This window comes from Neofelis nebulosa, chromosome 11 (assembly GCF_028018385.1).
Source record: "Neofelis nebulosa isolate mNeoNeb1 chromosome 11, mNeoNeb1.pri, whole genome shotgun sequence".
NCBI classification, from domain to species: domain Eukaryota; kingdom Metazoa; phylum Chordata; class Mammalia; order Carnivora; family Felidae; genus Neofelis; species Neofelis nebulosa.
This window is the reverse complement of record NC_080792.1, coordinates 94,822,067-94,960,401: the sequence shown is the minus strand read 5'-3', so window position 1 is coordinate 94,960,401 and position 138,335 is coordinate 94,822,067. Positions and strand designations below refer to the sequence as shown.

General features: G+C 62.6%; 1 protein-coding gene and 1 long non-coding RNA gene across 6 annotated transcripts in view; both read left to right on the top strand.

The window, feature by feature from the left end:
• LOC131489536 (uncharacterized) overlaps positions 1 to 1,448 on the top strand; it is a 3,014-nt gene extending 1,566 nt beyond the window's left edge. The window contains exons 2-3 of one of the 3 annotated variants that reach the window (XR_009250638.1): positions 99 to 419; positions 1,116 to 1,448. This is a non-coding gene — a long non-coding RNA (uncharacterized LOC131489536). Of the gene's footprint in view, positions 420 to 1,115 lie in introns of all 3 variants that reach the window. The other 2 variants (XR_009250639.1, XR_009250637.1) reach the window with 2 other exon arrangements.
• Positions 1,449 to 28,769: 27,321 nt separating this feature from the next.
• Positions 28,770 to 133,592, top strand: GALNT9 (polypeptide N-acetylgalactosaminyltransferase 9). 3 transcript variants are annotated; one of them, XM_058691554.1, is made up of 11 exons: positions 28,770 to 31,144; positions 78,491 to 78,671; positions 94,578 to 94,744; positions 96,331 to 96,505; positions 100,310 to 100,507; positions 106,452 to 106,569; positions 123,866 to 124,051; positions 126,850 to 126,987; positions 127,943 to 128,038; positions 130,625 to 130,792; positions 132,852 to 133,592. In XM_058691554.1, the coding sequence occupies exons 2-11, from the start codon at positions 78,547 to 78,549 to the stop codon at positions 132,996 to 132,998; spliced, it is 1,518 nt and encodes a 505-aa protein (XP_058547537.1). In that variant the 5' UTR covers positions 28,770 to 31,144; positions 78,491 to 78,546; the 3' UTR covers positions 132,999 to 133,592. The 3 variants fall into 3 exon arrangements, with proteins under 3 accessions (XP_058547537.1, XP_058547536.1, XP_058547538.1); XM_058691553.1 differs by lacking the exon at positions 28,770 to 31,144 and adding an exon at positions 53,106 to 53,488; XM_058691555.1 differs by lacking the exons at positions 28,770 to 31,144; positions 78,491 to 78,671 and adding an exon at positions 53,395 to 53,488.
• The last annotated feature ends 4,743 nt before the right edge of the window (positions 133,593 to 138,335 follow it).

Here is a 138,335-nt window from a genome sequence, read left to right as displayed (position 1 = left end):
TGCCCTTTCTCCGGGAAGGCCAGATGCAGCCTTGCCTCCTACAGGCAGTATTCCAGGACTGCCCCAATTGTTGCCTTCTCTCCTTCCTTCTCTTCTAGGACACCTGCTCAGGCCCGGCTGACCGCACGCTTCCCGTGGGGACCCGGCTGGGCTCTCCATTTCAGGGGTGCTGCAGTGGGCTGAATAGCATACCCCCAAATTCATGTCACCTGGAACCTCAGAAGATGGTTTTAGTTGGAAATAGGTCTTTGCAGATGCAATTAGTTAAGAGTGGAATGGGTCCTGATTCAATGACTGGGTCTTTAAAGAAAAGACCCACAGACAGGACACATGGGGAGCGGGCCACATGGCAATGGAGGCAGAGAGGGGAGGGACACCAAGGATGGGCCACAACAGGGGCTGAGAGAGGCTGGGAGCAGGTGAGAGGGGGTGAGGGGCTGGGAGCGGGTGGGAGGGGCTGGGAGCGATTGGGAGGAGCTGGGAGCGGGTGGGAGGGGCTGGGAGCAGGGGAGGGGGAGGGGTTAGGAGCGGGTGGGAGGACAAGGAGGGGCTGGAAGCGGGGCGGGGAATGCTGGGAGGGGCTGGAAGCAGGTGGGAAGGTGGCGAAGCGCTGGAAGCGAGGGGGGGTTGCCTGGGAGGGGCCGAAAGGGGCTGGGAGGTCTGGGAGGGTCGGGAGGGGACCGAGCTTCCATCAGAGCTCCAGAAGGAACGAGCCCTGCCGGCGCTTTGATGTTGGGCTCTGTAGTCTCTGCCCCACAAGGCACTTGTCCCAGCCCAGCGAGACTGCACAGATTAGGCGAGCCGGTTGGGGCCGCGCGTGGTGAAGTGCCTGCTCCCAGGGGACCGTGGGGACAATGACCCCTCCCCCCCGCGCGCGCGCGCAGGCTCGGCTAGCGCCGGCTGCGGCTTTCTCCTCCCTGGTGGTCCTGCGAGCGCGGACCATGCAGTGCGGGCACGAGGGTCGCTGGCACTGCGGTAGGTAGGGTGTTGGGGGGTGAAAAGAAAGTCTTAGGTCTTTTTAAATGTATATGCATTCTACTTGGAACTCGAGCTCAGTTTTAAACTTTTACTACTTTTTAAATTTACAAGCTTTTTTTTTTTTTTTTAAATTTCAGAGAGAGCGTGTGCAAGCAGGGGAGAGGCAGAAAATCACAAGGAGGCACCACGTTCACCTCGGAGCCGACGCGGGGCTCAACCCCACAACCCTGGGATCATGACCTCAGCTGAAACCAAGAGTCAGAGGCTCTGGACTCCTGGGTGACTCCGCTGAGGAACAGACTCTTGATTTCCGCTCAGGTTATGATCTCGTGGTTCATGAGATCGAGCCCCATTCGAGCTCAGCTCTGCTGAGTGTGGAGCCTGCTTAGGATTCTCTCTCTCCCTTTCTGTCTGCCTCTCCCCTGCTTGTGTGCTCTCTCTCTTTCTCTCAAAATAAATAAATAAATAAAAGACTCAGTTGACTGAGCCACGCAGGAGCCCCTGGGAATGGGTTTTTTTTTTTTTTAATTTTTTTTTTCAACGTTTATTTATTTTTGGGACAGAGAGAGACAGAGCATGAACGGGGGAGGGACAGAGAGAGAGGGAGACACAGAATCTGAAACAGGCTCCAGGCTCTGAGCCATCAGCCCAGAGCCTGACGCGGGGCTCGAACTCACGGACCGTGAGATCGTGACCTGGCTGAAGTCGGACGCTTAACCGACTGCGCCACCCAGGCGCCCCTTCCTTGGGAATGGGTTTTTAAAATATGGAGGGAATGCGTTCCTTTCATGTTGTTTGCGAAATGCAAGGCAAGGACTCCTTGTTCTGCTAATTTTGCTGTGCCATTGAATAGAGTGGGTCCTGACGGATGGTGGTCGGCAGGCCAGGCGCTCCCGTCCCCCGTTCCGGGCCCTCCCTGGCGTGGCCCCTTCCACTGAGGCAGTTGTGAGGCAGCTCTGTGTTTCCACTTTACATCAGCGTCCCCGCTGCTCTTGCAAACACGAGCTCCGCGCTCGCGGTCTTAACACACCCCGGACCGAGCTCCTGCACATCCCTCGGAACCCCTTGCTCCCCACCCTCCCCATCTCAGGAAATGGCTCCCCAAGGTGTGGGTTGGGTCATCCTTGATTCGGTCTTATCTCACCTTCTGTGTCTCATCGTCAGAAAATCCTGTCGGGTCTATTTGCAAAATATACTCAGAGCCAGACCAAGTGGCACCCCTCCACTATGGCCCCTTGGTGATGAGAGGGAGGGGAGGTGGGCTGGGAGGGGGAAGGGAAGGGGCAGGCCAGTGGGACGTCTGTCTGTGCTCCTCTCCTGCCTCCCGTATCCCCTCCCCATGTCCGGTCCCCAGTGCTGGCCTGGATGCAGCCACAGCCCTGCACACCTACCACAGGGACGTGCCCTGCAAACCCCCAGGGGTGAAGCAACTCGGCAGGGAACCTCCCCCACCTGCTGGCAGGCATCCAGCTTCACCAGCTTCCGTGACTAGATCACCCTGGATGTTATCTGACCCGGTTTCAGCCAGCGGTCGGGCTTCAGGGACCTGTGGGCGGGCTGCCTGCTCCTGGCCCGTAGTGTTCCTCCCCTCCCCTGAGGTCACCTGCCCACCCTGCAGGCCGAGAGGGCATTCCTGGAATGGGCTGCAGGCTGGGAGGGGACAGGAGCGGGCTGCTATGGGTCACCCAAGGTTCATGGTCAGAACAGGAGCAGGGAGTTCTTGCCGCAAGCGCTTATTAAGCACCTACTGTGTGCCAGGCACTGTTCTTGGTGCCCTCTGCCGTAGATTCCAGGCGGGAGCAAATGTGAAAACGAGATAACCCATCATCGGAAAGTGTGACTGGGCCCAACGCCCAGATGGCTACTCCCTGGGCTGACGGCTGGGAGCTCCACGGGGCCTGGTTTCAGGGGGGCACCTTCACGTGGAAGCGTCATCCCAGCCGCCCTAGGTTGCCCCTAAGTTGTCGGGCCGGTCTGACCTTTTAGAGGGCAGACCAAACGCACGCCCAAGCCAGCGTGCAGACGGGCTTTGCAGCCGTGGCTTGGACCTGGCCCCAGAGGGGGCACAGTGTGAGCTGTCCACCCTCTTCACGGCCCCTAGGCTGCCTTGATGACGTCCTCTTGAAAATGCAGTACCTGGACTTGGTTTAAAACATTTTCTTTAAAGCAATACAAAAGAGGAAACGATGAAAATAGCCCGTTTTCCCTGCCGCCGCCTGGCCCTCTGCATGGAGATGACCACCATGTCCAGATTCACAAGGACAGTGGGCCTTCTGCAGCCCACACCAGGTCCACGTGGACCGTCTACCCCCTGGTGGGCTTCGGGAGGCTCCCGGGTGACGGGGCGTGGCAGGTGCTTGCAGAGGCTTCTCCCCTCCCCCGCTCCTCCCAGAGGCTCCCGTGGCTCCAGGGCTGCGAGGGTGTGGACTCGTCGCAGGGCCTGTGGTGTAGATGCCACTGGCCCCTGCCCGCAGAGGAGGTCGTGGGGCCGGAGCAGCTGATGAGCCCCCGTGGTCACGCAGCCCGCGGGAGGCAGAGCAGGGATGTGAGGGTCTGCAGCCCCTGGGGAGGCTCCGGCTCCAGACACTCCCCGGGTGCACGTCGGATGCTCTGCGGGCTGGGGCTCTCTCGCCTGCTGTGCCCAGACACAGACCACGCGCCTGCTGGCCAGCGGCTCACGGGTGCTGCCCCCCGGCCTCCTCTGTCCGCCCCGGGCTGCCCCAGAGCACCTGCCTCTGTCCTTGTCTCTCCTCTGCGGGCTGCGAGGACAGGCCTGCAGGTTGGCAAACTCGGAGCGTGGGCCCGGTTCACGGCCTGGGCACCTGGAGGGCGCCAGAGGACGCCAGTGCTCAGTGGGCCCACAGCACCCAGTTTTCACGCCTGGTCCCGACTGGATTAACAGAGGGAACCGGGGGCTCCCCCTCCCATGTCCACCTGACAAGGCGCACCAGACTGGGCTCCAGTCTGAACGGCTGTCTTCAGGAGGACGGGGCAGGTAACCCGCGGGGCTTAGGTGAGCAGATGGCTGCCCCACAGGAAGAGCTTGCTGACAGCGTAGGGCGTGTGCCCGTGGAGGCGGGGCCCCTCAGACCTCCAGCTCCAGGCCAGCAGTAACCAAGCCCAGCGGGTCCGCCCCTGCGGGCTCCCAACGGGGTCCCTACCCCCCGGGGCGCCAGCACACCGCACGGCCAAGCGTGACACCTAGCGGACAGCCGGGACACGGCTCCTAGTGCTCTGGCAGGTGGGGCTGAGCCTCAATCCTGGGAGGAACCTTAGTCCTGGGAGGAGCCTCAGCCTGGGAGGAGCCTCAGTCCTGGCAGGAGACACAGTCGTGGGAGGACCCTCAGCCTGGGAGGACCCTCAGCCTGGGAGGAACCTTAGTCCTGGGAGGAGCCTTAGCCTGGGAGGACCCTCAGTCCTGTCAGGAGACACAGTCCTGGGAGGATCCTCAGTCTGGGAGGACCCTCAGCCTTGGAGGACTCTTAGTCTGGGAGGAGCCTCAGCCTGGGAGGAACCTTAGTCCTGGGAAGACCCTCAGCCTGGGAGGAGCCTCAGCCTGGGAGAAACCTTCGTCCTGGGAGGAGCCTCAGCCTGGGAGGACCCTCAGCCTGGGAGGAGTCACAATCCCGGGAGGACCCTCAGACTGGGAAGACCCTCAATCCCGGGAGGAGCATTCAGCCTGGGAGGAGCCTCAATCCTGGGTGGACCCTCAGTCTGGGAGGACCCTCAGCCTGACCATGTCCAAGGGTTCATGCCTCTCACAGAACCATCTATTTGTTGGGGGATGAGACATGGGAAGATAGGCTGCATATGTTAGAAGCAACCACCACAGGCTTCGGGATTCACCTTTCCTTGGGGAGAAATCGTGGAAGCCTGGCCACTTGGGAGACTGAGCCCTGTCCCCAGACCCACGGGCACTCGGCTGCGCTCTTCACCCAGGGTGTGCGTGCCCTGGCCTGAAGATGGGGGGTTGAGACCCTCACCCAGGGCGTGGGGGCTGTCCCAGGGGTTCATCCAGGTGGGTCAGGGCTGGCAGGAGGGGCATCCCCAGGCTGGGATGCATGGCTTGCTCTGTGTTGCCAGGAGGTGTCTGAGGAGACTTTCCCAGCCTCCAGCCCCAGACGGGCTCCCGCTCAGGTCATCACCAGACACCGGCAGCCTGTTCTTCCCCTTCCCGCCTGGTCTGTTCCTGTTTCCACCCGGGTCTTGAATGGATGTGTCAGAGCTGCGTTCAGCCCACCCTGTGCCTTCTCCAGGTGATGCACCTGTGGGGTGGAGAGCCACCTTCTCACTGCGGCTCTGGGACCCGGGTGAGCTACCAGCTCCTTTGGAGGCCCTGCAGCCGCCACGCCCCTTTGGAGGCGGGCAGGGGTCATGGGCCCTGTGAAGGCCCTGGAGTCACAGCCCTCAGCCCCTCCACTTGAGTGTGGGCTGACTGGGTGAGTCACTTCTGACAGACGAGGAGGCCTAGCCCTGGGGTCAAGGTCACGTCGTCAGCATGCCCCAGTGAGAAGGTGCTTTAGTTCTGCTCAGTTATCCCCAAACCCACACCGCAGAGAATCACGAGGGAGCATCGGAGCAGCCCAAATAGACTGAGGGTGGTCTGGAAATGCCTGGCCAGTATTGTTCAAAGCTGTCAAGGTGAGGGCAGAGCACGGGACCTGAGCCTGGGTGTGAGGGGGTGCACTGGGCCCTGGGCACAGGACGGGCGTGGAGATGTGGCCTCCATTCTAGGGAACAGCAGTCACCGCCGTCACTTACTGTTTTGACCAGGAACTGTGGGAAGTGAGGTGTGAACCTACACACAGGTAAGGCGTCCAAAAGAGGCAGGCGGGGTTCCAGGTCCTGCAGAGCAGGGGCGGGGCTCCCAGGGCCGGCAGAACCACACATGCCCACTAGATGGCAACAGCACCCCACAGCCTGGACTACCTCCCAGCCATGACCTTGCCCGCCGGTCAGGGCCCGGTGGGGTGGCGGGCTGGCCCTCCATGCCACACACAGCGGGTCGGACGACTGTGAAGGGCAGGCTTTGATCTGGAGTGCAGCGGGAGGCACCGGGAGGGCCTCTTCATACGGAAACCTGTGCTTTTCAGGGTCAGCAGCACGGGCCATTCTCTCTGTCTCTGTGTATCTCCCTGTCTCTGTCTCATTGTCTCTCTGTCTCTGTCTCTGTCTCTGTCTCCTGATCTCCTGACCCCCTTTTCCAGACCGGGGTCAGACTGGGTTCGAGCCCCAGGTCCCCCATTTTGGGCCCTGGGTCCTTGTCTCCAAGCCCAGTGTCGGGATGTGCCGGGCACTGCCCTCAGCCCCGACTCCGATCAGACTCCTCCTTGACTAGATGAGACAGCAGGCTAACCTCCCTCCCGATGCCCCCCAACCTCCTGCCTGATGTTCCCCGACCTCCTGCCCGATGCCCCTGATTTCCCTCCTGATGTCCCCTGACCTCCCACCAATGCTCCCTGACCTCCAGCCTGATGCCCTCTGACCTCCAGCTCCATGCCACCTGACCTCCTGCCCGATGCCCCCTGACCTCTGGCTGACAAAGCCAGCCAGCAAAGCCCAGGTCCTGACCAGGTGGTCTTCCCAGCAGAGCTGACACCCTCGTCCACACCAGCTTCCCACAAAGCCGGACGCCAGTCTGCGGGCAGATCTGGGCACCCCATCCTGATCCAGGAGCAGGGGGCTCTGGGCAGCCCTTTCATTTTGTTTGTAATTGAAGCTGCTGTCTTAAAATTACTGGCCTCTTCCCCCACATAGGCAGAGATTATCTTAAAGTGGATTTTTTTCCCCTGAGAGGTCGCTTGATTTGCTGTGAATGTGTGTAGGTGTGCATGTATGTGTATATGCATGTGTACCAGGCACACACATACGTGTTTGTGTGTATATTTGTGTGTGCATGCATGCATGTGTATGTGTGATGCACGTCTATTGTGTGCATATGTGTATGTGTGTGCATGCATTTGTGTGTACATATATGTGCGTGCGCACACACATGTACATGTACATGTGCACACATACACATGTGCATATGCGCACAGAGATACATGCACATGGGTGTACAAGCGTAGGTGTGCATGCATGTGTGTATAGGTATATATGCGTATATGTGCACACACGTGTGCATGCATGTACATGTCTATGTGTGTACCTGTGTACACGTATGTGTGTGTGCGTGCATACCTGTACCTGTGCACGTGCATGTGCGTATGTGTATGTGTATATGTGTACGTGTGTACCTGTACCTGTACGCATGCATGTACATGTATATTGTGCATACCTGTGTATATGTGCGTGTGCATGTGTACACGTACCTGTGTGTGCATGTGAGTATGTGTGTATGTGTATATGTGTGCGTGTATACCTGCACCTGTGTGCATGCATGTGTGTTTGGGGTACCATATGGGGAGTCATGACCTAGTTTTGGAATTTGGGGGTTGAGAGAGAACCCATATACACACACGTACACGTCTTGAAGGGCTGCACCACCTCCTCTGCTGCTCTTGCTCATGTCAAAGGACACCCACCTCTCCTCCCCCAGGAAGCCATCTGTCATCTCTGCTCCCCCCAGGACATGGGGGTTGCGAGGTCCACTTCCCACCACATGACCCCTCCTCTTCAGCACTTTCTCTGAGCCTGCAGGGCCCTGCGGTTCGGGGTCTATGGACCGGAGCTGGCGGGCCAGTCAAGGGGAGAGACAGTGGGCATGGCAGGTGTCAAGCAAACCTTTGGGGATGCCGACCACGCATGCACCTGGCGTTCCAGGACGGTGGAATCCGTGTGAGTGGGAGCAGGTGGGCGGGGCCCCGCGTGAGGGGGATTTGTGGGGGTTTGTCCAGCTGTCCACCCCAGGCCAGAGTGGGGGTGGCACCTCTCATGATTGTCACGTGCTCTCCCTGACAGTGAGCACCTCCCATCTCCCGGACGAGGGAGGCAGACACAGGGGCCGACAACAGGGCTGCGGCGGGACCAGCTCGCGGGGTGTGGGTTGCGGCTGGAGGTTGGCGCCCGGGAGCGGCAGAGCGGGGCCCACGGCACCCTTCCGCTCACCCTGTCGAGGCCCGGCTTCCGCGCCGCTGGGTCCCCCCCCCCCCCCCCCCCATGGCCTAAGCCTGTAACCTTGCTGGTTTTACTTAGGCCCCTGGCAGTAAGGACAGTCCTGTCTGACAGGCCTCCGGAGCCTCCTCCGTGCTGTAGTTTGGGGCCTACGTGGGTCGGCAGGTTTGTGCACCTGCAGCCGGTCCTGTGCCCTCTGAGCTTCCTGGGTCAGCATCTGGATGCGTCTTTCCCATGCACGCGTGCCGCTGGTGTGGGGCCACCCCCTGGTCCCCTTGGGCGGGGGACCCCTTGGAAGGGGGCAGGTTCTGCCAGAGGCTGTGGTCTGGGCACGCCCCGGGCCACACCGGCCTGTTCTCCCGCTCTCCGGGCCAGCCAGGAGTTCTCTCTTGGCACACAGGCAGGAAGTCCTGAGGTCACAGAGCTTTTGTGATCCACAAGGGACAGAAATACAACTCAGAGCAGCTTAAGAATCGGGCAGTAAAAGCTCACCTCATTTGCATAGGTAGCTGAAGCCCCAGGCTTCCCTGTGACTGGTTCCAGGCCCTCCGAGGACGTCAGAAGACGCTGCTCTTTTCCTAGGTTGGTTTCCTTCTCCAGCGAACTTGAAGCGGGGATTCAGTTGGCCCTCAGCCCCCCACCTGCACACCCCGCCAGGTGACAGCTCAGTGGAGGGGGCTCCCTGTTTTCATGGTGTCCAAGAGATCGCCAGGGCATCCTACAGGGCCCGAACAACAGTCCTGCCCACCCCTAAATCAACGCTGTGATTTTGCTTGGTCTCACCTGGCCCTAGGGAGCTGGTGTCACAGGAATGGGGGGGGGGGGGACACTAGGTGGGCAAAGGAGCAGAGCCAGGTACAAGCCAGCCACTGTGGCCGGCTGCACCTGGGCTTAGCGTTAGGCTAAGGCGAGCCTGGCCCGCCACATTGGGAGAGCTTTGTCAAAGGCGGGAAACAACATCCTCTGTGGTCAGAATGTGTTTTCCACTCCGTAGACAGCAATTAGCTAATTTGGGAGAGGGCTGCCCCGGGGGAGAGGGCTCCCTCAGTTGTGGGGCTGCACCAGAGGAAGGATGTGGAAAGGACTGCCACCCAAATGGCATCTGAGGACTCTGAGGCTGGAAGGGGCTGGGGGGCTGGGGGCTGGCTGGGCTTGGAGGGGATACGACTTACACTTTTGTGGCTTCTCTGGGTTTCCAACCACCTTCCTGCACACCAGCTCAGCCCCGCTCCAGCACGGAGACCCCCTCCTGCGGGGTCTGGTCTGTGGTGGTCTGAATGTGCCCGCCCAAATTCGTACCAATGAGTCCTAGTGCGTGGAGGTGATGCTCTTTGGAGGTGGGGTCCCCGGGACGTGTCGAGGCCTGGAGGGTGGAGCCCCGTGCAGGGAATCGGCGCCCTTTTCAAGGAGGCTGCACGGTGCTCCCCGCTTCTGCCCTGTGAGGGCACAGCGAGGGGTCCTGGCTGTGACCCACAGGAAGGTCTCCAGAAGGTGACCATGCTGGCACCTGATCCTGGACTTTCTGTCCTCCAGAATGAAGAGAAATCGTGTCTGTTGCTGATGAGGCCCCCACTCACAGTCTGTGGTGTTCTGTTACGGCAGCAGGACAGACAAACCTGGTCTGGGCTCACTTTCTGCTCCATGAACAGTGACCCCTCCATCGTCTGACATGGTCTCTGATATCCGTCTCCCCTCCTCCACTGTTGCAGCGTTGTGACTTCAGCCAGGCACGTGGCCCCTGTGGGAAGGACAGGCTTCCCAGCCTCCCCCCCCCCCCCAACCACAGCTAGGCGTGGCCAGGTGATTCGGCTCAAGCCCAGTGGTTCCAGGTGGGGCCCGGTTCCTCCTGTCCCTTCGCATTCTGGGACTAGATGTGGTAGCAGTCCCTCGGGGTTCTGCTGCGTCTATACCACGCGGGGGCAGCCGGTGCCCAGACGGAGGACTCACAGGAGTGGGCACCAGGCAGCAGCCCAGGGCCCTGACCCTGCAGCCAGACCCAGGTGTGAGTGAATCTGACAGCTGATCCCCCACGAGGGGCCGATGAGTGAGCAGGTGTGGACGACATTCTCTGTCCCTCGCACTCGGGAGGAGGGCGCGTGGCTCTGGCCTGTCCCGCTCCGTCTCTGCTGTGACTGTGGAGAGGGGAGCCCGTGCAGGGGGGCGCTGGTTATCTGCGCTCACTGGGAGCCTCGTTTTTCGCCACGGCTGGCGTTTTCCTCCACTCTAAACACGGAAATTGATGTCACTTTGTGTTTTCTGTCAATGAAAAGGGGGCTCATTTGGATAATGCATTTCACTCTGAAATACCAAAAGGCAAAAACCGGGGAGTAAAGAAATAACGACTGCAGCTTTCTGAGCAAGAAGGGGAATTTCTCAGAAGCGAAACCCCGGTGCTGCGAGCCTCTGACAGCCTTCTTTGGCGGCGCTCTGTTGGTCTCTCCCGAGTTTTGGGAAAGCGATTTGTCACGTTTTCCCCAAGTCTGCTTTTGTTCTCCTCAAAGGATTCGGAATGAATTAGCAGCCTGGAGAACCCCTGGGGCGGATGCTCCAATACAGTGACTTTTGTGAATTGGGAGGTGGTCCCGGTGGTGAGCTGTCTCACGAGAAGGGGCAGGGCCGGGCGGGGGGCGGGGTCTCACGGGGAGGGGCCGGGCTGAGCAAGGGGCGGGGTCTCACGGGGAGGGGCAGAGCTGGAGGGCGGGGTGTCAGTGGGAGGGGCCGGGCTGGACGGGGGGAGGGGCTTACGGGGAGGGGCAGAGCTAGGGGGCGGGGTGTCAGGGGGAGGGGCAGAGCTGGGTAGGGGGCGGAGTCTCACCGGGACGGACACAGCAGAGCAGGACGGTGGGAGATCTCAAGGGGAGGGGGAGAGCTGAGAGGGGAGCGGGGTCTCACGGGGACGGGGGAGGGCTGAGCAGGCGGGACGGGGTGTACGTCCTGGGGATGTAGAGGGCACGCTGGGGTCGGGTCCCCGGAGGCCATTCAGCTCAACCGAAGGGACAATGTTCTGTACTGAGCGGGTGGCTTCCCCTCTGATAATTAATTACAGATGCCTTCGAGACCGTTGGGGTGGAGGTTCAACTCGGAAATGCCAAGAGAGCAAGCCAGACCCATTTCCCAGGTGACCCATGGACCCCCGCCTCACTCGTGCGTGCAGGCGCAGCCGCGGGGCAGATGAGGTGGCCCTGTGTTAGAGCATGATGGTTTGTACGGGACGGAGGTGGTGGTTGGGCTGGCGGCTGTCTGTCCTCCCTGAAGTCCTGGGCCACGTTGGGACGCTGGAACTCGGGTGTGGGCAGAGCTCTCCAGTTCTGTCTGCTGTGGGCACAGCCCCGGGTGAGTTCATTGCGTTGCCAATGCGCCCCTGCTGGTGGCGGGCGGCTGGCACCTTCAGAGGAAAAAGGCTCTCTCCTTGCCGCCCTGACCCAAGGTCATCCCTCCCGCGGTGGGGTGGGGTGGGGCTGGGTCGAGCTGGGCCCTCTGTCTGCGAGGAGGCGCAGGACCGCGGTGGCACGGTCCCAAACTTGTCATTGCATCCGTTTGCAGACTGGTTACGGTGGGTGCTGCCTGGGGAGGGGCGCGCGGGGCGCACGGGCTCTGGGTTGGGATGAGATTCGGGTTAGGGTGCAGGGACTAGCTTTCCTGAAGAGAAAGCCGGAGAAAAAGGAATAGGGCCAAGTCCCAGGAGACGGCGAGAGTGAAAAGTAAGAATTTAATGAATGTTATAAAAATCACAAATTCCTCAGCCCAAGTACCTCAGTAAATCCACAAGAGGGAGAAATATGTCTTGCAATCGATTCCACATGCACAATGAGTCCAGGCTGCCTCTGGAGAAAAAGCTCTCTGCCGTTGGCCTAGTTTGGTGCGCAGGCTGCCCTTGTACGTGGGAGGGGGTCCCTGGCTCTGTGGGCCGAGGGTCCCCCGAAAGGGGGTTTGCTGCGCAAGAGGGCCAGCTGTGCCCCTGACCTCACCACGCCAGGGGCCAGCTCTCGCCTCACTTCTCCGCGTCATGGGCTAGGCCTGCACCTACTCACTGTCGCGGTCCATCTCGCACACGCTGTCCCCTGGGATGTGTCTTCCCGAGGCTCCTCTCGTGGCCCCTGGTCACGTCCAGGTCGTGTGCTCTCTCTGTGCTGTAGGCCTGGCCCCACTGCCCTCCGTGCTGCGGGACGCCCCCGGGTGGTCTGGGAAGAGCATCCCAAGTCCCGATCCTCGCAAGCGGACCGGGACTAATGTGCTCCTACCGGTCCCCTTCTCTGCCCCAGGGACCCAGCGGCCGCTGGAGAAAGTCACGTAGAAGCAGAGACAGGTCCGCTCCACACTCGTGATCGCCGACCTGACGGGCTCTTGGCACTGACCAGGGACCTCAGTTCAGCTCAGAGAGACAATTTCAAACCTCTTCTCTCCTCGGAACCCTCACTAGACAGCCCCGTTCCTGCTTTTACTGAACACATGACGGCTGTAAGATGGAAAGACGTCAATGACAACGCCCGGAACAGAAACCCGACCGATGGTGATGAGCCAGTAAAACTGGCAGGGCATGGGACTGGGGGGGGGGGGGGGGTCGTCACTGGCAGTGAGTAGACTGGAGCATAATGGTGACAAGAATGGACTTTGTTACTGGCATTGAATTCCCTCCTGGAAATTCACCCCTCGCTGCCTTCACGCAGGGCAGGCTGCCCCTCTCACCCCACCCCTGGATACCAGCGAGCGCAGGCTTTAATGAGACCGCACACAGGTCTCAACGGGAGCAGCCCCACCTTCCGTGAGGCAGCCCGGTGGCTCTGCCAGCCGGCTAGCATCTCCTTTTCCTCAGCATGCTTGCCTCACGAACACAAAATAGCTGCCACAGCCCCAGAGCTGACACTCTCCTGCAGTGAGATTTAAGGCAGGAGAAGGGGACCGAGCGGAAAAGTGGTTTCCTCTGTCGGGGTAAATTTTCTAGAATCTGTCAGCACACTTCCTCATGAACGTAACCGGCTTTGCTCCAGAGAAGTTTGAAACAGTGCACATCCGGCAATGCAAAATAGAGTCCTGTTGTAAGGATTGGCCTAAATAAACCATGATTTATTCCTCGGGGCTGGGCACTCGCTGTCCTGACAAAACCGGGGCTCTGTTTGCAAGAAGGGTGCAGTGACTGCCCCAGCACACTCCACATCCTGTCCTGACAAGAGCACCGCTCACGGGTCCAGGCGCCGCCCCTCCATCGCCTCGCCAGGGCTCCCCCCGCCCCCCACTATGTTTCCCTCCTTGCTCCCGCTCCGTCAGTATCCAGCCAGGACACGGTTGTGCTCCGGCTGTCCACCTCCCCGGGTGGTGACGGTGGCTTCTCTGACAGGTCACTGTGCACATCCCGCCTCCTCCCCTCCATCCCCCGCGCCCCCTGCCTGGCTCTGCTCCCCGGTCCCAAACACTGACTCCTCTGGGCAGCGTGGCCCGCCCCACGCCTAGACTCCTGCCGCCAGCGCATCTGACCCCCCCACTCCCCCCCGCCACGGAGTCCATGGGGTCCCTCCCCTCCTCTGCACCGTGATCCGTGTGCCTGCCTCTGCATCCCTGCTGGCGGCCACCCCAGCCCACACCGTCTTCTCCCTTCCGCACGCGGGGCCGCCGTCGTGGTTCACGTTTGCGGACACCCAGGTGTGGAGGGGGTCCGGAGGGGAGTCCGGGTGCAGGTGTGGAGGGGGGTCCGGAGGGGGGTCCGGGTGTAGGTGTGGAGGGGGTCTGGGTGCAGGTGTGGAGGCGGTCCGGGTGCAGGTGTGGTGGGGGGTCCGGGTGCAGGTGTGGAGGGGGTCCGGGTGCAGGTGTGGAGGGGGGTCCGGGTGCAGGTGTGGAGGGGGTCCGGGTGCAGGTGTGGAGGGGGGTCCGGGTGCAGGTGTGGTGGGGGGTCCGGGTGCAGGTGTGGAGGGGGGTCCGGGTGCAGGTGTGGAGGGGGGTCCGGGTGCAGGTGTGGAGGGGGTCCGGGTGCAGGTGTGGAGGGGGGTCCGGGTGCCAGTGTGGAGGGGGGTCCGGGTGCAGGTGTGGAGGGGGGTCCGGGTGCAGGTGTGGAGGGGGGTCTGGGTGCAGGTGTGGAGGGGGGTCTGGGTGCAGGTGTGGAGGGGGTCCGGGTGCAGGTGTGGTGGGGGGTCCGGAGGGGGGTCCGGGTGCCGGTGTGGAGGGGGGTCCGGGTGCAGGTGTGGAGGGGGTCTGGGTGCAGGTGTGGTGGGGGGTCCAGGTGCAGGTGTGGAGGGGGTCCGGGTGCAGGTGTGGAGGGGGGTCCGGAGGGGGGTCCGGGTGCAGGTGTGGTGGGGGGGTCCGGGTGCAGGTGTGGAGGGGGTTCCGGGTGCAGGTGTGGAGGGGGGTCTGGGTGCAGGTGTGGAGGGGGTCCGGGTGCAGGTGTGGTGGGGGGTCCGGAGGGGGGTCCGGGTGCAGGTGTGGAGGGGGGTCCGGGTGCCAGTGTGGAGGGGGGTCCGGGTGCAGGTGTGGAGGGGGGTCCGGGTGCAGGTGTGGAGGGGGGTCCGGGTGCAGGTGTGGTGGGGGGTCCGGGTGCAGGTGTGGTGGGGGGTCCGGAGGGGGGTCCGGGTGCAGGTGTGGTGGGGGGGTCCGGGTGCAGGTGTGGAGGGGGTTCCGGGTGCAGGTGTGGAGGGGGGTCTGGGTGCAGGTGTGGAGGGGGTCCGGGTGCAGGTGTGGTGGGGGGTCCGGGTGCAGGTGTGGAGGGGGTCCGGGTGCAGGTGTGGAGGGGGGTCCGGGTGCAGGTGTGGAGGGGGTCCGGGTGCAGGTGTGGAGGGGGGTCCGGGTGCAGGTGTGGTGGGGGGTCCGGGTGCAGGTGTGGAGGGGGGTCCGGGTGCAGGTGTGGAGGGGGGTCCGGGTGCAGGTGTGGAGGGGGTCCGGGTGCCAGTGTGGAGGGGGGTCCGGGTGCAGGTGTGGAGGGGGGTCCGGGTGCAGGTGTGGAGGGGGGTCTGGGTGCAGGTGTGGAGGGGGGTCTGGGTGCAGGTGTGGAGGGGGTCCGGGTGCAGGTGTGGTGGGGGGTCCGGAGGGGGGTCCGGGTGCAGGTGTGGAGGGGGTCTGGGTGCAGGTGTGGTGGGGGGTCCAGGTGCAGGTGTGGAGGGGGTCCGGGTGCAGGTGTGGAGGGGGGTCCGGAGGGGGGTCCGGGTGCAGGTGTGGTGGGGGGGTCCGGGTGCAGGTGTGGAGGGGGTTCCGGGTGCAGGTGTGGAGGGGGGTCTGGGTGCAGGTGTGGAGGGGGTCCGGGTGCAGGTGTGGTGGGGGGTCCGGAGGGGGGTCCGGGTGCAGGTGTGGAGGGGGGTCCGGGTGCCAGTGTGGAGGGGGGTCCGGGTGCAGGTGTGGAGGGGGGTCCGGGTGCAGGTGTGGAGGGGGGTCCGGGTGCAGGTGTGGTGGGGGGTCCGGGTGCAGGTGTGGTGGGGGGTCCGGAGGGGGGTCCGGGTGCAGGTGTTGTGGGGGGGTCCGGGTGCAGGTGTGGAGGGGGTTCCGGGTGCAGGTGTGGAGGGGGGTCTGGGTGCAGGTGTGGAGGGGGTCCGGGTGCAGGTGTGGTGGGGGGTCCGGAGGGGGGTCCGGGTGCAGGTGTGGAGGGGGGTCCGGGTGCAGGTGTGGAGGGGGGTCCGGGTGCAGGTGTGGAGGGGGGTCCGGGTGCAGGTGTGGTGGGGGGTCCGGAGGGGGGTCCGGGTGCAGGTGTGGAGGGGGTCCGGGTGCAGGTGTGGAGGGGGGTCCGGGTGCCAGTGTGGAGGGGGGTCCGGGTGCAGGTGTGGAGGGGGGTCCGGGTGCAGGTGTGGTGGGGGGTCCGGGTGCAGGTGTGGTGGGGGGTCCGGAGGGGGGTCCGGGTGCAGGTGTGGTGGGGGGTCCGGGTGCAGGTGTGGAGGGGGTCCGGGTGCAGGTGTGGAGGGGGGTCCGGGTGCCCGTGTGGAGGGGGGTCCGGGTGCCGGTGTGGAGGGGGGTCCGGGTGCCGGTGTGGAGGGGGGTCCGGGTGCAGGTGTGGAGGGGGGTCCGGAGGGGGGTCCGGGTGCAGGTGTGAAGGGGGGTCCGGAGGGGGGTCCGGGTGCAGGTGTGGTGGGCGGGTCCGGGTGCAGGTGTGGAGGGGGGTCCGGAGGGGGGTCCGGGTATAGGTGTGGAGGGGGTCCGGGTGCAGGTGTGGAGGGGGTCCGGGTGCAGGTGTGGAGGGGGTCCGGGTGCAGGTGTGGAGGGGGGTCCGGAGGGGGGTCCGGGTGCAGGTGTGGTGGGGGTTCTGGGTCCAGGTGTGGAAGGGGTTCGTGTCCAGGTGTGGTGTGGGTCCAGGTGCAGATGTGATGGGGTCCGGGTCCAGGTGTGGCAGAGCCGGATCCTCCCAGGGAGCGCACTGGAGTCAGCTTCCCGAAGCTGCTGCAGGCTTGAAGAAGGGAAGGGACGCGCTCTCGGTGCGTGAATTCCTCGTGCGAGAACCGGACCGATCTCGTCGAGCCAGGGCGTGCGTGATTGCCGAGACACTGCGCCCCAGCCCCGAGCCTGGTTTTCGAGAAGATCAGACGGACACGCACTGAGAACGAGCCCCGCCCTCGTCGCTTGTGGGAGTAAACACTTCGCATCTGCAGACGGGCTTCCGGACGCGCGCTGCGACGCCTGCAGCGAGCTCCTGATGGCCCACACCCTGCACGCCCCGCGGATACCTGACGAGCCCCGGAGCGCCCCACCGCAAGGTGGCGCCTGAGTGCAGACAAGGGGAGCCGGGCTCTGCCTAACTGCTTGGGCCCAGGAGCGCCAGGTGGGGCCGGGTGGGGCCAGGTGTGAGGGAAACCAGGTGCAGGCGGGCAGGACCTCTGGCCGCCGTTAGGGGCCTCTGGCCACGTCTGTGGTGTCCCAGCTTGTGTTCTGAGTTGCAAGAATCATCCGGGCTCGAGGAGCCTCTCCGCCCCTGGGCCTTCCAGCCTCCGGAGCCGGCCGTCTCCTTCTCTTCCTCGCCTGCCCACCCCCCCCCCCCCCCCGCCCCTCCGCCCCTCCAGCCCTGGGTTCTAGAGCCCACGTGCCTTATCAGTGGCCTGAGCTGCAGGGAGAGGCTGCACTCTATTAAGATTTAAAGAGATTTAATGTAAGGAGACAAGCAAGAGAAGGAATTTAATTTAGTGATAAAAAAAGTCATCAAATCTCAACTTCTGGACAGAGAACCTGTGCCGGATTGCCGACTATTCTCGCACATCCGTTATGAAGCAATTAGCTCGGTGGCGGCCGGGCCCGGGAGCGCTGGGCAGGGGCCCTGGAACCGCTCCAACCGCGGGGCCGCACCGACAGGTGCAAACCCGAAACCGGTTTCTCACCCAAACCTGTGCAGGGCTGCTGCCCGGGGGCTGGGGGGCTCCCGGCTGCCCTTCTGACCAAGTCATCGGACTTCTGGAAGGGCGGTTAGGGGCAATCCGTGCCCCTGCCTCTTCCTGCCCACGGTTTTAGGAGGCCCAGCAGAGGGCTCGTTTCCAACCGCCCTGCTGTCCTGTGGAGGGGGCGGGGGTCCTTCCCCACTCAGGGGGTGCGTGACTCCTCCTTGCTGGGGGGGGGCATGAACCCTCCTCACTGGGAGGGCGGGAGTTCTTCCCCATGGGGGAGGGGGGGTGACCCTGCAGCTGCAGGGAGGAGAGGAAGGAGGGAGACCGGAGAAAGGACACGGGGCCTGGTCAGGAGTGAAAGGTCCAAATTGCTGAGCAGCTCCACAGCCGGCTAAGTGCGAGGAGACCCTGCTTGCCGGGGGTGTCGAGCTCCGAGTCTGGGGTGGTGGGAGTGTTACTGTCACCCGACTTCCCTCCCCAGATTGGGGCCCGTGCCTGGGGTGGCTGAGACCTTGAGTTCACCTTCCCCTCGACCGCCTCTCCTAGGCCCGTCGCCCCTGCAGGGTGGCATCTGCAGCTAATGGGAGTCATGTCTCAGGGCGCCCAGATCACTTCGCCTGTCCCCAGAAGGGCATCCGTTGGCCCCCTCGGCGGAGGGTGATCCCTGCTGCTGTGTAGACTGCTGGGTTGGGGTGAATCCACGGAGACGCCCACGGGGGAACACAGTGGGAGGGGTGGGGGGTGGGGAGCGCTAGGAACGCATTTGGACTGTCATGGCCCAGCAGGAACAGCTGGTAAAATCCCGGCACATTTGCTTCCGGCACGTATTTTTCCTTTGGAGAGAGGTACTCTCTTGTTTTTGTGCAAGAAAGCATTTTCTCCCAAAGAATGTAATCAGTGCAGAAAAGCACAAAGACAGAAATGCAGGCTTCTTTCCCCAAAGGGTTCGTGTGCCAATGAACTCAGGTAGGCAGGTGCCCATGCGATGAGGTCCCCACAGAAATCCCGGGGGTCAGGGGAGCTTCCGGGCTGCTGAGCCCACGCAGGTGCCTGGAGAGGGCGTGGAAAAGGAGATACCCGGCCTTCCCTTTCATCAATATGCTCCTTCTGCCTTCCCCTGTCCTTCCTCCTCTGACTCTTGTTGGCCGTATCCGTCTTTTTATGCGGTCCCACTTGACAGCGTTGACGCCCAGTTCTGTGACCGCAAGTCCAGCATCACTCTGGGTACATCCTCCCACGGGTCCAGTGCTCAGTCTCCTTCAGGAAGGGCTCGTGGGTCCTGAGTTCCTTCACACTGGGGAATGCACGCTCTGTGTCCTGGGGGGCGTCTCAGCAGGGACCTGCCGAGGGTCCTGCCCCCTTTGTCCGGGGCAGCGACGAGCCCACTAGAAGCCGTAGCTCTCGTTTACTGCCTTGCTGTTGAGCGTGGCTGCACGACGCGCTTCTGGGCTCTGGGGCGTCTGGGAGAGTTTTCTTTTTCTTTTTATTTATTAAAAAAAATTTTTTTTCCATGTTTACTTTTGAGAAAGGGTGAGCAGGGGAGGGGCAGAGAGAGAGGGAGACACAGAATCCGAAGCAGGCTCCAGGCTCCGAGGCCTCAGCCAGAAAGAGGACGGGATATAAACATGCCCACGGTTTGCTCCTCTGAAAATGAAATATCGGTGAGCGTGTTCAGGGCTTTGCTCACTCACCAGCCTTTCTCTTCCAAATCGTTCATTTTAGTACCCAAATGGCAACGATAATTTGGAGGGTGTTTGCTCCAGATCTGCCACAGGGAATAATTACCGCCAATTTGGCTCACAGAGCACACACATTCTGTCCACGTCACTCGGTAGCCACCCCCCGGGCACATGCGTCCTGACGCTGAGCCCACGACGTCCAGACCAGGGTGCGTGTCGTTGCCGTGTGGAAATTCACAGGCAGAGCTGGAGGGAGGGGGACAGAGGCCGAGGGCCAGGCCACCTCGGCCGGGAAGAGGTGGTGGGACATGCACAGCTCATTCCCTGACGGCCCCTCCCCAGGGAAGGAGGAAAGCAGGGGCAGGGGTCTCACCGGACCCCTTTGTTGAGGGTTAAACCAGAGACAGCAAACGGACCCCGGGTTGCTCCGACCCAGGCGAGGCGCGGGGTCCTGAGCTCGGCTTGTCCACTGGGTCCACCAGCATCCACGCCGCCGGCCTTCCGACCCTGGAACTGAAGGAGTGCCTGTTGACAACCACTGGGTTTTGGGGGTGACGTGTCACAAAGCGTCATTGGCAAAAGCTGACTGACTCCCCGAGGGGGAATGACAAGGGGCCGGAGCAGGGAGGCCACACCGCCAGGCCCGAGGGCGCCTGGTGAGGACTGGGGGCCCTGAGGTGTCCGGCTGGCCCCATGGGGTCCCACCGCTTTGCGTGTGCACATGCTTGTGGAGACCGCTGCCCCCGGGAAGGTCTCGGGACCCCGCCCCTTGGGATGGGGAGGCCGGGACTTGCCGGAGGGAACTTGGGTGCAGAGGGACCAGATCTGGCCGCTGCGGGATGTGCCTCTGGGCGCGTCCTCGAAGGCTCCGGACCCACCCTGGGCTCAGTGCTGGCGTTCCTCTCCTTCAGGAGAGCAGGTGCGTCCCGGTCCTTCCCTGCCTTGTCCCCGTAGGAGAGGCCACCGCTCAGTTCTGGTCTCCCTGAGAATGAGAGATGATCTCAACTTCTATCGGTGGGAAAACTCATTTGATTTTTAATGATTTTTAGCCTGGAAGTTAGTAGATTTTAGGAGGCTCTTAAATGACCTAGAAATAAAGATGGGCGGCATCCGTCCTGCGGCCTTTGCTGAGCCTGCCCGAAGCGAGGGGCGGGGGCTGTTTGGGGGGCGGCAGGGGCGCTGGGGGCTCAGCAAAGGGGTGTGTGTACAGGCACCCTGGTGACCTTTTTTTTTTTTTTAATTTTTTTAATTTTTTGAGACAGAGAGAGACAGAGCATGAGCAGGGAAGGGGCAGAGAGAGAGGGAGGCACAGAATCCGCAGCAGGCTCCAGGCTCTGAGCTGTCAGCACAGAGCCCGACGCGGGGCTCGAACCCACGGACCGTGAGATCATGACATGAGCTGAAGTCGGACGCTCAACCGACCGAGCCACCCAGGCGCCCCCCTGGTGACCTTTTTACTCCTTGTGTTTTGATGAGCCTAAAAGTAAAGCGTACTCTTTCTGGATCATGTTAGTAAATTATGTTTATCGTGGAAACAAACAGAAGCAGGCTACAACCCCGGGAAAGTCACAGTCCGCTTCGGTTCCGCCCGTTAGGCTTTCTGAGTAACTGTGCTCCTTGAGTTTACAAAGCTGAGCATGTACTCCCCACAGTAGTTGAGAACATTCTCCTAAACATGCGCTGTGTCCTGCTCGTCCCGTTTCTCACGGCACGATTCTAATGACCAGAGACGGTTCCCACTAGTTGGCCAGTCTTATTGCTGGACTTTTCCGCATCCCGGAGGTATTGGTGCGGGAGTCACCGAGGCCAGGCGTCCGCGCAGGGAGCTGCCCGCAGGCCGGCGGCCTCTCACTAGAACAGCTTATTCCAACACGCAGGCTTGTGTTCTTCCTCCAGGGGACAAGCTGAGCAGCGAGTCCTGACCGGGCCACTGAGGCACATGGGGAGGGGGATGGGCTCTGCCACTCCAGGGCTCCGGAAGCTTCCACCACTCACACCTCTTTGTCCAAAGTGGGACCCTGCGTGTGCCTGCCGGCACGGGGACGGAGGCACACAGCACACAGAGGGCCAGCGAGTGCTGGGGAACACGGTCTACCACATTAGTGATAACACCGTGATGAACGTCCTCTACGGACGTGACTGTACCCCCTGCTAGTGTCCTGGGGTGCCCTGACACAGAGCGGAGTGTGGGGGCCTTGACCTACAGCCATTTACTCTCCTGTGGCTCCAGAGGCTGGGTGTCTGAAGTCACGGGGCCCCCACGGCTGCGCTCCAGGGGAAGGTCCTTCTGCCCCTCCCAGCTCCCGGCCAGCAATGCACAGTGCCCTTAGCTCATGGCCGCATCCCTCCTGTCCCCGCCCTGTGGCCACATGGGCTTCTCCCTGTGTCTCTGTGTCCAGATTTCCCTTTTAATAAGGACACAGTGGTATCAGGTTAGGGCCCACTGCAACGACCCCATTTCCAGGTAAGAACCTTTTTTTTTTTTTAATTTTTTTTTTCAACGTTTTTAAATTTATTTTTGGGACAGAGAGAGACAGAGCATGAACGGGGGAGGGGCAGAGAGAGAGGGAGACACAGAATCGGAAACAGGCTCCAGGCTCCGAGCCATCGGCCCAGAGCCTGACGCGGGGCTCGAACTCACGGACCGCGAGATCGTGACCTGGCTGAAGTCGGACGCTTAACCGACTGCGCCACCCAGGCGCCCCTCCAGGTAAGAACCTTTTGAGGTCAGGGGCGCCTGGATGGCGCAGTCGGTTAAGCGTCCGATTCTTGGTTTCGGCTCAGGTCACGATCTCACACGTCATGGATTCGAGGCCCATGTTGGGCTCTGATGCTGACAGCGTGGAGTCTGCTTGGGGTTCTCTTCCCCGCCCCCCCTTTCTCTGTGCCTGTCCCTCACTTGAGAGTTCTCTCTCCCTCTCTCAAAAATAATAAACTTAAGAAAATAAAAGAACCTTTTGCGGTTCTGGGGGTCAGGACTCCAATATACGAATTTTGAGGGGACACAATTCAGCGCACAACAGGCTACAGATAAAAAAGGCAAGTGTCCTGCTCTCCGTCCAGACCCTGAAACTTGGGGCACAAGGCCCCGCGCCCTGGGGTCCCTCCGACCAAGGGTGACTCAGACGCACAAAGGGAAATACTTTCACCTGAGGCGGTGAATGCAACCGAAGGTAACAGCCTACCGAGCTAGCGGCCTGCGTGGCATCGGGCGATTAGTATCTCACAGGGTGTTTCGGGCCAGAGACTCAGGAGAGGCTGGGCAGGGGGTGCTGGCCGGGGTCCCATGCAGCTGCACCGTCAGGAGGCTGGGCTGGGGCAGGACCCACTCCCAGGACGGTGCCTCTGAGGCTGTTGGTGGGACACATACATTCCTTACCCCCTGCACATCTGGGGCTGTCGCCCGCCCCCCGGGCAGCGGCCCCACAGGACTGTTGGTCCCACAGCTCAGCCTGGTTTCCTTAGAGACGCCCCAGGGCAAGGCCAGCAGGCCCGGGGTCGTGGGGCGGCATGGCAGGCTGAGTTTCACCCCAAGCGAGCACCAGGGACCCGGGACACTAGACGTGAGAGCAGGTGGCTGTGGACTGGCCTGTCCCACCTACAGTGCTGATCGCCAACCGCGAAGTACGACACCTCAGTGGGGCCCTTGCTGGCATCCGGGTGCCTGACCCCCTCGGTGACGGCGGGGTTTCCTCCTGGGCTGACGTGTCCTCTCCCGCCTGCGGAGTGACAGGCTCAGCCGCTGCCCACCCCGCCTTCTTTCCTCCTGCGCCCTCTTCCTTCTTGTCTTCCCCTCCCCCACCCCCACTCTCTCCGCGCCTCCCTCCTCCTCCAGGGAGCGCCCAGAGCAAGTGCTGGGGACGTCACTCCCCCCACACCAAACCCTCCAACAGCCTCCTACTGCCCCTGGCACAAACCGCCCCGCCTCGTCCATGGTGGGGTTCACGGGCGCATTCCTCAGGGTCCTCCAGAGAAATGGGACCGGAGGGTGTGTGTGGGCAGTGGTGGAGATGCCAGCCCCACGTCTGCAGGGCCAGCGGCAGGACAGAGACCCCGGGGGGAGCCGATGCTGGCCTGGAGTCTGTAGGCAGAATTCCCTTCCCCTGGGGACCTCGGTCTTTTTCTCTTTCAGCCTTCGACTGATCAGGTGAGGCCCACCCACATTCTGGAAGGTAATCTGCTTTACTCAAAGTTCACTGAGTTAAATGTTAATCACGTTCCCCCTCCCAGAAATAGAAGACTCTGTCCCACAATTCATGTGGAACCTCAATAGACCCTGAATAGCAACCTCCCCCCCCATAAAAGCCTCTTGAAAAAGAACAATAAAGCTGGAAGCCTCACACTTCCTGATTCCAAAACAGACTACAAAGCCACAGTGACCCAAACAGTGCATAAAGACAAACACAGAGGCCAGTGGAACAGAACAGACAGCCCGGAAATAAATCCTCACATTGTGGTCAGATTGCTTTTGACCAGGGTGCTAACACCACTCCACGGGGAGAGGACGGTCTTTCCCACAAGGAGCACCAGGCGGCTGGGTACCCTCAGGCAAGAGATAGAACCCGGGCCCTCATCTGACAGCATATCCACACGTTAACCCAAAATAGATCAGAGACTTAAATGTAAGACTATAAAACCCCGAGAAGAAAACCCAGGGGAAAAGCTTCACGCTTTGCATTTGGCAAAGATGACTTTGCTATGACGGCAAGCACTCGGGCAACAACAGAACAGAACAGATGGACTGGGATCCACGAAGACGAAAACCTGTGCATCAGAGGACACAGTCTAGAGAGTGAAAAGGCAGCGCACGGAGCGGGGGAAGACATTCGCAGGGATAAGGGATTAATACCCAGAACACAGGAAGAGTCCCTAAAGCCTAACAACAACAACAACAGAAACCCAAACACTCTGACTCAAAAATGGACAAAGGACTTGAACAGACATTTCTCCAAAGAAGACGAACAGATGAACAGTAAGGACGTGAAAAGTTGATCACACTCATCCCTAGGGAGGTGTAAATACAAGCCACGGTGAGACCCCACCGCACCCCCTCAGGACGGCTGCTGTCTTAAGGGGTGTGGACAAGCCGGAACCCTCACGCACTGTTGGGGGGAACTTGAAACGGGGCAGCCCCTTGGAGACTCCTCAAAAGCACATGGGGTGCCTGGGGGGCTCAGTCGGTGGGGCGTCCGACTTCGACTCAGGTCACGATCTCACAGTTCGTGGGTTCGAGTCCCACGTCAGGCTCTGTGCTGACAGCTAGGAGTCTGGACCCTGCTTCGGATTCTGTGTCTCCCTCTCTCTCTGCCCTTCCCCTGCTCACTCTCTGTCTCTCTCTGTCCCTCAAATATAAATAAATGTAAAAGAAAAATTAAAAAAAATAAAAATAAGAAGTCAATAAATCCAACCATTAAAAAAATTTAGGAGTGCCTGTGTGGCTCAGTCAGTTAAGCGTCTGACGTTGGCTCAGGTCATGATCTCACAGTTTGTGGGTTTAAGCCCCATGTCAGGCTCTGTGCTGACAGCTCAGAGCCTGGAGCCTGATTCGGATTCTGGGTCTTCCTCTGTCTGCCCCTCCTCCACTGGCGCTCTCTCTCTCTCTCTCAAAAACAAACATTAAAAAACAAAACAAAAACGGAATTAGCACAGGACCCAGCAATCCCGTCTGGGTGCACAAAAGAATGACATCAGGGACTTCAAGAGATTTGCACACCCACGTTCACAGCAGCATTCTTCACAATGGCCAAACCGCGGAAGCAACCCAGTGTCCGTGGACAGGGGGCGGATGCACACGATGTGGTGCGTACACACAACGGAGTATCATTCAGCCCCGAAAGGAGATTCTGACACCCGCGACTACACGGGCGAACCCGAGGACACGACACGAAGGGAAAGAGCCGTCATAAAAGACAAACACCGCATGACTCCCCTTCCGTGAGGGCCTAGAGCAGACAGAGGCTAGAAGTGGGCGCCGGGGTCAGTGTGGGGTGGGACAGAGCGTCAGTCCGGGAGGACGAGAAAGTGCTGGGGGCTGACGGTGGCCGCAGGGCAGTGGGGGTGTAGTTGGTGCCCCTGAACTAGACGCTTGAAAATGGCTGAGATGCTAAATTTTATGTTACGTATTTTACCACAACTGAAAAAACGTGACTCACACCTGAAGAGTGCCTTTGCAGCAACATTTAGGCTGGTTTTCATGCCACGTTGGGTACCGCGGCCTCGTCAGGTTAACACGCGACTAACCACACGGAGGCGGAGGCCGGGTCCCGGGGCGGGGGGAGGTGGGAGCCGAGAACCCGGGGCCGCGTCCGCAGAGCTGGCGGAGAGAGGCCCGTGTGTGCACGGTCACGGCCTCCCGGGCGGGTACGTGTCGTCGCTGCTGTGTGTCCCGGGCAGGGCGGGGGGGCGGCTGCTTGCTGGCCTCCTAAACCCCCCAGCCCTGCGCGGCTCCGTCCGCGCTAAGGGAGGGGTCGTAGTCGAGACTCACGTTGGCCGGCACGTCCCCCCGTCCCCGCACCCCCACGGAGCTTGAGGGGCACCAGGCGGCCCCGTGAAAGCGGGCAGTGGGCTCTGAGGGAGGCGTTCCGGGTGGACAGCGGCAGAGCAGCGGGCAGGCTTCCAGGCCGGCCACCCCTTCCCCACCACCGCAGGGAGGGTGAGCCCTCAGGGCCGCCGGCCACGGCTCTCTCCGGGCCGCAGAACGCGGTCCCAGCTTCCTACTGGGGGTCGTGGGCTGGAAGCATCCTCCAAGCCTGCTCTTCGTCCCCTGGCCGATGGGGTGGCCTCGAGAGCCCGGGCTCCGCCAGCCAGCCCCTCTCTCTCCACTGGGTGCTGGTGGTCACGCCTGAGCCCAGAGACACGTCCTGACCGCCGCCCGACGCGGGTCAGGACCCCCGGGAGCCCCGTGCGTGTGCACCACTGCTGACGGCCGTCCCCTTCCCGGCTCGAGGGTTTCTCCCCGAGGGGCCGGGCCCCGAGGACCTCCTCCTTCCCTGCGGCTCGGTCATGTGACCTTCAGGCCCCGCCGCCCCAGGGGTCCCGCTAAGAATGATCGCTTCTCTTTTAATTGAATGTGGAAATGTGTTCCGTTGAAGCGGCACTGTTATTATTTGGTGTTGGATTTCAAGTAAAATAGAAATTAAAATTCTCGGCACTGGCTGGCCCGCAATCGCGAATCTCATCTCTGTTTGCTACACAGCGTGTCATGTGTTTGAGAACAGTCCTGCTAATGGATTCAGAAATGTAATTATATTTATAATTGGAAACATAAATTAGCTTCTTCTTTTGTGAGGCCAGATCTGACTGGTGGGTGGCTTGTGTACTGAGTGTGCACGTGTGTACATTTGTGATGTATGTGTGAATGCGTGTGTGCACATGTGTATGGACGTACATGTTTGTGATGTACATGTATTTATGTGCAGGCACATGCACACATGTGTGCATGTCTGTGATCTGCACGTGCATGCAAGTGCACACATGTGCATGTGTGTGGTGTGCACGCGCGTGTACATTTGCGACGTATGTGTGAATGCGTGTGTGCACATGTGCATGGACGTACATGTTTGTGGTGTATGTGTATTTATGTGCATGTACACACACACACGTGTGCATGTTTGTGATCTGCACACGCACGCATGCGCGCGTGCGTGTTTGCGATGTATTGTGAATGCGTGTGTGCACATGTGTATAGACATGCATATTTGTGGTATACATGTGTTTAGGTGCGTGTACACGCACACACGTGTGCATGTTTGTGATCCGCACGTGCATGCATGCATGTGCGTGTGCCTGCGCACACACGCGTGCACATGTGTGGGCACGCATGTTTGTGGTGTACACGTGCACGCGCGCGTGTGCACGCACGTGTATGAGTGCGTGCGTGTGCACGCACACGTGTGTGTGCACCGGTCCATCAGGCACTTACTGAGTGACACTCTTCTCTCACTGCACGCTGACGCATCCCCAGGGAGACCAGAGTGAACAGCAGGACCCACCCCCCTTGCTACTTGGACGGGGCTCTGGGCCCTCGTTCTTCTTGGCTGCAGTGGGTGGGACTTGGGCGGACAGGCGTCCAGGGAAGACACAAGACATCCCCGGGGACCTGCCTCAGGGACCCTGTGCAGATTCTGCGGCTTGAGACAGACAGTGCGACTAGTGACAGGGCCAGGCTACACGGCTTGGGCCTGGGGTGCCCAGGACGGCCTTCTCGAGGGTAGTCACCGCCCTCCTGGTGCAGCCACCGTGCCGCTGCGGGCTTGCCCTGGGCCTTCCCCTCCCGCCCTCACACCTTTGAGGTGCTGAGCCAAGCGGACTCGGTTGGCGAAAAGGTGGCCGACGCTGCTGGTTCCCAGGAAACCTTCTCCAGGGCTCTCCAGACCCTAGTTTTGTTCTGGCTTCAGGCGGCAGCGACGGGCTTGGGGAGGCAGGCTCTCCCCAGGCCCCGGGGGTCCTCATTCCGGGGCAGCCAATCCTGCAACGGTTGGGGGCGGGGGCTGACCCTCAGGCCACCCTGCCTGCCTAGCGGGGCTCAGGGAGAGACTGCCAGCGGCTGCTGGGAGACTGCACTCGTAAGAAGGGACAGGAGACAAGGAGTGAGTGGCTCCCTGAGGCTTTCAGGGCTGGGCTGGGCTGCAAGAACACGGCGGCCGCCTGGCGGTCCCCGAGAAGCGCTCCCGAGCCGCCCATCAGCCCACCCTCAGCCAGCCTGCTTCCATAGTTATGGGTGAGAGATCATTAACCCTCATTATTTCAGCTGCTTTTCACTTGGGCTTCTGTTTCTGAGAGCACTCACCTGGGTCCGGGGCCGGAGCGTGTCCATCCAGATTAGGCCTTCTCATCTAGAAAGAAGCGTGGTTTGGGGTCACCGTGTCCACGTTACCATCAAGGCGGCGCTGGCCTGGTCAGGGGGGTTGGGGAGACCTCCCTCCTCGTTTTCCAGGAAAGGCTCGTGTAAGATGGGAATCCCCTTTCTTACCGGCAAGTCTCCTCTGCCCGCAAGGGCCAGGCGGTGGGGGCAGTCTGCTGCTTTCCCGGAGGCCCTCTAGATTCATTTGCAAATCCCTCTGCAGCCAGAGCTGCTCCTGGGGCTCAAGGTCTGGGGCTGGCACCCCCTGGCCTTTCCCGCCAGAGGACGGGAACCAGCCCAACCAGCCTCTGTCTGGGCTGGATTTGAAGAGGGCTAGGCTAGCCCTTGTCCTATTTGCCTGGAAAGCAGAGGTTGGACCGGGTACAGCAGGTGGAACCTGGGTCGCTGGACAGGTTTTCATTTTTTCCATCTCCACGGGGTGTCAGCAGTAAACGTTCAGTAAATGATTGAGGTTTCTGGTTGGTTCGGTTTGGTGAGCTGCTGCCTTCGGGCGGGGGCGGGTGGGGGGTGCGCTGCGCCTGCACTTGGCCCGCGGACCCAGCACCTGCTGCTGCACAGGTGCGCTGCAAGACGCATGGCCTCCAGCCCAAGGCCCGGGGGACCCCCTGTGCCCATAGTGCTTTGGGCCGGCGTCTTGGGGGTTGGGGGCTTGCTGACCGACCAAGTCGCGAGGGGCCAGGGTGAGGAGCCCAAAGCCCCACAGCGCCCCTCCGAGAAAAGCGCCCCAACTTGGGACAGGAGCCCCTGCGACCCCCTTCTAGTCCAGTGGTGAGGGTGGGGGCGCGGGCGCCACGGGCGTGCACGTGACCCGGCCCGGCCAATCAGAGTGGCTCCTGACTCTGGCCATCTGATTGGCCGGGAACGGCCATGTGACCCAAGTCGCGCTAACGAGCTGCAACCGGAGCTCTGTGCTGTGGCGGGAAGGAGGCTCCCCGTGTCCCGAGTGCTTGGGGGTCTGCTGGTGGCAACTTGTCACCGGGAGCGAAGAGGCGGCCTGGAAACAGGGCCAGGAGAGACTTGGTCTCAATGACACTGCGGGAGCACCTGGATCAAGATGTACCTGAAGCTCGTGCTCTCCCCAGCCGTTTTGGCCAACTCTGTCAATATGCGTCCTTCTACAATTTCAGTTGGGGCGTCCGCCGTTCTCAGTGACTGAACAATCCCTGGCTGATACCCGGTAGCATTTTAATACGAAAAACTGAGCTTGGGAGAAAAGAAACCAGTTGCCCAGGGGCTCACGGTGAGCCAGTGTTGGAACTGGAGGCAGAATCCTGGCTGGCCGAGCCCCTGCTCCGTGTCCTGTGGGCCGTGGTGGCTGGTGCCCCTACCCACGTCGGTGCCCCCGGGGGCCGTGGACTGCTGCGTGGGCCGCCGCTCCGCACAGCCGGGTGAGGCCAAGTTCTCCTGGGCCGGGAAGGAGCATTCCTCTGCCACTCACCAGTGACCTTGGGAGGCCCCTCCTCCACTCCCTGCCTGCTGCCAGGGACGTGGGACATCCACACTCCTGCTGGCAGCGCCTTCCGGCCCTAGTGCAAAGCTGGCTTCTTGAAGTCATTTTCACAGAACTGGCCTCAGAACCTCAAGGTCAGCCCCCCCCCCCCCCCCCCCCCCCGCTTTCCCCGTGAGATGCTCTGAAATAAGAAATTTCTCCTGAGAAAGAAAGTGAGAAGCCTGCACTCATGATGTGGCCGGGCTCCTGGGCCCAGCAGGGGGGCTGAGACACACAAATGCTTCCAGAAAATGAAAAGAGTCCTTTTTGCTTCGATCAAGCAAATTAAGGGGGAGTGGGGCTGGATGCCCATCCACAGGCACACGCACACAGACTTGGTGCCCACAGGAGACTCGCTCATCGCTGCACCACCCAGACGAGGGGGGGCGCTCAGGGGCCCAGGACACCGCACTGCACGTTGCTCACACACACAGACCCACTTGCCAGCTCTGCCCTGGGCCCCTTGGATGGCATCTCTCTTGGATGGCTCAGAGGTGGGGCCCAAGCATCTCCAGGCTGAGCAGGGGGCTCTCCAGCTCACGCGGGAACGTAGCTCCTTCTCTTCCCATATGGACTAATGCCAGCCCCCTCACGCCCCAGCTCTGCAGAACTCCTGCTGTAGAAAGTCCATTTGATTCTTCTGCTGAATCTTGATTGCTTAGTAATCCCATTACTTGGATGAAAGCCTAAGTCATGGGGGTTCCTTGGCATTGGCCTGGCTGCTCGTCAGGGGCTGGGACACTGAGGCCAAGGTGTGGGCACAAGGTCACCCACCTGTTTGCCTTGGCGTGTAGACCTGAGGGGGCTAGTTCCAAAGGCAGAACGCATTATTTGGGATTATGTTCAACGGCATCTAACAAAAACCTGACTATAGTAGGTTAAGCAAAGGAGGACAAATAGGCAGTGTAAGGCTCCAACAACGGCTAGAGCATGTCAGTGAGACCCCAGACTCACTTCCTGCTCCATCATACTTAGTGTATGTCTTTTTGACCTCATGGGTACAAAGTGGCTGCTGTATCTCCAAGCACTGCATCTATATTCAGAACAGGAAGAAGAGACAGAACCCGTCAGGAAAAAAAAAAGCAAAAAACTTTCCCAGAAACCTGCAGGGAGGTGTCCCCTTTTGCTTCACTGGCCCCCACACGCTGGGGAGAAACTGAGTCAGGATGGGACAGAGCATGGAACCAAGCTATCCGCTGAAAGTGGCCAGGCGGGAAGGGGCCGTGAGACATAAAGTGGGGAGACCAGCATGGGAGGAACTGTAGTGAGTAAGTGAAATTCACATTTTCGGGTTTATTTATAAAAAAACCATAGATTTTGGCTACCTCCGAACAGTTTTAGGATTGCGGAAAATTGAGCGACAGTAGAGTGCCCATATTCCACCCCCTCGAGTTTCTCCTGTTGTTGCCCTCTTATGTCAGTGTCATCAGAGTGGCGCATTTGTGACAAGTGAGGGGCCGACACGAACAGGCTGTTACCGAGGACCAGGTTCCGTCCTGAGTTGCAGACTCGTGGCTGTGGACAGAGGCAGCCCCGCGGCTTCGCCACCACGGCGTCACTCCAAGAGCCTCACCGCCCTGCGCGCCTCCCGAGCAAGTCCTAACTACGTGATCATTTAACGCTTATGACACCCCACGAGGAAGGCCGTGCTACTAACCCGTCTCACAACAGAGGACCCTGGGACAGCGAGGTGTGAGCCACGCTACCCTGGGGACACACGGCTACCCGGGAGCAGAGCCCAAATCGGACTTCAGGCCGCCTGGCGGGAGGGCCACTGCCCCGTGGCACCCGGAAGACGGAAGGGGTGAGTCCCGGTGAGGGGGGGGGGGCATTGAAAGAGCTGAGGGCGTGGGACCCCAGCGGGCCCGCTGGCCCCGTGCTGCCCGGAGGCGTCCGTCCTGCAGCCCGCCTGTCAGGAAGCCGCGTCGCCAGGCGGCCACGCCAGGCCCTCCTCGTAGAGAGATGGTGTCACAGCCTGTCATCTGCCCGCAGAGGCGGGAGCAGAATATTCCGGATGCAATCTTACTGTTCTTTTGTGCGGCTCCCTCCCCCGTGCCTGTCCATCCTCTCGGGCAGGGCTGAGTAAGCAGCTTCGTCTGTAATTATTACCTTTAGTCCAGGTGCCATCACCAGTAACTAAGTATCACGTGTCGCCCCGGTGCAGTCGCCCGCGGTTCGAGGAGGAGGGTAGTCACGCATCCGCCTTGCCGTTTGCAGGACCGTCTTCGAGGCACCAGCGCTTCCTGCAGGGGGCCTCCGCGGGGCGCGAGCGGTGCGTGGAGGGAGGGCGCCCTCAGGGGGTGTCCCGGGCCTAGACTTGGTGGCCCCGCTGAGGCTGTCCCCGGGGTGATCCGGCCAAATGTCCTGCCCTCCCTTTCCCCGTGGCTGCCTTCACCCGCACACCGTGTGACGGGACATCTGCCCGAGGGGACCGTCCCACCTGCGGTCAGAGAAACTTTGGGCTCTTCTCTGTGTAGGTGGACAGAACAGGTCACCTTGGGGTAGGGCCATCTTTGTGCGGAAGGAGTTGCTCGGGGCCTCCGGCTGTGAAGGGAGCCTCTGCGCAGGCTCCCGGGGGCGGGTAGGATGGGGCAGCCTTCAGGCCACGTGCGTTCCAGGCTCCGTGTGGGGAGGACGTGGCCACAGGCGCGTGGAACCTGGGACCTCTAAGACGGAGGCCTGTGTGGGGACGGGTGGGCGGCTGTTCTGGGAGAAGAGTCACCTCTGGACTTACTTTCACACGTGGAAGCTTTTTAGCAATTTGCAAAGACAACCTGCTTCCAGAGGCCCGAGTGAAAACGCACGGAGAGAGCGTGGGCGGGCGGAGGCATCCAGCTCAGCGCGCAGGGTCGGGGATCACACCTGGCCGCCCCGTCCCCCCCGCCTCGGCCCTGCCCCCAGACCCTGACCCCCCAGGGCCGCGCTGAGCATTTGCAAACCCTGATTCCTCCTGCTTCCGCCCTCTCTCTCAGACCCGACGTCAGAGGCTGCGGGACACCCGGTGCAGCACACGTTTTCCAGATGTGGCTGCGACTGTATGAGTTTCCATGGCTGCCGTGGCCAAGTCCCCTGTCCTGGAGGCTGTAAATGCAAGGTCGGGTGTGGGCAGGCTGGCTTCTCTGGAGGCCGCTGTCCTTGGTGCACGGGCTGGCATGTCCTCCCGTGGTCACCCCTCTGTGTCTATGTCCTAATCTTTTCTGATAAGGTCAATGCGGATCGGGGTCCACCGGGTGACCTCATTTAACGTGATCGTCTGCAAAGACCCTGCCTCCAAACAGGTCACATACGAGGCACTGGGGGTAGGACTCCATGGTGTCTTTTGGGCAAACAGTGCAGCCCAGCACATTCCTGTTCTGACCTGTGACAGTGATGGCCTCTCACGGTGGGGGGGGCACGTCGCTTCCCTTGGAATCCGCATGGTTCCTAGTGACGGGAAGGACCTCACGTGACCTTTGGCGCTAAGTCACACAGGTGACACTTGTCTCTGAGACCTTGGGATCTGGAACCCATTTCCCTGCCGTGGGGAAGCCCGAGCGGCCCACGGACAGGCCACGAGGCGGTGGGCTGAGACCCCGAGGGAGCCCGCGCCAGCCTGCCAGCCGCGTGCACTGGCAACAGGCCCCGTCTGAGCTGCCCCAGCCGGTGCCTTAGAGATGACCCCTTCCTACTAAGTGCCCAGATGCAGATTGGTGCACAAAGGAAATGATCGCTGCTGTTCCGAGCCGTTAAGCGGTTTGAGATGCACCTAGTGACCCCAAGCCCCCCGAGGAGGCCCGGGCGGGGCCGAGGGAGGCAGGGCTCTGTCAGCACACTGGAGGTCGAAAGGGTGTCTCGGCAGCTTCTTTCCCAGGTAGTACGGAGCCACAGTTTGGGGCCGCTGCGAGAGCCTCCTGGGGGACCTGGACCAGCAGCCCACGAGGTCCACGGGACTGTGCGGGGACCACGCTCTGCAGCGCCTCCACGCGGCAGGGGAGGAGCGATGGTTCCCCGTGCTGGTCCCACTCAGACCGCTGCCGATTCAGCATCTGGAGCCGGGCCTGCTGCTGGGAGTGGACCTCTCCGCCCGCTCAGGTTCCCGTGGCGGGGAAAGCCTCGGGTGGGGCCCTTGGCTTGCTTTGGCCACAGAGGGCCATGTTTCTCTTACAGCTGAGAGCGGTTCAGCTCAGACTGGGTGCAGCCCCAAGGGCTCATGTAACTCAAAGTTCAAAGACAGCCAGAGCTTCAGGCTCGGCTGTACCCAGGTGCACAAACGTGTTGCCAAAGTCTTCTCTCCAGCTCTCAGCCCTGTCCTCTCTTGGGTTGGCTCTCTCCATGAGGTGGCCCCTGAAAGCCCGAGTCTGAATAGTGGCTGCAGAGGTCCTAGGATCACACCTGCCCTCGCCTGGCCGGGTCATGTCCCCTGCCCTGCACGTCACTGGGCCAGGGGGTGGGACAGTCATAGGCCCGCCCTGCAAGCAGATAAGGAGGCACTGACGCTGGCGGGGGGGGGGGGGGCACTCCCCAAGGGAGGCTGCGATGCTGTCACCAGCAGAAGGGACACCCACCAGGTTCTCATCAGGCAAAAGGAACGGGGGTCTATGACACAAGGGACCGGGTCAGACGCATGGCTGAGGCTAGCTAGACACAAGGGAAGACGAGTCTCCGGAGCTGAGAGCCGGTCGTCGCTGTGACCTGTGTCTGGAAGCCGCAGTCACCTCCTGCCGGACACGGGGGGGGGGGGGCGGGAAGAGCCCACCCCCAGTCCACGGTCGCCCGGTTCTGCTCCTTCCCGGTGCACTTCTGGTGACAGCGTCCCCTCACGGCAGCCAAGGACCGGAAGAGGTCAGGAGACGCAAGGATTCTCCTTGCTGGCCGCTGGGGCCCCCTGGCCGAGCCATGCCTGAGAGCGCGTTCGTTAACACCAGGCAAGCATCCTGGTCGCTTAATTACGGCTTAATTAAAGGAGACGATCAGGAGCCAGGATAATAAAAGTCCACGGATAATGGAAACAATTAAACCGCTTTGTCCTGGGTGACACAGAAGATGTCCTGTCTGACGAATCCTTCCTTGAAGCCGAGCTTCCTGGCTCCTCGATTTGGGCGATTCGGGTTGAAAATGGCCACGTATCCAGTTCGGCGTCAAGACCAGAGACAGAAGCTTCACTCGGCTCTGACAACTTCTCCGAGTTGGGTGTGAACCCGTTGTTCTGGGCCCACTCCCCACGGAGGGGACCACAGAGAACCAGTCTGTTTCACCAGTGTCTGTGTGGACCGTCTGCCCGTTGATCCTTCCCTCCTTCATTCAACAAACATTGTATCTGGAGATTTTCCAGGGAGCCCTCCGGTCCGTCAGGAAAGAAAGACATTCGGCAGATAGTCACGGGATTGCATTTCTGTCAAGTTGGCTGAGAGACACAGACCTATGGGTGATGAGTGCTGTAGCGACCGTTCTCTGGCTCATGTGCGTCCGGGTGGGCCAATTCTCAGGCCAGCCGTGGCTTGAGCAGGATCTCTGATGGTGGGGGAGGCCTCCCCGGCATCGTCCAGCTTCCTTCGTTGGATATGTCTTCCTTCTCCCTCTGCACCTGTGGGGTCCCAGGGACGGCTCTCCACCCGGGAAGGGAGGATGTCTGCCCCGGCCTTCTGGGCATCACCCTCGTCACAGTTGATTGGCCAGGATGGGTCACGTGGCCACATCTTGTTGCAAGGCAGGCTGGGAAATGTAGTCTTTACCTGGGGGCCGTGGCCCCCTGGTTCTGTTGCCATGTGAGGGGTCTAGAGGGGCAACTCAAGGGAGACAAAGCCTTATGGAGTGTGGGTCTGGGGGCTCGGCACGGAGGGAGTCAGGGAGACGTGAAAGGCAAGGGGTGGGTCGGAGAGGGGGGCTTGGCGAGACCCAAGGCTCTGGTCTCCACCCCGAGGCTCATCCGGCCATCCCCCAGCGTCAGATTTCCTGGGTTAATACACGCGGCTTCTAATGAATGAGTTCTAGTCGGGCTGCCACCACTCCCCACACGGCCTGGACAGACGCGGGGCCAGAGGGCCGGCTTGGAGCTGAGACCCCAATCTCCCCACTCACGACCTCCGCCCCCTCCCCTGGCCTGCACGTCTCAGAGCAGCCCGGGCAGATGCGTGTGCGGTTCTTGCCGGCGGGGGGCCCCTGATCCCGCGCAGAAGGCCCTTCACGCGGCACGCACCTACTGCTGTGTCCTCTGCACCGACCGGCGCCACCCAGCTCACCTGTGTGCGGCCGTTCCCCCTCCCAGGGCCGTTTCCGTTCTTCCGGAATCACCAGTGTCCTCCTCCAGGAGGGGAGCCCTTGGCAACGCTCTTTCTCTCCTTCCTTCTTTTTTCGGTTTGTGTTTTTTAAAAGACTGAAGGCAAGCTGTTACGCGTCACCGCGGCATATGAGAGGAAGCACGTGTTTTCCACACACAGCTGCTCCCCATCTCAGGCCCCAGCCATGCAAAGTTTTAGAAAGTAAACACCAGTGGATCCGAGTCAGAACGTTCCAGATGGCGGGGCTGCGCCGGTGGACGCGGCTCCCGCGGAAGTTGGAACATTCCCTGCCGAGCAGAAGCTGTGCTGCGAGTCTGTCTCCGCGGAGGCTGGGCGGCTCCTGCTTCTCTCCCGCCTCTTCTCCAAAGGTTTCCCCGAGAGTCCGAGAGAAGCGGGGCCGGGCAGAGGCTCGGGGCTCGGGAGCGTGCTTGCGAGCGCGACCTGTGGGGGCGGCAGGTGCTCAGGCCGGGCCCCTTCCCCCCTGCTTGGAGGGGTGGGGCTGCAGCACGGGCCACGCAGGGCCCCACACGTTTGCCAGTGGTGGTTCCAGGAAGCCCAAAGGCAGGGCGGGGGCTCCGTGTGCTTTTAGATATGTGGGGAGACCAGACCACGTGACGTGGCCCTATTTTCACCTAGTAATTGTACGTTAGAGACCCGGGAAACGAGCCACAGTTTCTGAAGCTATGTTTCACCGCTCTGTAAGATGGAGAGAATTCACGTGAGCCTGGCGAAATGCTCACCGTCCACGGCGGGAAGTGTCACCATCGTTATTTTTAGTTGGCAGTAGGGCATTGAGGGGGATGAGGGGAGGGGTCCTTGGCGGGACCTTGAGACCAGACTTCAGGGAATTCTTTAGGCTCGGCCTGGCCCCAGACCGCCCTGGGGGGTGTGTGTGTCACGTAAGGTCACAAACTCAGCAAACCAGATGAATCTGAAGCTTCACCGCAGTAGAGAAGGAAGACATTCTGTCCGTGGAACCAGGTCTGTATTTCCCACGTTCCTTTGGCCACAACCGATGTTAAAGCCACGCAGCAGCAGGCAGAGAAGGGACGTGCGGAATTGTCCGCACGGCCCGGGGCGGGAGGGACTCAGGGACGCGGCCGAGCGGGGCCTCCGCCCCCCCGTGTCTGCTGTCCCAGGACTTGGCTCAGCGGCTCCTGCAGAGCAACCCCCGCCCAACCCCGAGCGACGTGCTCACAGACCTGTCACCGGAGAGCCTTGCACTCGCCCCCCACGCGGAACAAGGATCTCCCGGCAGCACACGGGCCGGGCTGGGATCGTGCACGTGCAGGCTGCCGCCGTTTCCCGAAAGGAGGAGGGCAGGTGGACCGTGCCAGAATCTCCCACAGCCCCTCCCACCGTGTCTGTGTCCCCAGCTCCCTGGGGCCAGCGAGAGTGCCCCCACGACTCTCCAGCGTGGCTGGTGCACTCCTCCTCCCCTCTGAGGCTCTAAGCTCAGGGGTCAGTGCGCCTCAGCCTGGACAGTGGGGGCTCACGTCCCCCTGGACATGCGAAGAACTCCGGACGACAACCCCTGCTGGTCGTGGCCAGATGCCCCCTCGGTCCCCACGGACGGGGGCTTGGCTGACTCAGAGCCAGCCTAGGGGGCTGTGCCAACACAGGCACGCACTCCCTGGGTGGCTTTGGATCCCTGATCAAGCCATGCCTGGACCCCGCCTGCCCCTCACTTCCCAGTTACAGGAGCTAATAAACTCCATTTACTCTGTTCAAGCCCGTACATGTTGGGTTTTCCGTTATTTGCCGCAAATAAAGTCTCGACCAACGACCAAATATTGACTTGGGGCATTATATCAACAAATGCAAAATATGCCAGCTGTGGGGACAGATACAACTATGAAATCTCGGAGGCTTAATACAGAGAACGTTTACTTTCGGCATTAAAAACTCATGTCATTATTCAATGTAGGTCCTCGGGGCCGGTTGGCAGGTGTAGGCTCCACCCAGGCGCCTGAGGGTCCCGCGGCTCTTTCCTCCTCTGAGCGCTGTGATCCTCTGTACTCGGCTGGCCATGGGGACAGAGCCCGGGACAGAGCCTGGATCCGGTCTGGGCCTGGGAGGGAAGCCCATCACTTCTGCTCCCATGCCATTGGTCAGAACTCGGTCACATGGCTGTACCTTGCAGCTGGGGAGTCTGGGAAACGTAGTCCAGCTGTGTGCCTAGCTCTGCCACGCGACTGCACACGTCCCGGGCTTGCTTCTTGCCCAAAGCCGGGCTGCTGCTCAGAGCTGGACCACAAGCCCCGGCCCCCTCTCCACCCTGGATGCCAGCTGGCTGGGCCCCAGGCTCCTCGGCACAGCCTTACCGGGCCGCATTCTACACCTGGGAGGCTTGTTGGGTTGCTAAAGGGAAGTGTGTTTTGGGAAAATCCGGTCACACCTTCGAGGAGACACTCGAAGCCTGTCAAAGGGAAGCCAGTCCACGGGGGAGCTAATGGGACAGATATTTCTTTTTTTTTTTTTAATTTTTTTTTTTTAACGTTTATTTATTTTTGAGACAGAGAGAGACAGAGCATGAACAGGGGAGGGACAGAGAGAGAGGGAGACACAGAATCCGAAGCAGGCTCCAGGCTCTGAGCCGTCAGCCCAGAGCCCGACGCGGGGCTCGAACTCACGAACCGTGAGATCCTGACCTGAGCCGAAGTCGGACGCTTAACCGGCCGAGCCACCCAGGCGCCCCTGGGACAGATATTTCTAAGTGCAGCTGAAGCCGCCCCCTTTTCTCCATCCCGGACACGGGTGGCCGTCTGGAGAGGGGAGAGGAGCTTAGCAGAAAGTAATTTCGGAGGCCGGGCTCCTTCCTGATTCCCTCCCAGGATTGCTGTGTTAATCACTGCTTGTCAAGCAGGGCCACGGACCCAGGGGAAGACCATCTCTCTCAGGGGAAGCCAGGCTTCGTGCTGTTTGCCACCATCCTGCCCCCTTCTCCAGGGGCAGACGGTGCGGGGGGCTAACCATCGGGGTAGCACAGGGGTCTGAGGCCCCAAACCCGCTTTAGACCCACACTCTTCTCACGTTACTCGTTTCTTTCTATCCCTGCCGCACCTCCTTCTTCCCGTCCACACTGAGGGGGAGGCAGGGAAGGAAGCATTTGGACCCACGGCGCTGGAGATGCTACGTGTGGAAATACTGGCAGGCACCCGCTTGACAAACAGTCTGGGAAGGAACACACAGCAGCTGTTCTGTCAGTGGCCCCGGTCCCCTCCAGCGTCTCTCGCGCCAGGAAATGAAAGTGTGTCAGCGCATGCAGAGTGTAGCCCCCCTGGGGCCTTGGGGAGGAGCAGACGAGGGAGGGAGGGGGAGGGAGCAGCTGCGCAGGACCAGGGGAGGGATGGAGATGCTCGGTTCCGGCGTGGGGACTCGGGCGTGGCGGCGCGTGGAGGGACGGGGCTTCTGGGTTCTTTTCGCTCCCGTGTCATTATTTGCAGTGTCTGTGGTTCGGTCAGTCTTTGGGAGTCCGTTTCCCCGTGGCATCACCGTAACCCCTGCCTTGTTCATCCACAGGGGCGATCGCGACCTGGCAGGAGGCGAGGTCTGAGGGAGAGCCCTTGGCCAGCTCCCGCTTGTGTCAGAGCTCTCGCCGCGGCCCGTGCGTGTGGCCTGTGGGAACAGAATCTAACGGTTCTCTCTCTCGCTCTCAAGCTTTCACCTTCGGATTTTCGTGTTCACTTTATAGATGAGAAAATCCGACGCTGGTCCAAGATCACCCAGCCGGTGAGTGATGGACCTCAGATCGGCACTTCCAAAGCAATGGGAAAAGCAATGCCTGCGGGCATTGCCGAGCCCGTTTTGAGAGGGTATCTTGGTCATTTGAGCTGAGGGAGGAGAATGGTCAGGCAGGCCTCCCTGGCAGAGGGGCTGCGATGGTTTCCTCGTCTCGCCCCTCATGCCCGCCTCTAGGGCTATGCCAGGATGTCTGGGGAAGCCACCCCACTCCCCTGGCCTGAACTCTCAAGGGACTGGTGCCCTTTGCGTGGCTGTGCTTGGATGGCAATCTCTGAGAACAGACCGCCTGGGTGAGGTGGGCACCAGGGCAGGGAGGGCATGCTCATCATCCCAACCAGAGGACCGGCCTAGAGCCGACGGGGTGGGGGCAGGGCAGGGCCCACACCCTTGAGGGTCCACCCCTCTCTTATTCTGAGGGGGAAACTCGGTCGACAAACAGCGTGTGTGTTACCTCACTTTCCTCGCATTTCTTGGAGAAGGAAGTTGAAGCTGGGAGGATGACGTGACCTTCGAGCCCTGCGGCAGCCAGGTGGGGCCGGGGCATTTCCGGAAACATCTTCCAGGAAAGGAAACGAATACGAATATGCCAAGACTATTTTGCTCATAACGAGTGACAGAAACCCAACTGAAAATGGCAACAAGAGAAGAGTTACTGGTCACGAAAGCGGATTCAGCTAACTGGGTGCTGGGGTTCACGCGCTTCCCAGGGTCCCTCATGTGGCCTATCCTCTGTTGGGGTCTCCGTTCTCAGCCAGGCCCCAGTCGCCAGCGAAGGTGGTCCCCATAACCTCCTCAGCCGCATCCCGCCGGGTGTGCAAACTTCTGGGAAAAGAGCACCATCTTCCAGGCTTACACACGTGCACACACACACATACACACACACACACAGCAACAACTCAAAGAATTGAATCTTGTCCTGTCTTGGGCCATGTGTCCAACTTCAAACCAACCCTGGGACCGGAGGTGTGGAATATGCTAACTGACCAGATGAGCCATGGACCGTTTCTGGGTCTGGGGTGGGGTCTGCCTCATATCCATCAAAAGATGCAGGATAGGTGGCTCCCCAGAGAAATCCCGGAGAGCAGTCTAAGAGGAGCAGAAGTGGTTGCTGGCCCGGCCGAGGAACAGGCGCGTCAGAGAAACGGATGACGATCCTTCCACAGCTGGCGTGGGCCAGCCTCACCCACACATCTTTAGGCCCGTGCAAGATGCGCATTCTTGACGTCGGGTTCTGACCCCCCCCCCCCCCCCCCGGCTCGTTGGTACTACCCACAGCTCTGAGCCGGTTGTGCTCACTTGTATTCTGTATAGGCCAACAGCACTTGGGTGCAGTGACAGAGCTCCCATAGGGGTCGGAGTTCAAGAAATGAGTCTGATGAGGGAGAGAGAATCTCTGTGTGTATGTGCAGTGACGGAAGTGATGGCGACGGTAATGGAGGTGATGGTGGTGGTGGTGATAATTATCGTGATGAAGAGGATGATGAGGGTGATGATGATGGTGATGATGGTGGTGGTGGTGAAGGTGATGGTGACAGTGATGATGATAATGGTGGTAATGATGGTGACAGTGATGGTGGTGGTGATGGTGGTGATGATGATGGTGGTGGTGGTAATGATGGTGAGGATAGTGATGATGATGGTGATGGTGATGGTGGTGGTGACGGTGGTGGTGACGGTGGTGATGATGGTGGTGATTGTGATGGTGGTGACGGTGGTGATGGCGATGGTGATGGTGGTGATGGTGATGAGGATAGTGATGGTGGTGATGATGGTGATTGTGGTGATAGTGATGATGATGATGGTGGTGATGATGGTGGTGATGGTGATGGTGGTGGTGGTGATGGTGGTGATGGTGATGGTGATGATGATGGTGATTGTGGTGATAGTGATGATGATGGTGGTGGTGATGGTGATGAGGATAGTGATGATGATGGTGATGGTGATTGTGGTGATGGTGATGATGATGATGGTGGTGATGATGGTGGTGATGGTGATGGTGGTGGTGGTGATGGTGATGATGACGGTGATTGTGGTGATAGTGATGATGATGATGGTGGTGATGATGGTGGTGATGGTGATGATGGTGGTGATGGTGATGATGGTGGTGATGGTGATGGTGGTGGTGGTGATGGTGGTGATGGTGATGGTGATGATGACGGTGATTGTGGTGATAGTGATGATGATGATGGTGGTGATGATGGTGGTGATGGTGATGATGGTGGTGATGGTGATGATGGTGGTGATGGTGATGGTGGTGGTGGTGATGGTGGTGATGGTGATGGTGATGATGACGGTGATTGTGGTGATAGTGATGATGATGATGGTGGTGGTGATGGTGATGATGGTGGTGATGGTGATGATGGTGGTGATGGTGATGGTGGTGGTGGTGATGGTGGTGATGGTGATGGTGATGATGACGGTGATTGTGGTGATAGTGATGATGATGATGGTGATGGTGATGAGGATAGTGATGATGATGGTGATGGTGATTGTGGTGATGGTGATGATGATGATGGTGGTGATGGTGGTGATGATGACCCGACGGTAATGGAGGTGATGGTGGTGGTGATGGTGATGATGGTAATGATGGCAACGATGGTGACAGCGATGGTGGTGATGGTGGTTGCACTTTGTTCCTGGTGTAGAATGACTGACGAGGAGTCAGGGGTCTAAAAAAGGGATTCCAAACTTGCAAGTCCAGAGACCAGGGAAGTAAAAGAAGTGCCTGATGTGGGCCAGATGGGAAACGTGCTCCTGAAGGGAGCACTGCGTGCTCAGCACTCTCCACTTTTCCATGAGGAAACGGGAGCACATCTGTGGCCACACTTCTCAGCACTTCTAGAGACATCCCAGGTCCTGTTAAACGTGAACGGTTCTGATTTCCAAATATTGGCAAAGGACTCAAGGTTTTGAAGCAAGTGTTGGTGGGCTCAAGAAAACAGACGAACTGGGGCTACTCGAAAGCGTCCGTGAGCTGGAGCGCGGAGCAGGACGGACAGAACAAAACGCGAGGGGCCTTGGGAGCGAGACCCTCAGCCTCCGCCAGCCTCGCCCCGGAAGGCGGGTCAGGGTCTCTCCCAGGGCTCCGGCCCCCGGGGTCTCTGCCTGCTTCCCGGGCTGTCTGCCCTCCGTCTCCAAGGCCTGGGCTCCGCCGGGCTCGGGGGGCACCCCGGCCCTCCCTGGCCGGGCGGGAGCCGCAGCGGGCCGCTGTGCAAAGCGTTTGACACTCGGACTAAACTGGGGCTGGTTTGGGAGAGCCCGGCTCCACGGAGGCCGGTAATGGCAGCTGCGGGAACATTTACACAGAGAATTAACGGAAGGCTTGGAGGCTGCGTTTAAGGGGAGATCTTGGGATTTTCACCACGGGGTGCTCTGAGAGCCCCCCCAGGCCCTCGAGAGGATAAAAGGAGACAGAGCCTCAGGAAGGGCCCTTCCCCGTGGGCCAGGCTGGGAGCGGAGCCACCTCCCTCGGCCTTGGCCACCAGGTGACCCGGAGGGACAGCCGGCATCCAGGACTCCACACGGAGCGCTGTGGTCTCTGCAGCCGACAGCTGTCCCTTCTGCTTCTGGTGACCGCACCCGTCCCTCTCTGTCTCTGTCTCTCTGTCTCTGTATCTCTCTGTCTGTCCCTCTTCTTTCCCTCTCTCTGTCTCTGTCTCTATCTCTGTCTCTGGCTCTCTCTGCCTATGTCTCTGTCTCCCTCTGTCTCTTTCTCTCTCTCTCTGTCTCTATCTCTGTCTATCTCTGTTTCTATCTCTCTGACTTTCTCTCTCTCTCTGTATCTCTTTCTGTCTCTTTCTCTCTCTGTCTCTCCCTCCCTCTCTCTGTCTCTCACTATCTCTGTGTGTGTCTCCCTCTGTCTCTATCTCCCCCTTCCTCTCTCTCTGTCTCTCCCATCTCTGTCTCTGTCTCTATGTTATATCTCTGTATCTGTCTCTCCCCTCCCTCTTTCTTTCTGTCTCTGTGTCTGTCTCTGTCTCTGTTTGTCTCTCTGTATCTCTCTCTCTCCCTCTTTCTTTCTGTCTCTGTGTCTGTGTCTGTCTCTGTTTGTCTCTCTGTATCTCTCTCTCTCCCTCTTCTTCTTTCTCTGTCTATCTCTGTCTCTTTGTCTTTCTTTCTGTCTCTGTCTCCCTCTGTCTCTCTCCCTCTTTTTTTCTCTCTGTCTCTATCTCTGTCTCTGTTTCTATCTCTTTGCCTTTCTCTCTCTCTGTCTCTCTTTCTGTCTCTTTCTCTGTCTCTCCCCCTCTTTCTCTCTGTCTCTGTCTTTCTCTTTCTGTCTCCTCCTCCTTTCTCTGTCTCCCTCTGTCTCTGTCTCCCTCCCTCTCTGTCTCTGTATCCCTGTCTGTCTCTGTCTAACTCCCTCTCCCTCTCTCTCTGTCTCCCTCTCTGTCTCTGTCTCCCTCTCTCTCTCTCTCTGTCTCCCTCTCTGTCTCTGTCTCTGACCACAACATTCTGCCTTCTTCTGGGGTCATGGCTTCCCAAGGTGTGCGGTCTTGGAGGATGGGTCAGACACTGTCCCCGCCCTCCAACGTGCAGCCGCCAGCCTTGTCCCCGCGGGGTCTGGCTCACGCGCAGAGCACCTGGAGCCCGAGAAGGTGACGCTCACTCAGCGGGAGGGACGCCCTGCGGTGCACCCGCCTCGACAGCTCAGGCCCCGGACACTTCTGGCTCTGTCCCCGCCTGGTGCTTTCCAGCCCTCTGTCCGGCTCGTGCCTTCCCGGGAAGTCCCGTGTCTGCCCGCGTTCTTCCGGATCAGAGTCCACTGGCTGGGCCGCTGTCTCGTGGCGGAGGAGCGGGTCCTGCGCTCGGGGCCTCATGGCCGGCACGTCGGGCTCCCGCACTCTGAGGTGCGACTCCTCAGGCGGCGGCCTCTGTGCAGACAGAGCTTGGAGCGGCCTGGGCTCACCGCGAGCACCGGACCGGCACCCCCGACGCGCACGGCGCCCACAGCTGACCGCAGATCCGCCGTAGGCTCAGCCAAGTCCAGAGGAGCCGACCGGCCAACCAGCGAGCAGGTGGAGACGTGCCGGGCAGGCCTCTGGGCTCCGGGGGTTGTTTGTTACCCGGCAGAGCTGGGCGATAGATGGCTGATGCGGAATGCACCAGAGCAGCCAGGAAGAACCCCAAGATCCCCGCGAGGCCGGGTGACGAACCCGTCCGAACGTTGACGCTGAGACCTGACCCAGAGGGGCCCCCGAATCAGACCTCCAGGGAGCTGCCTCCTCTGCCCGGGGCCCTGAGCGCCGAGGCCAGGCTGCTTCCAAGGCCCCTCGCGCCTCCAAGATGACAGTCTCCGCGAGGCAGACGGCAAATCCCCGCGAGCAATTTCCTTTGGTGAAGTCGTTAAGAAAATTATATGTAGTGCTGAAATTATATAACTGTTATTACAGCTTGTTTAAAAATTATTTGGATTTAATTGATCAATTAGATTAAATTATATGGTCGTGAGGTTGGCACAGGCCCAGGCCAGAGCACGGGATCTGAGGAGCCCACGCTTCCGGCCCCAGAGACCTTGACGCCGGCTCAGATTTAATTTTGAAAACGAGGCTGTTGCAGGTTATTCGGGATGGTTTGTTTAAACCGGCGTGCCCGTGGTGCCCGTCTGCCCCGAAGGCCTCACCCCCGGCAGGGGCGCAGACCAGGCGGCACCTGCAGACAGTTCTGCTCGCCTGCCTGCTGACCTGCCGGGTCCCCGCTGCCGCGAAGCCAGTGCGCTGTCGTCCTTGTGTGCCTTTGGGAAACTGCACCGGTGGCCCGAGGGCCCGCCCGGTCAGAGGCTTACCGCGGCACCGTCCCCTCGGGCAGAGCCTGGGACACGGGACCGCCTTGGCAGGTCCTGACACATCACGGCGGCCCCCCCCAGGTGCAGGCAGCACCCCCTGCCCTCGGAGGCCGGGTGTGAACGGGAGGCACGGAAGTGAGAACAGGAGCCCCGCCTTCCCCAGCTGAGGACCCTCACGCACGGCGGGATGTGGGGGCTCGGCCGGGGCGCGGGGGGCTTGGGGGCCGTGACATCAGAGCTGGTCGTAAGCAGGGGCGAGTTGTGCAAGAACCGGGGAGCTGCCCCTCAGAGGCACCCAGGAGCTGCGGGTGAAGGTCGGGGCGCCCGCAGTTTTCTTCCAGACACTCGGTTGCACACGGTTTCTGTGTCAGGCAGGGCGCTGAGCAGGTGGGGGGGGGGGGGTCTCAGCCCTGGAGGAGCTGGGGTATCCCTTCATCTACTGTCACAGGCTCACGGGGGCCCCCGGATGGTGCTGGGACGCGTCGCAGAGTGTGAGTCGACCCCGCACTCTGGACCGGGTCTCCCCAGCCAGGTTCTCGGGGCGGGGGGCGTGGGGGCTGACGGTTCCCGCGGGAGAGGACAGCCAGGAGCACGGCTGCCCCTGTGCCGTCCCAGAAGGTGCTGCACGACGTCTGATTTACGAGGAATGTGTAAATGTGGTTTGGGAACAGCTTGCTCCTTCATACTAAATAAAATGGAAAGGCAGCAGTGGGGGCGCCTTGCCTGCAAGCCCTCTCGTGTGTCCCAACGACCGCCATAAATCTCTCTTCGAGACGGCTTTGCTTTGTGGCCTGTCTCTGGGGAGGTCAACGAAACACCAGAGTCGGAGAGGGACCTCCACTGCGGGGGGTGGGGGGTGGCCTGGGTCCCGAGCACCCCCTCCTGCCGCTCTCAGTTCCCGAGCGTCGAGTCCCTGGGAAGTAAAAGTCCTTCTGTGATTCCAGAGGAGACCACGCCTGAGGACGAAGAAGCCATCTTCTGGTACAACTGGGGTTTTGTGCTATTGTGGAAGATTCTGTTAGCAAGCAGCAGGGACCCAGCCCACAAGCTGAACCAAAACAGAAAATGCATTGATTTATGTAGTGGGGATTGTACGATGGACCCAGAGCTTCAGGCACAGCTGGATCCAGGGGCTGAAATGATGTCCTCGCAATCCGCCCCTCTGTGTCGGGGGCAGAGATAGCCATGCTCTATAAAGTCACTGTGAATCCTGGAGCAGTGGATACTAAATCGTAGCTCTTAGGGGAAAAACCAGGATTAGATTCCTATTAGCTTCTGGTCGCATCAATTTTCATCAATTAAAAATTTTTTTTCAATGTTTATTTTTATTTTTTTGAGAGAGAGACAGAATGAGCGTAGGGGAGGGTCAGAGAGAGAGGGAGACACAGAATCGGAAACAGGCTCCAGGCTCCGAGCCGTCAGCCCAGAGCCCAACGCGGGGCTCGAACCCACGGACCGCGAGATCGTGACCTGGCCGAAGTCGGACGCCCCACCGACCGAGCCCCCCAGACGCCCCTGGAGACACCTTTTAAATCTACATCGTTGATTCAGTAACGTTGACCTCACGGCCAACAACTCCAGGGTTGCAGCTCTGTGCAGAGCAGGTCTGACAGGCCCCGCCCGGTGCCAGCCCGAGCCCGGACCCTGCAGTGAGGCTGAAGGAGGGGTGGCCCCCCCAGACAGCCCCCGCAAGAAGGGGAGCCACGGCCGCCCCCCGGCCGCACTCCCCTGGGGTTGCTGTGGGGAGCAAGCCGACGTGCTTTCGGAGCAGCGGCTGTGTGTTTATACACAGTTTACAAAATGGAACCGTGTTGAAGAGAACGTGGGGGCTGTGCCTTCGGCTCCACGATGGAATATTACTCAACTTCTAGAAAGAGGGGACTTGTGCCGTTTGCCACACCACGGACAACCTTGAGCGACGTTACACTCCGTGGACTAAGCCCGGAGGACCAGGACTGCGCGGCCTCATACGTGAAATCTGAAAAAGCCAAGCTCACGGAGGCAGAGGAGGGCGGCAGGGGCCAGGGGTTGGGGGCCGGGGCCAGGGAGAGGCGGGTCAAGGGGCACACGTCCAGCTGTGGGTGAGTTCTGGGGGTCCCACGTCCGGCACGGGGACCGCAGGGACCGGGACTGCATTGTGAACTTGAAATCCGCTGAGGGCCACCTCCCTTATTCTCCTGCACGCACAGAGAGGTGACTACGCGGGGAATGGGTGCCGTTGCCGGGATCCGTCCAAGACGTATCACGTCGTCACGCCCTACCTCTTAAACACCTACAATCGTTATTACACCCAATAGAGCTAAAATACGGAGATCTTATTCTGCGATTGTTCTGAGGCCACTTCCTCCGGCTGTGACCGCGGCACCGACACTGGCCAGAGCTGCCCGGCTCGTCCCCGGGGGGAGGAACCTGCCTGGCGGTCAGGCTTCGCCCGCGTGCTAGCCGTCGGACAGGCCGGGCTGTCTGTCCTGGGGGTCCGGGGGCTGGCGGCCCAGCGAGAAGCCCCCAGACAGGAGCGGGGCTGCCCCGGACGCTGCCTGCCCGACGGGGGCGTGGGGGTCTCCGTCGGCTCGGACAGGGCCTCACGAAGTCTGGGCCGTAAGCCCACAGGGAGCCACGGTCCCCGGAAGCCACGAGGAGTGGATTTTCAGGTCCTGCTGGGTGATCGGAAACCTGTCAAGGGACCCAGACAAAGGAGGGCAGGCCTGAGAGTCGAGGGAAATGAAAACCATTTTGATGGCTATTTTTTCCTCTGACAGAAGGCAGAGCGTCCAGCCGAAATGTTCTCTGTGAGCTTTGAGCTAATTCCCCCTCCAGCAGACAGGGAAATCAAAGCCCTCTCTCGGCCGCTGCTGGTGACTTCGTGTCCCTAACGTGCTGCCCTTCGGGGGTGCCGGCTGCCTTTGAGGAGGCCCAGACCCAAGGTCGTGCCACTTCCCGGCCTGCCGGCAGCGGGGACCCCGCACGGGGCCTCCCGTCCTGGTCCTCCCTGGGCCCCAGACACGGGGCGGGGCCCATGCCTTCCTTGCCCGGTCCCCGCAGTCAGGTGGCCTGGAAACGTGGCCGCCCGGTCAGGTGCAGGTGGCAGTCTGGTGCCACCAGGTGGGGGTCCTGCGCTTGGGACACCTTCAGACCGGAGGTTTGCTTCCAAGCAGCAGAACCGGGAGGGCGGACGGCAGCCCCGGGGCCGTCACTGCCTCCGTTCAATCCTGGCCGTGCCCCGCTGATCTCGCGATGTCTCTGAGACGCCCCCACCTCACCTGCACACGCCCCCCACCGCCAGACACACACGCACACACACTCATGCACACTCCCCCCCGCCCCCCCCACGAGCACATTCTCATCTGGGCACCACCTCTCCTCCCCTTGACCTGCTGGGACCTGCCTGGCCTCCAGATCTGAACGCCCCTCGCCCTCCCTGACGTCTGGCACACCGTGAACCGCATCACCCACCCGGGACTGACATGCCCGTCAGCAGAGGTAGTGGGCTGTGGGCCACCGGCTGCCACGCAGGGGCGTCTGGCAGGGGGTCTGTGGTGACGAATAGTCCACAGGCATCTCTGTTGACTCTGTGGGGCCACTAAGGTCAGGCTGGTGGCCTATGTCAGAGTCAGGGGAGAGGGGATCAGAGCCGGGGTTCTGGGTATCATTGGCCACTGCTTTGTCTGCAGCGCGGGTCCGAGCCGTGGGTGGGGTTTCCAGAGGCCAGTTACTGATCGAGAACTGTGCTGGCGCAGCGTCCGGCCGGGGCCTCCAGAAAGAGAAACTGCCGCCACGCGGGGTCTCGACTCTCCGTTCCTGGCTCAGGGATGTGAGGCAGAGGCCGAAACACGGCTCCTCGGTGATCTGGTGGAAACCGGGTTCCCTACAGTCTTTGCTTGCATTCGGATTCTCTGCTATACGATGGTTGCATTAGATTCTATTTTTTTTTAAGTTTATTTATTTTGAGAGACACAGAGAGAGAGAGAGGGAGAGAGACAGTAGGGGGAGGGGCAGAGAGAAAGGGAGAGAGAATCCCAAGCAGGCTGCAAGCCCTGAGCTGTCAACACAGAGCCCGACGCGGGGCTCGAACCCACGAGCCGCGAGATCATGACCTGAGCCGGAGTCGGACGCTTGTCCGACTGAGCCCCCCAGGCGCCCCTGAATTCTGATGTGATAAAGGTCATGCCTTGCTTCCCTGCACAGCCTGGTATCTGGGAGTCGGGGTGAGTTTGGAGCGAACTCCTGATTGGTTGGAGGGTTGCTGTGCAGATCATGGCGTTTTCACCAAAGTACACGGAAGTCCCCTCCTACCCCCGCTGTTCTGCCTGCGGAGTTTGCGTGATACTTTCCAGCCGGCACGTGAGAGTGGAAGTGGCAGGTGCCACGTCTAGGCTGGGCACTTAACGGCCAGTACGAGGCCCTCCTAGGCTCTCCCTCGCTCTTCGTCACAGCCGTCGGGACATTCGAGCTGCTCTCAGAAGGCTGGTCCCGCGGCGTCTGGTCGGGGACACGTGGCGTGTGTGAGAAGTGGCCTCGCATCGTCGCGGCACGTGAGACTTGAGGATTGCTCGTTACTGCAGCAGAACCCGGCCTGTCCTGACTGATGCGCGAGACGGGAAACAGAGGCTCGATTGCGAAAGAGAAACGCCCTTCTCTCCGTGAGACGCGAGAGACCCACTTTGGGGCGTGCCGAACTTCAGCTTGGTGCCCAGTCTGGGACCCAACTTGTGGCCCAGCTCGGAGGGAATTCTGTTCAGATCTGAGTGCTGTCTCAAGGCCGAGCTCTCGGCACAGTGTGACTTCTTTGACATTAAAGAGCCTGACATTTCCCTAAACTGGTGTTAGTTTACATTCCACGGCCCCCGTCTTCCTGTCGCCTGTGCCAACAGTGTCCCCTCAAGGTCTGGTTCGCACCACTCCCCCAGGACCCGTCGATGCCGTCCCACAGGACACCTGTGAGACCCGGTGGGCTTGTTCTGTACCGGCAAAGGGCACTCTGGCCCTCAGACCCGCTCAGGGCTCCTGGAGGGCTGTCTGTCTGTCCAGGGACACCCCTGGAGGCTGAGGCTTTGTGGCGGAGGGAGGGGTGCGTGGGCAGTGTGCACGTGTGCATTCTCAAGCACGGCTGCCCCGGAGTGGCTTTGCTTCTTCCACGGTCACTGCCTCCCACCCACGTTATTGTGGCACTCCTCCTGGTGAGCATTCGGTGTGACTGCACATCAGACGTGGTTTGCCGGGCTGTCGGATAGGACGCACCCCCTCTCTGCAGCGTACCCCACATCTTCAACGTGCTTGTATGTCAAATGAAATATTTAGCCAAATACTGATACATAGTTTGGATGTACCCTTTCCTGATAAGTTTCAGAACGCAGTACAATGTATTTACATGAACAAAATAATGTTTTCTCCTGCAAAACCACTTTAACATCACTTTCAATAAACATATAATGAAAAGTACTTGATTTGTTTTCTTGAGCGACAGAGGCTGATAAATCTGATATTCTGGAGCCAAATTGTCTGGGCCTGAATCCCAGAAAGTCTTTGCCATCCATGTGACCTTGGGCGAGGCACTGGCCCTCTTGGTGACGCAGTTTCTACATATATAAAATTAGACGATACCAGCTTACGTGGTAATGTGGTTGCTGTCCGTCTTAATTAACAGCTTGTTAACAGCCATAAAGGAACCAGAAGAGTGCCTGGGAAAAATCTTACCACTGGGTAAATGTTAGCTTTTTGTATTATTATTCTGAAAGCTATCTTTGTAAAATTGGGGAACATCTTACAACATGGCATTTTATAAACAGAAAAATACAGTATTTCCTAAGAAGGGACATGGGATTGGCTATTTATCAAAAACAGACCAGTGTTTATCAAACCTGCTGCATCGTAAGACTCTCCTGGAGTGATGATTAAAAACTGAATTCTCAGGCTCCTCTCAGAACAACTGATTTATACGGTAAACACGCCGTAGACAGCTGGCTGCAAGGCCCAGGAGCGGCTCCTTCCTGATGGTGGTCCTCTGACTTTCTTGAGCCAAATGTCCTGAGAAAGAAAAGATAGTTTTGATGAGGACAAGGAGAAATGGGTGTTTTCACTCTCACCAGATTCTACCAGGAGGCACAAAATGTTCAAGCTGGGTAGGCTGGCCTGCCTGAGGTCAAGACATATGCGTTGGAGAAGAGAGTAAGACAGGACACGGGGCTTCAGGGAGCTCTTTCTGGACCAAGAGCCAGAAAACCGTAATGTCCCCTGACACACAGAGACACAGCATGCACACAAGTGCACACACAGACATTCTCCACGGACACACACAGAGACGCACACAAATGCACATGGACACACACAGAGACACAGAAATGCACACGCACATGAACACGCACAAATGCACACACACATGGACACACACGGACACGCACAAATGCACACGCACAGGGACACACACACGGACACACAACTGCAAATGCACACGGACACACATAGAGACACAAATGCACAGGCACATGAACAAACACACGGACACACACAAATGCACACACAGGCACACAGACACGTGTACACACACAGCCAGAGCTCCCTGAAGCCCCGTGTCCTGTCTTACCCATCTGTGTATATTGGGGACCCAGCACCAAGTTAGCTCTTAATAAATGTTCCATCATTTATCCATTCAACGAATACCTACTGAGCAGCGGGACGCACGTGGAGCAGACAGGAACCTCTGCCTGGGGGTGCTCACAAGTTCCCTGGGGGGGGGGCGTGTCTTTGACTGTCATGGTCCAGCTGTCTTGTCTGTAAAAATGCGGGTGTGGGGCTAGATGTGAGGTGGGGGCAGCCAGGTTTGCTCTCCCCTGAGGTCTGGGCACCGGGACCCGGAGAACCTGACGCCTAGGGATCTGCGCCTTTTTTCTGTTCCTGGTGGGTTTCCAGGTTCAGGCCGGTGGGGACCCCGGGTCCCGCTGAATCTCAGGCTCTGTCCTGCGGTCCTTGAACTCTCCTCCTCCCAGCCCTTAGCGCCACAGAGGGAGAGGGGGAGGGGAAGGAGGCCCGGAGTTGATTCAGTTTGGCCTAGGGAACCGGGGAGACCAAGCAGGTGGCTCTGACCCTGCCGCCCGCCCTCCTGCCTACAAAGGCACCTCCCACCCCCACCCCAGGCCCGTGCACGCAGACATCGCGGCCTTGACCAGGCATTCCCCAAGGCCCCTCTTCCTCGGGTCAAGTTTGAGGTTTTGAGTCTGGGGCGAGGGCTCTGGGAAGGAGGGTCCGCGCGCAGCAACCGCCCCCCCCCCCCCCCACCGCGTCCGCGCTGCCCTTGGTGCGGGCGTCCAGAGCGCGCGGCCCCGCCCCGCCCCGCCCGCCAGGCCGGCCCGCTCCGGGCAGCGGGAGCTCGTCCGGGACCCTGCGCCCCGCGAGGTGGCCGGGGGCGGTCCCGGCGGGGGGGCGGTCCCGGCGGGGGGCGGGCGCGGAGGCCCCGCGTGCATGCTGATGAGCTGGGCGGCCGCGTCACTCCGCACCGGCGCCGTGGCTGCGGGGCGGGCAGGAGCCGCACGGCCGCCGGAGCGCCCGCCCGGCCCGCGCCTCCCTCGCGTCTCCCGCCCGCCGCGCCCCCCTCCTCCCCCCCCCGCCCCAGGGCCGGGGCCGCGCCCCTCTGCGGACGATGCCGGCTGCCCCCTGCGCGCGCGGCCCCGGGCAGCCCCTGCGCGCGGGGACCCCGGGCGGCGGCGGCCGGGCGCGCTGAGCGGGCGCGGGTGGTGCTGAAGGGACAGCTCCCGGGCGCGGGCGGCAGAGCGCGCAGTCAGCCCGCAGCCCCCCGGCCCGCAGCCCCCACCCCCCCCCCCCCCGCTACAGCCCCCCGCCCCGCCCGCAGCCCCGGGCCTCCCCCCACCACCCCCGTTCCCCCGGCCTACAGCCCCCGGCCCCCCCCTGCCGCAGCACTCCCCCCCACCCCCCGGGGCGCCCGCGCCCTTCCCCCGCCGCGCCCGCAGCCCCCGCCCACAGCACCCCCCCCCGCCCCCCGCCCCGCGGCCCCGCGGTCAGCCGGGCTGGCTCATGGTCCCCGAAGCGGCGGGCCAGGCGGAGGCTCCTGCGGCCGCTGGGCCCACGGGGATGCCCCGCGGGTGAGGCAGCCCCCAGCTTCCAGCCGCGCTCATGGCGGTGGCCAGGAAGATCAAAACTTTGCTGACGGTCAACATCCTGGTGTTCGTGGGCATCATCGTCTTCTCCGTGTACTGCCGCCTGCAGGACCGCTCCGAGGGGCTGGTGCAGACTGTGCGCAGCGCCGACCGCCGGGTGCGCAGCCGGCACGCCAAGGCGGGCGCGCTCGCCGACCGCGAGGCCATCCTGGAGCGTCTGGACCACCTGGAGGAGGTGGTCTACAACCAGCTGAATGGTGAGCCCGGGCAGCGTCCGTCTCGGGACAGAGGGGCTGGACAGAGGGACCGGAGGGCGGGGAATTGTCCCCAGTTCTCTGGACACCGCACCGTGTCCCGGCCACTGGAGCCCACACCGACCCCAGGGGCCTGATGGCCCCGCAGGGGCTGGGGTCAAACTCCTTCCGTGCTATTTCTGGAGGAGGCTGGGTAGGAGGCGGATAAGGAGGAGAAGGGCTCCCTTAGCAGAGAGCGGTGGCCTGGGTGACCACTCATTCATGCACGCACCCAGTGGACACTTGAGAGCCCTCCCCATCAGCCCACATGTGACGTCTCCAACTTACTCCCTGAGAGAACTTGAGAGAACTTCTAATGAAGCTCTACGACTTGCTTCAAGAGCAGGCAGTGCCCAGGTCGGAGGGTGAGGGGCAGGTTCTGCTTTTCCAGCAGCTGTGGGGGCGGGGGGCCCTCGCCTGCTGTCACCCCTCTCGCTCCTGGAAGACGCGGGCACTGGAGGGAGGGTGGTGCTGCCCTTCGGCGGTTGCCGGCGTGGCGTTCCTTGACGCCGGTGGGGAAAGGTGCCTCCCTATGACCCCGGGCCTGTCCAGCCTCCCGTCCTGGGGACGCCTGGGGCTCCCTCCAGATAGTGTTGCTGTGGGACAAGCATGAGGCGGGGGGCTGGTGCCTCGCGGACAGATTGAGTCAGGGGAGCAGCAGGGGCTTGGCAGGTGTCAGTCACCTAGACGGACCCTGGGCCGCGGTGCGTGGGAGCCCACAGTCCTTGGGCTCTTCGTCAGCAAGCCCAGCGTCAGTGCGACTGAGGGTCAGTGTGACTGAGGGTCAGGGCCGGTGGCCGCAGCTGGGAGGAATGGGTGTTTTCCACCTTGGGAGGCAGCGGGCCGAATACAGTGGGTGCTGGTCCCTGGTCAGTCTCTGTGCTGAGGTACGAGGAGGAAGGACAGAAGTTTGTGTGTTTGCCTCATTAGTGGGCTTTTTCTGCCTGTTCTGTGCTGTCCTGCAAGTGAACCAGCAGCTCTGCCAGCCTGGTCGGGAGGCATCGGCAGCAGGCTCTGGGTGGAGGTGTCGGGCCTGCACCGCCGGGGGTCTGCCCCGGCTCCCTGCCTGCGGGGGGCGGGGGGTGCTTCTCGGCCTTTCCTTCGGGAGTGCACCCTGCGACCCAGGGGCTCGGTGACAGCTGGGATGAGGGGGACCGTCCGCAGCCTCCCTCGCTTTCTGGGAGGCAGCCAAGCATCTTTCTGGCCTCCCAAGTGCCCCCTCGCCGCCCCCCCCCCCCCAGGACCCGTGGCTCTCCCCCAGAGGTGCCTTTCGCGACTGAGCCGTGTGGCTTTTCTTATCTCTCCCACCGAGCCGCAGCCACGAGGGGAGAAAAGTTTAGTCCAACTGCCACTGCTGTTCCGATGTTGTGATTCATCCTCCGGAAGAGCCGTGCCCCGTGACAGCACGTAGCTTTACTGAAGTGTATTTGCCAGGGAGTTATGGTCTGTTTTATGGGGAGAGCCGGAGGATTATATAAAAACATTGGCAGCACGTCGGGTTGTGTAACATCGCGACGGCCGGCTCAGCACCGTGGGCTGTTCTCACCTCGCCCTTCAAGGTGAGAAGAAGCCAGGGTTCTCGGTGGCGGAGAAGCCCAGGACCTCTGACTGACCTTCCCGACGCTAGCGGGACAAGGGGAGTGGTTCGGGAACGCGAGTGTCACCCCCTTGCTGACCCCGGCCTCCCCCGTGTCCCCAGTTCCCCTCTCCCCTTCCTCCACTCTTCACCCACCTCTTTCTCCAAATGTGCCACCGGCTCTCTCTCTGTCTGCCTCCCTCTCTCCGTCTCTGTCTGTCTGTCTCTGTGTCTCTGTCTCTCTCCCTCTCTCTCTCCTTGTGTCTCCCTATCCCTCTCCCTCCCTCTCTTTGTCTCTCTCTGTCACAGTCTCTATGTCCTTGTCTGTCTCTTTCTCTCCCTGTCTCCCCTCCCTGCTCTCCTCTGATGAGGGTCTTACACCCCACTTCGAGGCCGTGTACCCCACAAGGTGTCCCACCCAGGAGTCACTCAGTATTTGTTCCTGGAAATGACGAGACAGACAGTGCTTCCCTCATCCCAGGCTGGTCCCTAAGGAGGGGCCGCTACAGGGTTGACATTTGCTCACGAGAAGCCATTTGAAAGCAGTGCTTAGCCCTCCAAACGGGTACCGACTCCCGACTCCCCGTGTGAAAGGACACTGAAGAACACAGGGGGCGGGGGCGGTGCTCCCCATGGCTGCCTTTCCGCTTCAGATTCAGGAAATGTAGAGGAAATAATTCCTGGGAGTCTCCACTGAGTGTGGAAAGGAGAGGAAGGAATCCAAAGAAAATGACGTATCACTTATATTTCCTCTGCCCTGACTGCCTCCTGGAGACGCCTCTCCTGGCTCAGAGGGGCTGGTGGGAAGGAAGGGGTGTCCCAGGAGTGGGGCCGGGAGGCAGGACATTCTTCCCATACCCTTTCTTCAGCCGCTCTGGTGACCTTTACTCAGGATGTCCTGTGGACCTCAGCAAAGACCTAACAAATGGTGTACATAGATCCAAATTCACAGGACCTGGGAGAAAATATTCTTTAAGGAAATGCAATGTAGTCACATCCTGTATGTGCATGCGAGTTGCTTCTAAATTCAGTGCTCAAGGCAAGAAAAAAAATGCGTATAGCCAGAAATCATCCTTCTGGATATCTTAAATCACATCCATGGTTCTGTGGGTACGACTGGCACAGGGAGTCTCATGAACGCGGTGTCTGGGAGCCTCTAAGCTTGGTGGCAAGAGGGAGGGAGATGTCCCCAGTCGGCCGCCTGGTCTGCAAGCCAGCCCCTGGGGGATGGGAAGGGCAGGAGAATTCTCCCGAGCTCCGGCCACATCGGGCGGCTCTGTCTCTGTCGTCGTGGGCATGACCCAGGTGAAGGCAGTCACCTGCCAGCAGACCTCAGACCTCGTGTGCAGCGAGGCCAGGCCTCCTCCCTGCACAGGGGAGGCCACCCACCACCCACCACCCAGCTGCCCTGCTCCTTCCTGCCCCCGGACGTGATCTTCCGACGCTTGGGGCCACGGTTCTGGGCGGAGCTGGGCCAGGCGGGGAGCTGCCAGCTGTGGGGGGCCAGCTGCTTTAGAGGGAGGTACTTTCTAACGTGCAGAGTGCACGCATCAATCCCTCCACCCCGACCCACTGCCGCCCAAACCCTGTAGTCAGGGGTCAAAGCGTGGGCCCGCTGTGCGGACGGCAGACGAGAGCCCGCCAGAGAATCCAGCCAGCTCTGCCCGCGCCCCGGGCCACTCGCGCTCGTCTGGGGAAGAGATGGTTTCGACGCTGCTCCCTCTCGAGCTCCAGCAACGCACGCGTGACCGGCTCTGTCTACACCGTATTTGTGGATGACGCCGGCCCCGACTCATCTGAGGGATTTTGTCTGTTTTGCCCGTGGCTCTAACACCCGGGGTCTCCGGCCGCATTGTGTGTGTACCTAGTGCTGTGGAGACGTTTGTGGAATGAGCAAGTGAGCGGACCTTCCTGTAAACCATTCATTGGTTTTGCATAAAGTAAATGTGTTTAAAAACACAGGTGCACATCAGCACCACACCCACAAGCAGAGGGGACCAAGCGACGATGACGAGACCGTGCAGGCCGTGACGTCCACGGGGCTCTGAGCCCAAGCCCACTCTCTCTTCCTGAAACGGGAGATTCTCAAGTGAAAGACACGTGCAGGGACATATTAGCACGAAACCAAGACTCTCTCCTTGGAGAGACGGGTGATCCAGACCGTCTGGAAAAGGGAATCTCTCTCATGGCGGGAGTCGGTGTCATTCAACCCTATGTCCTTCTTTTCCCCCAAATCCTGTCTGGATTGTGGGTCCTTCCAGGACTGTGGCTGTGCCTTGGGAAGCCTGGTCTGTGGCAGACTGTGTCCCGAGGGGAAGGGGGTGGTAAGGGGCTAAGGGGCACATGCCCACTGCAGCGGGGTCCCAGATTTCTGATCAGGAGGCAAAAATCCTACTGACAATCTGAGAGCACTGAGGTTTTTTTAAATCTTTTTTCTAATGTTTATTTTTGAGAGAGAGAGAGCGTGCATGAGGGGGCAGAGGCAGAGAGAGAGGGAGACACAGAATCGGAAACAGGCTCCAGGCTCCGAGCTGTCAGCACAGAGCCCGACCCGGGGCTCGAACTCACGGACCGCGAGATCATGACCTGAGCTGAAGTCGGACGCTTAACCCCCTGAGCCACCCAGGCGCCCCGCGCTGCGTTTTAATACTAAAACCCTAGTTGAGCTGCACAGAGGCTGTGGGGGTGGGGGTGAGGTGGTGATGCTGGATTTTTACCCAACGTTTGCCCTGGGCCTGTGGCCGCAGATGACACACGCACAGAGGTGTGCCCGTCTTCCACCGTGGTGTCTGCCTTAGCGATCGGCAGATATCACGGCCGAGAAGCTGAATTTGGGGAGGCTCTCCAAAGATTCCCCACCTGCTCTGAATGGTGAGTGGTCAGAACGTGCTCTCTGCCCCTCGGAGGCCCGGCTCAGGGTTTCAGAGGCTCTGCTAGAACAGAAGCCACGTGAGGCCCCTGATGGTCTCACCCCGCCCCCCCCCCCCCCCCCACCTACTGTTTGCGTCACAAAAGGACGAGTGGATCGGATGGCAAGAGCCCACAGAAGAGGGTGTGGAGAAGGGGGTGGCTGGGGTCTGGGGAGAGCGCCCAGTGTCTGGCTGTCCCCCCCGGACACCCCTCGCCCCTCGCCCCCAGCACAGCCGCCCTGAGAGCCCTGTGTTTCTCGGGAGGGGTTCCGGGCTCTTCTGTGCACATAGGCAGGTCCGGGCTGGAAACGTTCCAGGACATTCCACTTGTTAGGGGGCGTGCGTTCCACAGAAAGCTTTCCTGTTCGTGGTGAGTTTTAGTTCCCCAGATGGCTTCCCGCTGGTTCCAGACACCTTCCTAGCTTGCGTTTGCCCGGCCTCCTCCTCCCGAACCTGCTTTGTGAGCCGTGACGTCCTGCACCGCTGGCCTCAGCTGTCCGAGTGGCCGCGGCCGGGAAGACAGCTGTAGCTTGTTTGGGATGCGATCGAGGGTCCTGGCAGGGCAGCAGCGTGTAATTGGCTGGCCTTTTGCCCCTAGCGCTCCCAGCTGGAGCCCAGCCTCACGCAGGACGCTCGGGACGCCGGGACGGGGCTGCGGCTGTGTGGTGGGAACCGTCTTTCCCGCCTCCCAGCTGCCGTGGGCACAGTGCTGACAGCAGCCTGTGGTTACCTTTCATCACTCTGAGCAGGTGAACAGCACTTGGTTTTGCTTTCTTCCCTCCCCTCTGCCTGTGCATCTCAGCCTGCTGGGCCGGCCCTGGTCCCCGTCCAGCCACCGATGAGTCAGGACAGCCGAGGCCGCTTCCTGGACACAGGACTGAGCTCCAGGCAGACCTGGCCCTTTGTGTCTGGGGGAATGAGACGCGGGGACGCTCCATCCCGTGATAAACGTGGACCTCACCAGGCCTGGCTCCATACGGAGACCCCGCAACCCCGCTGCTAGGAATAATTCATGCTGGTGATGATCCCCGCTCGGGAGGTGCGGGGCTAAGTGATTGCATTTACAATTCAGCTCCGAAATCTGCATATTTCAAAGGCCCTGCTTTCTGAAAAGACAGTTTATCCTTGGTTCGCTGGAAACTCGACAGAAATAAGTCTCTGTATGTTTCCACATCCCCCTGGAGGCATTCCAGGGCGGGATCCACGTCTTAGGACCAGGCTCCTGCTCCCACAGGGTCCAGACACCCTGGAAGGGAAAGCGGCCGGGAGCCAGAGGAGGGCAGTGAGAGGGGTTCCTGGCAGCTCCATCCCAGCAGGATTTCCGTTCCCGGAACTCCGTCCAGGATCGCCAGGACCGAGACGGTCTCCCAACCACCCAGCACGTCTAATTGCCGTCTAACTGCCATTCCCAGAAAGGAGAAACTCATTTCCCCGGTTGTTTGAAAGGCACTCGCAGCTGCATGACCTCGGTGTGGCCCCGCGTCCGACCGCGGCCTGTCTTCGGGAGGCAGTGCTGGCCGGCAGCAGGACTCTCACACCGCGGGCCACTGCAGACCCTTCCCGGGACAGTACCGTGACGTCCGCCCGCACGCTGGAGGCCACAGAGGCCGTGTGTAGAGAAGCCTCTCCAAGCCGAGGGTCCCCCTCCTTGCGTGAAGGCAGACTCAGTTACCCATGTGGCTGTTCATTCCCCTCGTGTTTAGTGAGCACCTGCTATGCTCCTGATGCCAAGTCAGGAGACGTAAGCGATTGGGACGCAGGTGCCCCAGGGAGGAAGGCTGACGAGGAACAGGTCAGGCACGGGTGAACGCCATCAAAAGGCAGTGCGATGCAGAGTGGGCGGGTGGACGGGGCGCTGGGCTGAGTCACGCCCCAAGGTCACATCCACCCGGACCCTCGGAATGGGGCCTTCTGTGGAGACAGCATCTTTGCTGAGGTGCTCAGTTCAGCTGAGGTCACGCTGGAGCAGGGCGGGCCCCGGTCCAGGGACCTATAAGGACAAGGGTGTCCTTGTAGGAGGCAGAGAGGCACGACGGGGAGGAGAGGCTGCGTGGTGGTGGAGGCGGGGACAGCGACACGTCCAGGAGCCAGGACGGGGGGTGGAGGGCCTGGCCCTTGGCCTCCACCCGAGGCGGTGGGGGCACGTCCTTCCGTCTAGCTGGTTGGCTTTGAAAGCACATCCGAGGTCTCACTCGGCTCCTGGGACCCAGATGAGATCTGCACGAGGCTGAGGCCCTGCCAGTTATCAGGCAGAAGACCAGGGCCTCCCCGGGGGCTGGAGGGGCCGGGCGGCCTGGGGTCCGCGTGCGGCCTCTGCCAGGCCTTCCCCAGCCGGCACTGTCACATTCGGATGGGTCTTTCCTGCCCGTGCCCTGCAGGACATCGGTGGCTGAGCAGAGACCAGAGGCCGGTTTGTGCGCCCAGTTGCAGCACGGGGAATGTCCAGACGTTGCCCAGTGTCCCCCAGAGCAAGATCACCCCCGTGGAGACCCCTGTGTCACCCCGAGGGCCTGCTCCACCCCTCGGCGAAGTGGCTCACCTGCTCCGGGGCTTGGCGTGCTCCCCGTGACGTGGGGATGGCGGCCACTCCGTCCTCAGAGGGGTCCTGCAAGGCCAGAGGAGCCGGCCTGAGCAGGGGGCCGCCCCCGCGCCCAGCACGATTCAACCCACTCTGTGGAAGGCGCAGGATCCTACGGCCACCGGGAAGGTGCCGTTGAGACTGTCGCCTTTCCAAGGCTACGGAGAGGGGTCTCGGTTCCATGCCGCCCTCGCCAGGCCCCCTCCAGACACGCTCGCCTCCCCCCGCCCCCCCGCCCCCAGCTGTGGCGGGCACTTCCAGATGTTCTGGCTGTGGGCTGGGCGTTCACAGCCGCGCTGGTTTTCTTCTCTGCGGGCTGACACTTTGGACAGACGCTACAGGCTTCCTAGTTTTGGTAATGACAGGTCACCTGTTTAAGAAACAAATGGGGCTGCTGAGCGGCTGACCGCGAGGGCATCCGGTCTGGGAGGGCGGCGTCCCCCCCGGGGTCGCGGACAGGTGGCCGGGACGGATGGAGGGAGGCTCTCTCCAGCCTTTCTGCCACCGTCTGATGGAACACAAGTAAGAAACTAAAGAAGCCACTACTGCAAATGTGTGGGAGACATCCTGCCGTCGGGCCCCGGCACTTGTCAGCCACGTGGACTTGGGGACGTCACCGTGGCATTCTCCATCTCCTCAGGCCTCGAGGGAGGCTTATCAGTTCTGGCTTCAGTTGAGATCTTTGATTTTCAAGGGAAAGAAAACTCAATCCTGACAGACGTGACTCCAGTAGGACTCGCTGGCCCCTGGGACTGCCGGAATCAGTGGCTGGCGTCAGGTGAGGCTTGAACCAGCAGCCTGGCCCTTTCTGCCCACCCTCGGCTTTATGTCTCTCCTGGAGCTTGGGTTCCTGAAGCACAGGACACTGAGAAGGGGAAAGAGGGAGTTTCCGCGAGAAATCAAGGACAGAGATGCTAGCTCCCACACTCCATGCCTTCTCGCTCAGCCTGCTGTCCGCGGGGCGGTTCTGGGAGCATCTCTCCCCGCCCCCCCCCCCCCCCCCCCCACTGAGAGGCTCCCCGCACTGCAGGCAGCACCTGTAGTCGTCAGGTCAGGACGCACCAGCCACATGGGCCTTCCCAGGGGACTCAGAGACCTCAGCTGTCGGCCTTCCATGTTTTAGTAAATAAGCTAAGGGCAAATCGTTCCTTAAACCGCGGCCCCAGGGCCTGGCAGCATGCCAGGGGGGCAGTGCGCATGCGCGGCGTCAGGCCTGCGGGCCTCGAGAAGCATCCCCTGTGCGGCCAGGTTACAAGCGGGGCTTGGCTGCTGGCCCAGCCTGGGGGCCCAGGGGCGTGGGCTGCGGGGGAAGGCAGGGGAAGGCAGGGGGCGCGGGGGTGTGGGCTGCAGGGGTGAGTGGGGGGAGGCAGGGGGTGCAGGGGCGTGGGCTGCAGGGGTGTGTGGGGGGAAGGCAGGGGAGATGGCGGGGGCGTAGGGGTCGTGGGGGGTGGGGGTGGGGCTCCGGGACGAAGGTCGGGGAGACGCCTTGGCTGTGGGGGTCTTAGCAGTGGGTGGGCGGCCTTGCCTGGACAACACCGGAGGTCTGGAGCGGCTGGGGTCACGGCCAGTCTGTGAGCTTCCGGGATTAGTAGCGGGAACCGGGGAAGAGACCTCAAGGCAGGCTTGCCGAGACCCCGGCCGGTTTTTGACGTTTGCAGGTAGCGCGTTGACGCTTTCCACACTGCGGGCGCGTCCTGCTGCCCACAGGAAGACGGGGCGTTCTAGAAATGTGGGTTCTCCCGGACCGAGGTCCAGGAGTCCAGGCGTTTAGAGTCACTGACAGACACCTTCTTATAGGCGGTGGGGGCCTCTTGGCTGCTGTGGATGAGGGCTGGGTCCTCTGCTGCCCCTCGAGGGCCCCCCGGGGTCGCAGTGGACATGTCAGTCTGCCGTTGGCCCTGAGAGGGAGGCATCGCGGGATGGCTTGACCCGACCTGTTCTGGACGCCCGGGTATGCTGGTCACACGGCGGGCCCCTCGGCATCTGGCGGTCAGCAGGCTGGGGTCCTCACGTCCACGACGGGAAGCCCAGGGCAGGACCTGCGGGGCTGGGGTGGGGAGGGGGGAAATGCCCGGCACCCGTGTGGCGTCCGTGTAGGCAAAACCGCGAGCCAAAACACAAATAATATTTTTCATGGTGTAAACCTCAAACTTCCAAGAATACATCTGCAAGGTGTTCCCAGGAAGGCCAGAGGTTTTTGCTCAAAATGCACTGAAGGGTCAGTCCCAAGTGTGGCTGGGGCAGTGCAGTGGCTCTGGTGACCCCACAGTGGCTCTGCCCATGGTCCGCCGCCCGGGTCCCAGCTGGCGGCTCTCTTGGTGCCGTGTTCCAGGCAGAGCTCCGGGCACCAGACACGCAGCAGCAAGGCCACGTGTGGACCCCACCCTCACAGTTCGCGTGTCCTGTGAGGACAGAGGGGAGACACAAGGATAAGCAGGTTTAATTTCCTCTTGCTGAAACCAGTTAGCACAACTTAGTGGCTCAACGCGGCACATAGCAATTCTGTTGGTTCCGGAGGCCTCTCGGGGCTAAAGGCGGGACGTCCTGAGTGCTGGCTCCTTGTGGCCCGGGGGGTGGGGGGTCCCAGTGTCCAGGCACCTGCTTCTGGGGCCATGGCCCTTCCTCCGTCACGGGCAGCAGTGTGGGCCTCTGCACCCCACCCCCCCCCGTCTCCCTCCACACCTCCCCCCGTCCCTGCGCAGTCTCCCTCTACTGCTCCCCTCCTCTCTCCCTCCTTGTCTCTCTCTGCCACTTGTCAGGTCCCTGTGACCACATCCACCTGCCCGCATAATCCAGGACAACCTCCCCAGACCCAGGTCAGCTGGTCGGCGACCTTACTCTCTTTGCCACACAACCGAACACATCCCCAGGCTCTGGAACTGGGACGTGAGCGTCTTTGGGGACCCGTTATTCTGCCGACCACAGTGGGCAAACTCTGCTGACAAACGCTAAGGAGCAAACAAAATAAGGTGGGGAAGGGGGAAGGGCAGAGCTGGCGGGTGACACCGGTGTCATTGCCGGGTGCCCAGAGGAGGCCTCAGGAAGAGACTGACTGGTGTCAGACAGGTGAGGGCGGGACACGCTCCGGGCCCAGCAAGTGCCAAGGTCCTGGGGCAGCGTGTGCCCAGTGCGTTGGCGGGATGGCTAGAAAGCAGGTTCGGGGGGGTGTGCGCTGGAGACTCACATCTGGGTACCCCGGGCACCCACCTGGGCTGCCGTGACGACCTCCACCCACCAGGCGGCCTGTGTGACAGTAGCTCATTGTCTCACGGTTCTGGAGGTTGGAAGTCCAGGACCAAGGTGCTGGCGGAGCTTCACACGACCTCTCCTCTGTGTGCACACGTTCCTGGGGTCTCTCCCTCCGGGAGGCCACGGTCCTCACACAGTCCTGCCGCTTGCTCGCGGGGGCAGGTGACCCGATGAGGTCAGTTTAGTGGAGGGGGCGGGTGCAGGGGAATTAGACGCGGCAGGCGCCGTGCTCTGCGGGGAAGCAGGGACTCTCGGCCGCACCGGGGACGTGTGGGGCCAGGCGAGTCTCCGCGCGGGCCGCCTCCCAGCTCTGGACGCGGACGCGCTGTGCCCGATGTGGAACAGCACCGCTGGCCTCCGCCCACCCGATGCCAGGGCACCCCTGCCCCGGTTGTGACGCCCACAGTGTCCTCAAGTGCTGCCAGGTGTCCCCTGGGGGCACCCCTCGCTGAGAACGGGGTGCACAGGTCAGTGCCGCAGAGGGGGTGTTTCTGAGACGGGACAGGGCACCAAGGCGGCGGGGGGGGGGGGGGGGCGGTGTTCGTCCGGAGCGCGAGACGCTGACGAGACCCCAGTGCCACAGGCCAGTTCTGGGGCAGCCGACGGGGCGGGAACCTGGGTTTCTCTTCCGATTCTTCCATTTTCCCAGGGAGGCAGGAAGCAAGGTCCTCGCTGACGCTGCAAGTACAAACCACGCTCCCTCCTTCCCCTCTTGTCAAAGCGGGGCCACAGCCTCAGCCGGGTGTCTGGGAAGAAAGCGTGTCAGGTGGTGCTCGGTCAGTGCCCTTGGGCTCCGAATAGGGACGTCCCACAGTGCGGACACTGGGCGGGCTGGTCTGCCAGATGGGGGTGGGTGGTCAGTGTTTACCAGACGGGGCGCCCACTTTGTAGGGGCCGGGGGAGGGGTTGGGGGGGGCAAGAGCCTGTCTCCTGCCTCCACCCCCCTCCCAGGGCGGTTCCATCCGGGTATGACAGGTGGGGAGGCCCCCGGGGGACGTGCCCGGTGGGGGGGGGGGGGTGGGCGCCCTCCTCGGGCCCCTCCCGGCCTCCACCAGGACGGGGCCTTGCTCACAGGGTCCAGGCTGTTGGCTGGGCCTCTGTCCTAGGCGTTTCCCTCACACCTGGTGGTAACAGCAGCCAGGTGCGTGTGCACCACCGAGGGCCCGGGGCCCTGACCACGCCGCCCCCACAAAGCCATGACATCCCCAGGGTCCCTGCCCCGTATGCCTCCCCAGAGGCGGGCGAAGACACCAGCTTAGATCAGCGTCCGGTATCACAGCTCCTGCCTCTGACGGCAAGAAAGGGAACTATTTTTACTTTCCACGGAGTAGTTTGGTCAGATCGGCTCTGCGTGTAGCCCCCGTCTGAAACCAGCAAGCCTTGATTTTATTTCAGAGAAACGGCCCGGCTTATGCAGGGACCATTTTCACACTCTTCCGAGCAGATTGTGGAAAATGCCTGTTAATATTCTGTGTGCTTGAGCACTTAGCACGGAGCAAGCGTGCTTATCTTAATTGGGAGGAGGGAGAGTGTGGTGTGGGGACGTGGGCCGCAGAGCCAGGTGGCCACTTGGGAGCTGGAGTCACCCCAGCCCTCACCGCCCCGGTCGGCTTTCTTCCTCGCTTCTGGTCCCTTCACCCGCGAGACGGCTTGAAGCCGCATTTGTCTCGCGGCACTGCTCCCAGAACGGGGGGAGAGGAACAAGCCCCACGTGTGGTCCCCGCTCAGCAGGACTGGCTGACGTGGCCCAGCCTGCAAACCCACGGTGCACCCATCTTCCGGACACCTCCACCGGGCCGACCCTGTTTCTGACGCGGCCCACCCTGCCGGAAAACGCGCGGCGCCCAGGCTTCCTGGGGAAGTTGGGGCGGGGCGCCAGGGAGTGGTCTCTCCAGCTCACGCTTCTGTCACAGAACCTGTCGGCGTGGAGCTTCGGACGGTGCTCAGAGCACACACCGTCCTCTGAGAGCTTCCAGCCAGGCGGGAGGCGGCCGGTTACCGGGAATGCCGACATTCGAAGCAGCACGAGAGAGCGGCCTGTGTTGAGGGGGCAGGTCAGGGGGGACCGGGAGTTAGGTGGACCCGAGTCCAAACCCCAGTCGGATGGCCTCGAGCAGTCCCTTCGTGTCCCTGAGCCGTGGTTTCCACATCCGTGAACTGGGAAGAACGATTATCCTTCTGCAAGAGGATTTTGAGGAAATTAGATAAGGTAACGCGTAAGTGTTTAGCAAAGTGCCTGACACATAGCTGGTCCTCAGAAATGGGGGCAAACACAAAGGAAGGCAAGGAGTTGAGATTGGGTGGTATTGGGACAAACGGATGGCACGTTGTTGCCTGACACGAAGCAGGTTCTTACTAAATATTTGTTCACTGGATGGATGGATGGATGGATGGACGGACGGATGGGGGATGGATGGATGGGCGGGTGGGAGAGTGGATGCATGGGTGGATAGGGAGAGGACCTTGCACAGTGAGCAAAGTCAAGTGTCGAGGAAGGGAAGCAAGTATCCCGAGTGGCTGGAGGAGGGCAGAAGGCCGGGAAGGCAAGTCGGGCCCGAATGCACCCACGTGCGGGCAAATAGCCTGCCAGGCACAAGTGTGGGTCTGATAGCCTCACGTCCAGTGTGGCCCAGAAGGGTGGCCCCCTCTGGGGGCAGAGACGTGCGACCATAGGCGCTGCCCACGACCTCAAGAAGCCCTTGCCGCCCTGCGCACAGGGGTGTGGGGCGTGTTCTCTGTCCCAGGGCTGCGGAACTCAGGGCGGGCTCCTTCCCGACCTCCAGAACAGCTGTGCAGGGACACGACGGGAGAAGACGGCATAGGTGTTTGAGTCCTGCAGAAATCATGCGGACAGGTTCCAGACCTTCTCCGTCTCCTCTCTCCGGAGGTCCTGCCGGCCGCTGGAAGGGCGGACACCCGGCTCTGGCCTCTCTCTCCCCGACCTGGGGCCTGCGGGGTCACGGGCACTCAGTGAGGACCAGCTGAGGTCAAGTCTTGTTCACGTCAAGGGCAGCTCCTCTAGCCCGGGACTTTGCCCGCGACCGAGGGCCCGGTGGCTGGAGGGGCCTCTGGGGAACTGAGGGGATCCGCTAGGGGAGTGTGGGTCCCATGAGGGAGGCACCGGCACCTTAGCTCAGGTGGGGAAACTGAGGCTCACACGACTTGAGTATTTTGCCCACAGTTGGGATGTGGGTGCAGGTGGGGTTTGAATCCTGGCGGCTTGGCCGTAGCTGACAAGCAGAGCTCACCCAAGCACATTCCGGCTCTGTTTGGGGTGGGTGGGTGGGGACGTGAGCTGGACCAGGAACGGGTGAGGGTTTGGGCCTGGCCCCGCGGCCGTGAGGGACGTGTTGCTGCCCCGTGGGCTCGGGTCTGGGGAGGTGCGGGTGCAAGGTGTAGACGGGCTCTGAGTCGAGACGGCAGAGTTGGTGCTGGAGGGACTGAGATCTCGGGGGCCTGCGGTCTGCGTGAGAGGAGGACGCGAGTGGGGGGCAGAGGTGGAACGCAGTGGGCTGGACGTCTGTGCCCCAGATTCCCACACGAGAGACCTCTCCCCGAGGGCATGGCTTTAGGAGGTGGGTCTCTGGGGGGTGATGGGGCTGGAGGTGGTCCTGGGGGGGGGGGGGTCCCGTTGTAAGAAGAGGAAGAGACGGCATATCCCTCTCTGGCTCTGAACACACGCACCCGGGACAGCCATTAAAGGCATGGCGAGAAGGCGGCCGGGGAACAGGCTCTGACCGGGAACCAGACGGGACCTTGGTCTGGATGCCCAGCCTCCAGGGCTGTGACAAACAGAGGCGTGTAAGCGCCCAGTCTGCGGTGCCTCTTCTGGCAGCCCAGGCGGGCATTCAGCCCTGCATTCGTTCGTTCCCGCATTCATTCATGTCTGCATTCATTCGTTCCTGCGTGCATGCATTCTCTCACATTTAGGCGCTCGGTGACCACCTACTATGGACCAGGTCCTGGGGCTGCGGGAGCCAGCAAGGCAGGCAGTCCTGCCCTTGGAGGTCGGGAGGCAAGGTGAAGGAGGGGCCGCATCCTCCGTCCTCGGCCAAAGGGGCTCCCAGACAGACCCAGCCGGACTCTCGGCTCTTTGGGGTCTGGCCCTGCATCCCCACTGCCGTCCCCAGAGCGCAGGCCCTGGAGTTCCTCCTGTTCATGACCCCCAGGGCGGAGCTGGGCCCACAGGACCACACTTCCCGGGAGATTCGGTTGGGATCTGAGCAGAGAAGCCAGCCCAGTGGAGGCAGAGCGCACCCCTCGGAGGCTCGGGTGGGTGTGGGGAGGGTGGGGACCCCACCTCTCCCACCTTCCGGACAGCTTCCCTCGGTGGCCGCTGAGCGGCAGGACGCCCCAGTGTCCCCGTGCCCGCTCCTCAGGAATTAGGGGGCCCAAACTGGGGCGGGACGGGGCGGCCGCGTGACGCTCCACACGCCTACAAAGTGCCCGAAGGAGCCAGAAAATCCGTTCTGCCAGGTGTTTCCAGCCACTCCTGATTTCGTGTGCTTTGGCCCCATAAATATTCACGTTAGGACACTCCACCGGGCTCAGGGAGAATATGTCTCGCAGGTTTTCCACGTTCTGCACAATAGTCATGACTTCACAGTTTCAGAAGGGCAGTCCGTCTTTGGCCACTGACCAGGTAGTGGCTGGGGTCCCCAGGGAGCCTCAACAGACTGTCCGAAATGGAAGGAGCCGCTGCGCGTGGAGAGAGTGGGTGCGCGGAAGCCGGGGGCAGGGACCTCGGCCGCAAAGCCAAGCGGGCTTCTCAGCCATCAGAATTAATAGCGGGCGTGCTGGGCTGGCCTACATTTTCATAGGGCGGGGAAGAGGGGGGCCGGGGGCTGCGGGGTGCTCTGCTCCCTCCCGTTTCCCCGCCACCTCCACCCCCCTCCCCGTGAAGGCCGCCGCCAAGGCCGAGGGTGCAAGAGGGTACGGCCCGGAGACTGGCAGGTGACGGGTGGTGTCTCCACCGAGAACCGTGGGGTCCCACGTGCTGGGCGACCTCAGGAGCGGGAGACCGACGGTGAGGGTAGTGCGGGCACCACAGCCAACGGCAGCCGGTCCCGTCTCTGCCCGGGTGCCCTGGCGCGCGAGGCATGCGTGGTGACGGGCGGGGAACGTCAGGGGGACGGGATTTCTGCACCTGCCCTTCCAGGCTCCCGGGCTGTGAGGAGGGCCGTGTGCCCCACTTAGGGGGCTTTCCGGACCTCTGACTTCTGTCCCCCACCGCGCCCCCCCACCCCCGTGTCCTTGAAATGTCAAGTTCGCGGTGTTCAGGACAGCCCCTCCCCCACCCCCAGAAGCACACTCACGTCACCCTCTCCCTTTTTTTCTCATTTGTCCGCGCAGTGTCTTCCCCTCTTGTCAGAGATCTGCTGCTTTTTAGCAGTTGGTGTTTCCGACCCAGGGCTCCTGGTGGATTTCAGGGTGGCGGGTCAGTGGGCTGCCCCTGGGTGCTGGCTGACCGTGCGCCCCCCCAGTCTCCCCGCACCCCCCCCCCCCCAGGCCCTACCCTCTGCCTCTTCCTCAGATTAGCTTGTGACCGGCAGCCTCTCCATGTGGGCCATTTCCTCTCGGAATATTGGCTTGAGTCACGGTGGCAGATGGAATCCGTGACTCAAACAAGCTGCGAGCTTGAAAGCCACGCTTCCTCCCGAGCTGAAAACTCACGGCCGCCCACGTTCGCCAGGTACCCTGTCTGGAAGGCGTGGGTTGGCAGGTGTGAAGTCACTCTTCTGGGAGGGGGCTGGAAGAGGCCCCTGGATAGCCTGCCCTGTCCTTGTGTGTGTGTGTGTGTGGAGGGGGGGCAGCCTGGCTCCCTCGCTCTGGGACCGCACACAGGGTCCTGACTGTGTGGGGCCTGTTCTTCTTGGGGACGCCGAGCCCAGGGGACTGGAGGCCATCCTCAGGGGCCCAGCCCCATTTCATTCTAGCCTCTCCCTTCCTATTGTGTGGCCCTAGGCCTCGTGGTCACATGGTGGCTGCTCCAGCTCTGGGCATCAAGTCCTGGTTCCAGGCAGGAGAAGGGGGGAAGGACCGCAGACAAAGGCAAACAGACGTATACACCTGCCAAGTCTGTGCCTTTTAGACACATTTCCGAGAAATTTCACCCAGCAAATAGATCTTGGTCACTTGCCACCCCTGGCTGCAAGGTCAGCCCGGGGAGGCGAGCATTTTAGCTGAACTCATTTCTACCCCAAACAAACTGCTGGCCAAGCATCCATAGTGTCTGCCACGATCCCTTTACCTAGAACCTCTCCCCTCCTCCCCCTCCTCCCCCTGCTCCCCCAACTCTGCCCTGCTTTCTCTCCCCCTCCCCACCCCCCCTCCCCCCACCTATGTCCCCCTTCCTTCCCCCCCGACCCCTCCTCCCCCTCCTCCCCTCCTCTCCCCACCTCTGTCGCCCCTTCCCTCCCCCTCCCCAACCCCTCCTCCTCCTTCCCTCCTCTCCCCACCTCTGTCGCCCCTTCCCTCCCCCTCCCCCTCTTCCTCCCCCCACCTCTGCCCCCTCTTCTCTTCCCCTCCTCTTCTTTTCCCACTCCTCCCCTCCCCCACCCTCCCCTCCCCTCCTCAGCTCCCTCTCCACCTCCTCCTTTCACTCTCTTCTCCTCCCCCACCCTCCCTCTCCTCCCCTCCCCCACCTTCTCCCTCCTCCTCTTCTTTTCCCTTCCCCACCCTCCACCTCCCCTTGTCCCTCCTCCTCCCACATCTGTCCTCCCCCTCCTCTTCTCTTCCCTCCCTCCCCTCCCCTCCCACATCCTCCCCCTCCTCCCTCTCCCCGTGTGAGTGTCCTGTTGGCGGCTGTAACAAGTGACCACAAATGCAGTGGCTTAAAACAACAGGAATTCATTCTCTCACACTCTGGAGGCTGAAGCCTGAAATCCAAGTGCTGGAAAGTTGACTCCTCCTGGAGGCTCTGAGGGAGACTGTTCCAGGCGTCTCTCCAGCTCCTAGTGGCCCCTGGCAATCCTTGGCTTGGGGACACCTGACTCCATCTGTCTCCGTCATCATGTGGCTTCTCTGGTGCGTGTGTGCCTCTCTGAGCCCTCTCTGAACTATCGGGATACTTGGCGTTGAATTTAGGACCCACCTTAATCCCGGACGGTCTCATCTCAAAGTCCTTACTTTAGTTACGTCTGCAAAGACCCCATTTCCAAATAAGGCCACACTCGTGGGTTCCAGCTCCTGGGGCCCCCATTCCACCCACCGCCCTCCCCATCCGTCTAAACCAGGGCACAACCTCTCAACCTCGAGGCAGCCGTGCAAAATGGGGGGGGGGGGACGGGGAGCTGCCCGCCTGCACCTGTGTAAGGGGCAGGTGCGCCGTCAGGCTGGACCCTTCCGAAGGGGCTGGGAGCTCAGGCTTGCACATGAAACCTCTCGGGTTGAATTCCGGGGCCCCGGGGGGCAGTGCCCCTGAGACTCGCTCTGAGCCCCAAGCCCCTCTCAATGCCTCCGTGTCGGCGGCTCTTTATGAAGTGCCCGGGCCGTCCATAGAAACAGCTGTCTGCCTCCCACAGCCTCTCTGCTCTAAGGGCATCTTGTGGCGTGTAGGTCCCTCCTGGACGACCCGGGACCCTCTGCGTCTCAGGGTCCTGACGGTGATCCCATCTGCAAGACCCATTTCCCACCAGGGCGACGCGGCCACGGGTTCCGGGGATCTTTGGGAGCCATCATGTAGTGTCCCACACCTGTGCTGACAGATACGGACCTTTGGTACCTTAATGCTAGTTTTTCCGGACCGCGGCTGGGTTGCTGCTATGCAGAGTGGCTCTGTCTTGCTGCCTTCTCTGGAAAGCCTAGAAGATCTGGTGTCTGAGGCTGGGTGAAGTCTGGAGCACGGGGGTACCCACCCCTGGCCCCGTGACGCGGGTGCCGAGGGACAGTGTCCCCGGTCTCGTGAATTGAGAGAAAGTGTCTGGGCAACGGCCCCAGTCCCACAGCCGGGAGCCCCAGTGCGCCCCTGACGGCCGCCGGGGCCCCACGGGTCACCACGTGTGAGTAGGCGCTTTCCGGGGGGGCAGGCACAGCCATCTCCTCCCCGCGATGGCTTCCAAATTACCTCACGTGCTCAGAAAGCGCATTCCCTCAGGTCACACGACAGGAGCTTGAAATGACTGTTCCCTAGCAGTGACCTCTGTGCACTTCAGGAGCATGCGCTCCCCTCCGGCGACCCCAGGAGAATAAAGCGGGAGGAGCCCTGTGTTGGAAGGAAGCTCCTTCTCCAAAAAGCCAGGTCCCTGCTTCTGAGGCCAAACCCACCTCACGGAGCGAGAGCCCCAGAGCAGAGAATGTTCTGGAAGCTGTGGGTTCTCCGACCTTGATAATTCGCTTTCCTGGCCAGGGGCCTAGCTTTGTCGTCTCCACCCAGGCCCCGACCGTCTGGACCCCCGGGAGAGCCGCTGTCTAAGCAGCCCCTGCCGAGGCTGGCCGTTCCGCCCGAGCCGGCTGGGCTTCCGTCCACCTGCTCCAGGATGGAGCACACCTGAGTGGGAGGCCTCCTTCTGTGTAGACAAAACCGGCCCTCAAACCCTTTGTTCTGGACGCTCGAGATACCAGGGGAGGGGGCGCTCTCTCCCGGCGATTTAACCCACTGAGGCACAGACCGACCGTCGGCCGCTCTGTGTCCAGCGGGAACCTGGGTGGGGACAGTGGGCTGCATAGGTGATGACCACACCGTGTGCGGGAGGGGGCTGGCCCCCGGGAGAGCTGGAGCCACGCGAGCTAACAAACACGTGCAAACACGCAGGACGTGTCGAGCAAAACGTGTATCTATCCGTTCGACAGGCTCTTGCGTGGTGGTTCAGAAGGCAATTGTTAATTATAATTGAGTTTTGCATATAATCACAGGGGAGACACTTTTGACAATAATTTCAAGGAAGCCAAAAGCAGAATGTGGACTTCTCCAGCCAGAGGACTGAGTGCGGGCGCGTCCCGCTGAGCCTCTCCTAGGGCAGCGTGGTCACCGGAGCCCGAGACACTGGAGAAGCCGGGGAGGGTTCAGTCATCGTGGGATTCCTGCCGACCTGAAGAAGGTTCCGGAATGCCTGCTGGAAGCTCACTTTTTGAGAAGGCATCAGGCCCCTCTTGGATGTGAAAGGGGTCCCCCGGATGCCCGCAGCCAGGACTTGTTTTCAGTCTGGGCGCCGTGATATGGCCGAACTCACCCTCCACGGCCAGCCGCTCCGTCCTCCCACCACACGGGCCGTGGGTGTTTGCACCGTTGTCCTCGTCTCCAGCCCGACTGGGAGGGCCAAGGGCTGGGGAGGGGCGGCCCCACGGACGGGGGAGCCTCTTTACCTGCGCAGGGGGGAGTGTCCAACTCACACACCTGCGGCTCGCCCAAGAGTACCTGGCCCTGCTGCCGCGAGGCGAGGCGAGGCCACACCGTCTGGAACGGTGCCGATAGGAACAGGTCGTTGTAACGAATATCCGCGATGGCAAAGTGGAAAGTTGGTGACCGTTACTGGTTCCCTCTAAAATTCTCTGGGGCGCCTGGGTGGCTCAGTCAGGTAAGTGTGTGACTCTTGATTTCTGCTCACGTCACGATCTCGTGGTTCATGAGTTCCCGCCCCACGATGGGCTCCGCACGGAGAGCGAGGAGACTTGCTTGGGATTCTGGGTCTCTCTCCTTCTCTCTCCGCCCCTCCCCCATGCACCATCTGTCTGTCTCTCTCGAAAGTAAATCAAAATAAACTTTAGAAAGTAATATAAAGTTCTTCTTTCAGGTTTTAAAGTTTAAAGCACGCGGGTAGGAGGCCATGCAGCCACTGTGAGCTTCAGGGGTCCCCTCTAGGAAATGCGGTGAGAAAAGCACGTGGTGTAGGGCCCGCCACGGGGAGCAGAGGAAGCCCCATCGGCCACTGGCCAGTATAACCACCGACAGCTGTCCCACCAGCCTGTGACCTGCGGAAGTCCCAGAGTCACGGGTAGCTTCTGTGTGGCTTCTGTTTGCGTTGAAGTCCTTGGACAGACGTTTCAAAGGCCGAGCTGACGCATGCAAATTTCCCATTGTTGTCAAAATCACATCGCATTCAAGGATGGAACCAAGAGTTTGGGGCTCCCATTCCGCTACAGGAGGAAGTGGAAAATTGCTCACAGGAAAAACCACCTCTCACTCTGGTTGAGGAGGTGCCTTTGTGATCCGCACCCACATCTGCCCGGGAGGGTGGCCCGGGATGGGCTGCGCTGAGCGCTGTCCAATGTACGGCTCCCGTCAGTGTGTCCGGTTGTCCCAGCTGACGCAGGTCTGGGTGGCCGTGTGGGCGGTGGGTCTGCGCCCTGGTCTCTTGGAGCTGCCCTGACAAAGCACCACACACAGCGACGGCTGGAACAGCGGACGGCTGGAGGCCAGAAGCCTGAGGTCCAGGCGGGGCAGGGCCCTGCTCCCTCCACAGGCTCCCTCCAGGGTGCGTGCTGCCTCGTCCGGCTCCTAGTGGCCCCGTGTGCTCCTTGGCTCGTGGCTGCGTCCCTCCAGGCTCTTCCTCGGTCGTCCCGTGGCCATCTTCTCTTTGTGTGCGTCTGTGTCCAAAATCCCTTCTTCCTATGAGGACCCCAGCCATTGGGTTAGGACGCACCTCAATTCAGGATGACCTCATCTTAAGTAATTACCTCTGCAGAGACCCCTTTCCAAATAAGGCCATGGCCACAGGTCCGGAACACCAGGGCCCAGCCATGATTCAACCCACACGGCCGCCGGGCCTGTGGGTCATGCGTTTGGTGGCCCTGCTAACGAGAGCATGAACCCCGGAGGGCGGCAGCAGGAACAGGACGTTTTGCCCCCACCCCCAACCAGGCCCAGTGGGGGTGCTCGGAAGCCAGAACTCTGGGAGATGTGAGGACAGAGCCGTGTCTTTAGGTGTAGACCCCAGGGGCCTCGGCCGGCTGTCGGCCATCAGTTCAGTGGAATTCGGGCCTTGGCCCCCCAGTAATGACAGGCCACCTTCAATCTTCACAAGTTCCTCCTGGTTCCGTCTGCCCTCGTTACCCGAGGATCAGGCAACGCTGCCTCTCCAGAAGGATCTGTGAGAGAGAACGTGAGTCAACACCAGGCATCCCAGAAAGAGGGAAGATGAGAGTCCCGGCAACCCCACAGGGAGCACCGATATGCACGACTCCTTAAAAGCTAAATCACATCAGCAGGTTTTTAATTGGCGGAGCTCTAACAGACCTTCCGGCTCAGGCAGAGCCCTAACTGGGCTGGTGGCTCTGACTGTCTCCCCCCAGCCGTGCCCCCCAGGGCCAGCCTCTCAGAGCTGCCGCGGCTGCTCAGAGGTCAGGGGTCAAGACGCAGGGCGAGGCCCAGAAGTGACCAGCCCCGAACCCTTACCTGGAGCCACAGGCAGGTTCCACACGAAACTCCTGCTGGGACCAGCAGCACATGACCCACCCCCACAGAAGGCCGGGAGCCCCCGCGCCACGCAGAAGTGGGGTCCCTGGAAGGCAACATCTGCATGTCTGGAAGCTTCTTGGAGATGCCAGTGCTCCGCCCACCCCACACCTGCGCACCTGCTGCTCTGCATGGGCCCCTGCTGTCTGTGTCCCAGCCAGGCCCCCAGGACTACAGCCCCCGTTCCTCCGAGGAGCCCCTGCCCCCCAGGGCCGAGGTGACGGGGCGGCAGGGGTGCGGCCGGGAGCTCAGGCGCTGCTCACACTCCGGGGCTCACTCACTCACATGGTTTGGGGATGCCGCTTTGGCGCTCTCTGGGTTCATTTCTACCCAAATCAGTGCTGGGGCGTCTTCGCGGTGGAGGCGGGAGCTCTGAGACCGGCCCGGGGGCATAAGGCATGGCCCTGCCCCGGCGCCCCCACCCTAGACAAGCGTCCTGTTCACGGTCTGCCAGAGCCTCTTGTTCATGCATTCGTGCTTTTATTGGTTTCGCTGTTCAAACCGCCCCGGGCCTGCTGCCGAGACCGTCTGGTGACGGTGAGCGCGGAGGGCCGTGCCTTGCCGGGGACACGCGTGTGGCACGTGGGCTCGTCCACACGTGAGTTACACGGGTGCTGGCCAGTGAGTCAAAGGTACATGTCCAGCGAGGTGACTTTGACAGGAACACAGTAAAACTGGGTTGTGTACTGGCAGGTTGATGGAAACGTGACCAGGACCTTGCTCCCTGGCGCCTCACCCCACGTCGGTGTTCAGGGTGCTCCCTCTTGACGGGGACATCCCTCTTTCACTTTCTGTAAAAGCACCAAAACCACGGAAACGCCTTGTGCAAATTTCACGGATTTTTACGGACCGCTGGCGGTCACGCGCTCTCCTGTGTCACAGGCCTCCTGCCTCCCTTCCCCTTGGAATCCGCCGGCCTCCCCGGAGCAGGTGCTCTTGTCTGGGGCCCGGGGACGTGGTGGCATGTGACTGCCGGCCGAGTTCCTGTGTCCACAGGGCACACGCTGTGTATTGTTGCTACCTAAAAAGTGGACAGAAAGTCAAGATCCGAGCCTACCAAAATGCACACATTTTTGGAAATTAATAGCGTCTGGAAGGCAAGCGATGACGCCTTGACATCTGAAAGCTCTTCGCGGGGGGGGGGGGGGGGGGGCGGGGCACAAACCGGGTCGGGGGCTCGCCTGAGGCCCCCTCTGCAGCGAGCAGGTGGCGAATGCGGGCTCGCTCCTCATTTTAGAACCAACCTACAGACCAGTCAGGGAGGGCTGGGTCACGCTCGTCGAACAAAATGAGATGCCATAAGTGACCTCGGACGATGTGGGAGCGATGGCATAGCTATTTCTTTTTTGGGGGGTTATTCATCGTCTTATTTTTAAATTGTTATTGTTGTCAGAACAACAACATGCAAACGGCCTTCTTGACAAAATTTTCAGCGCATGACAACTACGGGGCTGCTAACGAGGCACAGCTCGTGCCGCGGACCTCTAGCTTATTCGTACACGGTTAGGAGTCTGTATAACTGGAGAAATATATGTGTAAATGAAACTTAGAGCCGTTGAGCAGAACTCCCGGGAGAATGCTAATTTTTCCTTTAACCCGCTAGGGAGTCGGCAGGCTGTGTCTAAAGTGACGCTTCCAGAAATAGAGCCGAAAGTATTCCTCTTAAGGTCACAAAGGCAACCCCCGGCATCACCGAGAATAATGCCACAGCCGGGACCACGGGAGGAGGGCGGGTGGGTGGACTGAGCCCCGCCCCCCCGCCCGTGCACCTGCAGGCGTCCAGGGAAAGTGACCATAAGATCCCGCGCATGTGCGGGGACAGAGAGGAGAGCTCAAGCCAGAAAAGTGCTGTTCTTTGCAGAGTGGGGCTGGCACAGGAAATGCTCTTTCCAGAGCTTTCTACATTGTTTGAATCTTCTGACCTGTGTGCATCTCACTTTTACAAGTGACTTTGAAAAGTGACGTGAAGAAGCCCAGTGAGTTTTCAGGGCCTGACCCTACAGGCTGGTTCTCTCCCTCTCCTCCAGTCCTAGCCCAGTCCAGCCCTCACCGTGGGCCCACCCCGCCCCTGGGCCCCCACCCCCTGCCAGGCCCCACCTCCAGGCCCCACCCCTTGGGTCCTCCACCCCCCACAGCAGCCCCCCCCTCCCTTGGGCCTGGCCCTGAGCAGCGACACTGCTGTCCCCTCAGGTTTGGGGGCACATCTGCCTTTGGGAGGTGGCTATTTACAGACTTTTGAAGGCGGAAAATGCGGTGCAGCACAGACGTTTAAAAATAGCATGATTATATGTATTTTTTTACAACATTAAACTAAGAAGCGGAAATGATTTATGTGTCACATAATTTTTCAATTTTACACCCAATGCATACCCTTCCATCCTACGTGGTTAACCGGTTTATGATGGAGGATTCCGGAAAACGCCGAGGTTCTGTGGCCTGGGGCTCCCCTGCAGGGCGGCAGCGTGGGGAGGGGAGGGGTGGGGCCGGACTGGAGGGCGGGTACAGCTTGGATTTCGGTTTGCGCCCCTGGGGGGGGTCTCGTTGAGTAACAAACCTCAGGGGGGCAGTGGCGCAGAGAAGAGCCCCTTGCCTGAGGTGTGGCCTCGGGGTCGGCCCTCCCTGGGGTCTGAAATCTGGGCCGAGGCGGGACTGCGCACTAGTCTGCGCAGCTGGGCCGGGACTGGGGTCCCCGCCCCACGGAGATCCAGGGTGCTGTCCCCACGCGTGCGGTGGGTGCTGCGCTAGGGTCCCGTTCCCTCGGAGCCGCGTTCCCCTCTGGCAGGAGTGGCCACTTAGAAGAACCTTCCAGAAGAACAAGCCCCTGGCCTAGCCTTCGGTAGCCCACGAGCACGCGGGCCTGGTGGCCCTGAAGCCCCGCCCATAGGCCGCGTCTCCCGCCTGGCCCCCCAGGTCAGCTCCATCCAGCTCAGCGCTGGAGGCAGGGTCCTGCGGCCGGTGTCCTGCGTGTCGGGGGCTCTGGGACTCCCGGGAGGCTGCGGGTACTCAACCCAGCTAGCGTCCCACTGTGTGCAGGTCAGAAAGACCCACGACATCAAGGGTCGGTGAGCATTTATTTATTTTTTAATTTTTAAAGTTAACAGACTTTCCTTGAATTCCGAGCGTCAGGGTCCCTCAGCGAGCAGGGGGTTTGCCAAGTTCGGCCTGAAAGAAAGGGGCCGCCAGCGGAGGCTGGGGGCGGGCGCGGGAGGGCACGGGGGTCCCGGGGCCTGGCTGACCGCCCTCCTTTCCCGTTTCCCGCCAGGCCTCGCCAAGCCCATCGGCCTGGTGGAGGGGCCTGGGGGCCTGGGCCAGGGCGGCATGGCGGCCACCCTGCGTGAGGACAGCCAGGAGACAGAAAGCAAATACGAAGAATACGGGTACAACGCGCAGCTCAGCGACCGCATCTCCCTGGACAGGACCATCCCGGACTACAGGCCCAAAAAGTGAGTTCGCGGCCCTCCTCCCGGGCACCGCTCCCGGGCACCGCTCCCGCACACCCCGCACCCGCGAGCTGCGGCCCCCGGAGCACGACGACGCGTGCGCTCAAGGCCCTGCAGGCGGCACGGGGTCGAGACCCGGCACGTGGAGTCGGCCACACCCGCGACCGCGCCGCCTTCTGGTGTCTCTGTCGACACAGACGCGCGCAGGTGTAAGAAAGCCGGCTTGGACTTGCGTCACTGCTTGTGGTCCCGTCGCTGCGGTGGGGGCCCCCCTCTCCCACCATCTAAAGGCGTCCACTATTCCCGCCCCCGGCCCCCCAAATCTGTCGCCGGCTGCGGCCTGGCCTTGAGGCCTCTCAGGACTGAGCCCTGGTCTACAAGCGCGGCATCCTGTTTGAAAGCTCCTTAGGTGCCTTGGCGGGGACGAAATTGGAACAAAATGCCATATTAAGCGGACGTCATTGCGTGAAAAAAGTCCCGCCAGCCTGGCACCTGGGTCCTGGAAAGGAAAGGCAGGCTCGGCCCGGCTCCTTTCTGTGGTTCCGTCTGCAGAAGCGGGGCAGGCGGCAGGGAACCCTGGACTCCCCGGGGGAGGTGCTGAGGCCCGGGCTGGGCCGGGGGTGGGGGAGGGGGTGGTGGTGACAGGGGCGCCGGGAGTGGGGGTCCTGGTGATGGGCGGGGCCTGGGCCCTGGAGGAAACTCCATGAAGGGGGCGGGCGGGGAGCATTTCTGGGCTGCGTCGAGAGGCCCTGGGGTGGGAGGCCGTCCGGGAAGCCCCGCGAGAGGTGGGAGGGCCGCCGGGCCCGGAGGGAGGAAGCGTGGGCAGGTGCGCGTTGGGCGTGGTTACGGGTGGGGCCCGCTGGCGCACGTGGTGGGGCAGCGGCGGATTCGGGGACGGCGGAGGTGGCCGCAGCTCCCCGTCAGTCGCTCCGAGGGTGAGGTGCCCGAGCGCAGGTCTCCCAGGTGAGCTGGCGCTGGGTGTCGGCGTGCGCGTCTGCGCGGGGCTGGCCGTGCGGTTCCCGAAACCCGTGCGTCTGTGCTGCGGCAAGGGCGTTAGGTGCGGCCTGCTCTCTGGAGCCGCACGGTGACAGCTCACTGCCCGGCTCTCCTGCTTGTCTTGTGACTTCGTCCCAGAGAGGTTCCCCCTTCCTGGGTGGCCCCGGAGGGCGGAGGCCCGGAGCGCGCGCTCCCGCGGCCTCAGCCACAGCCACGGGCGAGAACAGTTTTGTGTTCGAGGGTACCATCGATTCAGCATGAGTAAGGCCGGCTTTCCTCTTGTGAGATGGAATAACGATTCTTTGTTTGAGTAAAAAATGCAATTAAGTGTAAAACAGGCCAGTTTGAAGAAGGATGCTGAGTGAAGGACGCGGGGGACGTCCGGATGTGACAAAGTCACAGACACGGGCTTGAGTGACTCAGGTTTGCGACGTACCCAGTCTGTGCTCGGAGAGTGTGGCTGTGAGTGTTTGAGTGTGCACGTGTGTACATGTACGTGTGGATGTGTGTGTGCACATGCGTGAGTGCGTGTGGTAGTCCTGAGTGCCCCCCAGCGTGCCCCGACCTCTGGAGCAGGACCTAAATAAGTTGCCCGTCAGGCTTCACCCTGCGGCTGGAGTCGGGCGCTGTTCTTGGCTCTGAGCTGGGCACCCGCGGTGCCTTTCAGAGACCCCCCCGAAGCCACCCCAGGCTCAGCAACTCGCTGAAGGGACTCACCACGCTCGGCAAAGCTGTTACACGCCCGGTGCGGTTTGTTAGAGGACAGAATGACATCATGGAGAACAGGGCAGGGGCCAGGGGAGCACTTAATTTTCCCAGCAATGGCGGGTGACCGCACGTATGAAGAATTACAACAGGGGACTCATTCGAGCCCTGGTGTCCGGGGTTTTTTTGGCCGGCCGACCTCAGTCCCCGTCCCCAGAGGTCTGGCCATGCTGTGGCTCAGGGCTCCAGCATAGATCACTCCGCAGCATAGACTATCCCACATAGGCGACGACGCTCTCGTCAGGCAGGATGTCCCAGGGGCTCAGAAGCCACCTCCCAGGAGCTGGCAAGGGCCAGGCCTTTCCTGTGCACGTGGTAGGAGTGGCCCCCACCTCCCATGTCACCGATCTGATCGTGGCACTTGCAGCCTCGGGGACTTCAGCCACCAGAGACTCTAGGAAGCCTGTCCTTGTCTGTGTCTTCATCTGGTGGCAGTTGTGGCCGCAAGGGAGCCCAGGGGGCCGAGGACACTTACCCCTGTCTGCCGTGGCCAGCCCTGGGCTGGGGGCAGGCTCTCCTGGTGGTCCTGCTGCATCATCCACCGTCAGAGCAGGACACGTACAGGACAGATGGGAGCGTGTGTGACAGACGCTGTTGTCTGCCTCCCTGGAATCCTGTTGTCTTTCTCTGGGCACCAGCTCCCCCTTCGCACAGGGGAACCCACAGGAAACTTGCTGTTCCAGCTGCTGTTCCAGCTGCGGGGCAGATCACAGGATTTGGGATTAAGGTGATTAGAGCCTTGTGTCCACCACCTCAGCAACTGGCTCGCGGCTGTCACGTGGTCTGGGCCCGTCCAATCAGAGTGCACCTTGGAATTACCTCAGGCCATTGGGGAAAAAATCAGGCCTTTCAGTCGAAGTAAAATTGCAACTATGGGAACTTGGGGAGCGTAGCCGTCTTATTATCATGAAAGGGAGGCTGGGAGTTCCCACAACCCACCCGTGAACCCCGAGGGCAAATGCAGTGCAGGGCTTGGCAGAGCTGGGAGGTGGGGAGGAATCAGGTTCCAGTGCTACTGTCCCGGCACCTGGATCCAGCTGTTCCTGAAGCTAGCATTGCAATAAATTATAAACAAATGAAAAGTCTTCTAGGCTCTGTAGTAAACTGGCGCATACACATATACATTTATAAATCTCTTGCTTAATCAATTGGAATTTTGTTTCCTGCTTCTTAAAGCTGCAAGGGCCCTCCCTGCTCCGTGTGGCTCATCCCTGCACACCCTTGAGTCCCCAGAACGTTTGGCTCCGGCATCTCACTCTGCTGGGGTTTGCCTGAGCCGCAGATGCTCCTCTGGGTTTCCCTTTGAGGACTGAGACCCACCGCCCTCCCCTGAGTGGCGGAGACTCCCCCTGTAGGAAGCCTCCGTTTGCCAAAAGAAAAACCGACGGGAGCGATCGGCTCCCTGCCAGCCTCACGTCGCAGAAGACATCAGGGCAAACCCTCAAAGGGCCGACATTTACAATACGCCTCAGTTGATAGAAACCTGACTTTACAGACACTCCGACTGGAAGGGCACAGCTCCCCGCCTCCCTGAAGTAGACAGTGTGGGTTTCATTTTCTTACATGTTTATCTGTAGCCATTTCTTTCCCAAAAAGAGAGGCAGGGGCTTTGTGATCGGGACGTGCACAGACCAGCCCCGTCACGCGTGTGAATGACAAGCCGGAAAGAAGCCCTTCCTGTCCCGCCGGCTCCTGGCCTGTCTGGACGTGCTGCCCCCCCCCCCCACCCCCACCCAGGGGACAGCGTCGTGGGGGTTACTCGCGTGCAGCCACAGCCCTCATGCACCCGTGGCTTAGAACACGGCCGCAGTGTCTAGGGGAGACTCATGCAGCTTGGCGAGTGCAGGGCCACTCGTGTCCCTGGGGCTTGTTTAAGAAGGTGCTGCGGGTGCTGCCCTGTGCCAGGGCCTTGAGGACCGGCATTGCCCACGCTCTACACACAGGAGACCTAGGCAGGAAAGGTCAAGTACCCGCACTGGACCCGTGGGCCAGAGTTTGCCGAACCCCGTCGTGCGGCGTGCGTTCCCCCCAGGCTCTTACCGTCCCCACAGAGCCCAGTGGGGCACGTTGTGTTTTCCAAAGACGGAATCTTCTTGAATCTGCCCCCTCCCCCGCCCCCAGGGTGGGACCTGTGTCCCTCTCCCTGAGCTTGGCTGGCCGTCCTCTCAAGGAGGGCAGAGGTGAAGAGGGCGGTTTTCGGGGTTTCCACCCCGGCCCAGGTGTGGGCCCGCGAGCTGCCATATAACCAGTCCGCAGGTCCCGAAGCCCAAACGTGGTCGCTCAGGGCGCCCCGTGGCCAGGCCTGCGAGCACTCAGACAGAGACGTGCCAGCCAGGGCCGGACGCGCTGCAGCAGGGGTCGGAGGGAGTCACGCACAGACGAGTCCACGGAGGAAGGCCGGGCGGGCCGCTGCAGAGTGCTGAGTTCTGGGTTTGTGAGGCCAGTCGCCGTTTGCGGGAACCTTCCATGAGGCCACGCGTCAGGAGCCACGCCTGGCGTCCAGTAGGCCCTCACCAAACGTCTATGGACGACCGAGCGAATGAGTACATGAGTGCAGTTCAGTCTATGCCCGTTTTAAGCTTTCAGAGTTCGATTCCCTAGATGGCCTTGCGCCCCGTGGGGCCCATCCGTCCAATGAGAAACGGCCTTGCTCTTGGATTCTGACAGCTGCAGCCGCGAGAGACACACGTGGGATGTGGGAGTGTGTGTGTGTGTGCGCGCGTATGTGTGTCTGCACGTGTGCGTGTGCCTACCCATGTGTGCCTGTGTGTGCACGCGTACACGTGCGTGGTACGTGTGTGTATGTGTTACTGGGTGTACGTTTGTGTGCGTGTGTGCCTGTGCATGTGTACACACATGTGTACATTAACGCATGTGCAAGTGTGCCTGTGTGTGCACGTGTATGCATGTTAATGTGTGTGCAGGTGTGCGTGTGCACGTGTTATGTGTCGATGGGTGTCCATACATATTTGTGTGTGTCTGTGTGTGCATGCCTGTGCATTGTGCGCGTGTACCCGTGTGCACATGTGTACATGCACCTGTGTGTTCACATGTGTGTGTGTGCACGTGTGCGTGCGCATATGTATTTGTGCGTACGCGTGCACGTGTCTGCTCGTGCCATGTATATTGTGTGCATGTGTACCTGCGTATGTGTACACGCATGTGTATGTTAACGCATGTGCAAGTGTGCCTGTGTGTGCACGTGTATGCGTGTTAATGTGTGTGCAGCTGTGCGTGTGCACGTATTATGTGTCGATGTGTGTCCATACGTATTTGTGTGTGTACGTGTGCACGTGTACCTGCATGTGCTGTGTGCGTCTGTGTGTGCATGCCTGTGCGTTGCGCGCGTGTACCTGTGTGCACACGTGTATGTGCACCTGTGTGTTCACGCGTGTGCATGTGTGACTGTGTGCACGCGTGCGTGCGCATATGTATTTGTGCGTACGCGTGCACGTGTCTGCACGTGCTGTGTGCATTGCGTGCACGTGTACCTGTGTGCACACGTGTACGTGCGCCTGTGTTTGCGTGTGTTCACGTGTGTGCATGTGTGTGCACGCGTGCCCGACAGATCTGTCCACTCTCCAAGCAAAGTTCTCACCCGCTTTCTCCCGTTAGATATGTTATTGATTTCTCTTTGTCTGGAGGTAGGTAGCTTTTCTAATTAAGCAGCAGCTTTAATTATGCCACAAAGCACATAACGTAGATCTTGATTATTAAGACTGGCCCACGGGATAATAAAAGGGAGACCGGCAAATCCAAATTAAACAGGATCATAAAAATGAGTGGCCGTGCCCGAGCTTGTCCTACATCGTGTGCAGTAATGCCCCCCCATGCCCCCCCCAATGTGTTTGCAGAGCCTTCGTGCATATTAACTAAGCTGCGAATGGCCTGGCTGTCAACTCTAATAAGTCGTATCTAGTGGACGGAGAACCAGAGGTACCTTGCGCCTGGTCGCCACTCTGAGTGCCTAGGGTCTGTGAGAGGGGGCAGGGGTCTCAGACAAGGAGATGGGGAAAACCGGGGCGTCGTCACGGAAGCGTGCGGGGTGAGCCGTGGGAGAGACGCCTGGTTCCTTGCCTCCCCGGGGAGCACGGAACTGCAGGCTGGGCGGCATCCTGGTGACCAGGCAGTCAGTTCCCGAAGGAGACACGCTTCCCTTCTGCCCGCCCGGAGCCCTCGCTCTGCGCCTGGCCCCTGGCAGGTCCGAGCCCCTGGGGGTGTCCGAGGGAGAGACTGGACGGGCTGGAGGTCACAGGCCCCGGAGACCGTGCATCTGGGCGCTGAAGCCTCGCGCAGCCTCCCGGGTACGTGAGGCGCCTCCGGCAGGAGACCAACGTGACCCCGTGTCAGGAGGCGAAGCTCGCTGCTCCGCCGGGAGGGACGCCACACCTCATTCCTTCTCCGTCCTGCGGCTATTTCTCCAGCGGCACGAAGGGCGTCCTCCAAAACTTCCATTAGTGTCGCTGCCGCGGCCCCGTTTCCTGTGGCCGGGTTGTGCCCGCCACGTGTTCTCACCGAGACCTCGGTGACACTCCCTGTGACCCGGTGATTTGCAGAGGCCTCGGTGACCCCGCAGCCGGCTCTCTCACCGGGTGCGTGAAGACCTCCAGGCTGCCACATGGTACCCATCAGGGTACCGGGTGGTGACCCCACGAGCCCTGTGACCGTCCCCCCCTGCCTGGTATGAGGAGGGGCGTGGGAGGGGTCTCTGTGTGTCCAGTGTCCTGTTTCTGACACGTGGGTGTTTGCATGCGAGTCTGTAGCCTCCAAAGCCTTTGCCGTGAGGTCTGAGGACAGCGTGCCTGTCCGTCCGTCTGTGAGTACACGGCGAGGTGAGCCTGTGCCCCGCAGCCGGGGACACGGGCTGCGTCTTGGCCCTGGGGCCTTGTCTCGGCGAAGACAGCTGGGACGGCCGGAGGTGCTGGGGCTGCGTTGACTGTGCACGTCCGGGTCTGGGTGCGTGCGACAGCGAGTGTGGTCTGTGTGTGCGCTCAACTCCGCCAACAGGCACCTCGAATAAATACGAGCCATTAATGTCCTTCCCGGGCCGCCCGTCTCCGTGGTGTGTGCCTGGGTCTCTATGGGAGATGGTGTCTGTGTGTGTGCACGTCAATTTGTGTGCGTGTCACGTATGTGTGCACGCATGTGGGCACACACATACAGGTTTCTGGAAGGTCTCACGGCCGGCTGCCTGGACAGACAGATGGACTCGGTCTGGGGAAGACAGGACCTCAAGACAAGAGGCTGTCCTGTGCTGCTTTCGCGGGGGCCGCTCTGCCTCTGTGTCCCCTCAGCAGGGGTGCGGCCTCGCTCGTCCGGGACTCCGTGTCCCTGCTGGCGTTCCCAGGGGGGTGGGACGGGGGTGGGAGCGGGTCACACACAGCGGGCCGGTGCCGCGAGCAGGAAGGCGGCCACCAAGAGGAGGAGACGCTCCTCGGGTGACCCACCTCCGAGAGCCTCCAGACGGCTGTTCCCAGAAGCATCCGTCACGGCTTCCGAAGGTGCAGCCTCCCGGGTGCGTGCGGCGCCTCCGGCAGGAGACAAACGTGTCCTGATGTCAGGAGGCGAAGCCCGCTGCTCCCCCGGGAGGGACGCCACACTTCATTCCCTCTCCGTCCTGCGGTTATTCCTCCAGCGGCACAAAGGGCGTCCCCATCAATCTCCATTAGCGTCGCTGCCGCGGCCCCGTTTCCTGTGAGGCCGGCGGGGACGTGCCCGCCACGCGTTCTCCCCGAGACCTCGGAAGAGGCTTTCAAGAGCCTCGGCACCACCCCCGCTCCTCTGTGGGTTCATAAATCCTCCTAGAAACGTCTCTGCGGTTAAGGATTTCCTGCCTCTCCGGCTCCAGGTGGGGGTGTGAAGTCGCAGCCGCAGCCCCCGCGGCACGAAGCCCAGCCCTCTGCCGCGGGGACCTGAGGCACTCGCGCTCACCCCCACCCCGTGGGCCGGGCGCCCATGTGCTTAGCGGATTCCCCACTTAAGCTACATTCCCATTCATGGACTCAGAGGCCGGACCTGGACAGGGTGCGTGGGGACGGGCTCTGAGGGCCTTCGGGGCTCTGCGGGGGGTCCGGTGGAGGCTGGTGCCGCCTGGGGTTGTTGCGAGCCTGTAGGCCTGCCGCTAGCGGCCCCCAGAGCGCCCACGCGTGGCGGTCGGATTGCCTCCGTGGCAGCTCGGGGCTCTAAAAACAGGCTTCCTGCTCTTGGTGACTCCGCGTGGGAGCACCTGGCGTTGCTTTGTGTGCAGAGAGGCGCTCGGGGACGCTGGTGAGCCGGGTGGCCACGGCGACTGACTGTGCGTGACAGTGTTTGGGGTACACGGGCTGGATGACACTCCAGGGAGGAGTGGGGTCCCCCTAGAGAGAGCGGATGTTCTCTGTCGATGACAACAGTTTCAGACGAGACAACAACTCAGCCAGAAGTGGCTGCATGATGACGAGATCCCTGACCTCACAGGACAAGTCTGCAGTCAGGGTCCACAGTGGTTTGACTGGCAGCGGCTGACAGAGTCAGGGACCCAGGTTCTCCCCAGTTCTCTGCTCTGCCACATCCAGAATGTCGGGCTTCTCCCCGCATGGTCACAACGTGGCTGCAGCAGCTCCGGGTATCACATCATCACAGGTCCACTTCCCCACGGGCTAGAACAAACATGTTCCTGCGTCTTGTCTCTGTTCAAGAATAGAGAAAACTTTCCTGGAAGTCCCTGCAGACCCCTCCCTGGGCCGGCTGTCCGTCTGCCTTGTCAACCGTGAGGGCGGGATGCTCGTCTGCTCCTCTCTACTCCTGTGTCGTTTGGCTTGCCCAGCGTCTGGCCTCTCAGGATTGTGGGGACGCCCTGGTCTCAGGCCCCGGGGCTGGCCGAGGATTCAGCTGAGGGGCTAGCAGGCGTCACCCTCCCTGCCCCCACGGAGGGGAGGCCCGAGCGGGGGCTGTCTGCGTGCTGGCTGAGGGCGGGCTGGGGACGAAGCCCTGTGCCAAGAAAGCCCAGCTCCCGTGGATGGAGCCTTGTCGAGACGGGGGCAGTGAGACGCCGCCCCCCCCCCACCAGCACCCCGCACCTTAGGGAAGCAGGTCCCCATGGTGCACGCGGCAAGCGTTCGGGCCAGCGCCGGGTCGGGACCCCCTCGGTCGCCAGTGACAGAAAACCCACCTCAAACTGGCTTAAGCGAGAACAAGAGACGGGGCGGGGGGAGGGGGTGGAGAGCAGAAGCACGTGACAGTCACCAGGGCCACCCGTGGAGGAGCACACGGCAGGGTCCCCGAGCCATGGCTCCGCCGCGCGGTCCCGAAGGAAGCCGCAGTCCCGCGGCGTCGGAAGCTTCGCGCTTGGTGGAAGGAGCCGGGTGTGAGGGCAGCCTGCCTCAGGTGACATGTGGCCTGTCCCCAGGGGAAAGGAGAGCCGGGTGACGCAGGAGAGCCCCGGGAGCTGCAGCCCCCGGACAGAGGTCGTGGTCACGCTCCCACGCGGTAGACGCGGGTTTTACCGCTGCACCAGCCGTCGCGCCGGGCCTGTGCTGGACGACGGCGCCTTCCGTGTGCTCAGTGTTTTCCACGGGCTTTGTGTCGGGGTGGGGGGGGTCGCGCTGTGAGTAAAGGAGATGATTTTAATGCAGGTTTGTGCTGGGCCGACACGAGCGGCATGCACGGCACGCTTCTAATTCGAACAACTCGCAAGCTGTGCGTGTCCGCGACGGGCGAGACGCATAAGTGCAGGTGAGCGCGGTGGGGAGGCGGCGGTGGCCCCGGGGGAGGCCCCGTGCTCTGGGAGCACTAGCTGCCTCCGTCCCGCGGACACCTGCGGGGGTCGCGACTGTCTGCGGGCCCCCTCACCACTGCCCGCTCAAGTCCCTGGATGGAGACCAGGCCCACGGTGTCCTGCCTGTGTCCTTGTGACGCCAGCGTCCCTGCCCCGTGACGGGGGCCAGCGTGGAGTACACACAGCTCTCGAGGCCCCCCCCCCCAGCCCAGGCTGCCCTGAGGGTGCGCGGCAGGCCGGCGTGGCTGCACCCCACCCTGGGAGCCCTGGCGGGGCGGGACGGGCCTCGTGGGCGGGTGCTGGCGTCCCCACAGCCATGTGGGCCTCTGGGCTGTCCCCCAGTCATGTCCCCCTCCAGACTGTCCCCACAGCTGTCCCTCCCTCGGGGTGTCCTTACATCCATGTCCCCTCCCCAAGGCTGTCCCCCCAGCTGTGCCCCCCTCCAGGCTGTCACCCCAGTTGTGCCCCCCCCACAGCCCCCAACTGTGCCCCCCCCAGCTGTCCCCCCAGTCATGTCATCCCCTGCTATCTCCCCAGTCACATCCCCCTGGCTGTCCCCCAACTGTGTCCCCCCCTTGGCTGTCCCCCCAGTCATGTCCCCCCCTGGCTGGCCCCCCAGCCATGCACCCCCCGGCTGGCCCCCAACTGTGCCCCCCCAGCTGTCCCCCGAGTCATGTCATCCCCCGCTACCCCCCCCAGTCACATGCCCCTGGCTGACCCCCAACTGTGTCCCCCCTTGGCTGTCCCCCCAGTCACATCCCCCCGGCTGTCCCCCAGCCGTGTCTCCCCCTGGCTGTCCCCCCAGTCGTGTCCCCCCAGTTGTGTCCCCCCCAGCTGTCCCCCCAGCTGTGCCCCCCCTCCCCGGGCTATCCTGCAGTCACTCACAGACATACGTGGGTGTTACTGGGCTCAGGGAGGGGACAGCCCACGCACAGGAGATGATGCCGGCTTAGTTTCTGTCACACCCAGGCTTAGAAGTGTCCGTGTTTGCCAAGCTCTGTGTTAATCTATCTCGTGTTTTACAATCGTCATGACCACGATCAATGGACCGTTTCTACAAAGGCCACCTGGATGCACCAGATCCTGTAACAGATGTGACCTGTCGGTTTTCTAGTCCCCGAATGGGACTTATTCTTGCTGGAAGAACGAAGTGGAAAGAATCTCAAGAAGCACCATCCTTCGTGGGAAGAATTCCTCCCAGACCGTGGTCTCTGAGGCAGAGAGGCAAAGGCGGAGAGACTACCCGGTGAATGCCATGACACGGCGGGTCCCCCGTGCACCTCAGGCCCCCAGAGCGCAGTCCAGAAAACAGAGCGCCCTCAGGTTATCCAGAGAACCGACCCAGCCCAGCAGCGTGTGTCCCCAGGCTGCCCAGCCCCGAGCTGAGAGCACCAGCTTCCTCTGTCAGCTGGAAACTCGGGGGTGCGCTACCCTGGCCCCAGGCGTTGTCCCGACGCCCATGCAGGCTCCCCACGGACCCGCCCCCCCGCCCCCACCGCGTCCTCCCTTCCCGTGTGTTCCATGCAGATGATTTCGGTTCACAGCCCCTGGGCCACGCAGCCTGCTCTCTCTGCTCACCCGGTGTTTGAGCAGAGACCGCATCTGACCCTGACCGTGCGCCCCGCCCCTCCCTGCTCCTCACGGCGGTCAGGTGCCACTCGCGACGATGCCCCAGCGCACCTCGTTCCTGGGGTGCCCCGTCGGAGGCGAAGGTGGCGGACTGTGTTTGTTGGCACCCGCCCGTTCTCACTTCTATCTGCCTGATGGGACGCCCGCCCGGAGAGCCTGGGTTGTGACCACAGCGTGCCGGCCTCCCGCTGGGTGGCGCGTGCTCAGACCCGGCAGCAGGCCCAGCTGACTCAGACCTCCCTCTGCCTTTCTCTTTATGGGCCCCTGTCCCTGGAATCAGGGCCACCCGAAGCCCAGCACGTCCTCACCCCGAGATCCGTAACGTCAGTGCGTCGGCAAAGTCCCTATTCCCAAAGATCACATTCGCGGGCTCTTCTTTGGAGGAGGCTGGCACCTTTCAACCCACAGCCACTGGGAAGACTTCAGCGTGGAAGTCCACGGGACGAACCGTTAGCACAGTAGGGCGCCTTCCTCCCACCAGGAGCGCAGAGGAAAAATCCGGGGAGGGAGCCCCGGCGTGGCAGCCTGGGAGTCAGCAGAGCCGCGGGCTCCTCCGTCTTCCGTGGGACCAGCTCCCGGCTCTGGACGGTGGTTTTGGCGAGGCGCCTTCCTGACTCTGGGACCCCGGAAATGATGTGAACCGAGCGTAAGCCAAGCAGTTTCCTCGGGCCACAGCGACTGGCCCAAGCGCAGCGCGTCCCGGGTCAGCCGAGGAGACCCAGGGGGCTTTCCCGCGGGTCCTGGAGAAGAGACGCCTCCCCAGCGCTGGACACCGGGACAGAGGAAGGTGTGCAGCCAAGAAGGGGCTCCCGCGGGGTCCTGCCACGTCCTCTGAGCCCCTGGCCGAGTGCGCCCAAAACCACGACGCCCCGGCGAACCCCCTCGGGCCAGTTTGGTTGATTTTCCGCCCCGCGGGTTGTTCCTGCCGGATGTACCTGCCCGGCGGAGAATGGAGAGTGTATCCGGAAGGTTCTGTCGCCCGCTCTCCTGGGAGGCTTGTGCTGTCCCCAGAGTGGCTGCCGCCTATGGGCCCCGTGTGTGTTTCAGAAACCAGCAGGGGCGCGAGCCTGCGGCGGGACCGCTTCCGTCCCGTGAAGGCGGCGTGGCTCTGAGGTGAGTGGCCGCCATCCACACGCACGATGAAGAGCGGGCTGCCTGGCAGGGACGTCCACAGCATGTGGAAGGCACCTTGCAGGGCCCGCCACCGGCCGAGGGGCCAAGAGCCAGCGCCCCGGCACCGCCGCGCCATAATAAACCCCCGACTCGCGGCCGCGTCAGCGTCTTGGAGGACGGAAAGGGGCCCCGTGTCCCCCGGTCCTCGCGTGGCTGGTTCCTCCCCATCCTTAGGTCTTTCGTGGGCTGAGCTGTGTCCCCCAAAACCCACACGGGGGAGCCCTGACCCCAGCAACGCAGGATGCGACTGTGTGTGGAGGCAGCACCCTACAGAGGTGATGAGGTGAAGTGGGGTCCCCAGTGGGCCTGCCCCGTCCGACTGAGTCGCCAGGGAGAGCAAAGCAGGACACAGACACCCGGGGCTGGACCACTGAGGACAAGGCAGGAAGATGGCGGCTACAGGCCCAGGGCAGGCCTGGGAGGAGCCAGCCCTGCCACACACGGACCCCCGACCACGCCTGCATCCACACCCCCACCACACCGGCACCCGGCCCCCCTCCAGAGCCCCCTCCAAACCTGCACCCGGACCCCCCTCCACACCTGCACCCGGCCCCCCTCCAGAGCCCCCTCCAAACCTGCACCCGGACCCCCCTCCACACCTGCACCCAGAACCCCCACCACACCTGCACCCGGACCCCCACCACACCTGCACCCGGACCCCCCACCACACCTGCACCCGGACCCCCCTCACACCTGCACCCGGAACCCCCTCCACACCTGCACCCGGACCCCCCTCCACACCTGCACCCGGACCCCCCTCCACACCTGCACCCGGACCCCCCTCCACACCTGCACCCGGACCCCCCACCACACCTGCACCCGGACCCCCTCCACACCTGCACCCGGACCCCCTCCACACCGGCACCCGGACCCCCCTCCACACCTGCACCCGGACCCCCCTCCGCACCTGGACCCGGACTCCCCTCCGCACCTGCACCCGGATCCCCCTCCATACCTGGACCCGGACCCCCACCACACCTGCACCCGGACCCCCCACCACACCTGCACCCGGACCCCCTCCACACCTGCACCCGGACCCCCCACCACACCTGCACCCGGACCCCCTCCACACCTGCACCCGGACCCCCACCACACCTGCACCCGGACCCCCCACCACACCTGCACCCGGACCCCCTCCACACCTGCACCCGGACCCCCACCACACCTGGGCACCCGGACTCCCCTCCACACCTGCACCCGGACCCCCTCCACACCTGCACCCGGACCCCCACCACACCTGCACCCGGATCCCCCTCCACACCTGCACCCGGACCCCCCCACCACACCTGCACCCGGACCCCCTCCACACCTGCACCTGGACCCCCCACCACACCTGCACCCGGACCCCCTCCACACGTGCACCCGGACCCCCTCCACACCTGCACCCGGACCCCCTCCACACCTGCACCCGGACCCCCCACCACACCTGCACCCGGACCCCCTCCACACCTGCACCCGGACCCCCACCACACCTGCACCCGGACCCCCCTCCGGACCCCCCACCACACCTGCACGCAGAACCCCCACCACACCTGCACCCGGACCCCCACCACACCTGCACCCGGACCCCCCTCCGGACCCCCCACCACACCTGCACCCAGAACCCCCACCACACCTGCACCCGGACCCCCACCACACCTGCACCCGGACCCCCACCACACCTGCACCCGGACCCCCCTACCACACCTGCACCCGGACCCGCCCTATCCCCGGACCTGGGCTCCCACCTTCAGATGGTTAGGAGCACATACCTGTGGCTTAGGCCCCTCGGTCGGTGGTGTTTGTTACACGGCCAAGTTGACAAGGCAGAGCTGAACTTACCACGGGGTCGGTCACAGCTCCTCCCTGGCCGCCTAGTCTTCAGACCCCCCAGTGGCCCCACCAGTGGCCCCACCTCTTCGCCTTTCTCTGTGAAAGCACACTGCTTTGGGACAGCAACGCGTGACCCAGTGGCCACCTGAGAGATCCCCTGGACGGGCAGAGAAAGCAGCCCTGGCTTCCCCCACACCTAGGAGCAGCCGGGACGAACTCAACTGGGACGGAGGGGACGTTCACACGTCAGGGCCCGTGAGCAGGGCGTCCACGTGTTCACAGACTTGTGCCAAGGGACTCATGCGTGCGGGCCCAGCTCCATGCTCTCGGGCTGTGGGCAGAGAAGGAGCCTGCTCTCGGTGGGGGGACCCCGAACTGCAGACAGGTGAGGGAGACCACGCAAGAGGACGGTGAGTGGCAGGGAGCAGGTGCGGGGAGGCCGGCCTCTCAGCCCACCGCACGCCTCCGTTCCCCATGCCTCCTGCCACCAGCTGCCACCCCCGAGACGAATTTCCGTCCTCAACTGTCTTTTGTGTTGGACCCATCGTGCGAGTTCATAAAAGTTGTGTGTTCCAACCTCACTCCTCCAAGGAGAAGTGGGGTGAAGGCTTCTCATCAGATGGCGTTTTTCTGAGTGACGGATCCTCGTGGCTGTGCACCTGTGCTGCACGTCGTGGCTGTGCACCTGTGTGGCGTCGACAGACCGCTCGGCCCCTCCAGCCGTGTGCTGGGCCTGCACCGGCCCGGGAGAGGCTGGTGGCTCCAGCCTGAACTTACTGTGCAGGAGGGAAGTCGGGTTGTGTGTGAGTGTGTGCGAGTGTGAGTGGCTGTGGAGTGTGGGCGTGGGAGCATGGGTGTGTCCACCTTAATCGAGTGGCCTCTGCCATCAGAAGGGACCGGGTGTATTTACACGAAGCTTGGAGGCACACGCACTTGGCTGGCTTCCTCCCGTGTTTATTTCGTATTTACTTGGTTGTCTCTTTCCTCCCGTCAGCGTGTTTCTGACGGTTCCACTGCGCTCCCGCTCGTCTCCCTCTGTCCCCTTGTGACTTTATTCCACGACGCTCATGACATCACAGCCCCTCGCCTTCTCAGACTCCCCATAAACGGGCGTCATCCAGTTACATGGAAGAAGGAGATGTTGCTCGCCTTCCCGGGGACCCCGCCCCACCCCCGGGACCCCGCCCCACCTCTGGGACCCCAGGACTGCACCCCATCCCCCAGGATCCCGCCCCATCTCCTGGGATCCTGCCCTACCTCCGGGACCCCGCCCCACCTTCGGGACCCCACCCCATCCCCAGGACCCCACCCCACCCCTGGGACCCTGCCCCACCTCTGGGACCCCAGGACCCCGCCCCACCCCCGGGACCCCACCCCACCTCCGGGACCCCAGGACCCCAGGACCCCATCCCACCCCCGGGACCCCACCCCACCTCCGGGACCCCACTCCACCCCAGCCTCCAAGACAAGACACTGGGGAGAACTGTGTGTGCCCCCCCCTTGTGCTACTCTGTCCTTATGTGTGGCCGAGGCTGTGACCTTCAGCCCCTCGTCCCTGCAGACCCCTCGTCCGCAGCAACTCAGCGGCTGTTTGCACCCCTGCAGAGCATCACCCCGGTGCGGGGCTGAGGCTCGGAGCTGCACACGCGCCTTTTGACAGACGTCTTCCGGAGGCCGGGCGTCCCCACTTGCGGCCTTGCCCTTGGGTGTGAGATTTAGACCCGGCCAGGGGGGCGCGCCCCGCGCTGACCGGTGCCCGTGAACCGTGTCTCCCGCAGGTGCAGACAGATGACCCACACCGCCGACCTGCCCCAGATCTCTGTGGTCTTCATCTTCGTCAACGAGGCCCTTTCCGTCATCCTGCGCTCCGTGCACAGCGTGGTCAACCGCACGCCCTCGCGGCTCCTCAAGGAGGTCATCCTGGTGGACGACAACAGTGACAGCGGTGAGTGGGGCCTGCGAGGCTCGCCGATGGCCTGCAGGAGCTCGGGCCGCGCTCCCGGGAAGCGCCAGGCCAGCGTCCTGCCCACCGCCCCCTCTCCGGACTCCGCGGGCCCCTTCACGCGACCCTCCCACCTGTGCCTGTTCTTCACGTGGCCTCCCTGCTGGGGGCCTCTCCTCTTCGGAGGACACCTGTCCTTGCGTTAGGGCCACCCCAAATCCAGGAGGGTTTCTTCTCAGGATCCACAGAGACCCTCTTTCCAAATAAGGTCCCATTCCAGGTTCTGGGTGGACTCGAACTCGGGGCTCTGTTCGTTCCCCGCAGACGTTGTCCAGAAAAGCCCAACAGGCCGAGTTCACCTGTCACTGTTTGTGTGTGCAGGGCCCTGTGCTCCAGCGAGGGTCTGCGGGGAGAAGCAGGGCTGGTGCTCACGGGCGGGGGCCCCCATCCACCTCCCACACCCGCCAGGCACCGGTTCCCGGGCGGGAGCAGAGCGAGAAGCCTGAGCCTGCCACGGGCGGCCCCCAGACTGAGGTCCCCGTGGGCGCATCATGGTGGCCTCTCCTCTGTGCTGCGGAGGGGACGCTTGGGGGATGCCTCCAGAGCCCTCCAAGGGCAGGATGGGGTGGGAAGGACCGGCTGTCCTCCCTGGGGGGTCCCCACCCGCCCGTAGGGTGGGTGATGCGGGGGACAGGTGTCTTCGGGGCCCAGGCGTGGGGGGTGGCCCCTGCCCAGCCGCCAGCAGCAGCCCCCCTTCTCTTCTCCTAGCGGCCCTAACCTGCTCCAGGTTGTTACCTTTGGGAGTTTCCTCAAGTCGATTCCTGTTTTTGTCCGTGCCTTCATCAATTTTTTAATAATTTATCGATCTGAAGCTCTCATAGCATAAAATTAACCGTCTAAACAGCAAGTGCGCAGCTCAGGGGCAGGAAGCACACCCACACTGTTGTGCAGCCTTCCCCACCGTCCGTCTCCAGAGCGTTCTGTCTCCCACCCTGGAGCCCTGTCCCCACTGAACACTCACCCCCTCCACTCCCCCCACCCCTGACACCCCCACCCCACCCTCTGCCTCTATGAATGTGGCGACCCTGGAGGCCTTGGGGAAGTGGGGTCACGCAGTGTTTGTCCTTTTCTGTCTGGCGTATTTCACTGGGTGTCATGTCCTTGGGGGTTCATGCGTGTCGTGGCAGGGGTCAGGATTTCCCCCTGGCCGCGGCTGAATATTCCACGGTGTGGATGACCACACCGTGATCCCCCATCTGTCCATCTGTGGACTTCCTCCCTCTCACGGCTGAGTGAATCAGTCCTGTTTCCTCCCGTCCCGGTGACACACGCCTCTGTCCAGTCGGTCCCGTTTGGCCGTCTTCTGTTTATTGTCCCCCTGCTGGAGTGCCAGCCACACGGGTTGGGGTCTCGCGGCTCTGCAGTGTCCCCAACCCCTTGAGTCACAACCCGCTACGGCAGGCCTTCTTCGACGGCAGCGAACTACGGGCCCGGGGCTCGCAGCGGCCCAGCCTGCCCACGCCGACCTGGGGCGATCTCAGAGCCCTCCTGAGGTGTGGGTGCGATGAGGCGTCTCTGTGTCCCTGCAGTGGAGCTCAAGACCAGTCTGGACCAGTACGTCAACAGGAGGTACCCGGGCCTGGTGAAGATCGTTCGCAACAGCCGGCGGGAAGGCTTGATCCGGGCACGGCTGCAGGGCTGGAAGGCGGCCACGGCCCCCGTGGTCGGCTTCTTCGACGCCCACGTGGAGTTCGGCACGGGCTGGTGAGGGCAGGGCGCAGGGGGGGCGCTGGCTTTAGGGACTCCCTTCAGGAGCCCGGGAGGATGAGCCTGGGGGCCCCCGGCATCCGGATCCGGCCCAGGGGATCTGTGGGGCACACGGCTCGGGACGCTTGAACGTGAGGACTGTTGCGTGCCCTCACCTCGCTCCCAAAGGGACTGGGACTGGCCCGCAGGATGGCATAGCACGAGCACACCGGTGTGGGCTCGGATCCGGGAGCACACACGGCTTTGGGGCACTTGCTGTGGGCACGTGCTGTCCAAGGCTAGCTGCCCAAGGCACCGGGCACGAGTTGGGGGCAGTTTCTCATCCCCCGTGGGACCCTCTCGTCACCATGCAGGGGGTGAAGTGGGCCTCCAACCCAGACACCTGCAGGGGACTCGGCCAGGGAGGGACTTAGACGTGTGACCTCCACCCCGCACCCCGGCGGGAAGGCCGGGCTCTGGCCCTGGGCCTGTGCTTGCCCTGCAGGCCTGATGCTCAGCGTGGCCTCTGGGCCAGCTGCACGAACTGCAGGTCTGCGTGGCCTAGGGTGTTCGGGTGCGACCCAGGGGTCCCCGTGCGAGCCGGGCGTGGAGCCTGGGCCCCCTGACACCTTCTCCATCTCCGAGGCGGCCAGCGATGCCTTAGGAATGGCGTCAGTTGTCCCGCGAATTATCCACAGCCGGGGGGACGCGGGGGTGGCCCGGACCTCGCCGACCCGAGGCAGGTGGTGCACCAACGTCCTCACAGTGGGTGTCTTGGCCGAGCAGCGGGAAGTGCTTGAGAGTTTTCTGGAAAGTGCTGGCTGTTAACTTCTCGTCTGGCGGCTGGGCCCTGCGCAGATGAGCGAGGACCTTATGGTAGCTGGGAGAGGGGGAATGTTCTAGGTCAGGGAACAAGAGTCAGGGTCAGAAGTCCAACTTGCCAACACGGCGTGGGCGGGGCGGGGGCAGGGGAGGCGTGCCTGTCTCCTGGTCCTCGAGCCGGGAGCCGGGAGCGCGGCCGGGGTGCGGGGATTGTTGCCCGGACTGCGGAAGCCGCTGCCGGCAACGGACTCCAGACCCTCCGGATCAGATCGGTGCTTGCCTGGGAGGCGAGGGGATGCTCTAGACGACGGAGTGTGTGTGTCGGGAGTGGCCCACGGGCAGAGGGAGGGCCGACCCCAAGTGTCAGTGTCCTGGGGCTGCCAAACAGTGACCGCAACCCCCCGGGCAGCTCAAACAGCAGACACGACTCCAAATCCTGGGACACAAGGTGTCTCACCGCCAGGAGGCACCCGGGGAGGGTCCCGCCTCGTCCTCTGGCCTCTTCTGTCCTCACACGTAGCGTGTGTCTCTATTCTGTCTCACAGGCGGGCCCCTGTCGTTGGATTTAGGGCCACCCTTGTCATGCAGGATGCTCTGCTCTCAAGACCCTTAGGTTAAACCGTAGCGGGTGGGTCCTTCACTGAGCCAGGGGAGGGGGGATGGGGGGGGCTGAGCCGCAGGGAAAAGTCAGCCCAGGGTGGCCAGCGTGCCCATTTCAATACAAAGTAAAACTCAGGATTCTTTTTTAAGTTTATTTTATTTACTTACTTTGTGTGTGAGAGAGAGACAGAGACAGAGCACGCACGCGAGCAGGCGAGGGGCAGAGAGCGAGGGAGAGAGAGAATCCCAAGAAGGCTCTGAGCTCTCAGCACAGAGCCCGACGGGGGGCTCGCACTCGTGAGCCGTGAGATCATGACCTGGGCCAAAATCAAGAGTCGGACGCTTTGCTGACTGAGCCACCCAGACGCCCCGTAAAATTCACGATTTTTATATCAAATCTCCCAGCGCATGTTTTTAAGCTTCGCGAAGCCAACGTAAGACATTCGCCGGGATCCCACGGGAGGGAAACGGGGGGATGTGCCGATTGAAGACGGCGGGGTGGATGAAGTCCTGAGCCTGTGCGGTTCAGCTGCACAAGCCCTGCTGTGCGTTCTCCCCGGGGCCCCAGCTGTCTGGGAGGGCCTTGCGCCCCGGGGTCTCCGATCTCGTGCTTTCCTGCCAGCAGCAGCTGGCTCCAGCAGGGGCTCGGCGTCCCGCGGGCCATGGAACCTTCTTCCTTCCCCTCTCCAGGAGCATCCCAGCTGCCCCAGGACCACGCGTTTGTGGCAAGGGTTGGTTCTGACCCTGCACGTTTCACAGAGACGTAAGTCTCTTCTGCTGGACTTAGCCTCCTGGCCCCCGCGTCTCTCTGCTCTCCCACCCTCATGAGACAGTCCTCCTCCCACCAGGCGTAATCACCTTCTGCCGTTAATTACGGATTATCGTCTTCCCCCCCGACCCAGGCCCGCTCCCCAGTGCTGCGTGGGTTGTGCACTGCACAGCCGTCCTCGGTGGCCATTCCTCCCTCCGCTACATCGCAAGCTCCCCCAAGGAGACATTTGGGAGAGCCAGGAGCTGTCACATCAGACGCAACTTTAAACCAGTGTGACTTTAATTTCCACAACCCAAAACCCAGCTATCCATCTGCAAATAGTCCCCCCCGCCCGCCCTCCCCGCCACGGTCGCCTCCACACAGATCCTGCCTTGTTAGCAGACGTGACATTTGCAGAGGGCTTTGCTTCTCTGAGGCACTTTGCTGACACTAATTAATTAGTCCTCCTCGCAAAGCCGAAAGGCAGCTGAATACCCGGCTCTTGATCAGAAGGGTGGGAAGAAGGCCACACGGCACCTGTCACCAGGTGGGACCAGGCGACTCACCCCGGGCCCTCCTGTCCCTCCCGATAGCGCCAGCCCTGGTCCCCCAGCAGCAGGCGGCCCATGACCACAGCTGGACTCCGGCCCAGAGGCTGGGCTCTGGTGGCGTCTCATCCTCAAGGGGATGGGCCACCTCCAAGGGGGAAGCCTGCTTCCGCGGGGATCGCGGCACAGAGTCTGCAGCCCAGAGAGGTCGCCCGAGCGCCCCTGGTGCCCCGCTCTCTGGGTTCGCCGCGTATGCTGCCCCCACTTCTCCAGTCCAGCCACCTGCCTGCTCCCCAGGCGCACGTCCCAGGGCTCCCGTGCTGGCTGTGTCCTCGCCCATCCCCCTGGCACCCACCGGCTGCCCACCTCCTTCTGGTCGTTGCCCAGGGCAACCTACGCAGACGCCTATTTAAAACTGCAACTCCAAGTTACCCTTGCCTTGCTGTCCTTCCCACGCGATACCTGTCACCTTCTAACATACGTTAACTTCTATGTTGATGCCTGGCCCCCGACCCCGTCGGGGCTGACACATGCTGTTGTGTAGGTTGTGCACTGCATTAAAGTACCCGGTAACCTCTCTCGTCCCCTCCAACATAAGTTCCCTGAGGCGTGGATTTATTTCTAAGCTTATGAATGTATTCCGTTGTTAGAACAGGGCACGGCCCTTACTCGGTCCTCCAGTTCATGTTTGTGAGCGAATGTATCTTCCACAAGAGCAGGGAAGGAGGGCGGGGAGTGGGGTTCTGTGGAGGGAGTGGCTGAGCTACAAGGCTGGCCGGTGGCCGGCCCAGCCGACCTGCAGGGGCTCTGGAGCCAGGCCTGCTCTTCAGGGGTGTCGCATCCCGGGCCCAGATGGTTTTATGTCCTTGGTGTCAGTCCTTGGCTGTGGGCAGCCCGGGAAGGGGAGGGCAGGACCCCAGGCGGGGCACGTCCGTGCCCCCCCCCCCCAGACTTGTGGCGGGGAATCTGTGGCACCTGCACCCCGTGGGCCGGCGGTCACCTGATGTCACCCTGCCTGTGGGCGGCGGGCCCCTCGTTGGGGCACAGGGTGGGGTCCCCGCCCCCACACCCCTCCTCACAGGCGTGTGGCTCCCCCCGCAGGGCCGAGCCCGCGCTCACGCGGATCCAGGAGGACCGCCGGCGCATCGTCCTGCCCGCCATCGACAACATCAAGTACGACACGTTCGAGGTACAGCAGTATGCCAGCGCGGCCCACGGCTACAACTGGGGCCTCTGGTGCATGTACATCATCCCCCCCCAGGACTGGCTGGACCGCGGCGACGAGGCGGCGCCCATCAGGTGAGCCGGGGCCGGGGCGCAGGGGGAGCGGGGGCTGCCGGGGGCCGGTGCTCTGGGCGGGACTCGGGGGCCTGGGGGCTGCCCCCCGGCATGTGGCCTGAGTGGCAACCGGGTCGGGTGGGGACAGAAGGAGGGAGACCGAGCAGACGAGCAGAGAGGAGGAGCCCGTGGGGGAGAAGCAGACACGGACAGGGGACAGGGCACCAGGGACCGAGAAGCCTGGAGGGAGACAGGAGGAGCCGGGCAGCGTGGCTGCGCAGGAGTCAGCGGTTTCTGCAGACAGGGCTTCAGACGGAGAGCCCACAGTTGTCCTCAAATGCATGCACGTATTCAGGTCGGCTCCCAGACGTGAAGGCAGAGAGATTTTTGCACAAGATACACAAATCCAGCACCCTTTGGCAGGTGGGAAGGCTCACACTCTCGCGAGGCAACCATTGGCTGCGGCCGGGATGGGGCCCCGTGTAGACAGGCGTGGGCCTCCAGAGGCCCCAGTCCCTCGCTCCCCATCACCCCCAGGCCCTCTGCCACCTGCTCGCGCTGGCTCATGTTTGCAGCATCGGCTGCGGGGTGCTGAGCCCCTGGGAATCCGCGCTCCGTGATCAGGTCCTGGGGATGCAGCCGTGGGGCCTGTTTCCTGGGACGAATGTCCATCTCAGGACTCGCTGACCCCCCGGAGCCTCTGCAGACCTCCCACAGGGGTCTGAGATTTCAGGGGCTGGGAACCGTCCCTCTTCCTGTCTGTCCAAGCTGGCGCGTCCCTGCCGAAATCCTGCTGAAACGGGTCACTGTGCGTGGGAGTGGCCGAGACCACGTGTCATTGTGCCTTCGGAAGCTCTCTCTCCCTTGGGAGGGTCTTGTGGGGGCTTCCGGGCCCCCACCCCCTGCTGGCAAAGAGCCACGGGCACTAAATCAGGCCCCCGCACGGCCTGGACGTCCAACAATGTCAGCCGACAGCGGGGATGGACAGCTCGGCCCGAGCCCCGACCTCCCTGACTTGAGGAAAACAGCACCGCCAGCACGGAGGAGCGCCCCGTACGAGGGGTCCCCGGACGCGGAGCAGCAGTCCCCTCGGGGCCTGGGGCCCGGCTCTGTCCCCACGGCCGCTTCTCAGAGGCCCTCGACGCTCCTGGGAGCTGGAAGGAGCAGGAGCTGGGGCTCTGGAGCCTTTGCCGTCAAAACCGGGCCCAGAGCCATCCGAGCGTCCAGAAGCCGACCGACGGGCCGGGAGCCAGGAAGAGCGGTTTGAAAGTTACTTTTCTTCGTTCACAACGCACTAGGCGTTCCCCAGCTAGGAGCAGAAGAGGGGCCTAGCGTTTCGCATTTCAGGACTCAGAGACCCCAGGTCTGGCAGCCCCTGGACCCCCTGGGCTGCACCGAAGCGGGATTTTCTGGCCAGATGGTGTCTTGTCGAACTTGGCTCCTGCCTAGCACCACCTGAGAGCTTTGAACGCCTCGGCGAGGTCAAATTCCAGGTGAAGCTTTAAACAGATTCTCCACAAACGGAGGTGGGTGTGGCCGGCATGCTCACCCCATCGGGGGGTCGGGGGGTCAGGAGGGAAGCCGAGGAACCCGAGTGAGAAGAGGCGCCAGCTGGGCGCGGGGGAGGGCGCGGGGCCCGCGGGACACCCACGCGAGGCTGCAGGCAGAGCGAGTTGGCCAAAGCTCGGCAGGCCATTGGCGGTTTTCCACAAAGGTAGAAAGCACGTCTTGCCGTCCGCCGGGAAGGAACCAGAGCCCGTGTCCACGCAGAGACTCTCGCGGACGCATACAGCAGCCCCGTCGTTCTCAGGGACGGAAACGCCCCAGGTGTCATCAGGTGTGACACGTGAACCCGCTGGCGTCTGCCCAGCTGCCGGAACGCGTCCCGGAGTGAACGGGACGAGCTGTCCTACGAGTGACGGCACCGTGGAACTTCGGGCCCCTGGGCGGGGCCGGAGACGCTGGACACGGAAGCGGCCACGCTGTGTGGCGCGGCTCACAGGACCGTCCAGGGAGGCGCCGTCAGGAGAGGAGAAGTGACCGGCTTCCCGGGGGTGCTGGACAGCGGCTCTGAACTGGGGACCCGGGCGATGTTCTCTGGAGGTCAGGGGCCAGGGCCTTTGGCTCAGGTCGGTGACGGAGGGTCGGGCGGGTCCCCCGGGTTCTGGAACGACTGGCCTCACGCACCGGAGTACAGATTCACGGAAGGAGGGCGCACGCGGACACGGAACCTCGGGGCCCGCAGGCGCGGAGTGCAGGCGAGCAGCCTCGAGGTCCTTCGTGCCTCGTCCCGGTCCTCACCGGGAGGACGCCCTCGGGCCCTCCCGCTTGGCAGGCCCTCCGGGGGAAGCGCGCACGGCCGGCTGCCTGCGGGAGGCGCCCCTCGCCACGGACCGGACCGGAGAGCTGGCTTCCACGGGCCTGGCGGCCGGTCCGGGCTGGTCTGTCGCCTCCCGCGTCCTGGCTGGAAGAGCCACTGCCCCTCCGAAGCACACAGCTCGCACGTCCACGTCGAAAGCCGTGCCGGGAATTTACTCCGCACCCGAGGGGCTGGTGTCGGAGGGTTTACTTTAGGAATTTTCTTGCCGCTCCTCACCCTCGAAGCTCGAGGGAGAGAGAAGAAGGGATGGAAATTGTAAGGCTTGGGTTTCTGGGGGAGACTTGTGCACACGCCCCGGTGCTGGAGCCCGCCCGCGTCCCAGGCCCTGAGCCCCTGCGCCCCTGCGCCCCTGCACCCCTGCGCGGGGCGGGGCCTCCCGTCCCCAGGACCCGTCCAGAGTCCCACCCGTGTGTCTGGGGGACGGTGAGGGCCCTGCGGGTGTCAGCCGGCTTCCAGCTCGTGGAGGGAGCTTAGGGCGGGGCTGGGGGGCCGCTCGCAGCCCCCTGCCCCTCCCACAGTCAGGGGTGCGGCGGCGAGGGCCCGAATCCCGCACACACACACAAGCACACTCTCACACACACTTATACACACAGACACACACACACACCAGCACACAGGTATGCACTCCCGGCTGCACACACACATATCTGCACGCACACAGTATACACACACCCGCACGCCCACACACACATCCATATGCACACACACCTGTACACACAAAACCACGCAGACACGGGAGTGTACAGATGCGTGCACACTCATGCACACCTGTGCACACATTCTGACTGGCACGAGTGCCCACAGACGCACACACGTGTAAGTGTGCAGACACACACAGATGCACGTCACCGCACACGTGTGGTCGCTTCTCTAGCTACATGGGAGCAACGGCAGCCGTTCCCTGTCTGACTTTTCTGCTGGTCTCCGGAGAGGAGCTTCCGGGGTGCTGGGTGCTCCCCACGGCCACAGGCTCGGTCACTGGGTCCCGTCCCGTCCCCCGAGCCCACTCCAGCCCCCAGGCTGACGGCCTCCAGGCCGAGCTCCTTTCGGCCGCGACACGGCTTCGTGCGGATCGGCTTCCGCAGGGGCGCGGGCAGAGAGGCTGAGCACGGGGCGGTGGGCAGCGGGCCTGAGGCCACACGGCCCGCGGCTCCGAGCCGGGCTGGGCGCTCGCTGCACACGCCTGTGCCGTCCCTACTGCCCCCCACCGCCTCTCGGAGCGCGTGGGCCTCTCTGGCGCTCTAGCCGTTGCCTCAGACTCTTCCGAGGGCGCCGATTCAGGGCCCGGCGTCCAGTGTCCCCACAGACCGCCCAGCGTCACGTTGCCTGCCCTCGGTGCCAGATGCGTGCACAGTGGCTCCCAGTCGCTGCCCAGTCGCAGCCCGTGGCGCACTTCCCAGGTGCCTGTGCTCGCTCAGCGAGCGTGTGCCCGGCGCGACGGGTGCTCGTTGCCTGGCCGAGCCCGTGAGCACGTGCTGTTCAAGGTGCCGGGGCACGCTGGCTCACCTTGACCCTTGTCGGTCTCCTGGAGGCCAGAGGGCGCATTGGGATCCTCATTGTATCAGCCCCCCCTTGTCTGGGGCTCCAGAATTTCACGGCTCAGGGGCGTGGATGTCCGTGTGTGTCCGTGTGTCTGCTGCAGACGTGTGCACTCGCACGCCTGTTACCTCTCCCGGGGGAGTCCCTGGGCATGCACCGCGCGCCCCAGGACGACCCCGATGCGAGGACGCCCCACGACGTCCCCCGAAACCCGGGAGCCCCTCAGCCAGAGCATCCCGAGCCTTGCCGCGTTCCGTAATCACAGCAGAATCTCGCGTGCGGGTAAACTCCACGCCCACGGATTCTGCTCCCGTCACCTTGTGAGTTTATCTTAAGTCTATTTTGGAACTCTGAGCAAGGATAACAAATCGTTACCGGCTATAATAGACTTGGCAGGGAATTTGGTGCTTTGATTCACCAGAGAGCGCCCTGAGATTTTCCACGGCTGTTGAGAAAACGGGAGAAACGACTCTGCACGTCGGTGAGCGCGGCCCGTCACACGCTTGCTATTAAAAGCCAAAGGCAGCATTAAAATTTCGTTGCTGTTAGATTTGTGACCAAAATCTAACGACAGGACAGATTGAATGTTTGCATAAATCAAAGGACAATCGTTTTTTTTTTTTTTTTTTTAATTTTTTTTTTTTTTTTTTTTTTTTTTTTAATGTTTATTTATTTTTGAGACAGAGAGAGAGCATGAACGGGGGAGGGTCAGAGAGAGAGGGAGACACAGAATCTGAAGCAGGCTCCAGGCTCTGAGCTGTCAGCGCAGAGCCCGACGCGGGGCTTGAACTCACGGAGTGCGAGATCATGACCTGACCCGAAGTCGGACGCTAAACCGACTGAGCCACCCAGGCGCCCCTACAATCGTTTTTTTAATGTCCCTGTTATTCTGGGATGACTGATAGGCATTGACTTCTGACTCCCCAGTCGCTGAGCAGAAGTGCTTCTTTTAAATTGTGACCGAGACCAAGTTTTGGTGTTGTTTTTGCCAAAGAGGGATGTGCTCCTGCAGGAGCAGCAGGGACGGGTTGGGGGGCCCACCCCGGCGCCAGAGCGGCCCGGGGCCCTTCGAGGACAACCGGAACCGTTTGCTGGCTCCGCCTAGGGCTCAGAAGGCTCCAGTCGCTCAGCCTGCAAGCAGACCGTCCTTGTCTTTGTTTGAGACCAAATCCTTCATCAAAAGCTTAAAAGGTCTTGGTTTCTAACAGCATCTGGACCTGCTTCTTGTTACAGATACGTTTTCTGTTTGTCTTTCTATCCTCACCACCTAGAACACACACACTGTGTCCTAAGTTCACGACTGACTGAATGAAGGAATGAATGGTGCGTGCGTGAAGAACCGAACGTGTGATACAGTCCACAGTGACGCTGTCCTCTTACTCGCCACGGCTTTGTGTCATTGTGACCTGTGAGGCCACTTCCCAGGGACCCACTGTTGTGGGTAGAAAAAATACAGCTAGCACATAGGCGCGTGATTTCACAGACACAGTTTCTTAAGACGAGGCAACGTTTACTGACGTTTTTTTGAACGTGTAGCTGTAAGTAATTACAGAAATAATAGAACAGATGGCAGTCTGTGGCCTACAGCTGCACAGGTTGCGCACTCTACAACTTCAAGGTATGTCATTTAGAGAGAGTCTGATATCAGTGAGGTTCCATTGAGGGGAGCAGTGCACAACCTAGGCAACTGCCTGTTGCAGCCCCGACTCCTAGCGTACAGATAGGACAACATGATGAAGGAGACAGGCAGGTGGCTCAAGCCTGGGGACGTTCAGGCGACCAGACAACTCACTGAGAAAACTGGTTTCTTTAAAATTCCCTGCACTAACTTGCCTGAGGTGAGTGCTGGTTTCTGTCACCCATTGACGTTCTTCAATTAGCGTTTGGACTTGGTCTGTGCCGGGTGCTTCACTAGGCTCTGAAGGATGCAAAGACGAGCCCGTGGGGGGCCTGCCCGTGTCCTGGGCCCTCCTGGCTGCCGGGCAGCCAGGGGCTCAGGATTACGCACCTGTGACCTGCTCACGTGCCGTCTCTGCTCCCCACCAGGACCCCCGCCATGATTGGCTGCTCGTTCGTGGTGGACCGGGAGTACTTTGGGGACATCGGCCTGCTGGACCCAGGCATGGAGGTGTATGGTGGAGAGAACATCGAGCTGGGCATGAGGGTAGGTGCCCGGGGCTGCCCTGGGAACGGGGGTGCAGGGCTGCTGGCGGTGGGGCTGGCCGGGCTGTGCGCTGCTGGTTACGGGTCCGTGGGACGTAAGGCCCCGAACCGGGAGTCGTCGCGAGAACCCACGGTGGCGCGGGACTGAGGAACGGGGAGCCTGTCGAACGCGACAGCAAAGGACGGTGTTTCGTGTTGGTTTCGTTTGCTGAGTCACTTGTTGCCGCTGAACGTGTGGCACTGACGCGTGCTCGGAAACGTCAGAAGCTGGTCCTTCGGCACAGGGACCTGAGTGTCCACGACGGGACACCCGCCCCCGAGCTGTCCTGCGTGCCCTGCACACGGTTCTGTGCTCGTCTTGGTTGGATGTGGGAAGGAGGGGTGCAGATGCGGGTCGTGGGCACCTGAGGCCACCATGGCTGTTCCCGGTGGGCGTGGAGGCAGTTTGTGCAAAGGCCCTGGGGACTGGGGAGGACATGAGGCTGCACGGGCAGCGGAGCCCCCGAGGGAGGCCCCGAGCTGCCCTGGGGAGTGACTGAGATCCGTGAGGCTTCGCCCCCGGCCCTGCCACCCTCTTCCCCGCACCCCAGTGGCCCCTCTGCTTTCAAACTTCCTTGTCTGGCAGCTTGGAGAACTGATGGAAAGTTCTGGAAGAATCTTGGTTGCAGGTCAGGGACTCTGGGGTAGCAGAGCTCATTCCCTCCTGGATGCCCGAAGCTGAGGGCCAACCTAGCCTCCGTGGGAGGGTGCTTCGTCCAGTGCTTTGGGGAATGTCGGTGGCTGGGGCACACGTCCCCTCAGGGACGGCACCCTGGGCAGGACGTGCAAGAGTGTGAACGGCCAGAACCAGAACACGACGTATCTGAGCAGGTGGTGGCTTTGGAGATCCCATGTGCTCAGACAGCGCGTTCCCAGCCAGAGACCCTCCCAGCCCCTTCCCCAGAGCCCGAGTTTCCTGCAGGGAGCTGGGCCTCATTTACCCTGCACTGTGAGCACCGGCTGTATGCCAGACCTGCAGCTCCAGAGGGAACCGACAGATGGAACAGATCCTGCTTTTATGCAGCTCACTTTCCAGGGAGGAGGCGAGAAGAGAAGTGTGTCATTTGGCGAGAAGCGCCAAAGGTAGAAATGAAGCAGGGAGGGGCAGGAGTGCAGAGGAGGGGCAGGAGAGCAGGGGAGGGGCAGGAGAGCAGGGGAGGGGGCAGGAGTGCAGGGGAGGGGGTAGGAGTGCCGGGAGGGTCAGGGGTTGCAGGGGAGGGGGTAGGAGTGCCGGGAGGAACAGGAGTGCAGGGGAGGGGGCAGGGGTTGCAGGGGAGGGGGTAGGAGTGCAGGAAGGGGCAGGAGTGCAGGGGAGGGTCAGGAGAGCAGGGGAGGGTCAGGAGAGCAGGGGAGGGGGTAGGAGTGCAGGGGAGGGGCAGGAATTGCAGGGGAGGGGCAGGAGAGCAGGGGAGGGGCAGGAGTTGCAGGGGAGGGGGTAGGAGTGCAGGGGAGGGGCAGGAGAGCTGGGGAGGGGCAGGAGAAGGAGAGCAGGGAAGGGGGCAGGAGAGCAGGGGAGGGGCAGGAGAGCAGGGAAGGGGGCAGGAGTGCAGGGGAGGGGCAGGAGAGCAGGGGAGGGGGTAGGAGTGCAGGGGAGGGGCAGGAGAGCAGGGGAGGGGGCAGGAGTGCAGGGGAGGGGGTAGGAGTGCCGGGAGGGTCAGGGGTTGCAGGGGAGGGGGTAGGAGTGCCGGGAGGAACAGGAGTGCAGGGGAGGGGGCAGGGGTTGCAGGGGAGGGGTAGGAGTGCAGGAAGGGGCAGGAGTGCAGGGGAGGGTCAGGAGAGCAGGGGAGGGTCAGGAGAGCAGGAGAGGGGGTAGGAGTGCAGGGGAGGGGCAGGAGTTGCAGGGGAGGGGCAGGAGAGCAGGGGAGGGGCAGGAGTTGCAGGGGAGGGGGTAGGAGTGCAGGGGAGGGGCAGGAGAGCTGGGGAGGGGCAGGAGAAGGAGAGCAGGGAAGGGGGCAGGAGAGCAGGGGAGGGGCAGGAGAGCAGGGAAGGGGGCAGGAGTGCAGGGGAGGGGCAGGAGAGCAGGGGAGGGGGTAGGAGTGCAGGGGAGGGGCAGGAGAGCAGGGGAGGGTCAAGAGAGCAGGGGAGGGGGTAGGAGTGCAAGGGAGAGGCAGGAGAGCAGGAGGGGGGCAGGAGTGCAGGGGAGGGGCAGGAGAGCAGGAGAGGGGGCAGGAGTGCAAGGGAGAGGCAGGAGAGCAGGAGGGGGGCAGGAGTGCAGGGGAGGGGCAGGAAAGCAGGAGGGGGGCAGGAGTTGCAGGGGAAGGGCAGGAGAGCAGGGGAGGGGGTAGGAGTGCAAGGGAGGGGGCAGTTTTAAAGACATCAGTCAGGAACCCACCCCCCGCCCCCGTCAGAAGGGATGTCTATGGAAAGACCTCTTGGTGCCGTGAGGGAGCTGTGGATGATCAGGGGAAGGGGTGTTCCGAGTAGAGGGCACGGCAGATGCAAAGGCCCTGGGGCAGGGTCGTGCCTCATGTGCTCCAGATGCGACACGTGCAGCCGAGGGGCGGCGGGGGAGGGAGAGCAGCCTGGCTTCTGCTCTGAGGGAGCCCAGAGGCACGGGAGGCTCTGGGTAGAGGCTTCGCTTCCACGTTTCACGGATTGCCCTGACCCCTGCGACTCCGGGGTGGAGCGAGTGAGGGCCGGAGCAGGGAGGCCAGGGCTTCTGGGTTAACGCAGGGAGGTGAGGCTTGGACCGGGGAGGGGACGGTGAGATCCTGTGTCGTGCGGGTACATTCTCGAGGGAGCGCACGCAGGGCTTGCTGGGGGTGGGGGCTCTGCAACGGTCTCCCACTAGTCCTCGGGCCTGAGCAGCTGGGAGGATGGAGGGGCCGTGGGCAGGCAGGGTGGTGGCCTGGAGTGGGGGGTTCTCAGAGGCCGGCCCCGCCCCACCACTGGGCCCTCGTGGGGCCGTGGCCTCCTCTGCCAAAGTGGCCTCCCTGCTGTGTTGGCTTTTTAAAAGTTCGGTGGGGAAAAAGTTGTTCAGCGCCTCGTTTTAGTCTGAAAAAAATAAGATAAAGTTGGGTTTTGATTCGGAGCAGAGGGCGCGTTCGAAGGCTGCCGTGCAGGGCTTTGTTCCCGGCGGGGCTGGGCCGGCTTTCCAGGGCCACTCCTGACAGCCAGCCCGCTTCCAGGGTGCGGGGTTTGGGCCCCGAGTGCCAGCTGCCCGGTCGTGACCCGGCCTCTGCTCCCCCGCGGCCCACGCGCACCTGGGGTTCCGTCCCCGGCCCTCCCTGCCCGTGACACGTGCGCCTCCACCTTCCTCCGGGGTTTCTGGCTCCCGAGTGCCAGCTGCCCGGTCGTGACCCGGCCTCTGCTGTGGGTCCGAGCTGTGGAGTGCTTCCGCTCAGGTGGCTCGGGAATGGGGTCCTCTCCGGTGGGACCCCGCCTCGGGGCTCACTGAATGGCACCCTGAAGTCACAGCCCCACTGGCCGCGCTTCCGTAAACTTCTGCCTGGGAGCTCGCCCGGCTGGCAGGCCGAGGGCAGGGCCAGGTTCCCAGGCTGCGGTTTTCCAACCTGAACCTTCGAGAGGTTTCCTTAAAACACAGGCCCCTGGGCTCCACCCCAGGGATTTGGACTCCATAGGGCGAGACGGGGCCCAGGAATCTGCATTTGCAGCACATTCTCGGGGCTGCGGGCGCTGCTTGCCCAGGGCGCCTGCTCTGGGAACCGGCCCCCGGCCGGCCTGCCGCTTCCGGGGCCCCGAGCCCGCCTGGCGCGCCTGCATACGTGTCCCCCGCTCTGCCGGGCACCCCGCGCCCAGGAGCAGGGCCGGGATGTCCCGGCGGGGGCTCGGCGGGCTCGGTAGCTGGGCTGAGCTGAGCTCTGGTTGGTTTGAGATTCTGGGTTGTTTACTTTTACCTGTGGAGCCTTTATTCACGGGGATGATTTCAGGCGAGTTTTAAAAATTTTCTACACGGTTTATTGAAATTGTACTTTTCAAAACCTATTTGCCTTGAGCTTTTAAGTTAAACCTGGGGGCTCATATCATTATGGTTATAAGTCTAATCGATTGAGATTAGAGAGAACACTCACCTCCCTGTTTTCTTTGATTAATGTTTGATTAACTCGGGTTGAACGGATTGAATGCCATTAAACAACAATCAGTTCCCTCTCTGCCTTTAGTTAATTAAATTCCCTTGAACCTTTTAAAATGACACTTATAAATATAACGTATTTACTTTTCCCTTTAAGCGCCTGGAATGCCTGATACCACAGCGGAAATTCCCCCAGGTGCTTAAAAAACGCTAGCGTATCTAATAAATTAAACTTACACCAAATCTCAAGTTCTCTGAAGCATTTCGGGATCGTTTGCGTCTGTATTTAATTCCCTGACACGGTCCGGTTTTGAATAAAAGACGTACACTCGACCTTCAGTCACACGTGGCGGATTCTTCCACCTTCGACTGTTCTCAGCTGTGCTGATCAACGGACCCCAAACCTTTGCACACGATTCCCGAGTCTGGTTCAGGGAGAGGCTTCCCGCAGCCTTGAGGACCCCCAGGCTCAGAGCAGTCCCTCCGGGGTCCTCCCGGGGGCAGAGGGGAGCCCCACAAGCCCAGTGGGGCAGGCAGAGGATGTCAGCCTGAGGCCGGAGGAGGCCCGGGCAGGAGCCGAACCCTGGCTTCGGTGGGGCTGGTTGGGTTGGGTGGAAGGTGGGCTGGGGGACGGGACAGGGAGGGACAAACAGGCTCAGGGGCCCACAGGGGCCGGGGAGGGCAGACAACCATACCCCCAGAGAGATGGGGGGGCGGGGGGGGGAGCAGGCCCGGTTCCCCCCAGCAGTGCGACTGCGTTCTCCTGAGGCTGTGGTCCCCAGAGGCCAGGAGCCAGGTTCTGCATGGACAGTGGCCCCCGGGAGCCCGGCCCGTCTGAGCAAGAACTCGGCACGAGGGTGGGAAGCACTGTCCCTGGATGTCACCGCACGGGGTCTCGGACACCAGCACGGGATGTCCCCCCTGGGAATGAGGCAGGTCAGAGAACAGGAAAGGAGGAGAGTCCCGTGAGGGGACTGTCCCAGAGGACAGAGCACCACACAGCATGGTGGCCGGGGCACGGGGACGCCCGGCCGGGAACAGGTCGCCCCGCAGAGGCCGGAGGGCATGTTGGGCCCGTGTGGTGAGCGCCCGCAGGGAGGGGGCATCCGGAAGCGGGGCGCACGCTTGGTAAACACAAGGAGACGGGGGGGGGGTGGTGGAGCCTGGGAGACCCCCAGTCCCGTGGGCGAGACATGCCCCCCCGAAACCGCCGGCAGCCACTGCTGGTTTTGACGGTCAGATGGCGGAGGAGGGACGGGCACGGTCTCACCTGGGTGGCTTCTCACTGGTGGTGACGCCCACAGGGCGTCGCAGGGGGGCGTTACCGTGGCAGGAAGACAGGAGCCTCTGTGGCGATGGAGGAAGCCTCTGTGCTTGGCCCCCCGGCCCCGTGACCGCGGCTGGGACCCCAACGTCCCTGGTGTCCGCTCCGTAAAGTGGGGGCTGGGCAGGGTCCCGCCCGTGCGGGGAGGACTCGGGCAGACGCGGGGGCGGGAGGGGGGGTGCGGTCCGCTGCGGGAGGGGACGAGGTAACTACGGGCGTAGATCGGGGTGCAGGTGCGCGGCAGGCACCAGTGTGGACGCGCACGTTTATCCGTGTTGTTACTTTCGTCGCCGACGGGGTTCAGGTAGCTTGCCAGGACGCAGAGACGCCCCAGCAAGATGAGGGGCACTGGGAACACGAGAGGGGAGGACGGAACGTGAAAGGGGGCTGGCGGGGAGGCCCGGTGCTGGGGGCCAGGGTCACGCCCTACGCCTGTGCCTACCCCTGCCGCCGGCTGGGGGCCTGCCGGTCCCGGACCTCAGAGCAGGGTCTCCCCACAAACCCACCCACCGTGGGCCAGAGACGGGCGCAGGGTGACCAGGTGCCCTCCGTCCGTATCCCCACAGCAGACGTCCACCGTGGGCAGGCTGGCGGCTGGGGCGGTCTGTGCCTGCAGAGGTGCTGACGGCTGGGGGGAGGGGGAGGTCTGTCCCCGTGGAGGTGCTGGCGGCCCAAGGGCGGGGGGGGGGGTCTGTGGCAGCTGCCTGGCGCCCCGCATCCGACCTGGCCTCGCCCCGTCCCCCTTCTTATCCACTCCATTCAGAAGCCCAGGGAGCCCCGGGGCCCCCCCTCACCCTGAGGGCCGAGCCCAAACTCCCTCCCGTGACCCTCAGCACCCCTCCCCACGTGCCCCCACCCACCCTCCCCTTCCGTGGCCGAGCCAGGCTGGCCCCTCTCTGCGGGGAGTCCTTCCAGCCCCTGCCGCTTCTGGACCCTGGTCTCAGCCCCACGGTGCTTTCTTCCTCACACGCTCTGGCTCTGCCCACCGCCTCCCACCGATGCCTCCCGCTCCCCGACCCGCCGGAATAGTCAGGGGCCGCGGCTGCCTCGTTCCCTGCTGTGCGCAACCCAGTGTAAGTGCCGGTGCGTCTGTAGAGTGGGCACAGGAGGCCCCCGGGAGGGGAGGGGAGGGGAGGGGAGGGCGTGCTAGACGCTGGAGCCCGGGGTGGGGGGCACGGCAGAGAGAGCAAGCGCTTCGTTTGTTGAGCAACTTCTCGCGGGTGTCTGCCACGCCGCGCTAGATGCTGGGGGCTCCGCAGGGGACAGAGCACGCACGGGTCTTAAACGGGGACAGCGTGTGGCACCCATAGAAAACCATGCACGGGGAAGGGATGGGGGCTTGTCATTTTATACGGGACAATCAGGGAAGGGAGGCCACGTCCGAGCGGGCGTAAAGGCGGAGAGGAAGCGAGCCGTGCGGCTACAGGGAAGGGCATTCCCAGCCGAGGGGCAGCAAGTGCAAAGGCCCTGGGGCGGGAGCATGGCCCTCGTGGCAGAGACCGCAGGCGGCCCCGTGGCCCCGTAGCCTTTCTGCTGCCTTTCCCGCACAGGTGGACCTCACAGCCGCGGCTGTTTCCGATCTGTCCTTGGCACGGGTGGCCGTGCAGCACGTGTCATCGGTTCCGCCCGCTTAGAGGAGTAATTCTGGGGTCCCGGGGCCAAGGTATATTTCTGTGACTGTAAAAATGCCGACTGCTCTTCCCCTAACGAGGAGAGTGCGAGAGCCCGTTAGGGGGAAATGAATCCTTCGCGTCCATCTGGTTAATAAAGGTCAAGACAGAATCCAGCAGCCTGGGTCTGGGCTGGGAAAGCCTCCCGCGGAACAGAAATCGGAAATCGTTTGCTTTGCTGTTTTGAAACTCAGACTCGCCACTTCTCCAGGGTGTTACAGGAAAGGCCCCTCAGCCCTGGGGGCCGTCAGTGCGCCTTCAAAGCCCGGCCCTTTGAGGGGTGCGGCGGCGTTAACCGTCTGGGGGCTGGGTGGGGCGGGTGTCCCCACGTCTTCCCACGGGGCATTTATCTGAGCTCCTGTGTCTCCCAGCAGAGGGCGCCAGGGAGGTGTGCCCACGCCGTCCACGCTCGGGGCAGGGGGCTCTGCCGTCAGGCGTCACAGGGCTGCGGGGTGTCTCCAGGCCGGTCCTAGACCTTCCCCAGGGGGCAGCGGGCAGAGGGGAGGGCAGGGGGTGGGCAGAGGGGAGGGCAGGCGGTGAGGTCCCCGTCCCGCCGCCTTCAGGAAGGGCTTCTCCTAGTTACAAGTGGGCGGGTCTGCCTGACAAGGTAGTGGTCATGGGGGGACGCACCCCCAATGCCCAGAAGCCCACAGGGCAAGGTCCCCCTGGACGGAGGAAGCAGGCCTCCAGGCGGGGGGACGCCCCTGTCCTCTTGAACATGTTTGTGGAAAAGCCCCACTGCTCACATGGGGTCTCTGGAAGACCCCTCGAGACTTGTGTGCATTGGCCAGGCCTCTCTCCGAGCCTCAGTTTCCCCATCTGTCACAGGCGTGATGTGACCCTAACTCAGGGCCGGGGGGCTTTGTGCCTGACACAACAGACAGGCAGTGAGCGCCCGTGTTTGTGCAGGCGTTTCGGAACACCCTCTCCTCTCCTGCGTAAAAGCAGCTTTTATCAGAGAAAACGCCGGGGTGGGCAAACCGGACCGCAGTCCGGGTGATTCTCGTCGGAGCCGCGTCGCACACGTGGGAGCATCGTCCCCACGTGTCCTCGCACACCCGTGACGTGGCCCCGTGCCTTGCACTAGCGGGGGGCGTTCCCGGGGCCGTCCTCCGCGGCCGCGGGTCAGGACGGCGCCCACCGGGCTTCACGCCCCCGTCCGCGGCCGCCGGCTCGCCGCTCTGTGCCACACGCTGGTCCGTGTCCCCGTGTGCGCCTTCCGGTCGCGGTTTCCTCCGGAGGACTGTCTAGAGGTGGACCTGCTGAGCCAGACGGACTTCGTGTTTCTGTGGCTTTGGTAGAACTTGCCAGATCTCCCTCCCTGCGCCCCGCTGCTCCGCATGTGTGCGAGTGCGTGTGTCTGCGTGTGACCTCTCACCAGCGGTGCGTGCGAGAGACAGCTGCCCAGGGCTTACGGGGCCCCGGGATCTGAGTGAGTGATTTTTACCTGTGGCAAACGAGGCAGACACGGAGGGAGCGTCTGTGTTGACTGACTGTGCGTCTTTTCAGTTGCTAACGAGCACGGACGCTCGGCCGCTGCCCGTTTTTTCCACGGCGTTCCTGGTCTTCCAGCTGGTCTTAACCTGCACCGTGTGATGCAGACGCGGCCCCTCGCAGACAGGACGTTCGTGAGCACGCCTGTCCCCCTTCGTCTCTGGCCCGTCCGAGAAGCTGTCTGACCGCAGCTGCTTCTGACACGTTTCCACAGCAAAGGCTTGAATCCCTGAGGGATGGATCTTCGTCATCTTTCTTGTTTTGTTTTAACACGGCAGACCGCGGCTCCTCACCCCCCCCCCCAACGCCTCCGCCCTTGACCGCTGGCGGGAAGGCCGCCCCCCCACGTCGGGGTGCTGCCGGGCGCGCACAGGCCCCCCCACTTCCCGTCCCTTCGCCGCTGGGCCGCGCCTCCTGGGTGCCCCGCTCAGTCACGTCCCCGTGAGGGACCAGTGTCTCCGGCCGTGTCCAGACAGCGACCCAGGCCACTTCCGTAGCTGTGGTTTCTCATCTCCGCGACCGCGTGTCGTGTCTCCGCGTGTTCCGCTTCTCACACGTGGCTGTTCTGTGACCGTTGGCCGTAACTCGTAACCTCCTCTCCTCTCCCGATGGACGCTCTCCCTCCTTCCTTCGGCTCCGACAGTCCTCGTGGTCAGTCCTCCCCGTCTGCTTACGACCTTCCCGCCCGTTCTCTCTCTTTCCCGAAGTCCCGTCTTGGGTTGGTAGGTGACTCTTCCGGAACTGGATTTTCCGCGTGTGCGCCGTACATTTGTGTGGAGATCTCTCTTTCGCGGGAACGGCACCTTCGCGCTCACTCGTCCCTGGACGGGAGTCGCAGATTTCTGCGTGCCTGCCCCCACCCCCACCCCAGGCCTCCGCTCAAAACTGGGTGGCTGGGGTTTCGTCCCAAGACTCCCCCCGTCACACGGTCGCCGGCTCCGGTCTCTGCTTCGTCTCTCACCGTGTCTGGCTGCATCCCGGGGGGCAGTCGGAGCCGGTGTGTCAGCTTCCGCTCACAGTTGGGGCGCCCGGCCCGGCCCCAGGCCCCACACCCGGTCCCCGGCCCTCCGGGAGGCTCAGGGTCCTGTCCCTGTGGCGCCAGCCCCACTCCGGCCGGCGGGCTTCTGCTCCTTCTGAGCGGTGGGGAGCTAACTGTGGTTTTCCACGGATGCTTTTAACTCCTAAGCAGCCTACCCACCATTTCCGCGTGTCCAGAGCGGACAGGGAAGAGTCCCACGTCCGTGGTATTGACCAGAGCCCTCCATCACTTCGTCCAGCTGCAGGGGGCTTGGCGCGCGGGGGCCATCACCTAAGAGGTATAGCCTCACCTCCGCTCGAGGACAGGAAGTGCAGGACCACACAGCCGCAGCCTCGGGTGGCGTCCGAGGGACGGGGCTACTGGGCCACACGGTGACACCAAGTGTGCAAGGTGGTCAGAGGGCGGAGGCGGGCACAGAGGCCTCGCGCACTTCGCGCAGCCGCCCCCGGACCCCGGCACACGTCGGGACCCCCCGGAGGGCTTGTTAAAGTACAGGTCGCGGGGCTGGCCCCAGAGCCTCTGACTCCGCAGGTCAGGTCTGGAGCCGACGGCCACCTGCATTTCTGGGGCGCCCCAGGTGACGCTGCTGCTGGTCCTGTGACCACACTTTGAGAACCACTCGTTTAGAAGGAAGGAAGCTATTTTTTCTCTCTTGTTTGTTTGAGGCGTTCGACACGTTCACGGAAACAAGCGGCAGGAGCTTGGAACGAAAGCCCCACTCGGAGTGTCTGTGGGTCTGACGCAGGGAACGGAGCGGGGAAGCAGCTGTTTGAAAGCATATGTGTGTGTGCACAGACCGTCCCAGGGAGAGACGTTTGCTTGTCAGAAATGCATGCGTTGAGCCCAGCTGAGCCCTGGGAGATGCCTTTCCAAAGCTAAACCCAGTCTGTTCTGCCCCTGGAGCTGGATCGTTCCTGCAGAGCGAGGGGTTCGTGGGACAAGAGAGAGGCAGCAGCACTGGACCCGGGCTGGCGTTGGAGGGGGGGGGGCACCGAGCTGATTGTAAATCTTGTAAAGTAGGTTCAGATGCGAAATCTCTAAAAGTCCTACGCCCAGTTGTCTCCTGAGTGACTACAAGTGGTTGCTTGTTCAAGGGGGAAATTGTGCGCTGCCCGAAAGGAAGACGGTGGCCGGGCACCTGCTGGGTTTGCACCAGGTGAGATGGCCTGTGAGGCTGGGTCTCAGCTGAGCCTCTGGGGCTTCCAGCCTCTTGTCTGAAGGCCTCAGCGAGGAGGCCAGGCGTGGACATCTCGTTCTGACCCCCTTGTCTTAGAAAGAGAGCTCTGCATAGTGCCTGGATAGTCAGGCTGGTTGTAGAGACTGATGCAGATGGACGGGTGGGGGATGGGTGGACAGACAGGTGGACTGACGGGTGGATGGACGGACGGATGGATGGACGGACAGGTGGGTGGGTGGATGGATGGAAGGATGGAGAGATGGATGGATGAGTGTGTAGGTGGGTGAGTAGATGGATGGATGAAGGGAGGGATGGGTGGATGGACAGATGGACAGACGGATGGATGGAGGGAGGGATGGACAGACGGATGGATGGATGGAGGGAGGGAGGGATGGGTGGATGGGTGTACAGGTGGATGGATGGATGGATGGATGGAGGGATGGATGGAGAGTTGGATGGATGAGTGTATAGGTGGGTGAATGGATGGATGGAGGGAGGGAGAGAGGGAGGGGTGGACGGGTGGATGGGTGTTCAGGTGGGTGGGTGGGTGGATGCATGGGAGGGCAGGTGAACAAATGGATGGGGATGGCCAGGTGGGTGGGGAAGGGTGTCTCCTTAGGTGGGCTTATCGAACAGTCTCAGTCAAGGCGGCTACTAAAGAAACAGTGTCACCGGGAGCTGAGGACCGTGCTCAGAAAGTCCTTCCTGCCTGAAGTCACATCAGAGAGCCCGGGAACGCATTCCACGGAGCCTTAATTTACACACTGACTGCGTCTGCACGCACGGGAATGCCACCCAGAGCAAGGAATTATTTTGTCCCTGGAAGCCTGTGCTGTGCCACCCGCAAATCCCACGAGTAAGAGATGAGGACCCTGGACAGGTCGCGGATGAAACCTCGTTACCTCTGTTCTGCCAAAGTGGCTGGAAGACGTGGGCCCCGTCGGGCCTGCAAGGCCCAGGGCATCTGTGCAGCATTTTCTCCCGAGTGTGCTTCTCGTGGGCTGGACCAGAGAGCCAGGCGAGGACGCCCCAGGGGTGGGCCCCTCCACGGCCCACGTCTTCACCCTCAAAGCAGCACACTCTGATTTTGCAAGAGGCTGGAACCTTCCTCACCCCAGCTGTGGGACGACAGTGGGGCCTGTGTGAGGCGACCGCCTGAGGAACGGGCCTGAGGCCCCGCTGTCTGAGCCCCCGGCCGGCTGCCGGCCTTCGGGTGTGGTAAGGCCGGCAGGTCAGGGCCCGGCTGCCTCTGAGGAGAGGGTGTTCCTCGGGGTCCCAGAGGTGGGGCAGCCAGGCCATGGGGGGCATTCGGGGCCAGGAGGCCAGAGTGCAGGAGGCTGGGCCGGAGGCTGTCCTGGGCCGGGTGGTTTGCACGCCAAGGGAGCCCCTCAGGCAGGCTGTCTGCTGCCCCTGGGAATCGGCTAGTCCAGGAGGACGGTCCCTCCACCCTGAGGACAGTAAGGCCCAGGAGTCACGTCATCAGACACAGAAAACCAGCAGGCAAGGTTCACACACAGGCCTGGCTTTTCCCTCCACAGCAACAGAATCAGGGACCGGTCTCCCCACCCGCCTCGTCCACGCGGCGCAGGACCGGCCCCCTTCTGAACGAGCCTGTCACGGCCACGAACATCTGAGCACTCCAGAATCAACCCCCTCTTCCCCACACCCCGTTGGAGCAGCCCTCCCTTCTGAACAGTCCTGGGACCGGTGTGTCCCCAGCCCCACCCACGGCCCGGCCTGTCCCTGAACTTCGGGGCTGCTGGGCTGGCCTGGTTTCGGGGCCAGCATCTGTTTGAAGGGGTCGGGAGTGCCCAAGCCGTGGGTGGGAGCGTGGCCGACACAGTGGCCGCCCCGCCCCCCACCCCGCCCACGCCGATCTCCGCAAGGTGCTTCTCAGACGTTGTGATGCAGACACTGATGAAGGAGAGCCCGACCGTCCACACTGCTCGTGGCCCAGGCCATGCTGAGCACCCAGGAGCCACGTGTGCTCTGCCTGTCTCGACCCCGGGCAGTCCTCCGTGGACGCCCTCCATGGACGCCCTCCATGGGCCCCCTCCCGCTGTACCCCAGCCGTCCAGCGTGGCCAAAGCTGGCCACGGGGGCCTCTCCGCCTGCAACCGACGTTTTCGGTGGGTCTTCCCAGGGAGGTGGTGAGGCCCGCGGGGTGAACTGTGAGTCAGGGGCCCCCACTCCCCCACGGAGGCCACAGCGATGCTGCGTGGAGCTGACACAGAAAGCCTTGAGAGCACACGGGTCTGCGGGGGGCCTCCGGATGCGTCGGCACGGGGCTCCCGCCCCGCCTGGAGAGCGGAGGCCCCGTGGCCTCCGGAGTGGCCTCGCCACGGGGCAGGAGGGCGGCCCCGTGGAACCGCGGCCCGTTCCATCAGGGGGCTGTCACAGACGGGAGGGACTGAGGGCTGAGCATGCACGTGTGCACGTGGGCGTGCGTGGCGTAGTGGACGGGCGTGAGGCCCCCGAGACTCTGACCGAGAGCACAGGGCAGGTGACAGCCGCTCTCCGGAGGCGGTGCTCCTCGTGCTGGGCCGACGGCCTCACTGCACGGGGACAGCTCAGCGCGGGTGAAGGTGGGCGGGCTGGCCGAGAAGCCTAGGGCCCTGAGGGCTGGGGCCGCGCTCCTGGCACCTCGAATGAGCTCAGGGTCCAGAGGGCGTCTCCGGAAACTGCTGTGGGGCACGCTCCTCTCCCGCAGCCGCGTGGACGCGGGCGAAGCCCCCGGAGGTGACTGTGCTCGGGGGGCGAGGAGGCACCGGGGAATCGCGCAGGCGGCTCCTGGCTTCCCAACGTTCTGAGAGCGCCGGCCCACGGCAGACGTGGCGGCCAGGCCGCGGCGGGTCTCAGTCCCAGCCCCGCAGGCCCACGGTGCGCCGCCACGGCGGGGACGGTCCGTCCGCTCCACGGTGACCACGCGCCCTCTGGCACCGGCAGGACGTCCGAGGAGCTGGGATCCAGGGGGTTGAGGTCCCCCCGCCCCGCGCTCCTTCCCTCTGCACGGCTGCCTGCCGACCTGACGCCTGGTCCCCCCTTTGCGTCTGCTGTTCTGTGTGGGGGGCAGTTGATGGGGTTGACGGAGATAATTACCGGTTGAGGCACAGGCGGGTGTGACTCAGATCCGTGGCGCCTCCGGGCTGAGAGGGGTTCACGCAACAGCCCAGGCTGCCTGCGCACCACGAGCCGGCCGCGTGACCCCGGGCCCGTCTCCTGACCTCTCGGTGCCTCCGCCCCTGTTTCCACCGGAATTAACCCTGCGCCGCACTGACACGGGGTCGTTGGGCTTTCTGTCCTCCCGGCACCACCTAGTCCAGCCTCCTCAGTCAGGAACACAGCGACAGGATCCCCACCAACAGAGGCTTGAGCAGATGGGGGGCTCCGCCTCTCTCACGAAGCACGGAGCTGACGGCTCTAACTTTCCGCCGGCCGGCCGGCCCTGCTGTATAGACCCTGAGCCTCACGATGGTTGCCTCCCGGCCACAGAGTGGCTGCCACTCCTCCAGACCTCACGTCCGTATCCAGAAAGAAGGGCAAAGGGCCCTGCAGCTGAGTCTGTTTCTTTTTTTTCTAATCAGGGTAAGCCGTAGCTTTCCTACAAGCCCCACCCCAAGACCTCTGCTCTCGTCTCGATGGCCAGAACTGTCTGGCACGGCCTCCCCTAGCTACAGGGGAGTGGGAAAGTGGGGTCCATGATGTCACCGGAGCCTTGGCCCCGTCACCTCCACGTAGAAGTGCCCCCGCCGGCCCTACCTGGCTCCTGCCCCGCACAGCAGCTGTCCATCCGGTGACGCCCAGAACCCCGGGCGAGCTCACCTGCCTACTTCCTGTCGCTGTGTCCTGGTTTGGGGGCGTGGGCGAGGCTCCCGGGGGGGTTTCACCCCCCACGGCGGCCTTCGCTGCCTCCACTCGGCACAGGGGAGCGTGTCATTCGCTGGGGCCTGCAGGCGATGTCCCCGGGGGTGTTTGTGGGGGAGGCGGACGGCCCCTCGGTGCAGCCCTCTCTCGCACGCACACCTACCGGTGTGACGGGCGCGCAGGCCTCCGACAAGAGCAAGGCGACCGCGTGCTTCGTCGTCCACCGGGACGCCCTCGAGGGTTGCCGTGGGCCAGGACGCCAGGTCAGCGGGCGTGAACGGGGCCTGTCCTGGGCAGCAGGTGTTGACTAGGGTTTGCTGCGTTGCCCCCGCGTGCAGCCGCCCCTCGCAGCTGCATCAGGTACCTCGCGGCTGGGAGCCTCCCTTCGGACTCTGCGGCTTAGGAGCCATTTCCTTAGCCCGCGAAGCTGTGGGCCGACCACGCCCTCTCCGGAGGGCCGGCCCCGGCTCGTCCTCGTGGCGATGGCCAGGGCACAGGGAGCTGAGGCCCGAGCAGGGTGTCCTGGGGCCCGAGCTGGGACCCGGCGCTCGGCCGCTCCGCCCCCCTCTGGTGTGTGCAAATCACGCACCCGGGGGCTCGGGCGACGGTCTCCGCCCTCGGTGGGGTCGTCGGCGGCTCCAGTGCAGAGAAGAGATTTGACGGCCGGGCTCCGGGATGGGGGGTGTGCGCCAGCACGCCGACGTGGGTGAGGCCTGGTCGGTGGGCGTTTGTCCTTTCCTCCACCGTTGGGGTGCTTGCAGAGCGAGTGGGGATGTCCCCCCTCCACCCCGAAATCCCTGAGCCCACGTGCGGTTGGGATGCCAGGCAGGCGTGTGCCTACGCGTCCAGCGGCTTGGGGAAGGTTGCAGATGCCCCCTTAACCTCAGGCACCTGCGGCCCTCGCCCCCCAACCCTGAGCACCCTGTGGGGCCCAGCCCGGAGGACGGGGAGAATGACCCCAGCTCCCGCCGTCCGGAAACGCTCTCGCCTTTCTGAGCGGAGGAGACAGACCGTGGCCGAATGTTGCCCAGGAAAGACGGGGGTCCGAAGGGGCCCTGAGCTCGCCCACAAAGCCCCGCGTACGACAGTCTGTGTCCAGCCGCCCTCACGTAACTAAGGCTTGAGGCCACTGAACCAGACTGAGCGGGCCTTTCCCGCCATCCTGTCCTGCGGCCGCGCCATCCAAGGTGGCCGCACCAGCCGCACACGTTTCAAGGGCTCAGTGGCCGGGCGCAGCCGTGGCTCACCTTTCGGCGGTCCAGATCTAGAACACGCCCGTCCCCGCAGAAAGTTCTGCTGGGCAGGTCTGGCGGTTGCTAACAGATTCCTGAACGTGAATTCATTCATCCATCGAACAGCCTGCGCTGAGCGCTGACCACGCGCCTGTTTTGTTCTGAGTGCAGCGGGTGGGGCCGTGGTCCCGGAGCGCAGGCCGCAGAGGGACAGACAGACCAGGGGTGACGGGACCAAGGGGCTGCAGCGTCACATCAGAGAGTGAGGAGGGGACCACAAAGAGGAGGCATCTGAGCACAGGCTTTCGGGCAGGGGCAAAGACCCTGGGGCCGTGGGGAGAGCAGTGGAGAGACAGGTGGGGGCAGGGAGCCCCAGGAGCACCAGGGGCCAGCTGAGGCACGGAGGCTCCTCCAAGATGCACAGTGATGGCGGCTGCAGAAGGCCCGGGGGGGGGGGGGGGGGGGACGGATCACGGCACCGTCCCTGCAGGTCCGCCAGGCTCCCACTGTGGCGCTTCCGTGTTTGCCTTCTGGAACATTCCTGGCTCAGCAGGCGTCCAGCTGCCTCCCCAGCCTCCCTGCTGCCCTGTAGCCTCCCAGGACCAGGCGCTGGGGGCAGGGTCCCCACCGTCAGCGTGAAGGAGCTGGCTCTGTCCGCTGGGCTCTGTGCAGCGGGCAGAGCGTGGGTCCCCCGCGGGCTAGGAGCCCAGCAGGGGGAGACTGTTGGCCGCGTGCTGGGAACCCGTGAGGAACCCCCAGCCTCCCCCCACACACAGGACGTCCCACCTGCCCGGACATGACTTGTTGCAGCCGTGTGGGGTGTCAGGAGGGGGACCCTCAGCTGCGAGATGTCCCCCCTCCTTCCCCTGCTTTCTGAAGGCAAAGTCGGGCAGGGGAGGAGGCAGGGATCCCCCATCACCTTCTCCAAACGAGGGCTCGGCTCTGTAGTGAGTGAGCGGCAGCCCCAAGAGGGTGTCTGGATGGTCAGGCTGTGCACTGAGACAGACGAGGAGAGGACGGTGCGCCCGCGGGTCAGGGTCTTTGGGGACAGTTAGGGACTTCAGGGAGTCCTGCGCTCCGGGAAGCAGCTGTAAGACGCTTTCTTTGGCCGAGACCGGGTGCGTCTGGGGTGCTTGAGGCAGCGTCTGCGAGGCCAGCACCGCGGATCGAGGGTATCTGGATGGTTGGCCTGCTCTTTCCAGACTGGATTGCGGGCTTGTTCCTCTGGCGGGGGGGCAGCGGCTGGTGTTGAAGCCCCCAGGGCCAGGCCCCCCCCCCACCCCCGCACGGAGCAAGCACAGGGCAGGGGGGCAGGGGGCAGGAGAGACGAATGTCGTGGGAGACCCAGAAGGGGAGGCCGTCTCCCCGGAGCGGGCTCTGGAGCGTGGTCCCGGGCCCGCGGGCGGCCGTGCTGTGTCCCCACAGGTGTGGCAGTGTGGCGGCAGCATGGAGGTGCTCCCCTGCTCCCGCGTGGCCCACATCGAGCGCAGCAAGAAGCCCTACAACAACGACATCGACTACTACGCCAAGCGCAACGCCCTGCGGGCAGCGGAGGTGTGGATGGACAGCTTCAAGTCCCACGTGTACATGGCCTGGAACATCCCCATGACCGTAAGCCGGGGCGCGACGGGGCGGGGGGGGGGCCGGCGGCTGCGAGCGAGCCTCGCCGCGCCCTTTGGTGATGCCGGCAAGGACCCGGGGCCCACGTGCAGACGCACAAGCACGGGGTCTCGCCGGACGCGGGCTCTGGCAGCGCGCGCAGCCCCGGCTCGCCGCCCGCCCCACTGCACCCTGCATGCCGTTTGCTTGTGCTTTCTCGTGGCCAGTTACACGCGGTATAGGGTCTGCATTGCGGCCTTTTGTTTATGACTATTTCTGAGAGAGAGACAGATCGTGAGCGGGGGAGGGGCAGAGAGAGGGAGAGAGGGAGACACAGAATCCGAAACAGGTTCCAGGCTCCGAGCGGTCAGCACAGAGCCCGAGGCGGGGCTCGGACCCACGAACTGTGAGATCATGACCTGAGCCGAGGTCGGACGCTGAACCGACTGAGCCACCCAGGTGTCCCTACTCTTCCTTTTTTTTTAGTGTTTATTTTTGAGAGAGAGAGAGAGACAGAGCATGAGCGGGGGAGGGTCAGAGAGAGAGAAGGACACACAGAATCCCAAGCAGGCGCCAGGCTCCGAGCCGTTAGCACAGAGCCCGACACGGGGCTCGAACTCAGAAACCGCGAGATCATGACCTGAGCCGAAGTCTCATCAGACGCTCAACCGCCTGAGCCACCCAGGCGCCCCTCCATTTTAGCCCTTTTAAACCACGCAGTTCTGGGGCCTTGCACACACCCACAGTGCCGCACGACCACCCACCTGCCTAGTCCCCCAAAAAATCACGGAACCCGGTAGGCAGCTAATCCCCGTCTGCCGCCCCCCAGCCCTCAGCACCCGGCCGTCTGCTCTGTCCCGGGATTTACCTGTTCCGGACGCTTCCTTCCCGTAAATGGGGCTCATGGCACTTCTCCTCTTGTGTCTGGCTCCTTGCACGGAGCACCATGTTCTCAGGTCCGTCCACGTGTGGCGGGTGTCAGGGTATCAGTGCTTCCTTTCCGTGGCCGGGTCACGTTCCACATATGGATGGACCACGGTTGGTTTAGCCGTCCTTCTGTCCACGGACACCGTCCACGGATACCTGGGTTGCTTCCTGTCTCTTTGGTCCTTGCAGTTTCGACCCACATCTAGTTAGGGGTTGCTGTTTGTTTTTACTTTGTGGTCAACCGAGTCCCGTAAATAGCCTGTATTCTGGCTTCTCTTGAAAACCCAGAAGACCCGGTTCCCCGGCCTCTGTGACAGTAATGAGGGTGGGTACCCAGCAGAGGCTGCCCCTCACGTGGGGCGATGTCTAGGCCGCCGGTCCTGGCGCATCGGCTGTGGAACCAGCCTTCACTCGCGTGTGGCTTCCCCGGCCACCGGAGGGTGCGAGGCTGGGCGCCCTGGGGACACCCGTCCCGGACACGGCTTTGTGAAAAACACACCGTAAGCGCCATATCTCGAGTCATGAGCCTGCACCCACGTATACACGTGTGTGTGTGATTATCTGCCCACGTGTAGAACGCCCGCTACGTAACACGAGTTGCAGAAACACCACCGATCTCTGAGACGTGCATTTCTCACTGCCACCAGCTAACCTCCCAAACCAACAGGGCGTGCCCAGAGTCTGGGTGACGCTGCTGGAGGGCCAGGGTGGGCCACCTGCTCACAAGGCCGCTGTCCCAGGCGGGGACGGGGGTGGGGGGCACGGAGGCTCCTCGAGCGGTAGTTTCCAGCCACGTGAGCGACACCATGGAAACACACACACGTTTATCAGAGATGGAAGGAGGGCACACAGTTCCTTATGAACCCTCATATTCCACCAAGGGACCCCATTCAGGAAACCACCCCATCACCCCTCAAAAGGGAACCTGGGCGTTGTCACCATGGGGCCTGCAGGCCACGTGAGTGCGGGGTCCACGGCTCCGGACCAGAGGCTGGCAGATGCCCTCCCCTGTCTCATTGTAGCCCCGCGCTCCCCGCCCCCTGCCCGGACTCACCTGCTGCTCGTGTGAAGGCTGTGAGGGGCTCCTCTGTGGCCACGGCCACCACGTGGAGGAGGGAGAGGGGCTCTCCCTGGGCAGCGACCTCCCCGCCGGGCTTGGCTGGCATTGGAGCCCCGGGCACCCTGGCCTGGGAAGGCACTCTCCCAGACCCACTCACAGAGGGCTCGGTGCCTGTCACGGTGTCGGGGGCCCCAAGGCCACCCTCAGCTTCGACGTTCGGCCAGAAGGACCCAGAACTCCAAAAAGCTGTGCTGCTCAGCCTATGGTTTCTTACAGCGAGAGAACACAGAGTCCCAGGCAGGGCTCGTGTAGACAGCACATACCTCTCCCAGCCACGCCGTGTGGCGGTATGCATGGCGGGTCAACAACCAGGGACACCAACCCAAGCCTGGGGCTTGTCCATGCAGGAGCCAGCCTCCACATGCCTGACCGTAGTCCGTAGGTCACACTGATACCCCACCACGGCCCAAAGCCCCACAGAGATCGCCCTGCGGCATAGACTCTCGGGCCCAAACCCCAGGCAGACGCTCGGTGACAGGCGGGATGATCCGAGGGCTCAGAGGTCGTCTCGCAGGGGGCGGGCGTGGGGGCCGTGGGGACGAGCCAGCGCACGGCCTGTGGCCGTCTGTCAGGCCGGGGCTGGTCTCCAGCAGGCAGGACAGGCCAGGCCCTCCCCTTCGGGAACAGCCGGGCCAGCACGGGTCCTGGGAGGGCCGGGGGCCGCCGCCGGTCAAGCCCTGAGGGGTGGGGCTGCTCCCCTGTCTGTCACAGGCCGGGGGGCGGGGGGACGCGGCCAGCTCCCGCCTCGCTTCCCACCTTGCAGAACCCAGGGGTGGACTTCGGGGACGTGTCTGAGCGGCTGGCGCTTCGCCAGAGGCTGAAATGCCGCAGCTTCAAGTGGTACCTAGAGAACGTGTACCCGGAGATGCGGACCTACAACGACACCCTCACGTACGGAGAGGTACCGCCTCCAGCTGGGGGGCCCCACGCGGGCGGGTCGGGCAGGCTCCCCGCCCGGACGCGCGCCCACGTGCCCGCCACCAGCCAGCACGGTGCCCAGACGGGTTCTCGTGCACGTGTGCGCGGAGCAGTGTCAGAGCCCAGACTCACGCGGGTACGCACGCGTACGGAAGCACACAGGGTAGACACGGGGGCACGTGCACACACGCACGTGTGCACAGACACATCCACACGTGTGTGTGGACACACATCCACGTGCACGAGCGCGGACCCCTGAGTGCATTAGCGTCTGCACACTCGTATGTGTACGTGCGCGAGACCTGAAAGGGTACGTTTGCACACAGTCTGGCTCACGTGCACACACAGCGAGCTACTGACACACCTTCCCTCGGGGGCACACGCCCAAAGGTGCCCGCCTGCGCTCACGGAGACGCACGATACTCGCTGACACAAAATGTCAGGCGAGCGGGTGCTCCCTGACCACGGAGATGTGCCGGCCGATGCATCCACACGCACGTAGCCGGGCTCGGATGCACAGAGCACGCACGTAAGTGCAAACAGAACACACACGTGGGTCCACGCGCCCGCCGCACGGGCCCTCGCCTGCACCAGCACACGCAGCTCTGTACAGCTGGCGAGAGGACGCCGTGTCCCCGTCCCGTCACCCTGGTCTGTGCTGGCGGGGAGGGCGGTCTCCCTTCAGTCGGGGCGTCTGCCGCTCCGGGGGGACCCGGGCCCCGTGTGGGAGGAGCGCGCGCCCTCTGACCCTGGGCTCGCGCTCAGTGCGCGGCGAGAAGGGTGCCCGGGTGGACGGTGCGGGCTGGCCTGTCTGTTCCTGGAGCTCACGTTCTCCGGCAGAGCAGACTTCTCTGCCCCTTGGGGAGGGGGGGGGCGGCCTCGCGCTGGCCTTTGGGACCCCCCAACAATGGGGTTTCTCCTTCGGTTTCTGGTTGTAGGTGAGAAACAGCAAAGCCAGTGGCTACTGCCTGGACCAGGGAGCGGAAGACGACGACCACGCGATCCTCTACCCCTGCCACGGGATGTCCTCTCAGGTGCGAGGGGCGGCTGCACCCCACGACGGGGGGAGGTGCGTGCAGGAGGGGCGGGTCGCGGCAGGCTGGGTCCAGGCTTCGGGCAGCGCGGAGACCCTCAGGGAACCCCCTGCCCCAGGTGCACCGAGACCAGGGCTTTTGGAGCCAAACAAGCCCTGGGCGAGTCACGTCACCTCCCTCGCCTCAGTTTCCCCATCCAGCAGATGGGACCCTAAAGGTACTTGACCTGTCGGGGCTGTTGTGCGGACCGCGGCGTGGGCAGAACCGGGGAGGTGTCACGGTCCCCACTGGTCCTTACCGGCTGAGCTCCTCCCACGTGATCTTCGGCCCGGGCTCCAGCCCGAATCACCTGGGGGGACTTAGCAACGTGCACACCGACGCCCAGCGCCCGGGCCGGCGGCACCAGGCGGCACAGGGGCAGGTCTGGGGATGCGGACGAGGCGGCCCCGGCGGAGAGCCCGGGGATTCTGGCCCCGAGGGGACCCGCTGCTGGCGAAGGCAGTGCTTCTGTTTGGTGCATGTTCCTGCTATTTCAGCCAGACCCCAGGGTGCTTTCCCCAAATGACCCTCAGCTCCCCCCCCGAAGGCACTCTCTGAGTCTGAGCCACGCTCTCGGACGTCGTCCGGGGGACCCTCGCGGTGACCCGTGCCGGCCTGGGCAGCGAGAAGCTGTCGTGTCCACGAGGCCCCCGGTGGTTCGTGGCGGGCTGTGGCACTGGAGCGGAGAGCGTGGGTGCCCCCGGCCGCCTCCTGCAGCTTCGTCACCCACCGGGAGGCAGGCGTGGCCTCCAGGAGGAAATCCGCCCGCTGGCCTGTTCTCCGGCTGGCGCCCGATGTGAGGGGCCACGTCCCGGTGGGCGTCTCTGAACACGCCCGACGAGGAGCCACCGGAGGGGATCAGTGGACCAAAGTTTTCCCCAGCAAGTCCTGCGGCATGAGAGGGGACACCATAAACGACGTGGCCCCCACGACCCTCCTGGCGGGGCTCACACATGCCGTTGGGCTCGCACAGCACCAGCCAGGCCATGGCGGGGCTGCAGGATCCCCTTCTGGGGCGGCGCTCGCCCGGCCGTCAGCTCAGGAGGACCTCGGAGCCTCCCCACGTGGCCTCTCCCCAGGCTGCTGGTTCCCAGGGCAAGCACCCCAGGAGAACAGGGGCGTCACGACCGTTTACACCCAGCCTCAGGAGTCAGACCGCACGTCCGTGGTGTCCACTCGCTCCCCAGAAAGAGCCAGGGAGACTTTAGGTCCCCACCCTTAACAGGAGGGGTCAAAGTCACAGCTACGGAGCGTGCGGGGCGGGAGACAGCATTACAGCTTGCGTTCCATAAGATTGTGCCGGAAAATACAGCCTTCGGGGGGGGGGGGGGCCGCAGTGCATTCAGGCGGTGCGTGTGCATGGGTGTGTGTACATGTGTGCATATGTGCGTGTGCATGCACGAGTGTGTGCGCGTACGTGTGTGCACGTGTGTTCATGGGTGCATCACATGTGTACGCGTGTGGGTGCGTGCATGTGCATGGGTGCGTGTGTGTACGTGTGTGCATATGTGCGTGTGCATGCACGAGCGCGGGTGTGTGCGTGTGTACATGTGTATGTGTGCATGTGTGTACACATGGGCGTGTGCACATGGTTGGGTGTGTGTGTACACGTGTGTGTATTCATGGGTGTGTCACGTGTGTGTACATGGGTGGGTGCGTGCATGCGTGCGCATGGGTGTGTGCGTATGTACACGTGTGTGCATGTGTGCATGTGCATGCATGAGTGTGTTGTGCACGTGTACGTGTGTGCATGTGTGTGTATTCATGGGTGCGTCACGTGTGTATGCGTGTGGGTGCGTGCGTGCATGCGTGTGCGTGTGTACACGTGTGTATATGCGTGTACATGCGTATACGTGGGTGTGTGTGTGCATGTGTGCACGTGCATGCATAGATGTGTGTGCGTTGTGCGTGTCCACACATGTGCCTGTATGTGCACGTGCTCACGCATGAGGGGGAAGAGACGGGGCAGGGAGGGGAGAGAGACGCAGCCGTAGCACCCGCTTGTTGACTGAGCGTGAGCTGCTTTTGAAGCACTTTTGTGTCGTGCCCCCTGGATCCTTCCGGTAGCCCAGCCAGGCAGGTGCTGTCACGACCTCCTGTGTACAGACGAGGACGCGGAGGCAGGGAGGTGACGTGACTTGCCCAAGGCCGCACGGCTGAGGAATGCCAGGCATCTATGAACTGGCTCCCGGCCTGAGGGTTTGGTTGTCACTTTCGTGGTGTTTGGCGAACAAGTGGGACCCAGGCGCACGTGAACTTGGGGCCGCTCCCCACGCGGAAGTGAACGTTCACCCCCTGGTGGTTCTGGGCAGATGGTGCGCCCTGAGGGCACGTGTGAGCTTCCCTCCTCTGGGCCGAGAGAGGGGCCCCGGGAAGCTGAGGGCCGAGCACAGTTCTGGAAGGGGGCCCGAGGCAGTCGTGCGGGGGGCGTGGGTGGAAGGAACGGGGCGGGGGGGGGGGGGGGCAGGGGAGCGGGGCGTCTGGCTCGTCCGGTGCCCGCCCCCCGCCTTCCCCGACACCCAGCCCGTCCCCGCGGTCCTCCCGCAGCTGGTGCGCTACAGCGCTGGGGGCTTGCTGCAGCTGGGCCCCCTGGGCTCCACCGCCTTCCTGCCCGACTCCAAGTGCCTGGTGGACGACGGCAGGAGCCGCGTGCCCGCCCTGAAAACGTGTGAGGACGTGGCCCGGCCAGCGCAGCGGCTGTGGGACTTCACCCAGGTCGGCAGGGCACTGGGCACCCCCCGGGGCCCGGGTGCGGGGGAGGAGCTGTGAGGGCACAGGGGTCCTGGATTGGCCACTCCCGGGTCCACGCCCCCTGGTGACCTACCTCTGGCCACACAGCCAGGGAGGGGCCCGCCGGTCTGGTCACAGCACTGTGGCTGCCCAAGCTCCCGCCTCCTCTGGCCTCCCGGAGGGTACGGGGTGTGACCGCCACCGGGAAGCCCTCAGGGCAGCTCCTGGCCAAGCGGGGCCAGGCTGGACTCCCTGCCGAAATCAGCCCCTGCTGGGCCCTGGCTTAGAATTTCCAGCCCCGAGAACATATGGGGCGGACGAGTCAGTGGCGGCCTCCCTGCCTGGTGCAGCAGCCTAGACTCCCGCCCCCCCCAGCCCCGGGGACCCCGGCCCAGGCCCCTCCCCGACAGCAGCCACCGGCTGGGATGCTGCCTGGCCCAGAACGACAGCCGCGGGCAGCTGGCCCCCAGGGGAGGGGCAGGAGGGGCAGGAGGGGGCCTCCCAGCCCCGGGCGGCTCTGGGCCGAATCCCGCTGGCACTTCTGTCCGGCTGCCTTCCACGGTGTGGCCCTCTCCCCAGCCCCTCCTGCCCTCTGTGCCCCCTGCTCCCCCTGCACCCCACATGCGTCCATCCAAACACCGCACGCCCTTCTCTGGCGTCCAGGTTTCCACCCACATCAGCCCAGGACTCGCCCTCTTGGGACTCGCTGGAGACCCCGCCTCCCTCCAGCCCTGCTGAGTGCCCCCGACCCCTCTCCCTCAAAGCCATTTGTGTCCTAAATCTCTGCCGTCTCCCCTGGCGGCTGAACGCCCCAGATGTGCATGCTCTCGAGTCTGAGGTCAGGTGCCGAGGGCCCTGGGGGCTCCTTCCTGCCTCTCCAGCCTCTCCTGGGCTTGTGGCCACACCTCTCTTCCCTTAGCCCGCTGTCTGGCCTCCCGGTCTCCAAACCTGTCCCCTGGTCGGTCGAGGGCACCCTGCTCTGGCTTCTCCTGTCTTCACCACTCACATCTGCTCGGACCCTCGGGCCACAGCGCCAGGTCCTGGGGGCAAGGGCCTGGTGCGTCTGACCTGTTTCTCTAGAACTCTCTGCCCTTGGTACTTGGTAGCCAGGCTCTGGGCCCGGGGAGCCACTCCCAGCCCCGCCACCGCCCTGCCCCGGGCTCTCCCACCTGACAGCAGGCATCTTCCAGGGGACATCCCTGGTCTCGTCCCCCACCCCAACCCCATACACTCCCTGCCTCCGCTCCCACCAGGCAGCCCTGTGACAAATAAACACCCTTGGCAGCCCTGCCCTGGGCCTCGGGGACTGGGACTTTCAGTGACCGGAGGGGCTGCAGGGGTGAGCTGTCACGGTTTCAGGGGCGGAGCCAGCAAGGGTCAGAGGTCCCCAGGAGGCTGGGTTTGGGGTCGGGATGGCGAGAAGGAGCTGTATGGAAAAGAGCGGAAAACACAGTGTACAATCCTGAGGTCCTCAGGCTTGGGCCGGGGTCCTTGATGTCTGGGAGACCAGAGGGCCTGTGTGGGTGACCTGTGGGCAGATTGGATATGCCAGGCAGTGGGGACGCACTTGGGGGAGCCCCCTGTCTCAGGGGCCCTGTCTCCATTGTGCTAGTCACTCCTTGGACCCCAGGAGCAAGGCAGGCAGGTGACACAGCTGATAGGGTGAAGATGCCTGAGGACAGAGGACCAGGAGGGGACAGAGGGACCAGGAGGGGACAGAGGGATGGGGGGGAACAGAGAGGTGGGGGGTCAGAGGGACCAGAGGGATTGGAGGTGGGGAGACAGAGGGAGCAGGAGGGGACAGAGGAGCAGGAGGGGACATAGAGGTGGAGGGGTCAGAGGGACCAGAGGGATTGGAGGCGGGGGGACAGAGGGACCAGGAGGGGACAGAGGAGCAGGAGGGGACAGAGGAATGGGAAACAGACCCCAGAGTCTTGGGTGGCCATGCAGTGACCTGTATGGGGCCGGTCAGCGCCCCACTCCCGAGGTGCTCTCAGGACGGGCCCCCTGGGCGTCCGTGCTGACCTGTCTTCCCTCCTGGCAGAGCGGCCCTATCGTGAGTCGAGACACAGGCAGGTGCCTGGAGGTGGAAATGTCCAAGGACGCCAACTTCGGGCTGCGGCTGGTGGTACAGAGATGCTCGGGGCAGAAGTGGACCATCAGGAGCTGGCTCAAGCGTGGGCGACACTGACCGCCAGCCCCGCCCTGTGCCCTCCCGGATGCAGACCCCGAGGACCCGGGGAGGGCGTCGGGCTGCCTGCTGGGCCGCGTCCCTGGGACCGCGGGGGCCCCCTGTGCACTCCGGAGGCAGGTGCCGGGGACCGGCCGGCCCAGCAGGAGCACAGACCCCGAAGCCAAGCCCACCTCGGAATCACGTGCCTTTTCTACGGTATTCCTGTCCAGGCCGCCGGGCCGGCCACCTCTTCTGCATGAAGCCCCCTGTACGTTCCCCCCGTCGCGGAAATAACCCCCGTGAGCTCCGTGGGTGGCCCAAGCTCCCGTCCCGGCCGGGAAGGACCGTGGCCTCCTCCCGTCTTCTGACCATCTAAGGAAAAGCCCAGAAGAGCAGAGCAGAGCCCTCTCCGAGGTTGGGGACGGGGGGCGGGGGGGGGGGGGGGCGGGGGGGACGCGGCTGCGGCCGTCCCGGCGACACCCCAGGCAGTGCTGACGAGGAGGCCGGTTGCCGCCCCGATCCAGCGCCGAGCGGGTCAAACAGGACAGAGCTGGTCTTGTCCTCCGGAGCTCTAGCGGCTGGGTCGTCCGGGGTCGGGGCCCCTGTTCCAGCGTCTCGCCCGGGGCCAGGCGCCTCCCCCCACCCCCCCCACCCCCCGCCTTGTTGCTCCAAGGCGGGGGTCAGCGAACTGCGACCCACAGCCCTGTGCCTGTTTTTATAAATAAAGTTTTATTGGCACACAGCCGCACCCACCTGCCTCTGTGTGGTCCGGCGCGACCCTCTCGCCCGGGGCCAGAGTTGAGCAGGAGCACGCGCCCCACGGGGCCGTCCCGGGGGCTCCGAGATGCCGTCTCTGGGCGGGCCGGCGCTTAAGGATTGCGGTGAACATCACAGGGCCCCGCCCGTCCCCGTCCCCCAGCAGAGCCACCGCCCGCTACGCCCAGCGGCAGGTGCGCCCGACACTAGCCGCTCCCCGGTATTACCAGTACCCCACACTAGCGCCCACATTCTGGGTGGAAGGCCTCAGTCGCCCAGCGGTGGGGACAGCTACCAGACCGACGCCCGCACAGCCCTCGCACTGCGGTCTCCCGGCACCTAGGGGTCTCCCCCGGGGCAGAAATTGTGGCTGTGTTGGAGACTTCCAACCCCCCCCCCGCCCCCCATTCCTGTAGAGCAGCCCGGAGCAGGGTTCCTGGACACCCGGGCTGCTTCACACAGGACTTAGCTGGTCCCGCCGAGCTGGGACCAGGCAGTCAGCCTTCCGGGGGGCGGGGAGCCCGGCCGCCCCTCCGGGGAAGGCGTCACAGCCGCTCCCCGCAGTGTCTTTCTGAAGCAGAAAGTTGTTCTGGGAGTGCCAGGGGGGCTCAGAGCCGTGAGACCACACTCGTCCACCTCTCAGGCTCTGAGTCTCTGACCTGCCCCCTGGGCACCCCCCACCCCAGCCCCGTCCTCCTCTGCTCCTTCCTTGGGTCCCGTCCCCTGCTTCCTGCCACTGTGGGAAGCCCTGGCCGGCCCCAACCTCCCCACTCTCCCCGGAGAACTCTACCAGCTCCCACCCAACTCCCCCAAGAGCCCCCTCTGTCTATCTCAGATCTTGCCCAAATTGTAAGACCATAACGGAGGCAAAAAGCCAGCAGTGAGCGAGACCTCAAGAGTCAGCCTCTAGGGGCGCCTGGGTGGCGCAGTCGGTTAAGCGTCCGACTTCAGCCAGGTCACGATCTCGCGGTCCGTGAGTTCGAGCCCCGCGTCAGGCTCTGGGCTGATGGCTCGGAGCCTGGAGCCTGTTTCCGATTCTGTGTCTCCCTCTCTCTCTGCCGCTCCCCCGTTCATGCTCTGTCTCTCTCAGTCCCAAAAAAAATAAATTAAAAAAATAAATAAATAAAATAAAAAAAAAGAGTCAGCCTCTAGCCAAAGACCTGAGCACACATCCAGAAGTTTCCCAACTGGAGGTGAAATGGTAGCAGCCCTTGGCGGGCAGAGCGAGCTAATTGCCTGTGCTTCGAAATAGAAAGTATCTCAGCTGAAACCTAGAAAACTCGCTGTTGCGTACCGTGCATTATCGAAACCGCCAATGTGAGGGTTTGCAGCCCACGGGACGCGGAAGGTGTCTCGACAAGCACCCCCCACACCCCGTCCTTGCGGGAGGCGGCGAGTTCTGATAGCGCGCTGTCGGGTCCTGGCTGGCCCCCAGCTCCTGCCTCGGCACGAGGACGAGGGTCGGCGGGGCCGAGCTGGGCCCACAGGCAGCGGGACCACGGCGGGGCGGGGCCCTTGGCCTACCGTAACCAAGATGGAGAGACCGCCTTCTCCATGGGGCAGGGCCGCGGAGCTCCCTCACCTCCATTCACTTCTGCCCCCACTGCCTGGTGAGAGCTGTGTCCCCCCCACCGAGGCCAGCCCCGAGGATCCCGGGGCCGGGGAGGGGGCTGACTGGACCCCGAGAGCCCCACCAGGTCACCGGCTGGGAGGAAGGAGGGCGGCCCCGCCGACCACCGCTGCTGTTACAGCCCATGCCCTGTGGGGGCGCTGTGGAGACGCTCCCGCACAGTTGTGCGGTCACAGCGTGGCCCTGGCTGTGGCCGTGGCCGTGGGCGTCCCCCCACCCCGTGCAGATCCCTGTGTGTTCTAACTCCCAGCGGCAGGTGCGCCCGAGTGCGGCTAGTCACTGGTGATGCATAGTCCCCCGGCCCCCACCGCCCCCCTGGACTCAGAAGGAGCTCTCGCACCATCCACGGGCTGCGCTGAAGTGAACGCAGTCCCCTGAGACCCTGACTTCTAGTTCACACTTCCTTTGCCTTAAAGCACAAAAATTTTTCTTTGTCCGCTTTTCAAACACCGGTCTGTGGTTGAGGCCACCCGGTTGCCTCAGGAAGGAGCCCATCCATCAAACAGGGACTTTAATGCAGGGGTGGGAGGTGCTGAGGCTTTGGCCAGGGCATTAGGGCATCCTGGAGATGCACCCTCTGTCGGCTGAAGGGACCCAGGAGCCCGGCCACTTATGGGGCTGACGCTACAGAAGGAGCGATGGGAGCATCCCCCCCCCATCAGAGATGGGAGAGGACACCCGGCCGCTGCACCCCCGGCTTCCCACCAACGGCCCCTTCGGCTGAGCCTCCCAGAAGCTACGACTCGGGGAATCTCAGGACCGGGACCGTGGGCGCCTCTCAGCCCAGCAGGGAGAACGGAGGCAGGAAAGGGTCTGGGCGCCGACCCGGGGCTGGCAGCCAGAGGGACTCTTCTCCAGCACAGGTGACCCCCTCACCCCCCGGGGTCCCGCCGTGCGGTGCCCGTGATGAAATCAGGCGTGAGTCTGCAAGCTGGAGGGAAGAAGGTACACGGCCACGAAATCTCCTCTCCCCACCTGCTTGGGAAAGTGCCCATTCTGGGAAGAAGGAGGAAGAAGGTGAGGGAGGAAGGAAAGGAGAGAGACATAGGTTTAGAATTACAATCCCACTACATCCTTTAAACAACCCTCAGTAGTGCTGAGAACTTCTGTGCCCATTTTACAGATGGGGAGACGGAGCCTCAGAGGACTGAAATGACTTGGCACAAGACGCACACTTTGCCCAGGGGCAGGTCTAGGGGTTCATACTCAGATCTGCTCGACCCCAAGCCGGTGTCCCCTCCCCTCTGCCTGGCTGCCTAGAATTTTTTTTTTTTCTTTTTAAACAACAGTCATGTTCAAATGGCAAAGACACAAACAAACAAACAGAATTTGCTGAAACTTAATAGCAGACCCGCCTCTCCCATCAATTCAGTTATAAATCAGCTCTGCAGCGAATTCAGAAAAAACCCATGTTGTTTGTTTAAGACAGTTCATTGGTGATAACCCACCGGGGCGCCGGCAGAGGCTGTTGATATGCAGACGTTTCTGATGAAAAGCAGTGAACGCACAGAGGCTTTTTCCCTTCCCTCTGCTCTTGAACTGATCATGTACATCAATTTAGTTCTAATAAAAACGTTCATGGCTTCAGTGAATCTTCACTTATGGTTGAGGCCCTTTGGGTGAGTGGATCCTGTGAGAAGCAGGGGTTTGGCCTGGGGGTGGGGTCCCCAAGAGAAGGACAGGGCAGCGGGTAGGGGAGCGGAGAGGGAAGTAGGGGCGCGGGAGGGTGTGGAGGGGTCCGGGGGGGGGCACGAGAAGGGGAGTGGGAACGAGGAGGGGGAGCAGGGAGGACAGGAGTGAGGTGGGACGGTGGGGACCCAGGCCCGTCCAGGGACCCAACAGACCCAGAGACGAAAGACTCTTCTGAGAAGCCCGGAAGCCTCCGCCACCCTCCCCCTGCAGCAGAGGCCCCAAAGGAGGGGCTGCCTGGAAGAGGAAACGGGATGGGGGGTCCTGGGGACCCGAGGCCTCCTCCTCGGGCCTCCAGCACCCACAGGTCCGGTCCGGGGGTCCCCGACGCAGCCGCGGGCACAAGAAGTCGGGGGGGGGCGTGCGGGTCCGGGCACCGGCCTATCTCAGGGCCCGGCGGCTGCACTCTGGAAGGATGCGCGGCGAGGGGGGCTCACCTCGGCCCCCCACAGACCGCCCAGACGCCCCACCAGTCCCGCAGCCCCGGCCCCAGCAGGGCCCCAGCCCGTGTGGAGCCTGCCCCACGCAGGAGGGTCCCGTGCGCACACCCGCCGCACCCGGAAGGTTTTCCCGAGCCCCTCCCCGTGGGGCCGCCTGGGTCACTCACCAGCGTATTCACTCCCCTGCTCACTCGGGAGCGGGGGGGGGGGGGGGGGGGGCAGGGAACGTGGGAGGCAAAGGCGGCAAGAGCCCCCACCCCCGCCACCCCAGCCAGGCCCAGAGAAGGACGCCTGTGCTCCGTGGCCCAGGTGGATGTCGGCACCAGCCGTCGATGCCACACCCGGCTTCGTGTGCACGTGGAGCCTGAAGCTCGCTCCACGGCCGCCCGGTCCCCACGCAGCCACCACCCTGGCCCCGCGGCCTGAACACAGCGGTGGCGGGAGTGGGGTCGGGCGACCGGTCTCAGGGGCCCGGCCGGTCTCTGCACCCCTGCATTGACACCTGACACGGCTGCCGTTTCCTGGGGTCACCAGGTCTCCAAAAGCCTGCTGTCGTGGCTTTCTTGTGTGGCTCCCCGACTGGTGGCCGTCATCCACTGGACGGGCCGTCACAGTGTCTGGGGCCTGCATGTTTCCCTGGACGGGCCCGGGGCACCCCTGAGGCTTGGGAAAGGAGGCGGCAGGACATCCCGCACAGCCCCAACCTTGTCTCTGGGGGCGCGGTTTTCCGGGGGGAAGGGCCCCTCCTCAGAGCCCGGGGCGGGGCAGCAGGGCAGGGACGGGCTCTCTGTGCCCTGACAGCCGGCCACGGCCGCCTCCTGGTCGTGCCGGCCCTGGGCC

What these genes read in the sequence shown, in the direction of transcription:
- GALNT9 (XM_058691553.1), top strand. Translation starts at nt 53,248, where the DNA reads ATGGCGGTGGCCAGGAAGATCAAAACTTTGCTGACGGTCAACATCCTG. An exon ending in GTGGAGTTCGGCACGGGCTG is followed by an intron (nt 96,506 to 100,309) that starts GTGAGGGCAGGG and finishes CTCCCCCCGCAG; the next exon opens with GGCCGAGCCCGCGCTCACGC. An exon ending in ACATCGAGCTGGGCATGAGG is followed by an intron (nt 106,570 to 123,865) that starts GTAGGTGCCCGG and finishes GTGTCCCCACAG; the next exon opens with GTGTGGCAGTGTGGCGGCAG.